The sequence below is a fragment of the Mirounga leonina genome, unplaced genomic scaffold, assembly GCF_011800145.1.
Source record: "Mirounga leonina isolate KUSES-001 unplaced genomic scaffold, KU_Mleo_1.0 Mir_114, whole genome shotgun sequence".
NCBI lineage: Eukaryota > Metazoa > Chordata > Mammalia > Carnivora > Phocidae > Mirounga > Mirounga leonina.
Genome location: NW_023270265.1, coordinates 7,523,663 through 7,667,257, shown reverse-complemented (window position 1 = coordinate 7,667,257; position 143,595 = coordinate 7,523,663). Strand labels below are relative to the sequence as shown.

Here is a 143,595-nt window from a genome sequence, read left to right as displayed (position 1 = left end):
AGAGGACAGGAGGGGATGTTTGAGGGAGAGAAAAGGCATTTTTTTCCCCTCTAGAATTGCAGAGCACAAACAACAGCATCCATGAAGGAAGACCCTCATGTACCAGGAGCAGCAGACCCACGCACCCGGAGAGGCCAGCCATCAGCCTCCCTCCTGGGGCGGACCGTGTATAAAATGGACGTCTACAGCGTTATTCACTAAGGGCACTGTTGGTCATAACCAAGGATTTCAAACAACTCCAGTGTCCATTAACAGAGTTTTTGATAAATAATTTCTAGCACATCTGCGGAATGAACACGATGCAGTTATAAAAAAAGGAAACCAAACCAGGGTGCCTGGCTGGCTCATTCAGTGGAGCATGGGATGCTTGATCTCGGGGTAGTGAGTTCGAGTCCCACATCGGGTGTAGAGATTACTTAAAAAGAAAATCTTAAAAAAAAAAAAAAAACTAAATAGGGTGCCTGGGTGACTCAGTCGTTAAGAGTCTGCCTTCGGCTCAGGTCATGATCTCAGGGTCCTGGGATCGAACCCCGCATCGGGCTCCCTGCTCAGCGGAGAGCCTGCTTCTCCCTCTCCCACTCCCCCTGCTTGTGTTCCCTCTCTCACTGTGTCTCTCTCTGTCAAAAAAAAAAAAAAAAACCACAACTAAATAAAAATAAATGACTAGCTAAGAATTGACATGAAAAGACCTCCAAAATACAGTTAAATGGAAATAAAAGTCAAGATGCAGAGCCATGTGTGTAATACGCAACCTTTTCTGAAAAACAAAAACAAAAACAAAAACAAAAACACAAGACAGGGCTACGACTTTTCATGTCATCAACTACACAAAGGGACTAGGGGGGTGGTGCATAAAAACACTGAGGACAGTGCTCCCCTGCAGGGTCAGGGAGAACCAAGTAGGTGGAGGTAAGAATGGAAGGCAACCATTTTCCATATTTTTTTTTAAACTTCGTGGTTTGTGAATCATATAAATGACAAGGAAGGGAGGGAGGGAGGGAAGGAGGGAGGGAGGAGGAGAAGAAAGGAAGGAAGAAATGCAGGTATGGTCAGCCCTCTCTAGCCCACAGGGAGAGGGAGAAGGGAGTTATGAATAATCCTAAATCCCAATTAAAGTAAAACTCAGAATGGACTCTTCTGCAGATTAACCAGGGTTCGGGGACCCAGCAGGCACTCACCACGCACCCTCATGGGGCAGTAGTTGCTCAGCAGAGATGGAGGTGTGGGGCACCAACCTCGGGGCTGGCTAAGGTGGGCACAGGCAGAAAGCGGAGAGGCTCCAGGCAGCCTCTTGACCTTGGGTTCTGGCAATGATGGGCAGTCACCTAAGTGCCCTTGCCAAGCCACTCCAGAGACACCATTGTGTGTGAGGACCCTCAGGACTCAACCACGTTCATCTGCAAACCTGTTAGCAGAACCAGGGATGCACCAGCACTACCTATGGTTAGAAAAAGCAGCCAGCCCTGGTTTCCAAGCAGCTGGGCCATATTTAACCCACCTGAGGTCTTATATTACAAGTTCTTGGGGTCTATGGACGTTTAAGAGCTTGAAATTATATGCAAACATTTTTGGGTATTTTCATATGCACATCTTGGAGGGAAGAGGGTATACAGCTTTCTTTAGATTCTCAAAAGAATCCTAGACCCCAAAATGTTAAGACTCCCAGAACTCTGGGGCTATTAGAAATCTCCAACCAGACTCCTCACTGCCCTGCTCTGGCCCCATTACACAGACTTGAACACTGAGGCCCACAGCGGGGAAATGACTAGCTCCAAATTTCATAGCTGTTGGAGCAGAGCAGGGACTGGATCCCCCAGCCACGCTGCATTTGCAGAGTCCCCCAGACCCACCTGACAGGTATGGCAAGGCATGGCGGAGGCCCGGGGCCTGGGAGGTGGTGGTAGAGTCTGGCCTCCTGCTCGTGGCTCTGGCCAAGCTCTCGGAACATGGAGCTGAGGCCGGCGACCGTGCCCTTCTGGATGGCGCGGAGGGAGTGGCGCCGGTACTCGTCCCTGGCGCGCTGAGCTCGGCAGCTCCTCTCCTCGTCTGCGGCCTTGGACCTGCGCACTGGAAAGGGGTGGAGAGCGTGTTCACCCAGACCCACAGCCCAGGCCATACACCCAGCAAGCCAGGACTGGGCCCGGAGACCCGGGACTCACCCAGAGTCTCATGATTCACCTGGATTCACCTACATGGGCTACATGGAGGTTCAGAGCCCAGGAATGGCAGGGCCAGCCCAGCTCCGGCCAGCAGCTCTGGGCTTGCCTGTCACCGTGGAGGTAGAGACACTCATGACAGCTGAGGGTCATCTGCCTGTTCCTGCAGCCTTGGTCCAGAACGCGCAAGCAACCTTTGGATGGAAACATACATCTCTATATGTATTTCTTTCTGGGAGTACTCTGCTTAGAGCAGCTTCTCAAACCATGTGCCCACCGGCCAGCCTCAAGGGCACCTGTCCAGGTGGTCAGCATCTCCAAATACCACTGCCATCCCCAACAGTGACTGTAGGCTTTCTCTGTGCCACGCCCTTGTTCCATGCTTTCCCTACAATATCTCGTTACAGATGATTCCCCCAACCACCCAGGGTGGAGGGCCCATCACTCTTTCTACATCAGAAACTCAGCCTCCAGAAGGTTACATAACTTGTCCCCAAATAAAGAGCTAACAAGGGGCAGAGCCAGCGTGGGAACCCGAGCGTGGCTGGCTCTAAAACCCATGCAGCCATTCCTACCACCTGCACCCTACCTCTCAAGCTCCCTTCCTTTGAAAACCAGGTGTGCCTGACACCAGAGCCCCTGCTCCTTCCTACAAAAAGCCAAAAGAGCACTTAAGACCCCCCCATCCAACCTCCTCATGCTGCTCATGTGGAATCTGAGGCCCGAAGAAGGACAGTAACTTGACCAGCTAGAGCAATGGCCAAGCCAAGCCTGGAGCCATCCTTCCGGCTACCACAGGCTGAGTTGTTGGAAACCCAGGTGTCCTGGTTCTGGTGCCCTTTCTCTGGTTTGCGGTGGCCTTGACGCTGGGTGAGTGTGTTGGAGAGAGAGGATCCTCTGGGAGCTCTGTCACTCACAGACCACAAACTCCAGATGCCCGTCTCTCCAGCCTTCCAGCTTTCTGTGTTTCCCAAGGCAGGGCCTGGTCTCGGCCAAGTGGCCTTGGAAAGACATCTGCGTGTTGCTGCTTCTAAAACCCAAAAGGGAGTCCTGGAACTGGGGAAATGCCAAGAGAGGGAACACAACCTGTTGGAGGCAAGGTCTCGAAGTAAAACCAATTCTTTTGCAGTCTGATTGCATCTCGTCAGGCTCCTACCTGCCTCTAAAATCTAATTCTTTTTGTAGAGAACTCTTGGAGCTGGACATGTTCTCACTGTGCGTGACTGGTGACTGCGTGGGCCCGGGCAGGTCCCCTGTCCCCCCCCCCCCCCCACCGAGTCAACTCTTATCCAGAGTCTGTTCCTGCTCCAGCTCCATTCCACACATGTGTCGCAAACACCTACAACCGACCAACATCAGAGAACTGTGTTCTGTCAGTGTTTAGGAGGATACAAGGTAAATAGCCCTTGTCCTGAAAGAGAGCACTTCTACCTCTCAAGTTAACAAAGACCTTTTCTTATAACAGAACATTTCCCCAGATCTGAGGAAGGCAACATAAAGTCTGTCCCTCAGAAAGATTTATGGAAGTGGAGGTCACATGCAGAGGATCCAGTAGGCTGAGCCCCCCAAGGGCAGGTGGGGGACTTGCTCTGCTTTGTTCACGGCCATATCCCAGCGCCTACATACACAGGTGTCAGTGAATAGACAATGCCTATTCTTGGATGACTGTGCCCAATCAAGTATTTAACCCCGAGCTGGGTGCAGACATAACAAAGACCAGACCCTTCCCTCGAGGCACTCAGAGCCTACCTGGGAAAATAAGACAAATATCTCTAACAAAAAACAATGAAATCTGGGAGAGATAAAGTACTGTCAGGGTTTAGGGGCAGCAGCTCTCATATTCTGTGAGGGAGCCAACAGCGATCCCAGGAGAGGAAGCATCTGGAAAGGTCAGTAGGAGTTTTCCAGAGAGAAGAAGCCATCCCAGGGAGAAATCTAGGTTTGGTGCCCAGCTGGTTCATCTGTACATTCCAGACACTAAGAAGACCATAATGCCTGCCCCGCATTGCCATGGGACGGTCAAAGATAAGGCCAGGATGCCCGGGCATGAGCTCTGCAGCCACTACCAGCAAACTAAACATGCAAGCTGGTGACCTACAAAAGCCAGCGACCTTTGAGAGCTTACAGCCCCTGAGAGACAGTGACACTCAATGACAGGTAGCAGAAGGAAGTCATAGGCAAACTAGGAAGACAGGCTGTTGGAACTCAGCCAGGTGAGGCCCTGAGCCATTGGACACACAGAGACCAAACCCAGCCTCCTAAAGGCCAGCTCTAACCCGGCCATTCTCTTCCTCAAACGCCTTCAGGGGTTCCCAATGCACACAGGATAAAGGACAGCCCCCCTCTCTCCCAGCCCTTAAGAAGCGTCCTGCCTGCCCCACTTTTTCCCCCAGTCCAATGCCTTCTGAGCTCCTCCCCACTCTGCGGTCTGGCTCCGCCGTGCTCCCCACGCTCGGCGGACTCTCCCCTGTGTGGCTGTGCTCAGCCACCCAGACCCGCTGTGACGAGCGGGCAGCCAGGGCAGCCAGAAGGGCCAAGCGCCGACGGCTCCCGGGGGTGAGCGAGCGGCAGAGGCTGAGAGCGGGAAGCAAGCGGGGGCTCTGCCGTGGCCTTGGCCAAGCCTACCTGCTGCCCAGCCACACACGCGCATGCTCCTTATCCACTTATCCCATGCAGACCCTGAGGTGGTTTCCATATCTCCGCGGCTGGGAATGATGCCGCAATGCCCGTGGGGGTGCAGGTTATCTCCCCAGGAGACTGCTTTCATTTCCTCCGGCTAGATACTCAGAAGTGGGGCTGCTGGATCATAGGGTAGTTCTATTTTTAATTTTTTGAGGAAGCTTCATACTGTTTTCCACAGTGGCTGCACCAACTTACATTCCCACCAACAGCGCACACCGGGTCCCTTTCCTGCACGTGCCTGCCACACGCCATCCGGCTTCCCTAGGAAAGTCCTTGAACGTTCAGCCTCTAGGCCTCAGTTTCCCCCTCTGGCAAAATGAGAATGACACAAATGTCTGCCTCACAGAGTGGTCATGGAGGCTAAATGGAACATAAAAACATATGAAGTATTCTGGAAAGGCAGTGTCTTATTCGATCAGGCCCCTGACGTTGATCCTTTCTTCAAATGCCCCATAGCCTGGGTCTGGAGCCAGGCTGCCTAGATTCAGATCCCAGCTCCACGTTCCAGCTGTGTGACACTGGACAAGCTGCTTCATTACGCTGGGCCTGCGTTTCCTCCTACGTAAAATGGACACAACCATAGTCCCTACCTCATAAAGCGGTCATGAGGCTTGAGGGAGCTAATAATGTCCACTTAAAATCATGTCAGGGACATATTAAGCACCATGGTTAAGTGTTAAAATTTTTCCTTTTTTTTTAACAATTTTTTTTAGGATTTTATTTATTTATTTGAGACAGAAAGATACAGAGAGAGAGAGAGAGCTACAGAGAGAGAGAGCATGAGCAGGGGGAGAGACAGAGGCAGAGGGAGAAGCAGACTCCCCACTGAGCCAGGAGCCCGATGTGGGGCTCGATCCCAGGATGCTGGGATCATAACCTGAAAAGAAGGCAGACACTTAACCATCTAAGCCACCCAGGTGCCCCTAAAATTTTCCTTTCCATTAGCCCTGGTATTGCCAAATCCAAACCAGAATTCATGGCCGGTCCAGGAAGAGACACCCTTGCTGGTCGATCACAGGGAATCTGCTCTGGGTCAAGCAGCTTACCCTAAATTGCAAGTTGAAATCTTAAAAAGGTTGCTTTAGTTCCTTCTCAGAATCAGGAATGGATTCAGACTGTATCCCGTGAATCTGCCGCGAAAACCCTCAGCCAAAACTCATGGGGTTTCTTCCTTCTCACCCAGTGAAAATAACCAAAACTCAGAGGAGGAGCCACATTAGGAGCGGCCACAAGCATCTTTTGCCCTGAGCCAGCAAGGGTCAGACTCTCCGCGTGGCCCAGCAGACCCCCTGGCGGAGGAGGTGAGGACCCACACCGAGTCACCTGCTCCCTCCCCCCGCCACGCTCTAGCCCGAGATGATGCCCCGCGGGCCTGTCCAGCAGACACTGAGAGGGCCTGCACTGTGCACAGGACAAAGGGTGAGCACGGCCACCCCCACTTCTGAGGCAGGATCCAGAGTCTCCTCTCTCCTGCTTGTGGGAGATTGAGGCTCATCTCCCAGTAACACCATAAAGACAACTGGGACCGCGGGAACACACCGAAGACTTCAGAAGCAAGGCTGACTTGAGAGATCCAACAGTGGACCAAGCACGATAAGACACCACTTCACACTCATGAGGGTAGCTATTTTTTTTTAACTTGTTTAATTAGAAAAAATAGAAAACAAGTGTCGGCAAAGGTACGGAGAAAGTGGAACCCTTGTGCATTGTTGGTGGGCATGGAGCATGGTGCAGCTGCTGTGGAAAATGGGATAGCAGTTCCAGAAAAATTAAACATACAATTACCATGTGGGCCAGCAACTCCTCTCCTGGAGATATATCCAAAGGAACCAAAAGAAGGGCTTCAGACACATTTTTGTACAGCGATATTCATAGAAGCGTGATTCACAATAGCAAAAAGGTGGAAACAACTCAAATGTCCATCAAAGGACAAACAGGTAAATGCAGTAGGGTATATACACACAGCAGAATATTATCCAGCCCTAAAAGAAGGGGATTCTGGGGCGCCTGGGTGGCTCAGTTGGTGAAGCATCTGCCTTCAGTTCAGGTCATGATCTCAGGGTCCTGGGATCAAGTCCCACATCGGGCTCCCGGCTCAGTGGGGAGCCTGCTTCTTCCTCTCCCTCTGCTGCTCCCCCTGCTTGTGCTCTTGCTCATGCTTTCTATCAAATAAATAAAATATTAAAAAAAAAAAAAAAAAGGAAGGGGATTCTGATCCCTGCTACAACACGGATGAATCTTTAAGACAGTTTGCTAAGTGAATAAGCCAGACACAAAGGACATCGTATGATTCCACTGATACTCCACGTACTGTACTTACAATAGTTAATTGCACAGCGAAAAGTAGAATGGTGGTTCCAAGTAGCTGGGGACAGGGTGGATCAGGGACTTACTGTTCAGTGGAGGCAGAGTTTCAGTTTGGAAAGATGAGAAAGTTCTGGAACGTACTCGATGCAACTGAGCCGTACACTTAAAAGTGGGTAAAGTGGTAAATTTTAAGTTGTGCATCTTACCACAGTTTTTTTAAATGGACATCCTGTAACATTCTGGTTGGTGAGCACTGGGCTGAGAATGAAGAAGCCAGAGCATGGAGGCGCCTGGGTGGCCCAGTCAGTTAGGCGTCCGACTCTTGATTTCAGCTCAGGTCATGATCTCAGGGTCGTGGCACTGAGCCCTGGGGTCAAGCCCCGTGTTAAGTCCCATGTGGAGTTCTGTACTTGGCAGGGAGTCTGCTTGAGATTCTTTCCCTCTGCCCCTTCCCCTGCTCATGCTCACTCTCTCTCTCAAATAAGTAAATAAATCTTGAAAAGAAGAAGAAGAAGAAGAAGCCGCCAGAGCATAGCTAAGTGTCATCATCAGCTAGATGTGTACCCAACTGTGTCCTCACCTCAGCCCTCAATTCTCTCCCATGCAGATAAGGGAGTAGGTCCCTTCCAGCTCTGACCCCCTATCTCAGGGATGCACCCACACCTGCCTGGCCTGGGGCCACCTCCCCAGAACTGAGACACCACTCTCCAGGACTGCCCAGCCTGGAACCCTCCTGCTCAAGAAGAAACCAGGAGTCCCACAGGTTTTGGAGTCCAACCTCTCCCATATCAGACCGGGAAACTTCAGCTGCCTCAGGCTCAGGGGTGTGGAGAGAGCTGGGCATTTGCTTGGCTTTACTCCTGTCTGTCTAGACAGGGACAAGTTTTCATCTCTCTGGGTCTTAGTTTTCCCTCCCTGGAGACAGTACCATCCTTTATCCAAGGGCTACCAAACTGCCAGACTGGTCTGGAATCATGTCCTTACCTGTGCTCAAGATAACACTACTCAGTTCTCCAACACCGAAGAGAAACAACAGAAGTTGGTTTCCCCCCTGGCAGAATCTGCAAGCAGTTACATAGCTCCAGACGTCGAGCCAGACTAGTCACTGCATGCAAGAGGCAGAGTTCTTAACACTCTAACACAGTCGGGCAGGGTGTGCGCATTTATTCAGCACATGCGCACTTAGTACCCGCTCTGTGCCCACTCTGTGCTGCACAAGACCAAAGCTGCGCATTGCACACCTCCAGAGAGCACAGTCCCTGCATGATCATCATAGATTTGGACACATGTAACAATTTTCTGGCAGATGGTAGTGCAGTGTCTTTCTCTAATTTTCACAAGGTCAGCATAACAGCTGGCTGCCAAGCTGGTACTAGGAGACATGGGTACAGCAATGAGCAAGACATTGGCCTTGCTCTCAGAGAGCTCACCATCTAGCAGGGGGACCACGCCAGCAAACCGTGGAGCTGAGTTGGAGAAGGACATCTAAACTGATGCCTGGTGGACACGTGGGAGTCAACCAATGGAGGTCAAGGAGAGGGTCTTCTGGGCAGAGCAGGCTCAGGGGCAGAGGCCGAGGGGCAAGAGGGAGCTCAGGCCTCCCTCCTGGAATGGGTCAGCATGGCTGGAGGGCAGCTCTCTTACAGACAGGGCAAAAGGTGAGGATGCAGAAACAGAAAAGGCCATTTAGGAGACCAATAAATACTGGCTAATTAATTTTAATGCTTTACCAAAGGGTGACTGGAAGTCACTGCCATGTTTTTAGCAGGAGAGCAGGATGCTGTTTCCACCTCTCGAAGATTGGTTTGGCTGCAGTGTTGGGAATGAATCTGACAGGAACAAGAACGAAGGCTTGGAAAATAGAAATATAGGTAGAGCCATGGGGTCAAAGTTCAGATGGTACCAGGACAATGGGGTGGGAGGGTGTAAATTCAAAGAATAGTAAGGAAGTAGAATCCTTACCACTTGGTAAGTTTGGGGATTGATAGTGAGCCAAAAGGAGAGACCAGAATGACAGCCAAGCTTCTGCCTTTGACAGCCAGCTGATAAAGCCGGTTGGGGGGAAGGGGGGGCTTGTTTTGGACATGTTGAAGTGGAGGTGTCTATGGGATCCCAGGAGGACATGAGGTTCTGGAAGATCATTAGCTGCTGCTCGTCATGAGACCCCTCTCTAGAGAACCTGCCCATGGTTCCTTGGGCACTTTCTACCTCTGCCCAGATAGAAAAGAGTACTTTATAGAATTCAGATGATCTAGTTACATCCACAGAGAAACCCAATGCTTCAAAGCAATACCAATTTGTAGTAATGCCTTCGATGAATAATATATAATGTGTCTGAAAATTGAATCATATATACATATATGTATACATACATCATATATATATGTATATGTGTATATACATATATATGTATATATATATAATGAAAAAGCAGCCATAAAGATTTAAATTGTTTATGTGGGCAGTTGTGTTTAACTTCTGCTCCATTTTCTGCTCCATGTGACATTGGACAACTCGAGTTACCATATCTACACTTTATCCCCTCATCTGTAAAATGAGGGGATAAATCATCTGACTTCAGAGGGCTGCTCTGTAAATGAGGTAATGAGATATTACACAGAAAGGTCCTGGACAGCTCTGGCACAGAGCAGAAGTTCATTAAATATCATATATTGTTGTTACCTCTGTCTTCACTGTGAGGTAAGGGGACTGGAACGCCCCTCTAGAAAGGGCCCATCCCACTTAAGGCAGAAAGGGGTGGAGGCAGGGAACTGGTGTAGGGGTAGGGCTGAGTAGTGTCAGGAGCTCTGGTTGGGCAAAGGGGGAAAATGAAAATTTTGTGAAACGGGGAGTCTTCCTGGCCCCGGGGGGAGGACAACAGGCATTCCAGATATTGAAGGCTATGCACACAGGCCCCTGAGGACTCAACCTACTGAAGCAGTCATCACCTGGGGAACGGGTGGGTTTGGCACCAAGAGGATGGACCCTGAGAGATGAGCCTCAGGGAAAGAAAGTGAGGCTCCCCCACAGCTAAATGTAGCCCAAGGGAAGGAGGGCTCTCTCCTCCCTGACTCCAATGCCTCTGAGATCACCGTGAACCGAGTCCCGCTAGCAATTCCTGATGGCTGCCAACAGTGACCCCCGCTGTGGCCACTGGGTGCACCCAGGGGAGAGGTTCCTTAAGACCAGAGTGCTCCCCGCACCAGGGTGAACCCGGGAAGGACTCCTGGGACAACAGAAAGCCTCCAGAGATTCTTGAGCAATTCAAGAGGAGAGAGAAGCCCACGCAGGATATGAATCGAGCACATGGGGACTCCGGCGGGCATTATTCTGAGTAGTAAAACCAAACCTACGTGGCCCTCGGAGCTGGAGGAACGGCCAGTACTGGTTCTGTCCAAAGAGACACTGCACCATTTCCCAGGCCATCAGTGCATAGAACAGGCCCTGCTTTGTGTCAGCTTTCCCTCCAGCCCCACATCCAGCTCTGCCCCACCCCATCTCCCGACCACCCGGCACCTCCCCTGCGGGGTCTGCCTGTCTCCAGCACACGGCATTGTAGAATCACCCATGTTAAACCCAGACTCCAGAGCACTCTCTTTTCTATGAACAAAGAGAACAGAACCAACATAGCTGGACTCCGTCCTGAGCCTGAGCACACATTTTTCTCCCATGGCTCTGAGCACACAGCAAAGGGTGAGACAAGCAGAGTATAAATTGTGGGGAAGGTGCCACCCCAGAATGACATGGTTCAAGGGAAGAGGGGAGGGGTTCATGAGAACACAGTTCCAGTATTCGGAAATAGTATCATTGACCAAGTCATGCAGGCTCTTCTCCAACTCTCTGGGCAACTAGACAGCACCTAACTCCACACTCCTACATGTTTGCAGCTGAGAATTAATTAAATGAATTTCTGCCTGGATTTTCAGAGCTTCTGAGAGGCCAGAGCCTGTTCTACTATTTGAACTGAATAACGAATTATGTATTCAAGTGATACTAAAGGAAACAATGCCCTTTTTTTTCCTAACTCGGAGAATTTAATTTAGGTGTTTTATCAAAAACGGCTGCTCCCCGTAGATTAATGGCCCACTATAATCTTTCATATTAAATTAATTGAGGGCAGAATGGCTTTGCTGGTTTTGAATGACAGCCTCCACAGTTTAGCTACATCATTCTTTAAGAAAGCATAAAATAAGGAACCAAAATCGTGAGGCTGGCATTATCACCTTCTCACTGTCTTTTGGAGGTTTTTCCACTTTCCGTTGCCACACGCCGCATTAATTAGCAGTCAGGCAGCACTTGGGCCAGATGATCTCCAGGCTGCATCCCTAACAAAACACCTGCCTGGCCCCTAACGGTCCGCCTCATCGTGTCGCTACAAAAAGAGGAACACTCTTGGGTGGCGCTTCCTTCCTCCTACTATACCCTCCCAACAAGCTTCAACTCAACACGATTACCCCCATTTTCCACAGGAAGAAACCGAGCAGCTGAGCAAGAACTTGCTCTTGGTCACACGAGTCCGTGGCAGAACTAGGGCAGGACTCCCACTCCAGTGCTCCTTCTCCCACACTAGAGTGGCTTCATGTGACCTCATTTTGTAATTGTTCACTATTTTTTCAGTATAAAGCTTTGTCCCGCCTTTTTTTCCCCTATCTCTTCCATTCTGAATTTAAATGAATGAATTCTTCTTTAGCTCTTATCCATCTTGCCTTTCCCACTTTCACCATTGTTCACTATGAACCTCAGGCTGCAGCCACGGGGAAACACATCCTAGGCACGCGATGACCTTGCTTTTGCTCAGTGCTGCTCCCTTGGCTGTGATGCCCTTCCTTGCTTCTTTACTTCCCCACTTTTCCCAAACCAAATGCCATTTCCTCCATGGGGCCTTTCCAAATGCTCTATACACCATGATCACGTGTGATTGATTCCTGGGATGCCAGGCTAGCTCAGCACCCGCAAATCAGTAGCTATGACATGCCACATTAACAAAAAGAGTAAAAATCGTATGATCATCTCAACAGACGCAGAAGAAGCATTTGACAAAATTCAGCATCTTTTCATGATAAACGCTCTCAACAAATCGGGTATAGAAAGAATGTACCTCATAATAAAAGCCGTATATGACAAGGGCATAGCTAACATCACACACCACAGCGTAAGGCTGAAAGCTTTAGCTCTAAGATCAGGAGCAAGACAGGAATGCCCACCGTCACCATTTCTTCCACCATGATACTGGAAGTCTTAGCCAGAATAATTAGGCAAGAAAAAAAAAATAGTAAAAGGCAGGGCGCCTGGGTGGCTCAGTCATTAAGCGTCTGCCTTCGTCTCAGGTCATGATCCCAGTGTCCTGGGATCGAGCCCCGCATCGGGCTCCCTGCTCCGCGGGAGGTCTGCTTCTCCCTCTCCCACTCCCCACTGCTTGTGTTCCCTCTCTCGCTGTCTCTCTCTCTGTCAAATAAATAAAAATAAAATCTTTAAAAAAAAATAGTAAAAGGCATCCAAATCAGAAAGGAAGAAGTAAAATTGTCTCTGTTTACAGGTGGCATGACCTTGCATATAGAAAACCCTAAATATTTCACCCAAAAATTGTTAGAACCAATAAATTTGGTAAAGTTGCAGGATACAAAATCAACATACAAACATCAGTTCTGTTTCTATGCAGTAACAATATATATACAAAAAAGAAATTAGTAAGACAATCCCACTCACAACAGCATCAGAATGGGTGAAATAGGCAATGGGTATTAAGGAGGCCACTTGTGATGAGCATTGGGTGTTATATGCAAGAGATGAATCACTAAATTCTACAACTGAAACTAATATTACACTGTATGTTAACTAACTGGAATTTATTTTTTTCAAGATTTTATTTGTTTATTTGAGAGAACGAGAGCATGAATGGGAGGGACAGAGAGAGGAGAGAGAGAATCTCAAGAGACTCCATGCTGAGCATGGACACAAACGCGGGGCTCAAGCCCAGGACCATGAGATCATGACCTGAGCTAAAACCAAGAGTTGGACGCTTAACCAACTGTACCACCCAGGCACCCCACTAACCGGAATTTAAATAAAAACTTGGAAAGGAAAAAAAATTTAATAAAATACTGACAAATAAATTTAACCAAGGAGATGAAAGACTGGGACACTAAAAGTATAAGATACTGATGAAAGAAATTAAAGAAGACACAAATAAACAGAAAGATATCCTGTGTTCATAGATAGGAAGAATTAATATTGTTAAAATATACATACTACTCAAAGCAATGTACAGATTCAATGCAATCCCTATTAAATTTCCAATGGCATTTTTCACAGATAATAGAAAAAATAATAATCCTAAAATTTGTATGAAACCACAAAAGATTCTGAATAGCTAAAGCAATCTTGAGCAAGGAGAACAAAGCTAGTAGCATCTAACTTCCTGACTTCAAATTATATTACAAAGCTGTAGTAACCAAAACAGTATGGTGCTTGCATAAAAACAGACACATAGACCAATGGAAAAGAATATAGGGCTCAGAAATAAACTTATGCATATACAGTCAAATAATTTTCAACAAAGGCACCAAGAATACACAATGGGGAAAGAGAGTCTTTTCAAAGAAATGGTGCTGGGAAAACTGGATATTCACAGACAAAAGAATGAAATTGTACACTTATCTCCTAGCAAACACAAAAATCAACTCAAAAGGGATTAAAGATTTAACTGTAAGACCTGAAACTGTAAAACACCTGGAAGAAAACATAAGAAAAAAGCTCCCTGACATTGGTCTTGGTGATGTTTTTTTGGATATGACACCAAAAACAAAAATAAACAGGTGGGGTTATGTCAAATTAAAAACCTTCCACACAGTAAAGGAAACATCAACAAAACGAAAAGGTAACCTGCGGAATAGGAAAAAATATTTGTAAACCACATATCTAATAAGGGGTTAATGTCCAAAATATATAGGAATCCATACAACTCAATAGCCAAAAAGAAATAACCCAATTTTTAAAAATGGGCAAAGGACCCAAATAGATATTTTTTCAAAAGGATATACAGATGGTCAATAGGTACATGAAAAAGTGCTCACCATCATTAATTATTAGGGAAATGCAAATCAAAACCACAAAGAGACATCACTTCACACCTGTTAGGACGTCTATTATCAAAAAGACAAAAGATACCAAGCATTAGCAAGGATGGGAAGAAACCGGACGATGGCATGGAACGTAGCTAGCTTCCTTCAGCCACTACGGATTTGTTTGTTTGTTTGTTTTGGCTTTGTTTTGTGGGGGTTTTTTGTTTGTTTTTTTAAATTAACATATAATGTATTATTTGTTTCAGGGGTACAGGTCTGTGATTCATCAGTCTTGCACAATTCACAGCACTCACCATAGCACATACCCTCCCCAGTGTCCATCACCCAGCCACCCCGTCCCTCCCACCCCCTCCCCTCCAGCAACCCTCAGTTTGTTTCCTGAGATTAAGAGTCTCTTATGGCTTGTCTCCCTCTCTGGTTTCATCTTGTTTTATTTTTTCCTCCCTTCCCCTGTGATCCTCTGTCTTGTTTCTCACATTCCTCATACCACTGAGATCATATGGTACTTGTCTTTCTCTGATTGACTTTTTTTTTTTTAAAGATTTTATTTATTTATTTCAGAGAGAATGAGAGAGAGCACATGAGAGGGGGGAGGGGCAGAGGGAGAAGCAGACTCCCTGCCGAGCAGGGAGCCCAATGTGGGACTCGATCCTGGGACTCCAGGATCATGACCTGAGCCGAAGGCAGTCGCTCAACCAACTGAGCCACCCAGGCGCCCTCTCTGATTGACTTTTTTCGCTTAGCATCATACTCTCTAGTTCCATCCACGTCATAGCAAATGGCAAGATTTTGGGGTTTTTTTGATGGCTGCATAATATTCCATTGTGTGTGTATACATATATATACATATATATATATACCACATCTTCTTTATCCATTCATCTGTTGATGGACATCTTGGCTCTTTCTACACTTTGGCTATTGTGGACATTGCTGCTATAAACATTGGGGTGCACATGCCCCTTCGGATCACTACATTTGTATCTTTGGAGTAAATATCCGGTCACTACTATGTTTTTTTGAGCTTGCATTAATGTTTTAAGAGGTGCCAGGGGTACATCTTGCACTGAAATCTAAAGATTTCACTTAAATATTCACTTAAAAAAACACTTCACAAAAATAGTCTTTGTCACTGCATTATTTACTCATGTGTTTGTACATTTCTGCTAATTTATGAATGATTTTTTTCAGTAAAAACACACATATTCAAGAACCACCAAAAAAAAACCCATATGTTCACAGCAACATTATTCATAATAGCCCAAAAGTAGAAACAACCCAAAGGTCCATCAACTAATGAATGGGTAAACATCATGTATAATTCTATTTATAAGAAATATCCATAATGGGCAAATTCATAGGGACAGAAATTAGATTAGTGGTTTCCAGAGGTGTGGCAGGAGAAGGAAAAACCAATGGGGACAGAGTTTCTCTTCGTGGTATGGAGATCTCTGGAAGTAATAGCGGTGGTGGTTTGCACAAGGCGGTGAGTATCCTAAAAGCCACTCAACTGTACTCTTTAAAAGGATGAATTTTATGTTATGTGAATTGTATTTCAATTTTTTTTTTCTAATCTATTGAATGAATCTGGCATGTGGTTGAAAAGGCTGCGGACCAGAGGGCTGGCGAGTAGCAGTCATGCGGCATCTGTGCTCCCCCTGTCGTGGCCCTGGCCCCAGTCATCTCTCGGGGGTACCACTGCAACAGCCTCCTCCTCTCTCTCACCCCCAAACCCACATTTACAAGTGTCGCACTGCCCACCTGCAGGAACCACGCCTTTTTATTTTCTCCATGTTTTGACTTCTGGGACCTTGCTGAGCCGAGAGAGACTGGCCCTCCCAGGGATGGCCAATTCCTCAAGATACTAAAGGACTCACCCGCAAGTGTGCCTTTCATTTGCAAACCAGCCAATCCAAAATACTCCGATCACTTCCTCTATCTAGTTCTGACTGTCCACCTGCCCTCCTCACCCCGGGGCCAGGCGTCAGACAACTAGAGAGCCCCTGTGCCCCAGAGCCTGCAGACTTTATTCAAACCAGCCGATCCTACCCCTGCGCTCCCTGTCTGGCCTTACCTGCCCCGGGGAAACCACAATGCCCGCACTGTGCCCTGGCTCCCTCCGCCCCCTGACGGGCCCTGGTGCTCCTGTAGCCCCACCTGGGGTGTCCTGCTCCCTGTGAGTAAAAACTTCTTGGGGCAACGTCATTTCCACATTATCCATATGATCCAGGTGTTACCGCACCTGATTCAACCGAAGCCAGAGCACATACTGAAACACCACCCTTCAAATCTGCTTCCGCCTCCCCTCTCCCCACCCCAAAACTTTTCTCCACCCCACACTCTCCAAGCTTTGTAGCCTCTGTAGCCCGCCCCATACATCTCCACCTTCCTGCGCACATCCCATTCCCATGACCATGCCCTTACGTATGCTGGGGCCTCCGTCTTGGGCACCCTCTCCCTCACCCGCCTCTTCGCCTCCGTTGTTCCTGTGCGCGCATCAAGCTTCGCTTCGTCATGCTGCCTCCGGAAGCCCACCGGGATAGCCACTCTGTACTCCAACAGGAGTGGTACTCTCTCCCTCTGAGCCGGGAGCCTGCGTGTCTGTCTGCCGCCCGGCCCGGGAGTTCCTCCGAGATAAGCACGGTGATCCCTCAATTCTGGGTGCCCAGAGCTTAGCGCAGAGCCAGTAAAGTACTGGTAACGCAATCAGTACTTTTTAGGGTAAGAAATCTCCTCCATAGGCGTATAAATAAGCTCTCGGCGGGCGGAGCCCTCACCCTCTGGGTCCTTAGCAGGGCCGCGTGCAGGGTGGGTCCTGGGTAAGGCCTGGGGCCGAAAGCGTGAACGGAAGGATGACGGAGCAGACAAGCGGGAGGAGAGCGGTGGGGCCGCAGGCTCGTCTACTCACGCTGTTCCTCCCACTCGCGCTCCTCGTTCTCGCGGGCGGGGCTCTGCAGCTGGGCCTGCTTCAGGGTCCAGTAGAGTTCCTTGGCCCTCTGCTCTTCCCGGAGGCGAATCTGCTCCTCTCCTCGCTTCCTCTCCTCTTCCTCTTTCCTCTAAAATATCATGGGGACAGAAGGACGTTAGGTCACGAGAGAGAAGTGCCCCTGTGACTCTGGGGCAGGGCAGGGCTGTGGCGGGGTGGGGTGGGCCAGGGCTGGCGGCTCAGGTGCATTCTCTGACACAGGAAATGGCCATAGGCAGGCCTGATCACAGCTGCGGGGAGAGATGCAACGGGTTAAAATCCGGGGAACAGGGGCGCCTGTGTGGCTCAGTCGGTTAAGCTACCGGCTCTTGGTTTCAGCTCGGGTGGTGATCTCAGGGTCCTGAGAACGAGCCCTGTGTTGGGCTCCTCACTGAGCGCGGAGTCTGCTTGAGATTCTCTCCCTCACCCTCTCCCTCTGCCCCTCCCTCCCTAAAATAAATAAATAAATCTTTAAAAAAATATGTGTGGAATAATGTGTAGACCCCAAAGCTTTCTGCAAAGGTAAGAGGAGCCTGGGCCATCCTGGGCCATACCTGCATTCTGGGGGAGACGGAGGATAGGTACCATTCCTTCTGGAGGCCAATTAAGCAGGATATGATCATGTCTTAACCTTCTGTCTGGATAAGATATTTCCAAGACAAGCAGGTTTCGGGGGACCCACATCTCCAATTGTCACACTCTGAAGCTCCAAAAAGCTGTGTGTGTGTGTGTATCCCTCTACCTCTCATTTAATAAAAAAAGACAAAGTTTTTTGTTTCTTCTGAAATAGTGTAAGATTAAGGATTTTTTACTAATTCAAAAATCAATTTTTTAGCCGGAAAAAATAGGCAAAATTCCCACTTCCTAAGGAGTCACTCTTAAGAGTTGGGCATGAGGACAAAAGAAGCTGAGTGGCTTCACGCAGTCACTCACCAAATACTTACAGAGCACCCAGAGGCTCAGGCCTCCATCGGGCTCTGGGGACACAGCTGTGGCCAAGACACATGCAGGCCCCACCTCCGCGCTTGCCTTTCCAGGGGGCGAAACACACCAGACAAAATCAGGAAATATCAGAAGATAATAACCAGTGTGCAGAGAATTAAAACAGGAGAAAGGACAGAGAATTTAGGAGGCTACTTTAGGCTGGGTGACGAGAAGTCCTCTCAGAAGGGTCTGGTCTGGATAGGTACCATTCCTTTTGGAGACCAATTAAGCAGGATCTGACAACTGAACAGTAAGGAAGAACACCAATAAGTAAGTTTCAGGGAGAAGAAATTTCCAGGCAGAGAAAACCACGAGCACAATGGACCCAGCATTGCAAATGGGCTTGGCATGTTTGAGTATAGAATCATCCACTGTGGTTGGAAGAAGAAAAGTCAAAATTCTATATTTGATGAGTTCGAGATGCCATCTGACATCCCAGAGGCCTGCCATTAGTAGTGGGATGCGGGAGCCTGAGGCTGAAGGGCAAGTTCAGCTGAAGGTATTGGTTCAGAAGTCATCTGCATAGGGATGATGTTTCTCAGCCACAGGACCTAATGCTATCACTGAGAGAAAGAAAGCAGATCCAGAGGAAACAACCAGAAATAAGGTATGGAGATGACAGTACAGCATAGGGAATATAGACAATAAAACCATAATAACCTTGTAGGGTGACAGATGATGGGTGACTCCACTTACCGTGGTGAGCATTGCGTAATGCAGAGAACTGTCGAATCACTATGTTGCACACCTGAAACTCATATAACGCCGTATGTCAATTATGCTTCAACAATAACAATAAAAGAGAGAGAGAGAGACAACCAGAGTGTCTTGAGCCACTCCACTATTTAAAAGTTGAGAGAAAGAGCAGGAACCAGGAAAGGAGGCTGAGAAGGAAATCCAACAGATAAGCTAAAAACCCAGAAGAGGTGATGTCTGTTGGGAAAGCCAAGAAAGAACGTTTCAAGTAAAAGGGAGTGGTAAACTGAGCTACAGGCCCTGAGACATCACAGAAGATAAGGACAGAGAAGTGACAAGGGACGGCAGGCAGGTCGTGGCCTCAGGACATGATGGGAGAGCTGCCCGGTGGGGTGGAGGGGCAGCTGTCCAGGCGACATGGGGGAGGGAGTGGAAATGACCACAGACAGCCCTCTGGGGACATCTTCTGCGGACATGAGCAGAGATAGGGAGCCGCAGGTGGAGGGGAACGTGGGGTCAGGAGGGACATGGGCTCGGATGGGAAATGCTAGAGCTGAGAGTTGATGAAGGATGCAAAATTGGAACCAAAGTCTGTCTGACCCCAAAGCAGAAGTTTTAGCTCAAAGCCATGAAGAAAACCTCACCTTCGGCAATCACCGGCATCTCAACAGAGCAAAAATCCACCCCACCCCAGCACAGCACTGCAGTGTATGCAGCCGGTTTCCCATGCCCGCCGCCTTCACCTCAGCTCATCTCTGACCCAGGTTGTCACAGCACCCAATACACGGGGCACCCACAAAGACAGCGTCCACCCCAGCTCTTCAGATCTGGCACCTGCCCAGGGCGGGTCTTCCAGGCAGGAACAGGTCTCAGGGAAAATACAGGCAGCCAAGGCCTGTCCGAGCAGAGGGTCTTCAACCTCCCTGGTCCTACTTTCTGGTACAGAGGAGGAGGGCACTGGCTTGTTCAGGCTGCCATAACAAAGTACCACAGACCAGGAGGCTGAAGCCACAGACGTTTATGAGCTATCGAGGCCATAACTCTAGAGGCAGGGTGGCTCTTTTCTGAGGCTTCTCTCCTTGCTTGGTAGAGGGATCATCTTCTCTCTGTGTCTCACACATTCTGTCCTCTGTGTGTACACATGTCTGTGTCCAAATTCCCTCTTCTTCTAAGGACACCAGTCATGCTGAATCAGGGCCCACCCTGAAGACCTCTTCTTAACTTATGACCTTTCTAAAGACCTTACCTCCACATACACTTACATTCTGAGATAGTGCCGATTAGGTCTTCAACATAAGAATTTTAGGGTGACACAGTTGAGCCCATCGCAAGGAGACAGCACCCCAGGGAAGGGTCATGACTGACACTTAGCATAATGCTCTCCAAGTTCATCCATGTTGTCAGAAATGGCAGGGTTTCCTTCTCTATTAAGACTGAATAAGGGGCACCTGGGTGACTCAGTCGTTAAGTGTCTGCCTTTGGCTCAGGTCACGATCCCATGGTCCTGGGATCGAGGCCCACATCGGGCTCCCTGCTCCGCAGGAAGCCTGCTTCTCCCTCTCCCACTCCCCCTGCTTGTGTTCCCTCTCTCACTGTGTCTCTCTCTGTCAGAAAATAAAAAAAATAAAATAAAAAAAGACTGAATAACATTCCATTATATATATATACACATAATACATATATAAACATTATAGATACATATACATTATATATACATACATTATAATATATACATTACATTATGTATACATTCTATATATATACACACATAATATATACATACCACATTTTATTTATCCGTTCATTGGTCAGCAGACACTTAGGTTTTGTTTGGCAAACGAGCACAAAGTTTCAGTCATACAGGATGAATACATTCCGGACTTGCTGCATGGTGCCTATAGTTAATACCATACTGTCTACTTGCAATTTGCTAAGAGAGCAGATCTTAAGTGTTCTTACCGCACACAAAAAAGGTCACCAGGTAAGGTGACAGATGTGTTCATTATCTTGACTATGGTCACCATTTCGCAATGTATACCTCTATTAGAACATTGTACATCTTCAATATATACAATTTTTGTTTGGAAATTGTAGCTCAGTAAAGTGGGGTGGGGGGAACTACCCACAAATAAATAAATCAACAAATGGCAGAGCCACGCTGTTCAGTCAATCCTCTTTGCCCGAGTGAACAGCACGCTGGGAGCCGGGAACCCGCCGCCTCCTCCATCCCTGAGGAAAATAACCAGCCACTTACTGTGACAAAGACAAGCTTCTCACAGGGCTGGGGACAACAAAAGAAAACACTTTGCAGCCGTAGATAAAGAGCATTGCATCTTTCCCTCCGCGGTCTTGCTGAAATGCCTCACCCCTCACCGCTGAAATTGCCTGGAAACGTCCCCTGTTGCAGCCGCTCTCGCAATCCTTCGGCTCCCCTGCGAGCCCTGAGGAAATGTCTATCTTTTCCAAAGATAAGGTGGCCAAAGGCAGATGGGCAAAGGCCAGCACGGCCAAAAGGCAGGTGGGCACTCCCTTCTACCTTAGGAATCGATGCCTCTTTCTGGTGGGCCCAAAGCCCTCGGAGCCGCCCGCCTTATTCAATCCCCCTTCTCCTGATAACCCCTCAGTCACGCCACACCCCCATGGAAACTGTCACCAAGACAGATGCTTTTCTGGAAGCAAAAGAGTCGTCTTTGTTGTGCTGGGGAGCAAGAATTCCTGTCCCCTTCAAGGGTCCTTCTAGCTGGACTAAGAATCCAAATTGACATGAGACAGATTAACAGTAGAACATCAGAGGTCATAGCGTACATATGGGGAAAGCACGCAGATATGGAAGACGGTCAGGCAAAATGAGGGATATGTGTCATCCTGAACTTAGGAGAAGGGGAGTAGGGGTCTGGGATTTCAAAAGAGAGGAACGCAATTCACAGGGCAATAAAGAGAAGAGCAGGTGTTTGGTAATTCGATGTTGGCCCTGCCATACAGCTGGGTCACTCAGATCAAATATATCTCTGCTAATAAACCCCCATTCTTGAAAAGATCCGTCCATTTAGATTCTTCTATGTAGTTAAGGGTGGGGCAATAGTTTCTCTTGAACCCTCGGGGTCTCAATTGCCTTCAGCTCAAAAGAGTCTGCTGGCCAAAGTGGCACATTCTGGAGGCAAGAGGGCTGTCCCGAGCCCCTTCAGTTAGTTGTTCATTGGGCCCGAATAATACCATCATGCTTTTCGAGATGATGTACTCCAAAAGGGCAGGGCCATGCCTGTGTCCGTCCTTCTCCCATCGACAGCCCCCAGCACGGGGCCTAGCAGAGAGCAGGTTCTCCATAAATGCGGACCGATGAGTGAATGAACTAACGAACAACAAGAAGGTAACACAGGGTTTGTGATGATCGTTGAGAGGGGAAGGGTAAGCCACATCGTGTTGTCTTGTTGAGGCCAGCCTCATCCAAGAGAAACTGGGAGCAAGCCTCCCATTTTCGAGAGAAAAGTGGAAAGTGTCCCCACGACTGATAATCCTATTGGAAACAAGGTGGGGATTGTTTCTATAGTCGTACAAAATGGCATGAAGGGCCAAGATGAATTCCAGCCTTAATGGAGGAAAAAACAAAAAGAGAATGAGTGGCCTTGAATTGGAAATGGTGCAAAACCAGAGGACAATGTAACTATCAACTGTGCATGTTCCTTATCAGGAGCACTGGGAAGGGAGGGAGACTAAGGCAGAGGGAGAGAGCGGGATCCTTATGACAGTGTTCTGTGGTCTTAAGCAGAGGCAGAAGCAGCCAAAAGCAGTCTTATGAGTTAAGAAAGCAGAGAAAATATGCAAATTCTGTCCAGCCTCATGATCCCTTCCTTCTAAAGGAACACTTTCATATGCATGTAAATTGCATCCAAACGGCGCCAGACACAACAGAACGGGATTTTAAAAAACAGGTCTCCAACTGTCTGCACCTTCTATTTTGAAGTTCCCTCTTTAACCTTACACAAGATTCTTGGATTTCCCCCCATTTCCTCAAAGGAATTTTCACTCTTATCTTTCCTATGACCAAGAGAATTCACAGAACCCGCCTGCATTCTGGACACAGGCAACCCATCCCCCCTCCACCAGCCGACTTCCCATCCAGCTTCCCACCCTCCTCCAGCCCCCACCCCAAAGTCCGCTTCTGGTGGCACAAAACACAACCCCCCTGGGCCCAGCTAGCACATTCCCTGCCCCCCAAGCCTACCCGCCCCCTTCCCAGCTTGCCTCTGCAGCAGGGTGGCTCCCTCTCCCTACTCCTCAGCCTGGGTTCGGGTGCATCCCCTCATCCCAGCATCTAATTGACGCCAAACCTTGCTGATTTCGCCTCCCCTGTTTCTCTGTGTCCATCCCCCTGAATCTAGCCATCCTCAGACTCATCAGTGACCACTTCGAGGACCGCAAAAATCTCCTCATTGGCCTCTTCCTCCCCCGACGCCTTCATCACCTGCATCACACCATGGCCACCAGTCATTCTCATAGAGGTTGATCTAACCATGTCCCTCTGTATCGAGATCCTCACAGCACTGCTCTGCCCACAGACAACGGTCTGCCTCTTTATTGTAGCATCAAAGGACCCCACAGCCTACCTTGCCAGGTTCCTGTCTGGCTTCCCCCATCACATGCTTTTCTCTCTCCCCCTAGCAGACCACAGTCACCATTCCACATATCCCCTGTCCATTTCCTGCTCTGATCATGCCCAGCCTCCTGCAGGTGCTCCTTTGCGCTCCATGTAGTCCCCCAGGCGTGGTGGGGGCTGAGGGGTGCTCACAGAGCTGTCTCTCTCTCTCTCCTGGCACCCTGTAAGCTTGTAGAGAGTAGGGAGTTTATTACTATTACCACCACCCTCCCCCTAAACAACCTGCACTTAGGTTCTCAGGGAAAGGAGGAAAAAATGTATGAAATTAAATGAATTCTGTTGGTGCCTTCCCGCATGCAAGACTCACATCAGGTTAGAATCTTGATGTTGAAAGACACAATGAAAATGATCTAAGCCAATCTCTAATCCAATGCATAAATCCCTTTGATGAAGCTGTTCCCGTTATCTATTACCGAGTAACAAACTCCCGGAACACATAGTGGCTTAAAACAGCAACCATTTTATTTGCTTGTGGTTCTGTAGGTTAATAATTTGGGCAGGGCTTGGTGGGTGGCCCTTCTGCTCAACATGGTTACATCTGAGGTCAATCACTTCACTGGGGTCATTCCACAGGAAGAATCCAGGCTTCACTCACGTGTCTGGTGCCTTGCTGTCCTCCACACAGCCCCTTTCCCTCTGCCTGGCTTGCCCGGCTTTCCTTACAGACTGGTAGTCCAAGGCTGTAGAGCTTCTCACAGGGAAGCTTCCAAAAGGGAGCATTGCAAAAGGGGCAGAAGCTGCAAATCTCCTTTAGCCTGTCCTCAAACGTTACACAATCATTTCTGTTGCCTTCCAAAGATGAAGGCTAGGCACAAGGCCAGAGCCAACTCAAGGGAAGGGAAGTCAACCTACCTCTCAAAGAGAGACGTGACAAAGAATTTGCCGTCAGCCATATTTAATCCACCACAGCAACTTCTCAGATCTTGTTTCAGCCCATGCTAAGACAGTTCCTGGGATGAAGAGTTCATCACAATACAAGGGCAGCCCATTTACAGAAAACACCCCAGCTCGTAAGCCTGGACCTTCCTACCCCCAAGTCCATGAGCTGACATTCCCGGCAGACACTGCCCTGATGAGGCCCACCTGGGCCTCACAGGAGTTGCTTGCATGTCTGAGGCTCCTCAAAATGCAGACATACCAAATCAGGATTACTGTGAGTATTAAAGTTTAAATGTTCACATGCAGCAAATTAATTTTGAAAGCAAAAACAAACATAGCATTACCATAGCCTTCCTTGTAAATAACACCCAAAGCCTGCATGTGGGTCCCTTGGTGAAACTCATGGCTTTATTGAGCCCCCCATGAGCCCCAATACGGAGCACCCCACAATTCATCATCTCTGTCTCACTGAGGTTCTCAAGGAGATCATCAACCAGAAAATCTCTGGGAACTCAACCCCTCTGTAATCTCCTTGTGAACTGAGCCCCAGGACACCAGCTCCATGGAGCCACCTTCCCAGCATCTGGGGCTCAGCTCACCTCCGGGGAGGAGGGAGGCCAGAGATTAGAACAGGGGATTCTTGCTATTAGAGATACATAGGAAGTATTGCTTGACTACTGGGTATTTACCCCAAAGATACAAAAGTAGGGATCCAAAGGGGCACGTGCACCCCAATGTTTACAGCAGCAATGTCCACAATAGCCAAACTGTGGAAAGAGCCTAGATGTCCATCAACAGATGAATGGATAAAGAAGATGTGGTATATATATATATATATATATATATATACACAATGAAATATTATGCAGCCATCAAAAAATGAAATCTTGCCATTTGCAACGACGTGGATGGAACTAGAGGGTATTACGCTAAGCGAAATAAGTCAAAACACAAGTATCATACGATCTCACTGATATGAGGAAATTTGAGAAACAAGACAGAGGATCAAAGGGGAAGGAAGGGAAAAATGAAACAAGACAAAACCAGAGAGGGAGACAAACCATAAGAGACTCTTAATCTCAGGAAAAAACTGAGGGTTGCTGGAGGGGAGGGGGGTGGCAGGGATGGGGTGGCTGGGTGATGGACACTGGGGAGGGTATGTGCTATGGTGAGTGCTGTGAATTGTGCAAGACTGATGAATCACAGACCTGTACCCCTGAAACAAATAATACATTATATGTTAATTTAAAAAAAAAGAGAAAGTATTGCTTGTCTTCTCTAGCAGACTTAAATAATTGTATGCAAAGTCCAACGATATAAACCAAACATCTCTCCACTACGGGTTGATTGGATTTTTATACTGTTATGGAATTATTGTTCATTTCAACAGGTATGATAATGATTGTTGTGGCTCCAGAGCGAATGGTCCTCAGTCATGGGAGATGCACACTGAAGTACGTAGGGTTTGATCAGGAGTCGGCAAACTTAGGCTCCCAGGCCAGATCTGCCCTCTATTGTTTAAAATAAAGTCCTACGGGGGCACGTGGGTGACTCAGTTAAGAATCTGCCTTTGGCTTAGGTCATGATCCCAGGGTCCTGGGATCCATCCCCTGCTTCTCCCTCTCCCTCTACCCCTCCCGCTCTTGCCATCATTGTTTATTATATAATAAATATATTATTATATAATAATAATATTATATAATATAGAAGAGCTTGCGCACTCTCTCTCTCTCTGTGTCAAATAAATTTTAAAAATCTTTAAAAAATAAAATAAAGTCTTATTAAAAGACAGCCACACCCATTTGCTTACATACTATCCGCAGCTGCTTTTATGTTGCAATGGCCTGGTGAGTAGTTGTGACAGAGAGGGTGTGGCCAACAAAACCTAAAATATTAACTATCTGGACCTTTACAGAAAAGAGTTTGGTAAGCCCTGGGCTAGAGTATATGATATCTACAACTTCCTTTCAAATTGCTTCACAAAACAATTTCGCAGTAGCAACAGAAATATACATATGTATGTATGTGTGTGTATGTATCCATGTGTGTACAGATAGATACAGATATAGAGGGGAGGACAAAAGAGACAATGCAAATGTGACAAGACATTAATAATTGGTGAATTTCAGGGGAGATTCTACTAGTCCTTTTTTCTTTCAATTTTGCTGTAAGTTTGAAATTACTTTAAAAAAAATGTTTGGAGAGTAAATATTGCTTCCCTTAAAAACGCAAGAGAATCTCCTAAATATATATATAGCTCAAGGGAAAATTAAATAAGATCAATAACAATATAAATATGTAACCAGCAATTGCATTAGGTTTTAAAGTAACAAGAACAATCTTATTCACAATCACAACAAAAAATATTAAACCTATGGTTTAACAAGAAAAGAGATGTGGAGCATTTAAGTAAAATAATAAATTTCACCAAAGTCCAAAAGATGGAAGCACAACATTATGTACAAGTTATTGTGAATGTTTGGGATTGGGTGGCCAGTGCATTTACAGGTGTTTAAAAACAAAAAACAAAAAAACAAAAAATAACAACAACATCAACAACAAATCACTTCACTAAAGACAAAAAGAAGCTTTGAGTAACCAGGAGAATATACCATATCCTGAGCAGGAAGACTGAATGATTTAGTATTGGAAAAAATGTCTATCCTCCACAAATACATCTGTAACATTGATGTAATTCCAATTAAAATCACTGTGTGGTTTTTTTGTTGTTGTTGTTTGGGGGAGGATAGTGACATAAAGATTCAAATGTATCTCAAGTAGAAAAAAAAAAAATGGGTAAAATCAGCCAAGGGCATTTTGAAAATGAAGAGCAATGATAGGTTCATACCTTGGCAGATGTTAAAACTCATTTTAAAAGCTACGGTCATTAAATGAGCAAATCTGACTCAGGAATAATCAAAGAAGAAAAAACCCATGAAGAGGTCCAAAAGTCTGTAAGAAGAATTGGGACAGCAGGTACAATGAGAGGGGAGAGGACAGATTATATAATAAACAATGATGGAACAATGTGCCCACCATGTGGAAGGAAAAAAGTTATAGCCCTGTATCATACCACACTCCAAAGTGCAGGAAAATTAAGTACAAAGAAATAAAATCATGAACGATATAGAAAACAATGTAGATTAATATTAGTACAAGCTTGTGGCGGCACAGATCTTTCTTAGCATGAAACAAATCATTTTTTTAAAGCTTGATATAGTTGGCTAATAAAAATTTTAATCTTCTATACACCTGAAAGCACTATAACCAAAATTAAGAAAAAAAACAAACTGCGGGGCACCTGGGTGGCTCAGACAGTTGAGTGTCTGACTCTTGATTTTGGCTCAGGTCATGATCTCAGGGTCCTGAGATGGAGCCCTGCACTGGGCTCTGTGCTGGGTGTAGAGCCTGCTTAAGATTCTCTCTCTCCTTCTCTCTGCCCCTCCCCCTGCTCTTTCTCTCTCAAAAAAAAAAAAAAAAATCCTCTGAGATAAATATTTGCAACATAAATGATCGTAAGGGGCCACTATCCTCATTGTCTAATCATTATAGGAAAAAATATTATTAAAACGTTTAAATGTGCAAATGCCGTGAATATACAATTCATAAAATAATATAATTGTTGGGATTCAGCATGGTTATTATTTTCTTCTTTTCATTTATATGTATTTTCTGAGTTTTCTACACCCCCCCCCAAAAAATGTATTATTCCTATAGAAAAAAATAAATTCAAAAATAAGGACCAGAAAAAAATTTTTCTTCAGGCAATCTAAGCTTCTTACCAGAGAGCAATAAAAAACTCCTTTACCAGTTCTGAACTTTCCCAGAATGAGTAGGTATGCAAGGTTCCCAACAACTCCCTTTCCAGGGCCAGAAAATGTGCATTTTTCATCTCCTTGAATCTTCCAAAAATCTCAAGTTGGGTGTTGTTATTACCCTAATATTATAAACAAGAAAGTGAAGGCTCAGAGAAGTCCAGCAAGCTTCCCAAGTTCACACAGGACCAAGCAGGAGAATTGGAACTGGATCCCAGGCTGGTCTGACCACAAACTCAGCACTTTCTGGGCCCCTTTTCAAGCCCCTTGGGTTGGGAGGCAGAAGGTCTGAGTTCTGATCCTGCCTCTGTCCCCTCCTGCACGATGTCCTTGGCAAGTCTCTCCCTCTAACACTTAGTTTCCTCATCTGTCCAATGAGAAGTGGATCGGCTCAAATGGGGTGTCACATTCCTCCCTGCTCAGACATTCAAGATTTCTATTCTCATAAAGCACTCAGTACCAACCAATGGCCAAACCAGAGATGGAAGCCATTAGCCTGGGAGCTAGCATTGGGGGCCGCACACGGATGCCCCATGCACTCACTGGCTTACCTTGAACTCCTCACGGATGCGTTCCTCCAGGACCTTGGCAGCCTTCCGGTCCTCCATCTCCACTTTCCACTTCTCCGCCAGGATCCGGGCTTTCTCATTGGCCAGAGCATCCCGGAACTTCTTGGTGATTTCTGCCTCCTTCTGTCTCCTTGAAAGAGAACACCAGCAGGTAATGAGCTCATGTAGGCACATAACAACAGGACTTCAAATAAATACCAGGAGCAATATTTCTTGGTCTATCAGAATGGAAAACATCTAAGAGCCTCAAAACTCAATGCTGGCAAAGGTGGGGGGGAAATAGTCACTGTCCTGTAGGGTAATGTAAATCAACCGAATTTTTCAGGAAGCCAGGAAAAAAAATAGACTCAGAAATCCTTTTTCTCGCTTAAGATCACAAAAGTGTAGGTAGAAGATGTTCATCAGAGGATTTTTATCATGTAACAATTGGCAAACAACCTAAATGTCCATTAACAGGACCAATAAGTTGGGTTTCTCATGTAATAGGATACCATATAGTAATCTTAAATAACACTGTCAATCTATATTAATCAGTTTGTCTGAGAAAACTCAGAAAATACATATAAATGAAAAGAAGGTGTTGCCAAATGCTCACCGTGATTATCTTAGGTAGTGGGTGTTGAGTTGTTATAATTTTACAATTAAAATACTGTCATTAAAAGCTGGGTGGGAGGGAATGTTGGAGTCAACTTATATGGATTTCCAAGTTGGGCAAAAAAAAAAAAAAAGGTTAAAAGTTGTTTATGAAAGAAGGTTGACTCCAAATCTTACCGGGGGCTCAACTATCCACATTGTGTGTGAAATGCAGCTAAAAGGAAGAGAAATGAGCAGACAATAGTGAATCCAAATTGCTTTATTGTCGCAGGGACAACTCAGTGAGGAATAAAGGAAATGCACGTCATCTGTATTATCTCAGTGAATCCAAACTATGTCCAGATGGAAAGGGCGTTATGCCCACACCACAGATGCAAAAACTGAGACCCCAGATCAGCTCACTACTCACTGGTGAAGCCAGGATTTGAACCCGCAAGATCTACCTGATGAAGAAGACTCTGATGCTTTGGTCACCTAATCTTAGCTGAGCTCAGCAGGGTCCGTCAGCTGCCTGGCACCTCCTCCCTCCCACCCACCACCTGTCGTCCTTCAGCTTGGACCCAGCCTAGGCTCTGTGTTCAGACCCCACCCAAGACCCATCTGCACCTCTCACCAGAGCTCCTCGGCCTCCCTCTGTGCCTGCAGCCTCGCCCTCTCTGCAATCAGCTCCTCAGAGATCTCTTCGTAGGGTTTGTCACCAGGACCTTCTCCCATGATCCAGACCCAGACTTCACCATCTGCCCCCAGGAGCCACCGGATGTGCTTGTCGCTTGCTGCCTCACAGCAGAAGGAGGAACAGGAAGGAAGAAGAAACACGTCTGAGTTCTAATTAGTCCAGGACGGGCTAGGTTGGCCAATGGTGCATCACGTTGTCTCTACAGAACATTGTCATCTACAGAAAGCATTCCAGAGAGATATCAGCCTGAGTGCAGGTCCACCTCCACCTCTCCTCCCACTCCCTCCAGGGAGCAACGCAGCTGCCAAGTCAGCCCGTTGAAGCAGGTGCCCAAGGCTGCAATTGGTGTCGGCGGCCGAGCGCTACGGAGATGGACCGTCAGCAGACAGGACAGCAGGAGACAGCGCATCCGGCCTTCTCTCCCTCTCTCCTGTCCACTGGCTGCAAACAAGGAATTGGAGATAGTGTTCCAAGATACAGAGCCTAGGCCCCTGACCCGCATCTGCCTGTAACATGAGCAAGAAATAAACCTGTGCCGTATTAATCCACTGAGATTGCTCAGTTTGCCTGTTGCAACAGATTCCATTGATTACCAGGACGAAAATGGAAATCTGTGGGGCACCTGAGTGGCTCAGTCGTTAAGCATCTGCCTTCGGCTCAGGTCATGATCCCAGGGTCCTGGAATCGAGCCCCACATTGGGCTCCCTGCTCGGCAGGAAGCCTGCTTCTCCTTCTCCCACTCCCCCTGCTTGCGTTCGTTCCCTCTCTCACCGTGTCTCTCTCTGTCAAATAAATAAGTAAAATCTTTAAAAATAAATAAATAAATATAAAATAAAATGGAAATCTACTCCCAAAGCAGGGTAGGGCCAGGACAGAAATAGCAGCTGTGTGTCGCTGCCTTAGCCAGGTGGCAGTCAGCTGCAGGCTGCATGAACGGCTACGGATCCATGTTAATACAAGAGCAAAACATCTGAGAAAACTGTCAGATGCTGTAACTGGAAAGGCAGACCCTCACGCCTTCCAGACCTGCCACTCTGCCACTCTAAGGCAAGAGACTGGAAAACAGAACATTCCTAGTGCCTGTTGTGTTCAGCAAGGTGTTAAGAGAAAAGAAATGAGCTCCAGGAAGAATTGAGTGCTTTGCAAGTAAAAATAAAAGGGAATAGAGAGAACACAGAAATCTGGGACTTTGTAGGACTGGAAAAAACCACCTCCTTCTAGGGCCCAAATTACAGGAGAGGGGATTTTTTTTTTTAAGTTTGCATGATAGAGCCCAATAGGACTTCTAAGGTGAAGAAGTGACCTAAGGCACAGAACACCGTGGCTGCCATGAGAATGTGCTCCACCGACATCCAGCTGCAGGGGGCAGAACCTAGCAAGCCCTTCAGTTCCTGCGCTCCTGTGTTTGCCTGCCGCCATGCTTCCCAGAGGTGGCTCCCGGCCTTTGACTGACCATGGTGGGCCCACTCCTGGGGGACAGCAAACTCTTCGGATGGGCAACGTCAATGACTTCTTGACTGCACAGCTTGGGCTGCCTGGCTACCTAGAACACCTCCGCCCCCTACCAACCTCCCCCCTGCCTAGAATACCTCCTCTCCCACTTCCCTCCCCCCTGCCCAGAACACCTCCACCTCCCACGCCTCCTTCGCTCAAGGTCAGACTTGTGTTGCAACACAACGGCTCTCCCACACTCCTCCAGGGCTCTGCCCCTTTTCTCCCATGAGGAAAATTTTATTTCCTGAATAAAGCCCTTGTTTGTGTAACCCCATCCCTGTCTCCACTCCTCAGAGGAGTCAGGCTAACACAAGTGCATTAAGACTGCAATCTCTTGTGTTATTTTTCAAAGAGCCTGAGATAGATAGATGCCGTTCGGTTGAAAGGAGAGATATAGGGAAATAGAGGCAGAGAAGTACAGTCAACTCGCAAAATATGTCTAGAAAAGAAATTGTAGATGTGGTTACAGGGACATGGAAGCAAACAGATCAGAAGCCTCCTAAGTTTTTGAGTCTGGACTAAAAAAAGCCTTTGATTGTTCAAGATGTCAGCCACCCTTGGATACCTAACCTCGATGAAGGAACAGGAGGCAGGTTTCAAAGGCTGTACTGGTCAGGAGGGCGTGGTCCTCAACGCTCACTTCAGAGAAGGCTAAGGGGAACAGTGAACAAAGAGGAGGCTCCTCAAGGGCACAGTCCTACACTTATCGAAGGCTGTCCCTTCACTGCCAGGGCAGGAGAACTGCAGAGCCTGACGTGTGGGACTGCAGGAATGCTATCAGCTAGCGACTGAGTGGGGCTCACCCTCTCTCCTCCTCCATAGTGGACATTCTCAACCCCCACTCTACCACTGTGTAGTATGTCGTAAAGGTGGGGGGTGTTTAGAAGACATGCCTTTTCAAGCCACATCCAGACATTAGAGAGATCAATGCAGAACCCATGCAGACTGTGGAGTTTGGGCTGGAGGCAGTGACTGCATGGGACTTGAGGGTATCCCCCTTAAGGAGGTGGTGAGTGTATTTATATGGAAGAGGAGAACACAATGTGGGCGGGACCAGAATGACCATCTGTGACCGCCACCATGCTGTCTGGCATCCTTTCCTCAGTTCCATGTGGCCATGTGAATGAATTCTAGACTATGGATGATGTCAGAGGAGGTGATTTGTACCTTTTCAGGCTGTGACTGTTGCGGTTGGTGTGACTTTTCCATATCCTGTCCCTCACCCACCCATCTCATCCAAGATGGCGGCACTGCAAGGAAAAAGCAGCCTGATCCATGAGTCACTGTTTGAAAGCCAGTGACACAGAAGAGCTACCCAATCCACATCAAGAAATAAACCTTCTTTATATTAATCCACTGAAATTTCAGGGCTTATCCATTGCCCAAGGCAGCATTAATTCCCTGATTAATATAGGAAGATACTGTTACTTTTTTGCCTGGTAAAAGCAACATTGTCATAGAGAAACACAGGCTTAGTTATGACTGGTAAAACACTATTAAGATTATAAAACTTCCAGAGTAATAGTGGGGGGAAATAAATGATAAGAGGCTTACCAATCTTGCAAAAATCTGTAAAGGGCAAGAGAAAACAAACACGATGCAGCTGTTAGAGCAGACAATGTCGGTGCCCAGCCGCCGCCCCTCCACCCCACCTTCCTCCCTTATGGGATAACCCCAATCTGCCCAGGGCGTATAGAGATCTTGCAGCATCAGGAAAGGCAAGTTTCTATGCCAGACTCAAAGGACAAGAAGAATTAGTGAGGGATCAATCTAGGAGAGACCAAAAGTCCCCATTTCTGGCAAAGTAGATGTAAGCAGCAGTCCAAATAAAGGGCTTTCCGCTCTGAACCGAAGGGGAAGACTCCTTAGGAAAAACCCCTGCACCCTTCCTCTTTTATTCCCTCCTTCCTCGAACTCCCTGAAATGAAGACGTGAAGTCTGGAATTGCTGGAAGGCTTTTGCCACCCTGAGAAAGAAAGCCGCAGCTAAGGGCGAGTAAGCAGAAAGAGAGAAGGAGGTGGGGCCCTGCTGATCTTGCTGGGCAGCCATACCGACGTTACCCAAGCGGTAACCTCCAGAGGCCTCGCCGTTTGAGACAAATAACAACCTTTGAAGAATACAGTGGTATCATTAGCAAATGAAATATGATAATGTTAATTTGAAATGAATAAATAAATCTCATTGTCTCTCTGTCAAATAAATAAAATCTTAAAGAAAAAGACAAAGACGAATATTGTGTGATAATAAAAGATGCACCCCGCAAAGAAAATATAAAAGTCATAAAACTTAATACCACATACAACGTAGCAGACAACTGCATCAAACAAAAACTCCTAACAACGCAAGGAGAATTTGAAAGTGTATCTATGGTGGGGAGTTTTACTATATTTATTTCAGAAGTTGGTGGATCATGTAGATTTTAAAAATTAACAATACAGAAGATTTGAATAATATGGTCAAAAAAATTTTATTTAACAATTACAGAACTTTATTCCGTAAGCTTTGAGATTATACTTTTTTTCCTTTTGAGCTTACAATCATGAGAAAAAATGTATAGGCCATAATCTCTAATAATAATATAAAAATTAGAAATTGATGGGGAAAATAGCCATTTTTAAAAGCCATTAATAAATTAATAATTAAGAAAATATCTCCTAGTGGGCACCTGGGTGACTCAGTGGGTTAAGGGTCCAACTCTTGGTTTCAGCTCAGGTCACGATCTCAGGGTGGTGGGATCAAGCCCCTCAGCATGGAGCCTGCTTAAGATTCTCTTAAGATTCTCTCTCTCCTCCCTCTCCCCTAAGTCCCTTCCCCACCCCGCTCGTGCTCTCTCACTCTCTCTCTCAAAAAAAAAAGAGGAAGAAAAGAAAAGAAAATATCTCCTAGGTAACCTAAGAATCTTAGAAAAAATCAAAATTGCAATTACATTTTATGTAAGGGGAAAATGTAGCCAAAAAATACAGGCACACATAACAGTGAGCTCAAAAGTATAGGCATAAACGCTTTTCTTTTGGATGTCCTGGTGAAGATGTACATCTCTTCTCCAAACACACAACAATAATAGATACAAAATAGCAAGACAAAATGCATAGGAATACAAGAAACACCTCCAAGGAATCTATACCGAACAGGAATGTGAAGCAGAGAGCAGGGCTGAAGCCTTAGACTCCACTTGTTCCTGAAGCATCAGCGGTCACCAGGAATGTGACTCCTGCTGGTGAAGGGGAACAAAGGTTCTCTGGGCAAGGCAGGGGTCTGAATAGGCTCGTTACTGAAGCCAGGTGCTGGTGATGTGCTTGGTGAGTTCAAGGAACAGCACGGAGGCCACCGTGGCTGCAGTCAATGGGGGCAAGAAGGAGAGTGGGAAGGAAGGTGGAGAAGGGGCAGCAGCCCCAATCATGGTGGAGGAGGCACAAAGCGGTTAAGATTTAGGACATATTCTGAAGGAAAAGGCAAAATTTGCCTAAATTCTGGATATGAATTGTGAAAAAAAGAGAACGAGAAAAGTCCAACGTTCCAAGCTTAAACAACAGAATGAATGGGCTGGCACCATGGAAGAAACAACTTGCAGAAATAGATGATTCTGGGGGCGCCTGGGTGGCTCAGATGGCTAAGCGTCTGCCTTCAGCTCAGGTCATGATCCCAAGGTCCTGGGATCGAGTTCCGCATCGGGCTCCTTGCTCCTTGGGAGCCTGCTTCTCCCTCTGCCTCTCTCTCTCTCTCTGTCTCTCATGAATAAATAAATAAAATATTTTAAAAAAGAAAGAAATAGATGATTCTGTTTGGGCCAAATTAAGTTCGAGATGCTTATTAGACATCCAAGAGTCAGCTGAACAAAACAGAGTTGAGAGGAGAGGCTAGAATTAAGATATACATTTTTGCAGTCATCAGTGTATAGATATTTAAGCCACAAAACTGGATGAGAACAAAGAGAACGCGAAGATAGATAGAAAAGAGAAGAGGTCGAAAGTTGGAGGTCCAGGACACTTCAACACTGAGGAGGAGGACCCCCAAAGGAGGCAAGGACAAAGAAGCCTATGAGCAGGAGAATAACCCTAAAAGAGCGATATCCCAGAAGCCAAGGAGAGAAAGAATTTCAGGAACTAAGGAAGCACCGATTGCGTCGAAAGATGCCCATGAGACAACAGGATGAAGACAGAGGACCGACCACAGCATTTGGCACCATGGAGGTCATGGTTATCTTGACAAGAGTGGTTTCATGAACTGGTGAAAAGGAATACTAGGAAACTCGGAAATTTTTAGAGGGAAATATAAAAGCACATCATTATAACTTTGGGGAAGGGAAGAATTTCTTCTACAAGACATAAAAAGAATAAACTATGAGAGACAATGTTGATAAATTTGAATGCAGACTAAGGCTTAAAATTTCTACACAAAAAGGCACACCATAAAGACAATTAAAAATCAGGCCACCAGCAGAGAGAAGATATTTGAATACACATAACTGTCAAATGATTGCAACAATTAATTAAAGCAATAATAACTGCTCACATCTACAGAGGGCTTATCTGCTAATCACGGTTCAACATATTTTACATCTGTTAACTTATTAATGTCTAGAACAAGCTTACCCTCCTGGGGTCCTGTGAGAAAAATAAGCCCTATAAAACATAATTTGAATGATGATTTTTAAAGATGGTACATAGATAGTGCTAGCCTCAATGCATTGTAGAAAAGTTAACCCATTACATACAATGGGTCCTTTAAGGAAGCTGTTCTCAAATAATTTGCTCTCAGGACCCCTTTACATTCTTTAAAAATATTAAGTATCTCAAATGCTTTTATTTATTTGAGTCATATCTACCAATATTTACCATATTCAAAACTAAAACCAGAAAAAATTGAATGCTTATTAAAAATAATGGCAAATCCATTACATACTAACATACATGGCATTTTTATGAAAAATGGCTATATATTCTAGCACAAAAATATTTAATAGGAAGAGTGGCCTTGTTCTACATTTTTGCAAATCTATTTGATGTCCAGCTTAATAGAAAGCAGCTGGATTCTCATATCTGCTTCTACATTCACTCTGTTGCAATATGTAATTTTAGTTGAAATATATAAAAAAATTTTACTTCACACAGATACATAGAAAAGAGAAGGAGAAAAATTGATAGTTTTTCAGAGAGTTTTTGATAATCTTTGATACTACAGTGAAACTCAAATGGTAGTTCTTAAAAGTTAGTTGTAATGTGGAACCTGAAAAAAATGTCGATGGATTTACTGCACTTTGTTATCTTAGGACTCATTGGTCATGTTATTTTCTTAGTTTTGATCAATGGACCAAGGTAACATAAGATGTTACCATTCAGGGAAGCTGGATGAAGGCTACATGGGAATTCTCTGAACCACTTTGCAACTCTTCCCTAAGTCTAAAGTTGTTTCAAAATAAAAAGTTTAAAATTTTAAAAAGCAAAATAAAATAAAAATCCATTGGTTTATTTTGTGCTTCGAATGACTGATGCACTAATGCATGATCTTCCAAAGTTATCCATTGGTCCTTTGGAAAATATTGGTTCACTGAGTCAAGGAGATATTCCAAATGTGGATGCATTTTATTTTATAATATCAGAAAATCATGTTTGTTAATATCACTATGAATCTCATGAGAAAAGCTTTTATGTATTGGGAATTTAATAAATTGTTGGTGACAGAAGTTTTCCCAAAATTCTAATTTTTTCTTGAAAGCTGGGATTTTATCATTGGCATAAATTCTATCAGTTGTTTTTCTTGAAGTGACAGATTCACTTTATTCATTTTCAAATACCCAAGTCTTACAAAAGATGTAGCTTGTCTGTCTGTCTTCCTTCAAGTAAAAATGGCATTCTAGGAATAAAGAGGCTAGTGTAGCACATGACTTAAGAAATCCCACAGTGCTTTTCCTGAAGACACTCATCATACTCGAATATGCAATGGAAATGTTTTATGCATACTTCCCATTTTGTCACATGATAAAATGAATAAGGTTTACTGTTTCATCAAGGAGTGAAACCATTATTAACTTTACTGTAAGAGTGATGGTGAAAAAATACAATGACTATTGCTCCTAAGATACCAGCACATTTACCCACTCTTGGTTTTGCATCATTAGTACAAGTGTAAACATGGTGAGTAGGTCAGAGAACACCTCAGTATTATTGTGAGAACAGTTTTAACCTTGTTGACGTGGAGAGTCTCACACCTCCAGGAATCCAGGGACCACACTTCAAGAATCACTGCTAAAATATAGAGGCTTAATTTTTTTCACAGAATCTTGACTGGAAAAAAAAAAACTATCTGGAATAGGGGCACCTGGGTGGTTCAGTTAAGTGTCTGACTCTTAGTTTCAGCTCTGGGCTCAGTGGTGAGTCTGCTTGAGATTCTTTCTCACCCTCTGCCCCTCCCCCTACCGGTGCTCCCTCATGCTCTCACTCTCTCAAATAAATAAATAAATAAATAAAATCTTAAAAATAATAATATTTATCTGGAATATACAAAGAATACTTATAAACTAATAAGAAAATGATAAACAACCCCACAGAAGAAAGGGCAACAGATATTGTCCCAAATGCCTTCAGTTACCTACCAGTTACCCCTCAACCCTCCTTCCATTGCTTCCTTGCTTTTAGTATGCAGAGTTTAATCAAAACAGCAATAGGTTTGATTAAAATTCTCATTTTCTGTCTCCCTTCCAGGGAAGGGCGGCCATGTGACAAAGTTCTGGCCAATTATTATAAGTAGAAGGTAGTGAGAGTGCTGTGAGAAACGTTTGCTGTCCTGACACAAATTAACACCCAGTCTTTCTTCCCCTATTCTTCACGTGATGCTAAAAAGCACAAGAGCCACCTGAAGATCCAAAATACTAAGCCACCATCTAAGGTCATGAAAGAAGAACCAGCAACATTAATGACATCACAGGACCAATAACCCAGGTCAAGTCTGCCTATTTCTAGATTTTTTTTCCTTGGGTGGAAAACAAACCCTACCTAGGAAAGTCCCTGGTGATTGGATTTTCCGTTGCTTCCAGCTTAACACATTGCTGTCATGTTATTGATATGAACAAACATTTCACGAGAGAGGAAACATAAACAGTAAACTAACATATTAAAGAGACTTAACTTTATCACTAATTAAACACAAGCATATAAAAACAAGAACGAACAGTTATTTCACTCCTACAAGATTGGAAAGAATCTTGTAAAAAGTCTGATGAGACAAGTGTTGGAAAGGATATGGAGCAACAATAGTTGTTACAAAAATTGCTGAGGGTACAAGGTGCTGATACAACCACTTTGAAGATCTTTGGTAATATTCAGTTACGTTGAAAATGCTATACATCATTACTAAGGAATGACACTTTAGGTACATAACTTACAGAATCTCTTTCACATGTGCTTGGAGAAAACTGAACGAGAAAATATTATTCAAATTTAACACTGTTCAAAATTTGAAAAATTAGAAACAACATAAATACCCAATAAAGAAAAACAGACAAATAAATCATGATATGTTTTTATAATGTAATACTCTATAGCAAGAAAAATAAATATATTTGAACAATATAAATATATGCCTTTTAAAAATGCAGAACCACAAAATTAAATTCAGGTTGCATATAGTATAATGTCATTCATATAATGATTAAGTAACATAGTGCCTACAAAATATATATCACAGTATGGCAAGGATATAAGTATGATATGCATTGAATTTAATAAGGGTTGCATATTAGCAGAGAGATGGGGAGTAAAATTTTAGGAAGGCATTAATGTAGGTCTCTACTCTATATGAAGTATTTAAATAAAAACCAAGACGGCACTAATGTCAACATTTAATAAAGACATTATGGGTCCAAACACAAGAACCAACAAGTGTTGCAGAGGATGTGGAGAAATAGGAGCCCTCAATGCCTTCTTGGTGGGAATGCAAACTGGTGCAGCCACTGTGCAAAACTATATGGAGAATCCTCAAAAAGTTAAAAATAGAACTACCCTATGATCCACGAATCGCACTCCTGGGTATTTACCCAAAGAAAACAAGAACACTAATTCAAAGGGATACATGCATCCCTATGTTTATAGCAGCATTATTTATAATAGCCAAATTACGGAAACAGCCATGTGCCCATCAATAGATGAATGGATGAAGAAGAGAGGTGGGGAGGAGGAAGGTTATTCAACCATTACTCTTTTTAATTTTTTTTAAAGATTGTATTTATTCATTTGAGAGAGAAAGAGAGAGCAGGAGCAGAGGGGAGAGGCAGAGGGAGAGGGAGAAGCAGAGTCCCCACTGAGCTGGGAGACCGACATGGAGCTCAGTCCCAGGACCAGATCATGACCTGAGCCAAAAGCAGATGCTTAACCATCGGAGCCACCCAGGCGCCCCGTTATTTAACCATTAAAAAAAAGAACAAAATCTTGCCATTTGCAACAGCATAGACAGAGCTAGACAATATAATGCTAAGCAAAATAAGTCAGTCACAGAAAGACAAATACTGTATGATTTCACTCATATGTGGAATTTAAGAAATAAAAAAAATGAGCAAAGGAAGAAAAAAAAGGAAAGAGAGACAAACCAAGAAACAGACTTTTAACTATACAGAACAAACTGATGGTTACCAGAAGGGAGGTGGGCGGGGGGATGGGTGAAATAGGTGATGGGGATTAAGGAGTGCCCTTCTCCCGATGAGCACAGGGTATTGTATGGAAGTGTTGAATCACTATATTGTACATCTGAAACTAATATAACCCTGTATGTTAACTATACTGGAACTTAAAAAAAAAGATATTATGGGTCTTTGAGTATTTATTCTATTATTTTCTATTTTGCCTATATGTTCAAATATTTTTTAATAAGAAATTTTTAAAGCTTTATTTTTTAAAGATGTAAAATGAGGGGCGTCTGGATGGCTCAGTCAGTTAAGCGGCCAACTCTTGGTTCCGGCTCAGGTCATGATCTCAGGTTCATGAGATCTAGCCCCGCATCAGGCTCCAGGCTTAGCTCAGAATGTACTTGGGACTCTCTTTCCCTCTCCTTCTGCCCCTCCCCGCTGCACTTGTGTGCACATGCTCTCTCTCTCCCTCTAAAATAAATAAATAAATCTTAAAAAAAAAGAGATGTAACACGAATAAAGTAAGTTTTCAACCTAAAACATTTTTTAAATAAAATAAGATAAAAGAAAGTAAGGGAAAAGAATTAATGAAGAAAAAAGCTAATATTAGTGAAATGAAAGAAAAAAGCTAATATTAGTGAAATATAAGTCCAAACATTTGTTATTTGAAAAATGTAATAAAATGAGAAATCGCCTAGCATGCCTAATTAAATAAAAAAGAAATAAGACAAAAAATAGCATTAGGAATTATAAAGATAACATAAAACAAGGAGTGATTACAAGAGAATATCATGTGCTATTCTGTGTCAATAAATTTGAAAAGAGATACAGATATAGGCACAAATCTTCATCACCTTAAGTTAGACAATGATTTCTTAGCTATGACACCAAAAGCACAAACAACAAATATACATATATATACGCAGACTTTGCTGAAATTTAAGACATTTGTATTTCAAAGGACACCATCAAGAAGGTAAAAAGGCAGAGCACCTGGGTGACTCAGTCAGTTAAGCGTCTGGCTCTTGGTTTTGGCTCAGGCCATGATCTCAGGGTTGTGAAATCGTGCCCCGAGTTGGGCTCTGTGGAATCTGCTGGAGATTCTTTCCCCCTCCCCCTCCCTCCCCCTTTGCTCCTCTGCCCCCCCAACCCACGCTTGCACACACACGCGCAAGCGCTCTCTCGAAAGAAAGAAAGAAAAGAAAGAAAGAGAGAGAGAGAAAGAAAGAAAGAAAGAAAGAAAGAAAGAAAGAAAGAAAGAAAGAAAGAAAGAAAGAAAGAAAGAAAGGCAGGCAGGCAACCCAAAGACTGGGAGAAAATATTTGCAAATCATACATCTGATAAGGTACATGTACCTAGAGTATATAAAAACCCTTACAACTCAATAGTAAAAGACAACCCAGTCAAAAAATGGGCAAAGGATCTAAATAGATGTTTCTCCAAAGAAGATATACACATGGTCAATAAGCACAAGAAAAAATGCTCAACATCATTACTCATCAAAGAAATGAAAATCAAAATCACAATGATCTAACACTTTGCACCCACCAGGATGGTTTTAATCAAAACCATAGATAATAGCAAAGGTTGGGGAGGATGTGAAGAAACTGGAATTCTCATACTGCTGGTGAGAAGGTAAAATGGTGCAACTATTTTGGAAAACAGTCTGGTAGTTCCTCAAGTGTTTACACATAAGGTTACCAAATGAGCCAGCAATTCCACTCCTAGGTACACACCCAGGAGAAATGAAGACATATGTGCACACGAAAACGTGTACATTCAAGGTTTATAAAAGCATTATTCATAAGAGCAAAAAGGTGAAAACAACCCTAATGTTCATTATGAGATGAACAGATAAAAAAATGTACATCTGTACATGGAATATCATTTAGCCATAAAAAGGAACGCAACAGTATGGATGGACCCTGAAAACATTATGCTAAGTGCAAGAAGCCAGTCACAGAAGTCCACATATTTACAAGATTCCTTCCATATCAAAGTCCAGAATAGAGAAATTATAGAGACATAAAGTAGACTAGTGGTTGCTAAGGACTGGGGAAGGGAAAAGGGGATCTAGAGGAGTGACAGTTAAAGTGTATGGGCTTTTCTTGAGGTGATGAAAATATTCTAAAATTGACTGTGGTGATGGTTGCACATTTTGGTGAATTTACTAAAAATTATTTAACTGTACACTTTATATAAGTGACTTACATGGGGGATGAATTCTATCTCAATAAAATTTTTTAAGAAAAAATCGTTCCTGGTAATTTATAAGTAGAGGAAAAAATCAGTTAGGGTATAAGAGGTCGTTAAACAACACTGTCAACCAACTTAACCTAATTGACATTTATAGAACACTTCACACTGCAACAGAACCCTTTCTTTTTCAAGTTCACAGAACGTTCACCAAAGATAAATCATATTCTCAGCCATTAAAAAAAAAAACAAATTTAAAATGTTTGAAATCATCTATGGTATAACACTGACCACAGTGGAATCAATCTAGAAATCAATGACAGAAAGATGTCTGGAAAAAAAATCCCTCAGGTATTCAGAAATAAAACAATATAATTCTAAACAACTCATGGATAAAAGAAGAAATCACAAGGTGAATTAGAAATTTTTTTAATTGAAGAAAGATGAAAATACAACATGTAAAACCCATGGGATGTTACTAAAGCAGTGGGCTAGAAGAGAAATGTAGAACGCTTATATTTTTTTAAAAGAGAAGCATCTCAAATCAGTGGTCTAAGCTTCCACATTACGAAACTAGAAAATAAAGAACAAATTAAATCCAAAAATAAAAAAAGAAATAGTAGAGATTATAGAAGTCAAGAAAACAGAAAACAGAAAAAAATCAGTGAAATAAAAATTGGTTCTTTGAAACCACTAGTAAAATTAATAAATTTTTTCACCAGACTGACTGATCAAAATAGCAAGAAAAGACACAATTTACCAATATCAGGCAGAAAGAGGGGCCATCGCTGCAGATCCCACAGACACAGGAATTTACAAAGAACTTAATGCCAATAATCTGGTAATTTAGATTAAATAAACAAATTCTTTGAAAGACATACCAAAGTTCACTCAAGAAGAAATACACAACCTGCATAGCTTTGCGTCCATTAAAGAATTTGAATTCGTACTTTAAAATCTGCCCACAACAAAAGCGTGGGCCCAGGAGACATTACTGGTGAATTCTACCAGATATTTAAGGAAGAAATAAAACCAATTCTACACAAACTGTTCCAGAAAATGAAGAGAAGAGAGTATTTTCCAACTCATTTTTATGAGGTCAATATTATCTTAATATTAAACTAAAGACATTTCAAGAAAACTATAGACCAATATCCCTCACAAACACAGATTTTAAAAACTTTTAATAAAGTATTAGCAAACTGAATTCAGAAATATATAAAAAGGATAATGTATCATTACCATACAGGGTTTATCCCAGGAATTCAAGGTTGATTCAACATTCAAAAATCAATCAAAGTAATTTGTCATATGATCAGACTAAAAAAGAAACAACTATAATCAACTCAACAGATGCAAAAAAATCTTTTGAAATATCCAATGTCCATTCCTAATAAAAATTCTCAGCAAAACAGTAATAATGGAGAAGTTCCTCACCCTGATAAAATACATCTAGGAAAAATCTTTAGTTAGCATTATGGTTAATGACCAAAGATTGAGATTTCACCCCTAAAATTGGGAACAAGACAAGGTTGTCTGCTCTCACCACATTTATTCAACATTGTACTGAAGATCCTAACCAGTGCAATAGGCAAGAAAAAGAAATTTACAATGTACACGTATTGGAAAGGAAGAAACAAAATGGTCTCTGTTTGCATATTGTATGATCACCATGTATAAAATCTTAAAGAATCTACAAAAAAGACTATTTGAACTCATAGGTGATTTTAGCAAAGTCACAGAAAACAAGGTAATCAAAACACAAAAATAAATTATATTTCTATATTTTATCAGCAAACAGGTAAAAATTAAAATTTAAAAAACCATTTACAATAGCATCAAAAAACATGAAATAGAGATAAATTTAAGAAAAGGTGTTCTCTAATCCATAAAACATTGCTGAGAGAAATAGAAGACCTAAATATATGGAACATCATACCTTTTTCATGGATTGGAAAACTCAATTGTATCAATATGTCAACACCCCAAATTGGTCTACAGGTTCAATGCAATCTCAAATTCCTAGCAAGCTTTTTATAGAAATTGACAAGCTGATTCTATGTGGAGAAGCAGAAGTCCTAGATTACCCAAAACAATGTTGAAAAAGAACAAAGTGTGACTCAGACAATTCAGTTTCAAGATTTACTACAAAGCAATAGTTTTAAGATTTACTATGAAGCTACAGGCAGTGTGGTATTTGTGTAAGGGTAGGTATATGCATTCAGTGAAATAGAACAGAGTCCAGAAATAGACCCACACATATATGGTTAAATGCTTTTCAACACGAGTGCCACAGTAATTCAATGGAGAAAGGATTTTTTTCTCCAGCAATAGAATCTAGACCCTTACTTTACCTCATGTATATGTCCATGTTCTACCTGTCAACAAGTGGGAAAGGTAATATCATCCCCCTTTATCTTACAATTTCTCTCCAAATAGAAAGGGTGTGCCAAAGATAGGATGACCAAGAGTCCCAGTTTGCCTGGAACCGAGGAGATTCCCAAGATGCAGAAATTTCACTTTTAAACAGGATAAAGGCTGGGTTGACCAAGAGAAAAAGGTTTACCCTAAGTAGATATATTACCAGTTTACCCATCACATCCAACTCCCCTTCTAGCTCTGCCTTCCATAGCTCATAACTCTGAAAATCAGCAGCCTTACCTTCTCCATGACCCCAGCTCCTTTGCTCATAGAGGTGAACCAGAGCTGGGCCAATCAGACACCCACTGAATGGAATCTAAACTGAGGGACAAAAAGGGTGGGGTGATAATGGATCTTGGAAACAGAAGGCCACCTAGATTCAGATCTGGGGCAGTATTAGAAGGGCTGTGTCTGCAGATGAATAGCACTGGGAGCTGGCCTGAAGGAGCAAGTGTGCCGAGAGAAACACCAACAGAAAACCAGGAGAAAAACATCTCTGGCTGCAACTCTCTGATTCCAGATTATACTTGCCGTTCTTGGATTCTGGGAGGTAGCTTGGAAGAATCCTCCTTTACCCCACACGTCCTTACCAAAGTGTCTGGCCACCCCAGCCAGATAGAGGACTTCTAGCATCTCTCCCAGTAGATGCACACAGTAGGTGTTTAGTACCTGTGAGTAGGATCAGTTATGAACTGTGATGGTCAATTTTATATGTCAACATGACTAGGCCATGTGCCCAATTATTTGGTCAAATACTAGTCTAGATGTTGCTGTGAAGATGTTTTGTAGATGCGATTATCATTTACAGTTGGTAGACTTCAGTAAAGCACATTACTCTCCATAATGTGGGCGGGCCTCACCCAATCAGTTAAAAGACTTAAGAGTCTCCCCAAGAAGAAGGAATTCTGCCTCAAGACTGGAACAGAAATCCTGCCTGAGTTTCCAGTCTGCGGGTGTGCCCTACAGATTACAGACTTGCCAGCCCCCATGATCATGTGAGCCAATTCCTTAAAATATAGACAGACAGACAGACAGCTGTCTCCCAAGGGGAGGGCCACTTCTGATGAAATGGTGCCTCAACAATATTCTGCAGGGAAGTGGCTGCCCCAACGGCTGGTGTGTTCTCTTAATGTAAGTGCTTTTTGTTCTAAGTTGTGCACTTTAATCTTCTGGGAAAAACAAACAGAAAAGAACTCCTCTAGGTGAGAAATATGCTCTTGCTCAGGTTTATCAGATACTTAAACATACAGGCTCGACTGGGAGCATCTCATTCAATCTTGCCCACAGATCTGGGATATAGGTCCTATTGCCATCATCCCCAATGTACGAAAAAAGAAACTGAGGCTCAGGAAGGCTTGAGCAATTTGCTAAGGTCAAATTAACACGTGGAAGACACCTACAGCGAGGGAGTGGTCAGAGCCAAAACTTGAACCCAGGCCCTCTGACCACTTACTGCATAAGCCACCACTGGAGCAAACAATGTGAAGCTTGGCACGGTGTGGCCGTAAGGTACACGGTCAATCAGGCCAGGCTGTTTTATGCTGTATTCAGAACTGTCCTTGCTGTGGGTCAGCGACAGACTTGGGGTTAGCTCACACTAAACCACCCTCCCCCAACACTCATTTTAACCTTGTGAATGTAAAATGGCTCCTCACCTGGCTCCCCAAGCTCTATGCCACATCTTCTCAGAAGGCTTGCCCTCTCCTGGGAAAATAAGGGACAAATCTGAAATCTGCCACCAAGACTATAATGCCCCATGTGTGTTGGGACTTGGATGTCATTATCACTGGGAAATCTGCAATACCTCACCTTTGACCTCACCTCCCCCCAGTTCAGGCACAGCCCAATCAATGTGCCAGTGAGATCTCTGGACCCCAGTGTCACTGGTGTTAGCCCAGTATGTTTATCTGGAACAACACCTGAGGCACAAAATAACTTAATCTGTAAAATGAAGGGGTACACATGTACCAGGACACGGACAGACTTCCTAAATCTTTAGCATCTCACAGAGTCTGACTGTGAGAACCCAACTGTGGTAGCCAGAAAATGAACAAATCAGTGAAATGACAGGATAAAAAAAAATGACCCCAGGGGCGCCTGGGTGGCTCAGTGGGTTAAGCATCTGACTCTTGGTTTCGGCGCAGGTCGTGATCTCAGGGTTGTGAGGTCAAGCCCCACAGAGGGCTCCGGACTCAGCAGGGAGTCTGCTTGAGATTCTCTCTCCCTCTCCCTCTGCCCCTCCCCCCCTAAAATAAATAAATCTTTAAACATAAATAAAATAAAATAAATGCCCCTGAAGTCTAAAATATGTAATTTTGCAAGAACATGGGAGAAATCGGTGCGAAAATGCTCCCCCCCAAAGAATTTAGACCCGGAAGTCAAATGCAAAATCTGGTTCCAAATGGGAAAACCCTAAGAAGCGTTGCTAATTTTTATGTGAGAAAACCCTGGAAAGCAGTAATGCCAGTCTCTCGGAGAGATGAGCTGAGGGACAGGCAGCCGTCTGCAACCTGTTACTTCAACACACCCTGAGCTGGAGCTGAGACCTGGGATGGGGTTACAGGGAGTCAGGAGATAACCAGCGGGTGGCCTTTCTCAGAAACTGCCCCCTGCTGACCTGCAACCTGGAATGGCAAGCAGGGAGGTGGAGAGGGGAGAAGCAGGGAGTGGCAGGCATGGTCACCCCTGTGGCAAGGGGGCAGAAATTAAACCTGAGCACAGCTCACCAGGCATCCCCTTTGCAACAGCGATGAGGAGGGCTTCCCTCCATCCAGAGCTGAGCAAAACTCATCAGCCCAAAGTCCTTGAGCTTTGGCAGCGGTGAGGAGAGGACAGGGTACTACCCGGAAAGTCAAGTTCTCGGCTGGGCCACCGACCCCTGGCCGGCTTGTGTGCCTCCAGGCACCGGCCTTTGCTACCTGCCCAATCCCAGTGGGCCCAGGCTCTTCGGGAAGCTGCAGGAATACTGGAAAAAGACAAGCACTCTGCCCCTCTTGCGATGTCCCCGTCAGCTTTGTAGGAGAGAGTATCTCTTTCCCTGGATCATCATCAACATGACTACTCTCAAACGTCTTTGACATTTGCCTATCTTCCTGTTATAATTTGCCCTGTTGTGCTTTACTAGTGACGTTGGGCTTTTCACTTTCAAAAGTGCTGGCACCGGACATGGGGAGCCAAGGACCCCGGCGCCCTTGGCCAGGCGGGGCTGCCTCATGACTGAGGCACCGTAGCGCTGGGCTTGGGGAAGGCAGGAAGGAAAAGGGGCCAAGGTGGCGGGCTGCAAAGGAACCAGAGGCCCCCACAGCCAGGGCCATGCATGCAGCATTGGTTCGGAACTTGACACAGTGGCCCCTACATCCTCACAACCACTCCAAAATCCTGCCCCCATTGCCGATGAAGGAAGGGAGCTGCGAGGAAGCAGAGTGACATCACCCCAGGAGCTCCCTGGCCAGCGCAGCCGGCCCACCCTGCTGTCTGCCCCATGGGGGCAGAACATGACGCTAGCAAACCAGAAAGTAGGGCCCCAAAGTCAAGTCCGCAAAGCTGGGTAGAGCACCTACTGGTGGAAGGCCCACGTTGGGTCTCACAGTCCAGGCGGGTGGAACGGGGGGTCTGGCCCCAGCCCCCATCTCTATGCCCCAAAGTACCAGCAAAATGCATACCACACACACGTACACGCACACACGGCTCTCAGAGACCCCTCATCTTTATTCCACTGTCTTGCCCGGGACTAGGCCCCACGCCCAGCCACACAGTCACAAACAGGGTGGTCTCAGGCCACACAGTGCCGTGCCTCCAACAGTCAGCAGATCACAGCAATTCCCCATCGACTAGTCCTGCACTCCCTGTGTCACACCTTTGCCCAATGCATAGGAAAGGTGTTTATCAGGATAGCCTTTTAGTGAAATAACTGAATGTCCTCCCAATTTATCCTAAAAAATAAGCCACACAAGGAGTGATTTGACAGACCCAGGCAAGACTCCACCCCCTTATGGCTGAGGCTCCAGAAAAACAGAGATTGGGCAGGCCAGGAGGCAGCTGGCCCCCCAGCCACCCCAGGTCTAGTGGTGGAGCTCTCAGGAAGAGGCTGAGCCAGGCCCCAGACGATCTGACCCCAGAGTCGGGGGGAAGAGGGAGGAGAGGAAGGAGAGGAATAGGACTTGGCTCTTCAATGCCCCTCACGCAGCAGGAGATTTTCCCACTTGCTGAAGAAGCTTTATGAATCCTCCCAACGACTGTTGAGAAAGGGTGGTTATTCCCATCGCACAGGTGACTTTCAAAGGTCAAAACGGAACCAAGATGAAAATCAGGAGACCTGGTTCCATTCCACCATGCTAGAGGCATTTTGAAAATAGCATCGACCCAACCAAAGGGTGAAGAATTGATCGGTGACTGTTATTTCCCACCGTGAGCACCTCAGAAAATGAGCTAATAGAGTATCCCTTCCGGTGTGAGAATCTAGAAGAATGAACATGGTCTGCCTGTCCCCAAATATACCCCAAGAGCTGCAGGTGCCTATTTCCAAGTCATGGGTCCTAGGACACCTCTCTGGGCTCAGGTAGACAGCCCTGTGTCACCACAGATACACTTCTCATGATGTTCTTCTTGCCTGACTTCCGGGTTCCCCGTAGGAAGCCGGTTGCTCCCCCACTGCTCATCTGCTACCCTAACTGACCCCTCAGACCCACACTTAGCCCCAGTTTACCAGCCAGGCACCCCCTACAATAAGTTTTAAAACAGCATATGCTCTTTAATATGGCACCAAAAAGATGGAAGAAAAAAAAGGTAGAGGCAAATATACATTAAGAAGGGGCACCTGGGTGGCTCAGTCGTTAAGCATCTGCCTTCGGCTCAGGTCATGATCCCGGGGTCCTGGGATCGAGCCCCGGGTCGGGGGTCCCTGCTCAGAGAGGAGTCTGCTTCTCCCTCCCCTCCCTGCTCATGCTCTCTCTCTCAAATAAATAAATAAAATCTTTAAATATATATATATATATATATACACACACATATATGTGTGTGTGTGTGTGTGTGTATATATATGTATATATACACATACTAAGAAGATGTAAGGGAGAGACGCCTGGTAGCTCAGTGGGTTAAACATCTGCCTTCGGTGGGGCTCATGGTCTCGGGGTCCTGGGATCAAGCCCTGCATGGAGCCTGCATCAGGCTCTGCGTTCAGCGGGGAGTCTTGTTTCTCCCTCTCCTTTTTCCCCTCTCCCTGCTCATGCTCTCTCTCCCTCTTTCAAATAAATAAATAAAATATTAAAAAAAAAAAAGACGCAAGGGGAAAAATGTTATATTGGTCAAACTCACATCCAAGTCAAAAATCCGAAAATGAGGAAGGAAGCTGAAATGAGTATAAGCCTGAGTGAAAAGGTGACAGAATCGCTGTGACTTACATGTTGTTATACATTGTAGTTCAGCTTCTATAACCCATCCCCCAACACAACTATATTGGGACTTCGATACTTTCGATGCAGATTTTCAAGGTCTAGAGGAGGGGTCACGCTGCAGAGCGCACAACCATTCACTCAATAGCATCCTATTTTCTCTGAATACAATGGAAGCCACTGAGGCAGGGAGATGGAGGAGCTAATCAGCATGTTACAAAGTTTCTTTACTACTCGTCCCTTCCCCTTCGGTCCAGCTCCTGTGACACAGCACGTGTGTGCAAGCTGCGCACCCACGCCCACGCCCACGCCCCCACCCCCACCCCGCATCCAGACATCCAGATGCTGGCACAGAAGCCAGCGATGCTCCCCGCTCCAGGCCTCGCAGCACTTTCAGGCTAATGGAGGAGACAGACAACAAACAAGCAAACAGTTACATTAAAAAAAAAAAAAAAGGCAGCAAATCCATAGAGAACACAGACCCGCCCGGTTGCCAAGGGCTGAGGGGGCAGGCGGGCGGGGGTGGGGGGAGGGATGGGGAGTGAGTGCTTAATGGGTAAAATGAGTTTCCTTTCTGGGCTGAAAATGTTCTGGAACTAGATGGTGGTGGTGGTTGCACAACACTTTTTTTTTTTTTTTAAGAGAGAGAGCACGCGAGCTGGGGGAGGGGCAGAGGGAGACAGAAAACCTCAAGCAGGTTCGAGGGAGTGCGAGCTGGAGTCCTAGAGCCTCAACATAACAGCACCAATTCCTGTCGGACATTGAATCTTAGAAATGTGATGAAACAGCAAGCATGATGGTAGATGGGAAAACACAGCTGAGGGTCTGTATCTTCCACAGCAGGGTAGAACAGCAGAAGGTGCTCACCAAAGCATGAGGTGAAAACAAAAGACATGCCCGCGTGGTCAGGGGAGTGATGCGTGCCCAGCCATGACCATCATCTTTACCCCAGCTCATTTCTGCATGGACCTCAAAGGTGTGTTCAAGGACCCATAAAGCCCCCAAGTTGCTGTAAACTAGAATGATCCGTATCACCAGTGTTCACTACTACCCTCTCCAGGAACGACTGGATAGCAGGAAAGTTCTCACGGACAAGGCACACCTTGCCCTGCCCCGTCCTACAGGGGCCCTCGGGACAGCAAGGTCAGATCTGCTAGGAGCTGGGAAATGTCCCCAGAAAAGAGACAGTGGGAGAGAAGCCTTAGGGGACAGGACAGGACTGGGGGAATGGGCAGGAGGAGGCAAAGCATGATTCCAGGCTCACCAGGACTGAGTAAGTTGTGCTCGGGGACCCCAAGGGGCTGGCACACACCTCAGCAAAGCATAGCAGATGCTTCCTTCCAGACATAAGCATAGCAAATGCTTCCTTCCAGGCAAGGAAGAGAGAGGATCCAGCCAGTAGAGCATGTCCCCACTTACTCCTGCCCTGAGCCACCATGCAGCTGCTGCTGGCACTCCAGTTGGCTGTGGCCCCTGTGATCTGTCTACCCACAGTCTCAAGGGCCAAAGCTCTGTCCAGTTCACCAAAGTCTGCACTTAGCAATGTTGCGCATGGGAAGGAATAAGTGAAGAAATGAACAAGCGAATGCACGCACAGATCATTGTGGAATTCAAGTCTGAGTTCAGAAGCTAATGAATAGAAAAACATCAGTCACCAGATCTAAGGTCAAAGTCACGAGCTGTGCTTCCCGACTCCACTTCTTAGCATTTGGGTGACTTTAGGTGGATTGAGTCACTTCGTGGCCCACGGCTTCTCGTCTGAAACAGGGTCTCAGCACACGGTGCATCCCAGACCCTGCAGCAAAAGCTCTGCTAAGCCAGACACCCCCCAACCCCCACCCCCCGCCAAGGCTTCCCCATGGTCCACCCAGATGCTTCCACAGGCGGGGCTGAAGCCAAGAGCTGAGATTTGAAGGAGATCCTGACCTGAAATGCACACATTCCCCAGTGTGTTTCCTCTTTTCCATTCTTTATAAATCAGAAAACTAATTACCCGGAAAAGAGTCTCCTGCACCAGAAACCCAAATGAGTTTAATGTATAATTTACACATGAAAATATAGACGTTGGTGTGTGACAAATTGCCATAAAAATGTTTTTGGCATTAAAATTTTGGGCATCTGTCTTCCTCCCAGAAGAGCCACCATACAGACGGTGTGAGGCCCCAGGGCTGAGGCCGGGCGGGGCTGGAAAGGCTGCCTGTCATTTTCACCAACGAGGGAGGCCCCAGCCTGGATACCAGCCATGCCCAGCCAAGTTGGAGCTCTCCCCCACGGGGTCCTGTTGTGGGTCTCGTTCAAAACACAGATTTAACTGTGTGCCAGCTCTGTGCTAGACCAAAGGATGGAAGACAGGATGGAGTATGGTCTCATGCTCCAGTGGCTTTGAGACCCCTGGGAGAGCCAGGCAAGCCGATGATAAATGACAGACAGTGTGGGGGCGGGGGGGGGGGGGCTTCTGCACCAGGAGCACCCGCTGAAGACTCCAGGGGGCAGGGACTAGTCCTGAGGGAGTTTGTCAGGGGGAGCAGGCAAGGGGACATTCCCCATAGGAAGAACCACTCGTGCTAAGACAGAGGCTGGGTACAACAAGCATGTCCAGATGGGTGTGAGTGTGGCCAGGACGGCCCAGCGGGGAGCCTGGAGGGGGAAAGGAGCTAGGTCACCAGGGGGCCTGCACGCCCAGTCCAGACATAGGACTTTGTCCTGGATTGAAACTTTAAACAGATCAAGTCTATACTTGACTCTGCTGAACTGTATGGAGGCCAAGAGGAGGGTTGTTGGGGGGAGTGAATGAGAGAGAAGATGAATGGGCTCTGCATGCTGTCAAGTGCAGGAGCCACAGAAAGTACCATCCCTCGCAGGACCCAGAGTCCTCCACCAGGTCCTGACTACTTCAGTGTATCTTCATCCCGGGCGCACCAGCCCGCGGGCATAGGATTGCATATACACCACCTGAAACGCGAAACGCAGGCCGGGCCCCTGCTTCTTCTTTGCACCTGCTACTGCCATTCGGGGCTGGTCATTCTCTGTGCAGGACCTTCCCTGACACCCTCTCTCCAGATGCCTGGCGAGGCTCCAGCCACAGCCCCAGGCTTCCTCTCACACACAGATTGAGAGCGGCGGCCGGGTGCTCTGTGCTGGCCCTAGCCGAGAACCACTGGCGAAGGTCAAGAATACACCCTCTCCCTCACCAAGGGGTCATCACCTGTGTCGGAGCCCGATCGGAGATGCCAACGGAGTCTTCCCAGAGCTTGGGTCTCCCACAAGGCCAAGCAAGTCCCCATTCCCTCACCCCATCAGGAGCCCCCTCTGCAGCCTTGGAACCTCACAGACCTGATCAAAACATAGAGGCCGGGCCAGTGGGGCCAGACCCTCCCGGAACAAGGGTTTCGAGTCCCCAGCCCTCATCACACTTGGGCTCCTTTTAAAGAAGACAGCCTGGGGATGCCTGGGTGGCTCAGTCGTTAAGCGTCTGCCTTCAGCTCAGGTCGTGATCCTGGGGTCCTGGGATCAAGCCCCACATCAGGCTCCCTGCTCAGCGGGAAGTCTGCTTCTCCCTCTCCCACTCCCCCTGCTTGTGTTCCCTCTCTCGCTGTGTCTCTGTCAAGTAAATAAATAAAATTTTAAAAAAATTTTTTTAAAAAGAAGACAGCCTGGCATCAATAACTTTTCCACCTCCTGGGAGGCCAGGGACTGACCCCTTGTTGACTCCCAGCCACATACCTCGCTTGACTTTCGGGGGCCTGAGGCCCTCCGCCTGGGCCACGACCTCCAAAGCCTCGCGCTCCCTCCAGCGCCTCAGCTGCTCCTCTCGCATTTTGTAGAAGAGAATGTGCTTCTGCACATCACTGAGCTCGGCGAGGAGTTCGGGGTCGATGTACATGTCGTGCAGGATCTGCTGCAGCATGATGTCAGCCGGGGTGCACCCACCAGAAGGGCAGCCAGCCAAGAAGCCCTGCCAGGTGGGACACCCCGGGCTACTCCTCACCCCCGGCTCCTCACTGCAGGGTCACTTGGGGTGTCCCTTTGTGTAGCATCGTCACGCTGCCTCAGCGCCCAGCCAGGGACAAACGCATCTCCTCTGCCCGGGACGGCAACAGGGACCAGGCAGCAAGAAGCGAAGAGGCACCTGGGCCCCGGCAAGGGGCGGGGGGCAGGCATCAGGAGCAATCTAGCCCTTCTGTTGGGTCACCAACTGCCACATCCCAGCAGCGCCTGTGTCTTGGCCTCCCCTGGGGTTCAAGGACAATGGGGAGGATCAAAGCCTCCAGCTCTGCAGGGCAATGTGCGGACCCGGCCCTGCCTGGACCAGCAGGTGTCGAATGATCTGTTAGTGGAAGGTAACGATGACACCAGCCGTATCGATGACACTGCCCGGGCCAGCCAGGAACTGATCTCTCCTCTGCAGGTAAGAGGAGGAAAAGGCAGGTCTGCCTACGCATTCCATGACTTCTGAGCCAACTTCAAACTGGCCAGAGGAGCCAGCCAGCAGTTTCTAGGCTCCTCAGCCTCTCCCTCTACCTGCTCCCATCTTGCCAGCCTTCTTCTATTCCAGGACATTTGGCATCCTGAGGTAATGCTTTTAAAACTCTGCCTCTCACCGTGTTAGTGCCCAGAAAGGAAACACGATAGAATCAATAGGGACCAGGAAGGGGCATTACCGTGGATGGAATTCGAGGACACACAGGTGGCCGACTTCCTCTCTCCTTTCCCTATCCTGAGCTCCGAAAGCCAAGCATGTCCTGACAGATTAACCCTCCAGGGCTCAGTTTTGGTTGTTGCAGTTGATCTCTTTTTGTTGGTTGCAGGTGTCTGGAGATCACCAAACAGAATGATACGGTTTCCCTGTGCCCTGAATCAGAAGCACCTGGGACGGAGTGGGATGCTGCTTTCAGGTGGATAGGACCGGGTCTAAGAGGTGCTCACAGCTACTCACAGCTGCCCCTGTATTCCGACAAGGCAACTGGGCTCCAGAAGGTAAGTAACCTGCCTATTGCTACCCAAGCCCTAAGTTGCCACCTTGGGACTCTACTTTCAAATCGGACATCCACTGGCAACTGTGAATCTTTTGATGGTTTAAAAATGTAACCCGACCAGGAGGAAAACAACAACCGGTGTGGGTCTGGCACTGTGATGTGGTAGGATTGGTGATCTTCATGTCCCCTTCTCTCCCCACGAGGGCCAAAGGTGGATCAGACACCCGAGGGTGATGGACGGCAGGTGTGATTGGGTTCTCTTCTCCCGCTGCTGGGTTAGCACCAACGGGAGAGTAATGAAGCTGTTGGGATGAGTGTCAAGCCACAGGGTCAAAAACAAGTGTGGAGGGCCAGGCTGCCCCTCCCCTCGGCCTAGCTGGCTTGCTCCCGAGACCTTGCAGCCTCCACACTGAGGCTCGACCACCCAGAGCCGTGGCCCTGGACTCGCCACGCCGTCCTCTTCTCTGTCCTCCCAGCTCAGACGTTCCAGTGACTCCCCGACTTGTGTGCGGGTTCCCTGTTTCTTACAGCGAGGATTTCCCTTGCCTCGGGCACAGCTCTCCGCGCCCTCCCTGGGGCTGGGTGGGAGAAGGGCGTCCAGAGCAGAGGCAACAGGGGCACGAGGGGAGTCCGGCCTCCTGCTGGCAGCCTCCTCCTTCTCTTTGGGCGGGGAAGGGGGCGGGCGGGGAGAGACGCCTGCAGGGAGAAAGGCCGGAGGGTACTGAGAGCAGGAACGGGCAGGCTGCACGCGCGCCTCGGGCGGGGTGATGCCGATGGCACCCATGCGGTGGCCCCTCTGCCGGGACAGGGTGGGTGGGCAATCCCAGGTCGGTGGGGCGGGAGGCCGAGCCTTCAGCCGAACGCGGCGGGACGCCACCGGGTCCGCTTTCCGGAAAGACGCGCTCGCCGGGCACGGGTGGGAGCCGTTCTGCCCGCTCGGCGCCCCCTCCCGCCCACCCTGCCCTGCGGGGGAGGCCGCTCGGCCCAGCCTGGGGCGCCCCCTGGCGGCCGGTGTGGGCGCCTCGAGGAGGCCGGGAGCCCGCCTGCCGGGAGCCCCGGGGCACCAGGCGCTGAGAGGTGGATCCGGGCGGGGAGGACACCACCAAACAGTGCGGCGGGGACACGGTGGCCGTCAGGGCCGCGACCCCAGCGGCAGGGGCCGCGCAGACGACAGGAGTGCTGGCGAGTAAAAACGAGGCGAGGGGGCCCCTGGGTCTGCAGATGGTTGTCTGCGGCTTTTCAGCTGCCCTTGTTTTGTTTTCATTTTTCATTGGGCGCGTGATTGGTTTAATTCTGCACGCTAATGCAATTGCTTCTGGGGCGGGAGTACACGCCAAGGGACTGGAGACCACCTGAATGGCCCTCTGTGGGCTGGGGGGCTGCTCAGTACCGAACACTACACCGGTCACAAAGGATGGGTGGAACTGTCTGCTTTGGCAAGGGAAGATATCCATGGCAGATAAAAGGAAAAGGTGACCCACAGAATACTGTGTGCAGTGTAGTTCATTATTTGAATTTGTATCTGATTACTTTTATGTAGACAAAGGACAAATATGGAGCACACGTGGCTTTTTTTTTTTTTAGATTTGATTTATTTATTTGACAGAGAGATAGAGAGAGCACAAAGTAGGCAGAGAGGTAAGCGAGGGAGAGGAAGAAGCAGACTCCCTGCTGAGCAGGGAGCACGACTCGGGGCTCCATCCCAGGACCCTGGGATCATGACTTGAGCCACCCAGGCACCCCCACACATGGCTTCTTGCTTTCTTCTTGGAAGGGGAAGGGAGACCACTATAGGCAATTCTGCATTGTTTTATACAGTAAGATACAGAATACATACGACTGAAGCAAAATGTCTTTCGAAAGTCCTAAAATGTGATTCCAAATAATTGGCCTCCACACCAGCACCCACCCCCAGGGAGGGAGGGAGATGCAGGCAAAGCCAGAGCTCCCTGGCCAGGAAGGCTAGAGTGTTGAGATAGATGAACTGTTCATGTCATCAGAGGTTCCTAAACCAGAGAAGGGCTTGGAGGCATTCCTTAGCTCTGGTGCTGGTGCCAAGAGGAGGCTGGAAGAGCAGGAGGCAGACTTTGCTGGAAGAGCAAAGCCGGCCGACTTTGGCCAAAGGCTAGGAGAGAGGTGATAAGGACTGTATGGGAGCTGCCAGTGGGGACCAAGGAGGGGAGACTTGGGAGACATTTCTTATGCCAGAGCCTCCTATCAGGTTCTCTCTGCATCTGTTTAAAATCCTTTTAAAACTTAGATCATGGCATTCTCTGCTCAAAACTTTGCCATGGCTCCCATTTTACTCAAAGCCCAAGTCCTCATAGGGGCCCACAAGGCCCTCCAGGATCTGCCTCTCTCCACCCTCACCCCCTCAGATAAGCCCTCCCAGCCCTCTCCCTCCACCTGTGCCCCAGCCTGCTGGCCTCCTTGGCTTTCCACAAACACACCAGGCATGCTCCCTCCTCAGGGCCGCCCCTGGGCTCTTCCCTCCGTCTGGAACCTCACCTCCTTCAAGTCTTTGCTCTAACTTTTAACTCCTCTGTACTCCTGATCCTCTCTTACTCTGCTCGACTTTTTTTCCTTATTACTTGCTTTGTAAAACACCATTTTACTTATTTTGTGTTTTTCTGTCTCTCTCCCTATTAGATAGCAAGCAGTGCTTCACTGATGTTCTCTGTGCCTGCCACACTGCTTAGGCTGTAGCAGGTGCTATTAGATAAATATCTATTGAAAGAGAATAAATGAAGGAACTTGCAAGGGGGAATTGATTGGAGCCTGTGCAAATGCTGGGGAGGCATCCAGAACAGGACTCTGAAGTGAGGTTGCTGGAGACTTGGACATAGGAGTCATGAGGAGATAAGCTATTATCTCTGGGGCATTAGGTAGACTGATGGCCCCCCCCTGCCCCGCCCATGCCCTCACCACATGGTCCCTTGAAGGCTGAATCAAGTGACGACCAGAGAACCACATCATCTTGGCCTCGGGAAAGCCTGGGTGCAGCCACCATGTAAGGATCGGCTACAGGAAGGCTCTCCTGAGATTCCATTCACCTCCCTTGGCGAGTCACTGGGGGAAGCTGCTTCCAAGAGCACACTTGGGATCTCACCTGGTCTCAGTTTTGCAATCCGGGGCTCAGTGAAAGTCTGGAGTAATTTCTGCCTTGTCACCAGTTAAGCTGCTCTGAAAAATCGTGGCCGTGAAAATCAATAGTGTCCCTGATGAGTACAACAACTATGTAGAAAATACAACGTGAAAAAGGTCCCACTCACAGTAAGAACCAGATATGAAATACTGGGAATACATTTGGCAATGTGGGGACCTGTGTAAAGAAAAGTAAAACTCCACACTGAGAGCCTGCCTAGGATTTCAGGTGGCATAGGAACAAAACACATTCACAATCAGAAAGATCTAATGCCAGAAAATGTGTAATCCATCTGTGTTCGTGGGCAACCAACGTGGCCCCCTGTGATTCCTGGTATTTGTGACCCCCCGTGTGTCAGGGTTTTTCTGTGCCATCAATAGAAAATGCTAGAATGGTGATCTGTCACTTTTGAGGTTAGTGCATAAAAGGCATTCTGCTTCTCCTTTGGGTTCTCTTTCTCTCATCACTTTGGGGAAGCCATGTGAGCCCCACGTGGTAAGGATCTGACGTCTCCTGCCAACAGTCACGTGAGTGAGGGGGGCAGAGATCTGGTCAGGTGAGGCTGCAGCCCTGGGCCGGCGGTTTCACTGTAACCTCCCCAGAATCATCCAGCTAAGTCATTCCTAGATTCCTGACCCTCAGAGAGGGTATGAGATATATATGTGTTGTTTTAAGCTGTCAGACTTCAGGGTAATTTGTTATGCAGCAATACAATATCAAATTAATGTATCCATTTAGTGCAATTTCAAGCCAAACCTGGAAATTAATTGGGAAGTGGGAGAGAAGCTTGATAAAATGATTGCCAAGTTCGACAAAAAAAAAAATGAATAGATGAGAACAGCCTAGAAAACGTACAGAAGTACAGAAAAAGGACAGAAACTCTGTACTGCCCAATTCAAACTTATAAAGCAAACATTTCAGTCCTGACACAAGAACAAGCAGACTGAAGTGAGAAAGCCCAGACGCAGATCCCCAGACATATACATAATTATTTAGTACATGGTCAAAATGGCAGTTAATAATAGGGGGGAAGGATGAATATTCATTCAATAAACAGACCAGAAATAGTTAGCTAGATCCTTGTCTGTCACCTGTGATCCTACCAGGACATCCTTACCAGTGGCCATGAACTCTGGAGTCTTTGCAGTATTAGTCATGAGAGCGAACATTTCAAAGTAACTGATGTGTTCAATATATGAGGTATGGATTAGTGAATCATGGCAGGTTTATAGGATAAAATGCTCTACAGCCATTAGGATTGCTGTTGAGAAGAATATTTGTTGACATAACAGGGTGCTCATTATGTACTGCTAAGACAGAAAGCGGGTTGTAAAATAGTATGTGTAGTAAGGTCTCAGCTCTATGAATGAGGAAAAGAATATATATATTTTTAAAGATTTTATTTATTTATTTGAGACAGAGAGAATGAGAGAGACAGAGAGCACATGAGAGGGGGGAGGGTCAGAGGGAGAAGCAGACTCCCCGCCGAGCAGGGAGCCCGATGCGGGACTCGATCCCGGGACTCCAGGATCATGACCTGAGCCGAAGGCAGTTGCTTAACCAACTGAGCCACCCAGGCGCCCGAGGAAAAGAATATTTCAACCCCTACTGCCTTTGAAGGAGACTAAACAGGTCCAATTAAAAGGACAAGCCTAGGGGGGCCTGCGTGGCTCAGTTGGTTAAGCACCTGCCTTTGGCTCAGGTCATGATCCCAGGGTCCTGGGATCGAGCCCTGCGTCGGGCTCCCTGCTCCGCGGGGGGAGCCTGCTTCTCCCTCTCCTCCCTGTTCCTACTCTCTCTCAAATAAATAAATAAAGTCTTTTTTAAAATAAATAAATAACAAGAAAAGCCTGTGATCTGGAAACCTTGCTAGGTCTGGATGTGCCCCTTTGGGAGGCCGCGCTGGGGTGAACTGAGCAGCTCCATGTAACCCAGGCTGGACATCAGGTTCCAGAGTGGCAGAGATAGCAGGGGAAGGAGAGAGGGAAATGACAGATGACCGCACAACCCAAGGCTGTTCCAAATCTTCATCAAAATGATTTAATTCTCAAAAGGTTTGCTATGAGGAGATTTCTTATTTACGGGAAAAACAAAGAACAAACCAAAACCGAAACAAACAAAAAACCATCCTTAACCTTTATCCAATTCTGCCAGGACAGAGGAGGGACAAAACAGAGACCACTAAGGGGCACAGGAGTTGGAGGCCCGTGGGAGCGTGGGTCCCTGGAATGAGCGGAAATCGTGGGAAGGGCTTGGGGCTCTCCCCACCATGGAATTGGTGGTCTCCAAGGACCCCTGAAGGGCAGGACACCCACGCTGACATGTGCAAACAAAAAGATAACGGTACGCACACACTGCGCATTCGTGATAACAGCAGCAGAGCCCAGGCCTGTAGCCCACCGGCCCTGACGTTTCCAGGACTCATCTTCCTCTTCTGTACATGCAGAAGAAATCGTGGCACACACGGGGCTTCTGTCAGCATTAAACAGGTAAGGTAAGTCATGTCAGAGTCGGCCAGGCACATAGTAGGTGCCAATGTGAGCTGTCTCCCCACTCCTCAGTCTGGGACCTGGTTCCTCACTAACCTGGTGAATCAAAATATGAGGTGGGGGTGGTGAGCTGTGGCAGCTAATTCCGTCTGCCCAGAGAGCTTCCCCAGACACACGTGGGACGCAGGCCTGAGATGGACATGCCCTCACTGGGAGAAATCGGCAGATGTTCTACTACAGTTCTAACTGCTGCTGACCCTCCTGTTTCCCCACAGGGGAGAAGGTCTCTGGTGTGCAGCAGGGGAGAACAGGGCCGACATGCAGAGAGAAGCAGACACTGATGGAGGGAACACCCCAGTAGTGTGAGGTCCCCTCCCAAAGCCCCGCTCCCTCTCTGTCTAGGAATGTCCCGCTGTCCCTCCCTGCCCTAGGAACTAATAACCTTGCTTGAGTTAAGGTCACTGCCAACCATGCATCCTGACCACCCCAGTGGCTTGGCTCTCTCTCCATTTGTCTTGCCACGGATGCTTCAGAGGTGGACAGGACACCAGGAAGGCAAGGCACCCGGGGCAGGGCCTCTCGAAGGGCTCTTCCTAAGGGTCCATTTCTCACGGGAAGTCCTCCCAGACCCCAGGTCTCTCTCTGAACACAGCCGTCCCACCTCCTTGCTGCCCCAGTCCCACTCCCTGTGTCTCCCTCCAGGAAGCCAGGACCACAGCAAAGGAAGAGCAGTTCCTAGAGGAGGTGAGCCCTTCGTGCCTGTACATAGCTAGTGGACGAGGAAGCTCTGGGTCCTCGGGGTGGAGGAAGTTTTGAGCCAGTTGCCACCTCCCCACCCACCATCTGACACAGACAGACGACCAACACTTGCCTGCGCTCCTGCCCCCCAAATCTCTCCTAGAGCCCTAGTCCTGCTAGTTAGGAAACATACTGCTCCGTCCAAATTCCCCTGGAACAAGGCCACTCAGCACAAATAGAACAGATTGGCTAAGTCTCAGCCCAGGACTGACTCTTACTAACTCAGAGGGCAGGAGGCAGCTCTGGAGCCCCAGATGGCAAACAGGCTTACACCACAGGCAACTGCCCACAAAGTGCCCCCCCCCAGGTCCCCTGGTACCTGCTGAGGGCCACACAGCCTGTGAGCCCAGCCTGTGGCACCTCGCAGCTGCAGACACGGTCACATCCAAACCGTAGGCCCAGCCCTGCCAGGCCCCGAGGCCGTCCTGACCCCTGGAGAGAAGCAGTGCCTTCGCCTTGCAAGCAGCTCAGACCCCCCAGGCCAGGTTCTCAGGCACCAGGGGAACCCTGAGCCCCCATCCCCCTGTCCTCCTCCTCCGAGCAAGCAGGGAAGAGCTGCTATTATCTCTTAACACACCCACCGTGTGGCAGTGGGCACTGTGCCAAGGGCGTTCTTCCTCTATCTCATTTAATTCTCAGAACAAGATTATGAAGCAAGAGATTCTATTATCCCAAGGTCAGCTTTATTGTCAAGGCCAAACAGCTGCTAATGGATCCAGCACTTAAACCCATCATGCTGAGCTAGAACAGGTCCCTCCCACCCACCCCACCCCAGCCTAACCTCCAGCCCACTCCCCCCACCCCTACTCGTGTTCTGAGTTGGACAGTCCTTCCAGGGCCATGCAGCCATGCCCACACCTCCCCAGTGGCCAACCTGAAGGGCCCTGAGAGGAGTTTCGTGTGCCACGTGCCCCCTGATCTGCTCGCAGACCACATCCCTGGCCCTGTGGAGTCCACAGTCCTGCCCAGCACGGTGAGGTGCCCAGCGCCTCCAGCCACTCTGTGGAGCCATGGCGTGGCTGAGCAGAGACCGTAAGCTAGGCAAGCCAGCGCCGCGCAGACGGTGCCCTTGGTTCCTTGCAGAGGGAGATTCTGGAAGACAGTAAATCCAGTTCCGGTCTTCATTTCCCTAAACTGTGGGACTTGGGGCACAGACCACTGGTGTCCTCCAAGATCAGACCTCTCCTCTTCTTCCTGGGCACGCGGCTAGACCTTTGCCAGCCCCTTGTGATTCAGTGTAGCATCTGTGTTCCGGCCAATGGAATGGGAGCACGAGTGGTGTGCCCGCCGCCCAGGCTTCGTTCCTAAGACTTGCCCTCCTCCCCCTTCTTCCCCAACCACCAGCAGACTAGAAAGGACTCCAAAGACCTATAGTTATTTTTCAAAGCCACTCAAGTTTAGGGGATGCTTGCTGTAGCGGCTAGTCTATTCTGACTGTACCCTCATGCAGGGGTCCTCACACAAGCATGCCTTAGAATCTAAGGACTGGTTAAAGAGATGACTGCGCTCCATGCCAGAGTTTCTGACTCCAGAGGTCTGGAGGGGGGACCACAGAATTTGCACTTCTTCTTTTTTTTTTTTTTAAGATTTTTATTTATTTATTTGAGAGAGAATGAGAGAGAGAGAGCACATGGGAAGGGGGAGGGTCAGAGGGAGAAGCAGACTCCCTGCCGAGCAGGGAGCCCGACGCGGGACTCGATCCCGGGACTCCAGGATCATGACCTGAGCCGAAGGCAGTCGCTTAACCGACTGAGCCACTCAGGCGCCCACAGAATTTGCACTTTTGACAAGTTCCCAGGTGATGCTGCAGCGGCTGGTCTAGGGACCACAGCTTGAGAACCTCAGCGCTACCCCTAAGCTGTGGGTTGGAAGAACTATCCCCATTTTACTGAGGAAACGGCACCAGGTTCCTGGCTCTTTCTTGAGTGCTGTGTTGCCAGCGCGGCTCCACCACAGAGCGCCCATCACAGAGTCTCATATGGGAGAAAACCACTGAAAACCGTCCCCCCCGCCGCAGCTTCCAGGAGTCACTTGGCGATCCACAGGGAGGGGAGGTAAACTCACTTCAAAATGCAATTATGCTTGAAGAGACTCGAATGCACACGTTACAAACCAGGGGAGTCCCAGGAATCGTGCAGCAGGACGAAAGGGAGGACACCGAAATCTGTCACGTTGGTTGTCCCAGGGAGTGAAGCGTTAACGATCTCCCAATCTCCCAATCAGACGAGACGTTTCTTTGAGAACGGATGGCCTGGCATTCTGTTGACCACGGAGGAGCTGACGGCATGCTTGGAACCCAGATGATGCCCACCCGCCTGGATTTGGCTGCTGGGTGGATGGCAGGGCCCTCAGCTGAAATGGGACAAAATGGAGAGGAAAAGTTTGGGGTGTGGGCGGGATTTGGTACCGGGGGAAGAGAAGACAAATTCGGTTTTGAATGTAGCTCCTGATGGGTCTGCAGGGGTGGCCATGGGGCTAAAGCAGCTTGGCTGACACCCAGGCTCTCGACGCAGCAGACACAGCATGAGGACCTAAGGCATCCGTCCATTGCTAAGGGGGCAGCCAGTGCCCCCAGGACGCCTCCAACAGGGGCTGACCTTTACTTAGGGCACCTGGGAGATACGCTAACCCCCAGACTCCATTTTTCACAGTAAGAGATTGGCTCCTTTGGATTCCCTGCCTGGGTCCTATTTATTAAAATTAAGCTGTGGGACACCTGGGTGGCTCAGTTGTTAAGCGTCTGCCTTCAGCTCAGGTCATGATCCCAGGGTCCTGGGATGGAGCCCCGCATCAGGCTCCTTGCTCTGCGGGAAGCCTGCTTCTCCCTCTCCCACTCCCCCTGCTTATGTTCCCTCTCTTACTGTGTCTCTTTGTCAAATAAATAAATAAAACCTTTAAAATAAATAAATAAAGTGAGCTGTGGCCAGAAAGATGAGAGGTGGAAGGAAATCTTTTTTGGAATAACAATGCATTGTTTAGAGCACGCTCTTCCAATGATCTGATTCTAGGCTTTCGTTACCTTTGAGCAGCTTTACAACTAAGTTGTAGAATTAATGCCAAATACTTCTTGTCTATGGACCTGCCTAAATGTACATATCTGAATGAAGCCCAACTACCCCCTCTCCCCCTGAAGAAAGCCAGTCTTCACATTCCCTTACTCCATATAGATTTATGTGATTTCTCCTTCGAACTGTTAATCTTACCAGCTCCCTCACTTAATTAATGAGTTAAATAAAATTTTTGACACATGCATATGTAATATTACATAAGTAATGCTTTTTTGGGAGGGACATAATCTCTAACAAAAGGCACACCAAAGACCACTGCCTGTCAGAGATGGGAAGGAAGACTGTCCGTGGTCCACACAGCGCAAAACCGGCTCCCAGCCTCACCTGTATCACCCCCACCAGGAGATGGCAAGCCTGGGCTTGCATACCTCCAGAGACGGGGTGCTCAGTCCCTCCCAGAGGCTACTCCAACTCTGTCCAGATAGGCCCACAGTTGTGCTCATTTTAAAAAACAGGAAAAAGAAAAATAGGTCTAAAACTAAAGGAAAACACCAGGCCTGGGCCCAGTTCCTGCAGACAGATGAATGACTGCATCCAAACAATCACCTACAAACAGGGCCCGCAACCCTGGGCTCTTTGCAAAGGCACAGCTAGGCTGAATGGGCTGGGCAGGGAGGGCGAGAGGGAGAACCACCAGCAAGATGGAAGCAGTGAGTACACAGATGAGACCACTGGATTCATAGTGTCTTAGAACCTCGACCCGGCAACCTTCCTGACCCTGGGGGCTCCCACAGGTTTTTAGACACAAAGATTTTCTCCTGGGAGCAAGCACAGTGAGGGCCCAGGCACCTGTCTTACACACACACACACACACACACACACACTCGTCCCCCTGGCTCCTGGCTTCTGTCCTGCTGAGGCTGCCCCACCACCTGGAAGGACACCCTCACCTGTCAGCGGTGGAAAGAACACAGAAGGCCTCCGGGCCTGGGCCCCGCACTCAGGCCTCGGCGGGTCCCGGCACTTCCCTGCGCATCTGTGCTCTGACCAGAGGGGCACCAGATGGGGTCCACCTTGTCCAAACGTGATGTCCTGCCACGTCTGGGGCTTTGTCTCCTGCAGCACCTGGTTCCCATCCCAAGCTCCTTGAACCCCTTTCTCCCCACCTCATCCCTCCTGAGCCCCTTGAAGGCAGGCTGTGCCGCTACGCTGGTTCCCATGGGCTGGCCTCTGCGGACAGCCCTCGTCCCCTAGGAGGGCGAGAGCCACTCTGCTTCCTCCAGGGGCTCCAGAGACTTCTGGGGTTGTGCTGGTTTCCGACAGGACCCAAACTCCAGGCGAGAAGCCACACCCTCTCCTGCCTCCCCACCTCTATGACACAGAAAGCAAACAGACCTTGAACTCCAAATGCCTGCTGAGTCTCCCTACAGACCTCCAAGCCTTGTTCCTGAACGGACAGAGAAGTGGGGCGTTTGGCTGGGCTCCCAAGCTGTGACTTGGAACCCAGTCTGGCCGCCACCACGAGCTGCTCTTCCCTAATCTTATCGGCAGTAACTTGGGAGGCACAGACTAAGTGATGGGTAAACCACCTCAGCTCATGTAATCCTCAAGACAACCCCATGGGGGGCCATTATTGTCCCCATTTTACAAAGAGGGCTCAAGGAGGTCAAGTAACTTGCCAAAAGCCACACGGTTAGTGAGGAGTAGGTGGCTGGGGAGTCATGGCTCCCCGCGTTCTTTCATCTCTACTAATGAATGGAATATTACTGGGCACCTTGTGAAAGAAAGATAATTAAAATGAAGAAACTGAGGTACTAAAAAAAAATTTTTTTTTTTTTAGCCCAAACTCCAGCTCAGGCTCAGGCTTCTTCCCACCACAGCACAGGTCCTAACCCAATCGAATCTGGGTCTAGACTCCCTCTCCTCTCACATAATGACTCTGGTTTCCGCAGCCTGGTGCTGCAGGGGAGTGGAAGAGGCCGCCACAGCCCATCCCCGTCTCCACTGGGGCTGCACCCCCACGGAGCCAAGACCTCCTCCTCTCCCTTCCCAGCTTCTCCTCCCACAGGTACCTGCCTCTTTGGGGAAGTGGCCCTGCCGGCAGGCGGAGCCCAGCGCGGGCGCCTCCCTTCTCCAGGAGCGCCCAGCCGCCAGGGGGTGCAATCAGGCCGTGTGAGCTTGTCTGCACCCCAGAGCCGCATAGCAAGGAACCAGGGCCTGCGGGGAGATGGGGCAGCTCCTTTTTTTTTTTTAATTTTTTTATTGTTATGCTAATCCCCATACATTACATCATTAGTTTTAGATGTAGTGTTCCATGATTCATTGTTTGTGCATAACACCCAGTGCTCCATGCAGAACGTGCCCTCCTCAATACCCACCACCAGGCTAACCCATCCTCCCACCCCCCTCCCCTCTAGAACCCTCAGTTTGTTTTTCAGAGTCCATCGTCTCTCATGGTTCGTCTACCCCTCCGATTGGGGCGACTCCTTGACTTCACAAGTGTCGCATCCTAGAGCTTCAGCCAGGCTGGCAGGGGCCAGGCTTGTGCCTGCCCAGACTCTGCAGCTCCCTCCCTATGCAACCTCAGGGGCAGCACTGGGTCTTGAGTGCTTGTCCTCACTGATAAACAAGGATGCCACCCAACACTGTTCCCACGGGCTAGGGCTCCCCTGCCCATCTTGCTCAGCCCCTCTGTGGAAGCTGTGCTGTTAGAGAGCCACAGGCTAGTGGGAGGGGTCCTTGGAGAGACATCGCCCCCCACCCATCTACTCCCTTGGCCCAGAACCAGCCCACACTTCCATCACAGATGCTCATGCTCACAGCATGCCCCAGCCCCAAGTACCCGATCATTACAGTGTCAGTCCACCGCCTTGGAGAACTCCTTTAAAAACATGTTTTTCTTGCAAACCCTTCTAGGAAGTCATTCTGACAACAAAATACCATGAAGTTTTTATAAGCCCTTGTAACAACAAAACACCACACCAACTAAAACATCTACTAAAAGCATCATGAGGGTTGTTGGCAGCCTCCTCAATGTTCACCCCCTTCCACAGGGGTCTGTCGCCCTGACGCGTGGTCTGAGTAGGAAGGATGAGCACAGGGGGTTCTGGGGCGGGGGTGGGGGGTAGCTTCCCTCAATGGCTTCGCTACGATGCCATTCCCATCACAGTAAGGCCCCAGCTAGTCCGTGACGGCTCTGCCTTCCCTCTGCCTTGGCCCATGGGGACACTATGGAAGGCAGAGCAGAGAGAATAAAAGAAACCAGATCCTGTTGGCGTCGCTGAGCCACTTGGATCAAACAAACCCCGAAGCTCACCCCACCTCCGGACTTTCCAGTTTCAGGAGCCAAAAACCTCCCCTCATTGTATAAACCAGTTTGAACTGGGTTTTTTGTTACCTGCAACTGTAAACATACTCCCCTGAATAGAGCACGGTTCATTCACTGGCTGGCCGGTCCTGCTGTGGGCAGTGTGACTGAAAATGCACCGTGGATGGGTAGGCACTCATGGAGAAAGATCTCTGAGATATACTAAGTAAAGTTAATTGTTGACTACTATGTAAAACATGACCCTCATTTGTGTGAAAAAGATATTTGAATATGCATCCACGTTTTCTGGAAGGATACTTAGTAGCGGTTGCCTCTGGGGAACGGGAAACACGGGAAACGTACTTTTTCACATTATACTAGCGCACGTTTAGATTGCTTATACGTATAAAATGACTAGTCTTAAAGTTGTTTGAGGTGATAAAATTATAGTCCGAGGTGATAATTTACTTTGGTAGTTATTAAACCATGCCTCTGAAGCGCCCACTGAAATATGAGACGCAGGGCATGGGAAGAAGGCGGAAGAAAGAATGGTCTCTGACCTTCCTGAGGAATACTTCATTTCCTCCTCCTCCTCCAAAGCTGGGCTCTCTGAAATCGGTCACTTCACCAGAACAGCATCCACTTGAATGTAGGCTTGGCTTTTTCTTCCTGTCAAAGTCACTCCCCAGTCCTTATTCCACAGCGCCCACGGCAGGTTTTCTGGAAACATCTGGAGACCCCAACAGCATTCTGAGAACGAACGTACCTTTTTACTGCCGTCTAGAGGAGGCAAAACCAGGTCTTGCTGGGTCGGCAGAGAGCTAAAACAGCACTAAAGGTATACGGTTCTCTGGATTTTCGGAGTGTCCTGTCGGCCCTGGCAGGCCAGGCAGCAACCTCTTGAGTAACAAACACAAGCTTGTGGACGCATCTTTACCAAGATCCATCACTTGGGACAAGTTACCACAGTTTAGGGGCACACAACCAAAAAACCCTGTGGCCCATGGACAGACACCATACATGACCCTAGAGCTGGAAATGCCCATCTGTGATGGTCATACAGTCATTCTACTCATCTGGTACTGCTAAAGGCACTGCACCTCTGGGTGGCAGGCCTGAGCACTTGCCGCCTGGACAGGACTTCCGAGGATGCTGGGTCCTTCCTTGGGTGCTGGGACCACTGCAGTAGCCCCTCGCCTTTCTCTGTGCCTCTGCAGTCCGTGCTCTGAGGCTGCTGACCAAGAGCGGTCAGGTGGCCCCTGCTACTGAGACTGAGGCTTTTCCTTCACTGCTGGACTCCTCTTCTGGGGAGCTCTCTGCTCAGGGTCCCTAAGATTGCAGAGGCCCACACTCAGATGAGTGCCCATTACCACCCTGGTGGCAGTCCCCTACATAGTATCCCCTGGAGAGAAGGCCATGTCCGATTCCTCACCACCCAGTGCAGAAAGACCTCTGTGGGCTTGCTGGGTGGAGGGCAGCTCTGGCCTTGCAGGGAGGTGAGCCTGCTGCCCAAAGCCAGGGCCTCACGGGCAAGGCTGAGCACCGTGATGATCTGAGCGCCTTGAGTAAGGCTGAGAACCATATTCTCCCAAATCCAGGCCCAGAGGCAGGAGTGAGCACTCCCCTGCCTTTTCCAAATGCCTGCTGATCTGCCACAGAGCTCGTTAGCTGGACAATCTTCAGAAAACTGCTTCTCCCCAGGCTTGCCCTTGATGTGGTTTTGCTCAGCAGGAGCCAGGCCTACTTTAATAGGTACAGGTTCTGGGATTGGCTCCCAGAGTTTGAATCTAGATCTTCCTAATCCTCAACAGGAGCTCCCCTTTCTCGGAGTCTCACATTTGGGCATGAAAATGGCTTCCTCTGAGCTGTTCTGGTGACTGAACTTAACTGTTAAGGACCCAGAGCACTTCCTATGTTCCAGGAGGTTCCGTAACCAATTCATTTTTATTGTTATTCATGTGGGGAAACCTCCCATGAATAACCTGTGTGCCCACCTCACAACCTGTGTGCCCAGCTCACAGCCTTGCCCTTCAGGCAGGGGGCACCCCGGAGACGGGTGAGCTGGGCAGTGGCAGGCGTAGCTGGAGGCGTGACAAGGACGGGCGGGCGAGCGCCCGAGACCTGGCGAGCCTGGGCCACGGAGGCAGAAGATAGTTCAGAGTGTTGGGAGCTGCAGAGGCCAACAGGGCTTGGTGAGGGGGTGAGCAGCTTTCAGGCAGGGAGGAGAGGGGTGGGCTGTGGCAGGGCTGGGAACAGAGACCCAGACAAGGAGCCTCCCCGGGAAGGGAAGGGAAGGAAGGCAGGCGAGGGGGCCGAAGCAAGCTTTCGGAGATGGGGAAAGATGTAACGGTGTGAGTGGGAGAGGACATGGGAGAACAATGATGCAGCCGAGTCCTTCGAGGAGGGGGCAGGAGGGGCGCGGGCAGGATAAGGGGAGAGCCAGACACGTTACAGTGAGCGTATGTGGGGGCAAAGGGGAGACGTGCACAGGTCACACTGGCCTCCACCCGGTCTGGGAGGGCAGGGAGTACGGGGGCTGCGCAGGGAAGGGCCGGGACAGCTGCACTGTGGCTCGAGGCGGGTTCACTGGAGACGGCCACACGTGCACCACTTCCGCTGGGCCTCCTCTCTATTCTCCAACCGCTGAGAGTCAGAGGGGATGGTTCCAATGGCCAGAGTTTGGGAAACTAATTGAAAAACAAACTCAACTTCGAGAAAGTCATAGCTAGTCTTCACCCGGAGCTGGGCTGTGAGCTGTCAAGAGTCTTGCAAGGGGTCCGGCCACCCAGTCGAGCTCGAGAGATGGGCCAGCAGGAGCGGTGCAGGAAGCTAAGCTGTTGGGGGTCCACGCACCAGCAGCGCTGGGTCTGGAGCCACCATCTCCCCCAGGGCAGGATGGGTCAGAGGCACACTAACCCTTCACAGATGGGCCAGCAGGTCCAGACACACCCGTGTAGCAGCAGTGCCCAGATCCCGACCCAGTGTCCCCAAGCTCTCTTGCCTGGATCATACCGCCCGGGGCTGGACAGAGGTAGCCTAATGCACTTCCTCCCGGCCTGCAGAGTCAAAGCTCTGCCTCGTGCTTCTGGCTGAGCTTGACCAAGCCGCAAGCCCGCTTGGTCCAGCTGTAACCTCCACACAAAGGATAACTGGAAGTGGCGTGCAGAATCTAAAACAAATCACTTGATGAAAGTTACTCCGGATTATGCCGACCATGATTGCCGTTACCCTCCACTGTCCTGTTGTGTCGAGTCACACACAGTCCCCCTGGTTCCCTTGGCAGCTGAGTTTACCCCTGCAACGCTTAATGCCATCTTGATGTCACTCAAAATAAAAACCACCAGGACAACAGCATTAATATAAAGATATATTCCATAAAAGAGTTTGGCAGTCAAAGAAAAGCATCATACTTCCTGAAAACACAAGCATTCTTCTTCCTCTAGTCTACAGAGAAAATTGTAAAGAAAAAAAAAAAACAAGAACAAAAACAAAAATCATAACATCATCAACAAACACCCACCAGTTTACACCACACTAGCATGTATACTTCGGCAAGTCAGTGAAGGTAGCATTCAATCCCTGAATGATGAGGACAGAACTGGTACAAGATCCAGAGAAGCGTTAAGGGAGGAGCCCAGCCAAAGACGCACAAACCATTCGGTACATAAGACAGACTTCATTTCCAAGAGCAAGCCCCAGGACAGCCCTGCCAGGGAGGGTGGACATGATCACCACAGACATCCTGATTGGGGACAGCGGAGGGGGGTCATCACAAAGGTTAGCCAAAAAAAAGAACCATCCCGAGCTTCTACACAGCTGCAGGCTGGGGTCTCCGGCTCCACACAGGGGCCCAGCCGCAGGTCCGCTCTCCAGGGAGAGGCAAATGCCAGGCCGACCAGCGGCCCTTAGCATGTGGCCTCGACAGGAGCCCTGGTCACAGGTTCCAGGCTGGCCGTCTCTGGCCCTTGCCTTGGGCGGGGGGGGGGGAGGGGTCAGGATTCAAGTTCCGGGTGGCGGTTTCAGTAGCACCAAGACCAGAAGCCTGCGAGGCCAAGCTGGGGAGGGGAGTGGGTGCATGTGAGCTGGGGGTGCACAGAGGAAGGGGGAGCGCGCGTGTGCACCTGGGCTGTGAGGCATGAAAAGGGGAAGTGATGGGGTTGGTTCTTGAGACACTCAAGGGAACTGAGAGGGATGGCTTCAGTCCCAGACACCGTGTAAGGCTGCTTGGAGGGAATGCCAGAGGAAATGAAGAAACGGTGTGAGAACATTCTTATCCCTATAAATAAACTATTTACACACTTTCAGAGAGGGAGCGCCGACTCAGGAGAACCCTGCCCACGCCCCCCTCCCCCCGTGCCATCGGGCACACCACTGTCGAAGCTGGAGGCGGGTCTCGCCCTGGCAGGGGCAGCGGACGGGGCGCTCCAGGGCACCGTCCACACATGGCTCAGGCTTACTTGGACATGGCTGAGGATCCTGCAAACATCCCCCGACTTGTGCAGACACCACAGGCTCTGCTGGCATGGTCCACCTGTGCCCCTTCCCCTCCCCAGGTCCTTCTGCTGCTGGGAGAAGCCTCGTCCCCGTCTGCTGGGCCCGCCCGCCCCCATGTCCCACCCGCAGCAGACGAGGCTGCCCTCCGGGCCAGCACCAGTGACACGAGTGGGGAGGCCAGGGTGCCCTGCAGACACGCTTAGTCTCCAGGAGAACCAAGTCAAGCCCTTTTCACAGCCACGGGAGCCTTCTGTCCCTCAGAGTCACCACCCCCGCTTAAAGACATGTTCTCTGTCTCTGGGTAGACCCCGGGGGGGGGGGGGGGTCTCCGTCCCAAGTCCGTGCAGGTCAGAGGGGCCCCTTGGTCTTCAGCACCAGCAAACAGAAACAGGGAGGTCGCGGCACGCTGAGGCCGAAGACAGGGTGCTGGCTCTGGCTGGGTGCGTCCACTTCTCTCCCTCTGGATGTCGACTTGACAAGAGTGAAGGGCTCTGGCCTCCATGGCGTGGCTCAGCTCTGCTTGCTCACCTCTGTTCCTCAGAAGTGATGGCCTGCCTTCACCGCCTCAATGTCCGAGATCAAGGTCTTCGCCAGGAAGATGCCAAAAATCTGAAACCAAAGCCAGGACAGGCTGTCAGCGCTGGGGCCCGACGGCGAGGTGCACGGGGAAGCCTGCACTGCACACCAGCCCCGGGCCCGCTCTGCACACTGAGGACGCAGCACACAGAACAACTGGGCCTGTGGCAAAACAAGACCCACCCACCAGGAGAAAGTGAGTCCCGGGGTCTGTTTTGCTAGATCCCTGGGGCCTAGAAGTTTGGGGCACACAGCAGACAGCACAGAAGGCCTGCCTCCGACAGGGCCATGCACGTCACATACCATGAGCTGGGGCACACTTTGCACCCGAAGTTAAACCAAAAATAACAGAGTCACCTGACTGGTTTCGACGCAAAATAATAAATCTCGATGTTTCCTGTAAACCTGGATTCCACAGTAAAAACAAGGTTCTCCCTGATTTTAGCTGTGCTGCCGTCTGACCTTGGTGACCAGCATCGTCATGTGGGAAGACAGTTTTTCTACCAGAAACAGACCAACGTGAACTCGTGGGCTGTGGCAGGGCTGGGAACAGAGACCCAGACAAGGAGCCTCCCCGGGAAGGGAAGGAAGGCAGGCGAGGGGGCCGTGGAAATCTTGGAATTTTACTTCCCCTTTAAATTCTTGTTGTGGTTTGTATTTGATGAGCCAGTCCTTCTGAAGTCTGACTGCTCTGCCCGTTTGGCAAGTAAATTTGTTCTTTCCTTTTCTAGGTGCTTCTGTGTCTAAGCTTCCCTCGGAGATCACTCAACACACATTCGCGGGGTGAAGGAGGAAGGGGTGTGTGGATGGTGAGCAGACCCTGGGCCGCGGTCAGGAACCCTCTTCACAACACCGTGTGGGAGGTGAACGATGTGCTTTCTGCATGGCGGCGGCTGCCGTCCCCGAGGCTGCTTGGGGGCTGCCGGCTTCTCCTCCCAAGCCCTGCGCACCCCGGAGAACTCCTGGTTTCTCGGATTCGCAGAGTTCTTGCCTCCCCTCCTCCTCCCCATTCTCTCGGCCACCAGTCTTCCCACGTGCCATCTGGTTCAAATGAACAGGTGCGACCGACCCACAAGGACAGAGGAAGCCACAAAGGGCAGGGGGAACGAACCTGTAGCAGGGAGATGGCGATGAAGACGCCGGCCACGATGTAAATATTGCGCGGAAGCCAGCCCTCCAGCGCCTGGATGCAGCCTTTTGTGAAGATGGACTCGTCCCACTTGCTCTTCAGCTGCAGGGAAACACCACAGCGACCTGAGCCCAAGGCATGTGGGGCCTCCCCACCCCGGCTCCCCAGAGGGTTCCCGCAGTGGGCAGGGTGAGGCTCGGTGGGAGCCAGGGTGCTGGAAGGTAGGTGCCAAGGACGGACAGAACTCTCCAGGAGAACTGCATCCACCTGCCTCGGTCTCCGCCCTCTCCCCTCTCCCCGGGCAGTCTGCATCTTCTACTCTGCCCCAACAAAGGCTCCCTGGTGGTGGTCTTTACCCACTCCCACTGGGCCTCCCCAGACTGAAAGAGGGACACACCCCCAGAGCCCACATCTGAAGGAAGGGAGGGAGGGGCCTCAGGGCTCAAGAAGGAAGATGTGCCTTTAAAGAGAGAAACTAGAAGGGCCTTCAGCATCTTCTAAGTCAGAGAAGTTGGCTGGGGAAGGAGAGGACAGTGGTTTCCCAGACTGTGTCCCCCACCCAGTTAAGCTTGGCTCCAGCAGCCAGGGTCACAGGAACGGTCGTAAGCCCACGGGCTCCTTCCAATCCTGACCCTTAGCGGAGACTCAGTAGGCACACAGGAGGTGCCCTCAGCACACACAGCCCACCTTCACCCACACACAGCCTCGCCCATGGCAACACTGATGGATTAGTAATCCATTTTAGTGGGGTGAGGGGCTGAACTGTGTCCCCCTAAAATTCAGACGTTGAAGTCCTAACCCCAATTCCTCAGAATGTGACTGCATTTGGAGACAGGGTGTTTAAAGAGGTAATATAACCCATAACCCTAACCCTAATGCTAAACTCAATGCTCTGGAGAGATCTCTGAACAGCAGGATACCAGGCACATACCCATACCCTCACCCTAGCCCCTAACCCCTAACCCTAACAATAACCCTAACTCTAAAGTTATCCCTCCACAGAGGTCTCTGAACTGCAGGATAATAGGCACATACCTTCACACTGTCCCCAACCCTAACCCTAACCATTATGCTGGCCCTAAACCGAACCCAAACTCTAGATCTGAGGGAAAAAAAGATGTGTTACATATATACAACGGATTATTACTCAGCCATAAAAAAAGAATAAAATCTTGCCATTTGCACCAACGTCGATGCAGCCAGAGAGTATTATGCTAAGCGAAATAAGTCAGTCAGAGAAAGAGAAATACCATATGAAAAAAAAAGGTAAATAAATTAAAATGAGGTTATCAGGGTAGGCTGTAATCCAATATGACTGGTGTCCTTATAAAAAGTGATCAGGGGCGCCTGGGTGGCTCAGTCAGTTAAGTGACTGCCTTTGGCTCAGGTCATCCTGGAGTCCTGGGATCGAGTCCCATATCGGGCTCTGCTTCTCTCTCTGACCCTCCCTCCTCTCATGGTCTCTCTCTCTCATTCTCTATCAAATAAATAAATAAAATCTTTAAAAAAAAAAAAGTGATCAGGACACCAAAAGACACAGAGGGAGGACGAGGTGGGCACACACACAGAAAAAGGCAGCCACCTACAAGCCCAGGAGAGAGGCTTCAGACCAACCCTGCCAACACCCTAATGTCGGACTTCTGACCAGAGTTCTGAGGAGAGACGTTTCCATTGTTTCAGCCACAGTCTGTGCTACTTGGTTATGACAGCCCTAGAATCTAACGCAAGTGGCAATGAGAGGACAATGCTGGTGAAAGCCCGTCCCATGCAACTGACGGAGGTCCCTGCAGAAGGGCTTTGGGCCTCCCAAACCGGAGGCACACATCCCTGATGTCTGTGGTCAACAGGAGGGGTACTCGTGGATTCCCCAAGTTCCCTCCTTCAGAACATCAGTCACTCATACCACCAAAGGCCACCGAGCAGTGCCGGCGGGGAGGGGGACACTCACTTCTCTTCACTCCCACACCCCCTGTGGCCTGAAGAAAGCCCTGGAGGACTGAGCCTTTCTCCCGCCCCAAGACCTGTCTCCCTGCTCATTGTCACCCCCGCCTCCATATGGCAGCTAAACCAAGCCACACGCTCCTACAGCTTCATCCTGAACTCCTAGAGAACAGACACCTCCTGGGACTCCAAGGAGCCATTAAAAATACAGCCTTTGTTCCCGAAACTTTCATCTGACCTCTTTCCACTAATGCAGTAACTGCTAGATTTTGTGACTGCAGTTCACAGAGCTGGGAATCACCCCCCTCACTGTTCCCGGGAGTCTTGCCACCAGCGGCTCCTACCCAGCTCGCTCCCAGCTTAGATGGCAGACTCAAGTCTTACCCACTCCAATTTGCACTTGTGCTAAATCAGGATGCTGGACCACAGGGAATAAACCTGATGAACTCAAAGTTGCATGCATCGGGTGCTCACCTGGGTCCTGACATCATATCCACACTGTGTGTTCACAACTTTTTGCTGTAAGAAAAGCAGGAAAAAATTGGTCATTTTTGATCTCTTGGGAAGCCAATGGTGGAAGGCTCTAGAAAAGTCCCAACCAAACATCAGCAAACACCTGTACAAATTCCATTATAGCTCACATCCTTTAATCCCGATGCCAACTAACCTTTCATACTAGGACAAAGGTTGGCCAGCTGTGTGTGTGAGGGAGACCTGTCTACATAGCAACTATTCAACTCTGCTCTTGGAGCATGAAGGAAGACATGGATGATGCATAAACAAATGCACATGGCCATATTTCAGCAAAACTTCACTTATGGACACTGAAATTTAAATTTCATATAATTTTCACCTATCACAAAATATTATCCTTCCTTTCATTTATTGTCAACCATTTAAAAATGGGTGAAACTGTTCTCGGCTCAAAGATCCTACACAGAGGAGGCTGGATCTGGTCCACGGGTCATAGTTCGCTAGTGTCTGCGCTGGGAGATGCAAGTTCCGCTCGCTCAGTATTTCACGGTCACAGTGGGGATCTCAGGCCCTAGCTGTGCGGTCGCAGCAAACCCGAGCCTCTCCTGGGCTGGGGAGCGGGCTGCTCGGAGCCCCGGGGCCCAGTACCGCAGATGTAAAGGGCTCACAGTTCTAGCAAACATTCAGTGCCCCTTCTCAGGTCACCCCAAGAGCCCCGTTTCTGGAACCCAGGGACCCGAGCCATGGGCTGGGAATGAGAACAGGTGAAGAAGAAAGGCGAGAATCCTCCACCACCCCAGACGGTGAGTACCCCCACCGCCCAGGCATTCTCTCCAGAGGACAGTGAAGAGGGCGGCCCAGGGCTCACCACGTTTCTAGCATTTCGTCCAGGCACCCTGCGTGAGAGCCCCTCAAGGGAGGGACACGACTGGTTTTCTCCTGCTTCACCCAGAACACTAGAGCAAGGCCAGATCATGCAAAACCGTTCCTGGGATTTACACACAGAGGGTTTCGGCACTGCAGGAACCGGGCGGTGGTGTGTGGAGGGAGCACAGGGTGGCCCGAAGAGAAGCAGCCCGGCACCTCCAGAGTCCGGAACTGCTCCATGAGCCCCGGGGCAGGCCGACTCACCGCGGGGTCCGGCACGCAGCAGGAGAAGGGCACCCCACACTTCTCGCGGCTGTAGCTGGCACCGCTGCAGTTGAAGTAGACGTTGAGGTCCCAGTCTTCAGGCCCATATGCCCCGCAGCACTGGTTCTGGGATCACGAAAGCCCAGAGCTGTCAGGGGCTCCGGCTCTGAGCCAGGGCTCTGACCACCCACAGGGGAGCGGGGACACGAGAGGAAGTGCTGCTCACGTACACACAGAGAAATCAAGGCCCCCCACCGACCTCCTGCATGCACAGAGATGCTGAGCATGGTGACCTGGGTAGCCTTTTAAGAAGGAAACCAGGAAACTCGGCCATGACCCCCACCCCCACCCCCGCCGGGTCCAGCAGGCAGGACTGGCTCCGCAGTGCCCCCTGGCCTCCGCTGGGGCTCGGCACTCTGGTCCAGACCCTCCTCCCCCTGGAGCTTCCCCTTCCTCCCCTCCCCTCAGCCCAGAGCAGATTCCTCACCCTCCTCGGAGGCCACTCAGTACCTCTGATACAGTTCTCTGGTGCCCCCGAGAACCCCGCCTTGTGGGCTGTGAGCACGGCTCCCTCTCAGAGAAATTTCCAAGCTGGCCTTACTTCCCTTAGGTGCCTCCTTACAAAACAGCTGCTGGACGTCTAACTCCCAAGGCCAGAATTGTGAGCGGGGTGGGCAGTAACACAATCATAGCTCTGCCCCCCATAACCTGGGGTCTCTGCACCCCCCATTATCTGGTGTAGCTGCAAAGAGAATCGCCATTCATCTAAAACTTGTAAAACAGCCAAACACTGACAACAACACAGTGATGTCAAGGGCACCCCAGAGCAGGAGCAGACTCCGTTTTCACCCTTGTCCTGACTACTAACGTGGCTGTGGCCGTGATCACAATAAACACATGACCAGGATTCCTGGTTGTCTTCTTTCACTTCTAAGATAAAATCCCATGCCCCTCCTTTACCCTGCCCTGTTCCAGCTGCTTTCGTGATTCCCGAGTATTTCGGCGTGAGGAATCTCCACAATTTACCAAGTGCCTCTGGAGAACGTATTTTCAAGGGGAAAGGTGGCACTGAAGGAGAGCGCCCTGGCTTCGAGGCGGGTGTGGGCAGGAGCACCCGGGCGCAGCGGGCGCTGGGACAACGGGAACCACCGGCAGGCTCAGTGAGGGGCGGAGGAAGTGGCAGCAATGGGGCTGTCGCAGACGAGGGCCGGTCACTATTACGACACAGCGTCTCTGGTCACATAAGTGGGTTTGGCCGGATCCCCGACAGAAGGGTAAACAAGTTTTCGTGAACATGAGAGCGGACCAGAGTTATTTTTAACGCTTGCTTGCTTATTTTCTTCTCAGAACCCAAGAGTTCCACATGCAGTCCCTGAGGAAGCGAGGTTTTCTGGCAATGCACAGACGGATCACACGACGGCCTTGCCCCAGCCGGTGGCGGGGAGTGGGCCCCCCCAGGGCGGGGACGGCTGTGGTCCAAGCCTCCAGGTGCAGACGCACACAGGGGAGACGGGGGCCAGATGGAGTCAAAGCCAAGGCCTGGGATGGCTTAGACAGCCCCCTGGGGACATATTCCAGGGAGGTCACATTCCTCCCCATCTGGGGAAGCTTCCTCCAGGCAGCTCTGCCCTCTCGAACAGGAAGGGGAAAAGGTCCCAGGGAGGAAGGGGACAGGAATAGCTTCAGACAGTGAGTCACACGCTGGGGGGAGGAGACGCTCCGCCCCTGGGTACCCACAGTGCCTGGGGACCTGCGGCCACCTGCATGGCTGGGACCGGAGAGATCTGGGCCCAGGGGGAGGGTGGCCGCGGGGGCAGCTAGACCGCCTGCCCCATGCAAGTGGGGGAGGACACACTGTGAACACGCCCACACAGCCAGGCAACCACGAGCGGGCAAAGCTAAATTGACCAGAGGCGGGAACGGCACCTCCCACGGCCTCCCCGCTACCTGCTGTGCTGAGGAGGGACGCCCCGGGTTCCCCGCTAGCTGAGGCTGGAGCAGCGTCCCCGGCCAGGGAAGCCCACGCTCTACCCGGGAGGCCAGCGCCGGCGGTGCTTACGGCTTTCTGAAGGGAGTCAATGAGGTTCTGTAGGTCAATGTCGTCCCGGTAGGATCTGATGTTGCTCTCGAAGAACTCCCGGAACCGGTCCCTCACCCAGTCCTGGAAGAGGAAGGCCAGCACGGCCACGGCCAGCTCCAGGAAGAAGATGAGCACGATGGTACCGCAGAACTGCATGGGGCAAGCATGGGATTGAGAGTCATCAGACCTCCGGCCTCCGGCGGGGCCAAACCTCATCTGACCCGGGATCGGTGCCTGCCACATAGGGTGGGCTCCACACCCGAGAGACCAGTGCCAGAGCCCCCGGGGACCCCATGTTACTGGCTGGCAGCCCCGCCCCATCTGTAAATGCAGATGTGCACCCCCATCCACATCACAGCATCATTGGTAAGAGATGAGTGAAAGGACGAGAAAGCTCCAAGCCACTGTGTCACCCATTTCCTGTGAGGTAGCCTCCCTCCCCAACAAGCCCCATTCCGGGAATGAACGGCTAACCTAGCCCACCAGGCCATCAGCTCCTTTAGGGCAGAGCCTGGGGCCCAGACACAGTATCTGACCACTCTCCTCACACACACAACCAGCCAAGTTGCTAGAAATCTACTGTCACCCACACTTTAGGGACAAGGAAACCACTCAGGCATGTCACTTGCTTGAGGTCACGCAGCTCATGCAGGACATCTGAGTCCTTGTGTACGTGTCAAGACCTCTGTAGAAGCACAGCGCCCCTGGCCACCACAGTGGTGGCCTTCTGCAAGGGCCCCCCGCAGCCACACCCCTCCCATCCGGCAGACGTCCGGCCAGCAGTGAGTGAGTTCTCCTGGCCATTACCACCACTGGTCACCCTGTGCTCTAAGCAGCGAGGCCACGGCAGGCAAAGGTCTCCGAATAAGACAAGGGGAAACACCCACATACACACACAAACATACATACGCACAGGGCCCTCCAAAACGCAACCTCCATTCACACAGAAGGAAGATACTACATATATTTTGAAGAGGAAAAAAAAAATGAGAAAAAAAAAAGAACACCACCACATGTTTTGCTTTTTAAATTAAGCCCGGGGAAGAGAAGGCTTGATCTAATAAATTCAACAAATAATATATTGCAAAACATGATTATGTGTTTTCCCCCCCAGGTGCTATTTAATTTTAACTGAATGCACTTCAACGTGAATTTGTATCTAAATATAAAACCAAACTCTTCGTAACTGGCAGTTCTGCCAGGAAATTAAGCATTCTGCATTGCACATCCCAGTACATTCACACACCCTGGAGGAGGGAAATGGTTTCCTAACTTTACTGGCAATGTCTTTTGATCTTAGCTAAGAAGGGCAAAGGTGAGGGCGCCTGGGTGGCTCAGTTGTTAAGCGTCTGCCTTTGGCTCAGGTCATGATCCCAGGGTCCTGGGATCGAGTCCCACATCGGGCTCCCCGCTCGGCAGGAAGCCTGCTTCTCCCTCTCCCACTCCCACTCCCCCTGCTTGTGTTCCTGCTCTCGCTATCTCTCTCTCTTGGTCAAATAAATAAATAAAATCTTTAAAAAAAAAAAAAAATTTAAAAAAAATTAAAAAAAAAAAAAAAGAAGGGCAAAGGTGAGTAGCAAACAAACAATTCCTTTAGAACTTCTAAGGGAAATAAGAGGCAAGGGAGGGGGAGAGGAGCTGGCTGCTTCCCTCCAGGAGCTGAAAACCAGAGGGGCCCAGCTTTTCCAGGGATGAAGAGCTGGTTCAGCTAATTGTTTCCTGAAACCTTACCGTTTGGTGGGCAGCATCCTCCCTGCACTGCTGGGGCCCAGGGGTGGGGGGGGCTGTAAGAGCTGCGACCCTCTCCGGCCAGATAAGGGCTAAGCCCGCCCCGCAGAGCCCACAGCCCTCCCGCCCCTGTATCTGTGGCTACTCACAAACTTGAGCAGGCAGATGTTCTCCCGCAGGGCCCCCACGCAGCCAGCGAACCCCAGCGTGAACATCACCACGCCCACCATCAGGACCAGCACCACAGGGTCGATTCCATGCAGCCGGGTCACTTTGGTGAGGTCAGACAGCACCCCCTGAAAGAGGCAAGAGAAAGCATCAGCCTCATGGAGTCAAGGGTGCCTGGGGGGTGGGGGGGACGCGGGGCGCTAGGTTGTGTCCAGAGCTAAAATAAGGACAGGGACCTGTCTTCTGAGGCTCAGCCCTCTCATTAACAGCCAGGCCAGAACACAGAGCATGGCCCCTGCCCACTTGCCCTCTTAGGGGCCTCTCTGCCCACAGATCCTTGCCCGCCTCAGCTCCCAGGGCCCTCGCATGCAGCAATCCTGGGCTGCACCTTGGCTGTGAGTCCCTCCCAGGCAGAACCCATACTTTTTTTGGAGACTGCAGGATCCCTATGCCAGGCCTGGAGTGGAGGGCACCTTAGGGCCAGAGCCTCACCCTGACCTCTGGCCATGTGGCAGCTTACTGTGCACTCAGTTTGTGGAGAAGCCCACTATCCTGAGCTGAAAACAGCTTCACTTTGCACACCCTGGTGGAAAACAGCCATGCAGATGAAGGCAGCACTGTCCATAAAAGCTTCTGTGATGATGGGAGGTGTTCTATATCTGCACTGTCCCAAATGGTACCCACTGGCCCCATTACTATTGCGCACCTGAGGGCAACTGAAAACCTGAATTTTAACTCATGTTTCATTTTAACTAATTTAAATACATACAGTCACATGTGGCTAGGGAGAACCAAAACCGACTGAGGAGTTCTACAGGATTCAAAGGAGGAAGGAGAAAGGAGCCACCGGCCCAGCACCCAGCAGCTCCCAGGCTCCCAGGTAGCCAGGCCTCCGCTCAGGGCTCAGCAGGAGCTGCTGCCGTTCAGGAGATGGCCACACGGTGGCGATATGAGTCACGGTTTGCAGGGGCTTGCGGGGTTTGTCCGCAGGACAAAGCGACATTGCACTTCAGCTCCTGCCCTTTAGGGATTCACAGGCTACCTTGAAGATGCCTAAACCCCAAGGCGGGCCTTATTCAGCTCCTAAGGCCATGGCAAGAAAGCCCACAGGTCTAAGCACTCCCGCCTCCTTCTCCTGGAACCAGAGGGAGCTTCCACTGAAGGTAAGTGGGCCTGAGGCTCCACGATGCTTTAGTTCCCAGTTTCCTGCCTGGCCCAGGGCACCTTGTTCTGCCTTGTTTCTTCTCTGTCCCCTCTTCCGCCCGCCCTGTAGCGAGGGTCCTCTTCAGCTCTGCGTCCCCAGCATGCACCCACCAACGGAGCAGACGTTGGCTCAACAGCTCGCGAGTCCGGTCCCCTCCTCAGAGCGTCCACTGCCCCTTGTCCTTCTGGGCAGGAAGAGCCCGGTCTCCCCACCTCCCCTCTCCTGCACAGGCTGGGCAAGGGGGTTCACAGGGGAGTAAGGAAGGGCGCCCAGGGGGCGTGTCACACAGCCCTGCCCCCGACCTCAGAAGGACAAGAACTTCAGCAGGGAGGTGCTCGCTCCCAGAGGCACCGACAGGAGCAGAAGGCGGCCCCAGGCCCACCCCGGACACAAGGGCAGACAAGCCCTCAGGCCGTCTGAGGCTTTTGGGAACAGCAGAGAGGGCTCTCCACACTCCCCGGAGCTCAAAAATCCAACCAGCCCAGCCCAGCCCAGCCCAGCCATGACCCCACCACAGGGAAGCAGAGCCAGTCCCAGGGGCCCAGGAGGTCTCACGACAAGCTCAGTAACTATTTCCCAGAGCTGGCTCTGTGACGACCAATGGCTACAAACCATTACCCCATGCAAGAATGCTTGTCAGGGAGGAGTCTGGAAGGAGCAATTAAAGCTGAACACACCTGCTCCCGGAGACCTGATGCTTCCCCAGTGCTGGTTAACAGTGACACCTACCTTTTCGCTCCATGCCCACAGTCCGACTCCAAGGAAGACAACTCCAGCCAACTAAGCAGGGGAGGGGTGAGGGAAGGGGAGAAGTGGGGAAGGAGGGAGAGAGGGAGAGAGGGAGAGAGGGAGAGAATTACTTAAGTCTGAAACCAGCACCATGAACATGCTTCTTGGAGGAACGTCCACACTGCTAGTCAAGGGACGCTCCTGGCTCATGTCCGTGCAGGCGGGCCAGCGGCAAGGCAAGCCCTCGGTCCCTGCAGATGACGCGAACTCTACCCCAGAGCGAAGGAATGGCCAGGCGTTTGGCGTAACTTACACCTACCTTCCCTGAACATCTGGACAAACTCAATGGCCCCCACGCTCCAGAGAGCAGAAAGGAAGATCTCAGAGCAGAGGCTGCCCTCGACACTATGGAGTCAGAGACACATCGTGATGTGTCTGTTTCCTGCCCTGCCCTGTTTCCTCCACATTCCCAAAGCCCCTGAACTCACTTCAGTGCAGGATCTGGTATAAAGAAGACATGACCCTCTGTGGCAGCCCCCCAGGTGCATTCACAGGCTCCCCATGCTGGAGAGCCTCTCTCCAGGGCCCTGGGCACCTCCGCTCCACATGGGGCCCATGTGTGCTCTGGCGTTATTGGTTACTGGGTTATTTGTGACTGAATTAAAATAGGCCTGTGCTAAACAACGCATTCACCCCAGAAAAGGTGCACCCCTCCACCCCACTGGAACCAGGCTGCCTCACTGTACCACAACCGAAAGCGCCCCCCAAACACCACACAGGTTTCTAAACCAGAGATTTTTTCCATATAAAACAAAACACCTGGTCTCTGAAAATTAAGCTGCCTGTTTTTCTGCGTTTAAGTTCTTTATACCACGCTAGCATTTGCCTGCCATTCATCAGTACCTCCCGGTAAATAATGGGGACAGGTCTGTCTAGGACTCACCTCTCCAAGGCATATTCTCACTTCACTACTGGCCCTGGGGGGGCTGGAGTGGGAAGGGGAGGCCCTTCAAAGAAAGCCCCCAGGAGATCGCAACCTCTTTGGAATCACAAACCACCTTCACAGAATGCTTCCATGCCCAATACTTGGGATGGGATTGCAGAGGGTTCACAGACCCCTGACCGCTGGTTCCCACAGAAGCCCTGCCTGCACCTGATCCGTCCACTTTACAAAGCAGAACATGGGCCCAAGAGGGCCAAGATGAAAACACCCAGCAGTGGAGGAGAAGGGCCTAGAATCCAAGTCATTCAACAGATACTGCCTGAGGCCCTCCTAAGTGCCAGGCTCCGCGGCCAGCACTGAGGACGCAGGCAAAGCCCCGACGCTGCTGCAGCTTCCACTCCAGGGAACAACACGCGGTCTGGCGATGCCACCCTGGTTTTACAACTCTGTGGTCCTCTGCTGATTTAATTAGTGGCTAAAGGCCTTGGTTTTTCTTGATGGGGTGCATGAGCACTTCCTCTCCTTCCCCAAGCGTCTTACACTGCAGGGCAGGCAAGCCTGAAGGTGACCAATCACTGCCCACTGAATCCGGTAGACTTCCCTCCCCGTCATTCCTCAAGGTCCCCAACGACTTAGCCTCTTGCCAGAGCTAGAGATCAAGTCTTTTTTCTGTTTATTTGATCTGACCAGACACAGCTAGTCATTCTCTCCTGCGCTGAGGCGCTCAGCTTTGGCGACACAAAGCACTGGTCACTCTTCAGCCTCTCCTGCTGGCTCATCCTCCCCCAGGCACCTCTATATGCTGGCGAGCCTCACTGCTCTGTCCAGGACCCCTCCGCCTCCCCCAGGTTCTCTAGATGAGGCTATAATTCACATGGCTTGAAACACCATCTCTACACAGCTGACCCACAAATCCAAACCTCCATACCTAATGTCCACGTTGACTTGTGCACGGAAGATAGCTGACAACATTTCAGTCTTCACATGGCCCCAAATGGAGCCTTGCTCTCCCAGCCCCAACCAGCCCCTGCCAACTCTTGCCCTTCTCATTAAATGGCACCACGGCCACCTCACTGGGTTGTTTGGATGAGAAAACCTACACCTCATGCCCTCCAAATACATTCAGAGCAAATGGGGGCCAAGCAAAAGCCCAGCCTGGGCCAGGTCCATGGTCACGCCCTACAAAGAGGCATCAGGATCAGGACAGGAGGTTGTCCTGGAAGTTGTCCCTCCCTATGCCTCATCCAGTGTCCCCAACAACACTGCAGCCCCTCCTAACCGATTTCGATGACAGCCACCTCCCATCTGGCACCACGGTGGATGGTGAGAGAATCCTGCCCCTCTGAGACCCCTGGCTGAGTCAGGGCCAGCTCCCTCCCACTGCAGCCCAGATTTCCTTCTCTTACAACAACTGGGCACTAAGAAAAGGGCTCATGGGTTTTTCCATTCGTTTTTTTTTTTTATTTTTTTAAAGATTTTTATTTTTTTGAAAGAGAGAATGAGATAGAGCATGAGAGTGGGGAGGGTCAGAGGGAGAAGCAGACTCCCCGCTGAGCAGGGAGCCCGATGTGGGACTCGATCCCAGGACTCCAGGATCATGACCTGAGCCGAAGGCAGTCGCTTAACCAACTGAGCCACCCAGGCGCCCTCCATTTGGTTTTAAAGAAAGAACTAAAGTGAACTTGCACCAGAAAGACAGGAACCAGCGGGGGGGGGGGGATTACATGTCCGATCATGGGTTCAGTGAACACTGGCCCAAGGCAGGAACTTTGGGGACCAATTCTAGAGAAGAGAAGACTGAGGGAGGACCAGACAGGGGAAGTGGGCTGTCTGGGAGCTCCCCCAACAGCCACGTGAATGAGCCAGGCCGGGACACTCGCCAGCTTCACCCAGCTTCCAGTGGGGCCCCCTCCCCTGGATCTCTCTGGGGCAGATGGTCCGTGGGGCTGGGCTGTTGTCCCTGGCGGCCAACCATCTGGGAGCGACAGTTCAGCTGGGTGCTTTCCAGCCTCAGAGTAACCTCCTTTGTCTGTCTTTTATGACCTGATTAAATCCCCTCCCCAAAGGATGGGGCCAGACTCCCACTAAGCCCAAAGGGAGGCCGGCCTTGGACCATCAGGTATGTACACCACTGTGGTCACCATGGCAAGTGGTACCGCTCTTTCCTGGGTGCCAAGGCCGGCATTCAACACCTCCTACGCTTAAAGGGCCCCTTCACACCCCATCACGGGTGTGTGGTACTATTACCCCCTTTTTCTAACAGGAAAGCTCGGATGTAGAATGACTTGGTTATTTGCCCAAAGGCACACAACTAGCCAGTGGCAGAGTTCAAACCAAACCGGGTGTCTCTGACCCTCCTGACAGCACATTATCCCACCCCCCACAGAGCAGCCACGCGGGCCAGGAAGACGAGCGGCTGCCTGAGCCCCCCACCGCAAGGGGCAGGCACGGGGCCCCACGGCACAGGAGTTCGCAGAAGGGGCTTTCGGGCTGTGCAACTCTGAAGCCCACGACCCATGTCCTCAGGTGGCAAGGGTCACTCTGTGGCCCACTCTGTGGCCAGGAAGCAGGGCGTCACTGTAAAGATTACTGACCCCTCCCCCCGAGGCAAAGGCCCCCTGTGGAAGGTGAGGGGTCCTCTCTGGACACTCTGGGCTGGAAGCTACACAGAATCCACTCCCCACGAGAGCAAGCCTGGGGCACTTCACCCAAGCAGGTTCAAGTGACAACGGAAGTGTAGACACCTGGCCAGGATACCGGCCAGGCTGGACAGGAGCAGGGTTCCAAAACCAAGCAGCTCAGAAGCAGCCCATCATCACCCATACTTCAGTGGCCTTGGCCCCCTGCAAGATTTCGTTTCGGGGTGTGTAAAAAAGGACTTGGGCAATTCTTACAGGCCTCAGAGGCCTTCCTGCAGGGAGCTCAAGGCAAACCAGCAGCAGCAATGCAATGCTCTCAGGCTCTGCGCCCACTGGCCTCTGGTTCTTGCAAATCCCCTGGTTGTCAGAGGTTGACGTTCACAGGGCTGCCTATGGGAGTCTCAGAATGAAAACCAGAAGGAAACCCAAGAGAAAGCCAAACTCAAGGCCTGAGTAGTGCTGAACACTCAGCACAAGTCAGCTGGTCCTGGCTCCAGTCTCCACTCTGCAACTGTCTGGTGACAGGACTTCGTGCCAAGTCCAGGAACTCCTCTGTGCCTATGATTTCCTCTGCACAATGGGAATGACCTTTCCTGGGTCATAGGAGGGTTGCAGGGATTGAAGGAAGTATATCACAAGTGACATGCTTACCCCAGGGCATGGAGCCGGCCCAAGGGAGCCCTGTCCTCCTGCAAGGGAGGGGAGCAGAGGCATTGAGGGGCCGTCCAGATGCCACCAGCATCTGCTGGCCTTTAGACTCTCTGTGCCCCACCCCCCCAATAACTTCCAGCTCCAGCCTTTGTCCTAAGAGAAAGTTCTTCTTTCCCAGAGGCATCTGTTTTACTGGGTCTCAGGGACAACAGTGAAGTAGAGTTTAGGGAAACAGGGCCTCTGAAGGCTTTTTAAGTAAGGTAAGAAAGAATGATGGAAAGAAAACAGGACAGACTGGAAGAAGCTAGAACAGAACCTCAGCTCTGTTTCTAATTCACCCTGTGGCTTTGAGCAAACCATCCCTCTCTTGGACCTCAGTCTGCCAATCTGCAAAACTGAGCAGCTGGAGGCCGGTAATCTGCAAAGGCCTATACACCTCCCACGGCTTAAGCTCTGCCTTCATAAATCATGCCAGGGTGGCAACCCCATGGTCCAGGCACTTTCCAGGATAGGAAACCCTAACTCTAGACCTGGTGAGTTCAGAAAACACCAGAGAGCTTGTGGCCACTTGAAATGCCAACAACTCAAACTACTGGCCAGAAAGGACTCCAGAGGGCAGAGACTCTAGACCCAACCTGACCCTGAGAGCCCGGGGGGCTGAGAGTGAGTCTCAAGATATCTGTCGGGGTTAGGAAGCCTCGCCCTTCAAGACTGTAGCCACTCTGAACCCTACAGAGTACAGGGAATGCCACTTTCAAATAGTCCCACGTTCAAAGAGTCCAAACTAAGCCACTTCTCAGTGGGAGTTTGCAAGGTCTGGGAGACGGAAGGGACACTGGAGCCCGGCTTCCTCTTTACAGAGGGAAGCGAAGTGCAGGGCAGGATGGTGCCTTGCGCAGGGTCACACAGCTATCTATCACACACCAGCTTTTCCTCCTGCCGGAAGGGTGGTTCTGAAAATAAGAAGCATGTGTGCCCTTTCCAGCACAGCCAGCAAACACGGCGTCGGGGCCCCAGTGAGGAGGGGGAAGGACTACCCAGAGGACTCGGGGCAGTTTCCACAGATGTCTCTGAGTTTCCAGATAACAGAGAGCCCACCCCCACCAAGCCCCGCCCAGGAATTACTGTGTCAAGGCCTTTGACAGGAAGGAGGAAGGGCAGAGTCATCCAAGGGAGGTTAGAGGCAGCTCCCCAGGCACAGAGAGAAGGAACCCCAACCCAGCCTCAGCCCCACCTTCACCCCAGCCTCTACCATTGCCGGCACAGTTCAGTGAGGAACAGTGGGGAGAAAACCAAAATACTAAGCCAGCAGTTGACAGTTCTGTAGAGGGCCATATAGTAAACATTTTCAGCTTTGTGCTTGATGATCTCTGCTCCAAGCACTCAACTCTGCTTTTATAGCAGGAAAGCAGCCAGAGATAATACGTAAACGAATGGGCAGGGCTGTGTTCCAATAAACTTGTATGTGCAAAACCCGGCCGAGAGCCAGGCCTGTGAGCCGCAGTCGGCCTAGTCCTGCGCTGAACTTTCACATTGAAACCATCTGGACCTAGAGACCAAAGACAGGATTTCCTTCAGCTTGGCCACACGAACCCCCCGGCATCCCTATAATTCAGGTCTCCAACCTGGTCTTGTCTTTAAAGTACCTGAACAGGTCATAAAAAATAGCCTAAAACTGTAAAAAATCTCAAATGATCCATCCCCACAATGGACTATTATACAACAGTGAGAACCAATGATCCACAACTACATACAACAGCATGAATGAATCTCACACACAATAGTTAGCAAAAAATGCCAGATTCAGAAGACATCATACTGTTAAGGAGGTGTTATGGACTGGATGTTGGGTCCCCCAAAATCTGTATGTTGATGTCCTAACTTTCAATGTGATGGTGTTTGGAGATGGGCCTTTGGGAGGTAAATAGGGTTAGATGAGGTCATGAGTGAGGCCTCCATGATTAGTAGCCTTATTAAGAAAAAGAGACCAGAGCTCTCTCTGCCATGTAGGACACGGCAAGAAGGCAGCCATCTGCAAGCCAAGGAGAGAGCCTCAGCGGAACCCAACCGTGCCGGCACCCCAATCCCTGACTTTCAGCCTCCAGAATGTGAGACATTAAATTTCTGTCATTGAAGTCAACAAGTCAGTGGTATTTTGTTATGGCAGCCTGAGCTGACCAAAACAGGAGGAATGCTTAAGTGGGAAAACTATATCTAGCATCTAACCAAAAGTTACTAGACAGGGGCGCCTGGCTGGCTCGGTAGGTAGAGTGTGGGACTCTTGATCTCAGGGCTGTGAGTTCAAGCCCCAGTTGGGCATGGAGCCTCCTTAAAATAAAAAAATTACAAAAATACAAAAATTTACTAGATAGGCAAGAAGGGAAGTAAATCTACTTTTCCTTGTGATCTATAACAAGGAAAAATATTCAGTAACTAGAAAAAGACACAAACATGACAAAGAAGGTAGAATTAGCTAAGACATGAAAACAGATATTGTACACAGCCTTGGGGATTTAAAAGGAAATATAAACATAATGAGGAAAGAAATAGAAAACAGAAGGTCCAAATTGAACTATTAGAAATAGAAAATACAACACTGGAAATGAAGAATTCACTAGATGGGTTTAACAGCAATTAGACACTAACTATAGAAGAAAAGATGAGTCAACTTGAAGACAAAGCAATAGAAACTATTTGAACTAAAGGGTAGGGGTGGGGGATTGAACAGAGCCTCAGTGACCCACGAGACAACAAGGAGTCAGAGAAGAAAAAGGGAGGGGAGGTGTGTATTTGAAGAAATAATGGTCAAAGTGGTCCTAAATCTGATGAAAACTATAAACCCCCAAATCCCAAAAGCCCAATGAACCCCAAACAGAATAAAGAAAACCACACCAGCCCATATTATAATAAAACTGCTGAAATCCAGTCATAAAGAGAAACTGTTGAAGTGAGCCAGAAGGGAGAAGAAAGGACACATTACATACAGAGTACACATACACAAGATATTTTCACCAAATGAAATGAAAATGTATCAAATGTGTGGGATGCAAAAAACACAGAGTATCAAATACCTATACTAGGAAAGAAGATCTAAAATCAATGATCTAATCTATTTTACCCAGCTAGAAAAAAAGCAAAGTAATCCCAAAGTAGAATCAAGGAAATAAAAATAGGCGTAGGGGCGCCTGGGTGGCTCAGTCGGTTAACCCTCCGACTCTTGATTGCGGCTCGGGTCATGATCTCAGGGTCGTGAGATCGAGCCCCGTGTCAGGCTCCACACTCAGCGGGGAATCTGCTTGAGATTCTCTCTCCCTCTGCCCCTCCCACATGCTCACACATGCTCTCTCTCTCTCTCTCTTGCTAAAAAAAAAAAAATTAAAAACGATAATTAAAAAATAGGAGCAGGAATCAATGAAACAGACTGAAGATGGATGGTGGTGACAGCCGCAGAGCAATGTGAACGGACCTAATACCCCTGAACTGTGCATCGAAAAATGACGACAATTCTAAATCATTCTGTATGCTTTACTACAATTTTCAAAAATAAAATTTAAAAATACTTTTTAAAGTCTTTAAAGGTATCAGTGAAATTCAGAACAGAACAACAGAGAAAACACCACCTACACTAAACGAAGTCAGATCCAAGAGTCTATCCTAACCAGAGTGACAGGAGGCAGATGGACGGTTTGCCTGAGGACAGGGTGGGAGGGAAGTACTGCAGAGGGGTACAGGACAGTTTCTGGAGGGACAGAAAGGTTTTACGTCTTCACTGGGGTGACGGTGATTACATGGGAGTATACAGCTGTCAGCTCATCGAACTATACACTGGAAGTGGGTATTATTCTATCAAATTTACACCTCCATAGAGGTGATATTTACACCTCCCTAGAGCAAAAAAAAAAAAAAAAAGAGAGAGCGAGAGAGAGGAGAAGAAGGTGGGAAGATGGGAACCAAGATGGGAACAGGGCACTCGTGCCCACGAGACCAATCAGTAGACTGGGCCTTGCCAGCTATCTACTAGGGAAGGATGCAGAGTTATACACATCACCAGGTACCCAGACTTGACACCACCCCGGGAGCATATAATAGTCACATGCACCGGGCAATGATCACAGTGCGCTGTGAACAGCCCTTCGTCAGAAATCCCTGCTGATGATCCCGGCCTCCCACGTGCCCAAGTGAGATCAGGAGCTGAAGCCTACAGGGAGTAGCATCAGGGCGCTCTAGTGGAATCCCTGATTAAGCAATCCCTGCCCTCGGCCTTGGCAAGTGCAAATGTGGAAAAATACACACACACACCCTAGGAGATAAGGCGGTCTATTTCCTATGAATTGGGGCAGCCCTTCTAGAGAAGTAATTTTGACTGTATAAATATGTCAGCCAGGTCAAAACAACATACACACTCTCTGACCCATTTAGTCTCACTCCTGGGACTCTATCCCAGCAAATAATTTCCCTCCCTTGACCAAAGGGAGAAATCTGTACTACACCAAACTAATCACTGCATCCTTATCTAGGATAGTAAAAAAATTGGAAACAACCGAAATCTCCAATACGGGAATTTCCAAAAATACAATCAGGAAAACTATGTGGCAACCTAGAATGTTCTATGCTAGGGGATGCTGACATGAGAACGCAGACCTCATGACTGCAAGGATGCTCTCACAGAGATGGGAAAGCGTGTGCGACTGAAGACAGGATGGAGCATGGGGAGGGAACGGGGCAAAGCTGGGGTGCCTTGTGTAGTCTTCTAGAATTTCCATGCAATTACAAAAGTATGTTAAATAAAACTTGAAGAGAAAAAGGTACCATTTCTCAGCAATGAAAGTGAAAATACTCTGCATTCATGATTAAAGCCCTAGACTTTCCTTTTTGATTACACTAATTACGCAGAGACAGAAGCAGAGAAATTGCATTTGAGATCTGAGGCGGGGGTCGGGGGGGTGTCAGGCCTTGGGATGTGGTGTTACATGCACAGAGTTCAGCTCAAATAAGGGCATTTCTAGATCAGTCAGAGTGATCCAGAGACACGAGCTCACCGCAGGATGTGGGGAGTCCCCTATCAAAGGAGGCACACCATAAGGTCAAAGAGAATTAGACCCTCTACCCACAAAGGTGCTGGGGGCAGGGGGAGGGGACTGACCTTTCACTCCTTCCATGTCAGACTTGCTCTGCCTCTCCTGGGTAGGGTGACCACATGTCCTGGTGTGCCTGGGACAGCCCTGGGATACACCTGTTGTTCTGGCTGAATTCTTAATAACCTCTCTTTCACTCTTAAAAGTTTCCCGACTTGTCACCCTACTCATGGGAGGCCTTTGTGGCTTTGAAGGAAGGGACCTGAAGCGACTCTGGTCAAGAGTCCAGAGGCCTGTGGCTCTCTGCTCACCTACAAACAGGCTGCCCATTGGGCTCTGAAGCTAACGCCCGCACTCCCTGCACAGGGAAGCTGCCCGTGTCTCCGAAAAGGCCAGTGGCAGGGGGCTCTCCTATCCTCGGAACATGGGCTCATTGTCTGTGCCACAAGGGGCCTCAGTTCTTCACTTTCAATCCAACTGTGAAACAGATCCAGGCAAGGGCTTTATCTGAATCTTCGCCGATTAAACTCAATGCCGGTGGGAAGCGATCCTGCAGTTGCAGACATCATCTGAATCATCCCCTCCAGAGGAGTCACTCGGCCAGACCGCGAGGGCTCAAATTCTTTGTGGAACCAGGTGGGGTGAGAACAAAGAACAGGGCCCTCCACAGCCCTTCCTCCAGGGTTTACCTCTCCCAGCTGCCCCTCCTCCGCAAGAGAGATTGCTTTATAATTGGAACTGTGGGAAAGTAGCCACAATACAGAATTTAGCCATCTGAACCATGTGTGCGAGGCCAGCTCAGTGGCACTCAGGGCAGCCACTGTTGAGCAACACCGCCACCAAAACGGGCACTCTGTCCCCACTCAACACTGACTTCCCCTTGTCCCTCCCCCCACCCCTGGCAACCCCCCTTGTCCTGTCTGTCTCTGTGAATCCGACTACTCTGGGTACTGCCCCAAAGTGGGACCACACAGGATTTGTCCTTCTGGGACGGGCTTCTTCCACTGGCATGATGGCCTCAAAGCTTACCCATGTTGTAGCACATGTCACAATTTCCTTCCTTTTTTAAGGCTGAAAAAGGTCCCACTGCATGTACAGAGCACATTTTGCTTATCTATTCATCTGTCGGTAGACACTTGGGCCGCTTCTATCTTTGGGCCTCTGTGAATAGAGCTGCTGTGAACATAGGTGTGCAGACATCTTGCTCTTTCATTATTTTGGGTCTATGCCCAGACTGGAATTGCTGGATCATATGGTAATTCTATTTTTTGACATTTTGAGGAACCTCCATACTGTTTTCCAGAGTGGCTGCACCATTTTACATTCTCACCAACAGTGCACAGGGGTTCCGATTTCTCCACATCCTCGTCAACATCTGTTATTTTGGTGGGGGGATGTGTGTGCTTGTATGTTTTAATAATAGCCATCCTAATGGGTGCAAAATGGTATCTTCTTGCCGTTTGATTTGCATTTTCTTTTTTTAAAGATTTATTTATTTATTTATTTGAGAGACAGAGGGAGAAAGAAAGAGAGCACAAGCAGGGAGGAGGGGCAGAGGGAGTGGGAGAAGGAGAAGCAGACGCCCCCTCCCCCGCCGCCCGCGCTGAGCAGGGAGCCCGATGCGGGACTTGATCCCAGGACCCCGGGATCATGACCTGAGCCGAAGGCAGACGCTTAACAGACTGAGCCACCCAGGCACTCCTTGATTTGCATTTTCTTAAGTCAAAGTGACATTCTGCACTTGAAACAGGTCTCATTAATACAACCAAAGAATGGCTATGATTAAAAAAAAAAAAAAAAAAAGGTAGAGGGGCACCTGGCTGGCTCAGTTGGTGGAGCATACAACTCCTGATTTGGGGGTTGTGAGTTCGAGCCCCACATTGGGCATAGAGCCTACATACATACATAGATAAAATACATTTTTTTAAAAAGTAGAAAGTGGGGCACCTGGGTGGCTCAGTCATTAAGTGTCTGCCTTCGGCTCAGGTCATGGTCCCAGGGTCCTGGGATCGAGCCCCACATCGGGCTCCCTGCTCAGTGGGAAGCCTGCTTCTCCCTCTCCCACTCCCCCTGCTTGTGTTCCCTCTCTCACTGTCAAATAAATAAATAAATCTTTTTAAAAAAGGTAGAAAGTGCTAGTGCCCTCACAATGCTGTCATCTAGAAGCATGTTTACCTGACAACCCCGTGAGAACTGCATGAAGCCCTGCTCCCCGCTCACTCTGTATACAGACATCAACTGCATCCCCGTTTGTCACCCCCAAGCAAGTACTAACAGTCCCTTGGGAAAATCTGAGCCCCGAACTGGAGGGAGAGAGCTTTAAAATCCCTGTTAAGAGTGTACAGGTGTTGGCTGTGAAGTATGTCAGTGTGCAAATGATTCTGAATGGGGCAAAGTGCTCAATAAAACCTTGTTTGTTCTAGCTCTTAGTACTGGTCAAAGCAACCACAGCTTGCCTTCTGTGTATCTGAACCTGCTTGCTAAGCCCAGGTCTGCCAGCAAAGCTGCAATCCTGTCCCTCTGTTCATTCGCCAAAACAAAACAAATACAAAAACTCTTCTGTGCAAAACAATTATCTATGCTTTGCTTCAAAACAACGGGCGGAGGGGGGTGTGGGGGGGATATAAATTAGAATCGGCTATGAGTTGATAAATGTTGAAGAGAGGTGATGGGAACATGGGGGGTTGTTAGATCGTCTGATTTTGGTTATTTCTTCCATTTCAAAGAGAAAACTTCTCTGACGAGGTAAGGCTTGGCATACGACTGTATCTGTTTCCAGCGACCCTGGGAGGCAGGCGGCAGGCCTGTGACATCAACATTTCACAATGAAAACACGAAGATTCCTCGGGATCACTCAGTGTGGGTACGAGTCCAGCCTGGCACCCGGGTGGTTACCCCCCGCTTCTCAGGCCTCACCCCACCCCTGAGCTCCTGGGCAGATGAAGAGAGCAATCACTGCTAGAGACCCGGCAGGGAGGCGCCTGGGTCATTTCCCCAACCAAGCTCTCTTGTGCCTCGGTTTCCTGACTGCTTTTGTCCCTTCCTGTTGGGCCCCAGCGCACACCAACTGAGAAACAGACTCTCGACCACACAGACTTGTCAATCCTGCAGAAGGCCGATGACACGGCAGGACCCTTCAATCAAGCAGACTTGCTACAATTCTGGAATCAGGAGCTCCGCTATTCGAATCTGGGGCGGCCGAGCTGTTATTACTGGGAAAGTTGGGAAAAAGCTTCCCAAGAGCAAAGAATCTGTTCTGAAGAGAATGTGAAGAAATGGAGATTAGCGGGCCCTCAGCCACAGCAGCAGGAAGTTTTGCTCTTGCTGCAAAATTCAGGATGACCTTCAGAGGGCAGGGCACAAGACCAAGCAAGCACAGCCTGGGGGTGGGAGAGAACAACACGTCAGCTAGGTGTCCCGAGTGTCCCAAGTGTCAGACTGCCTGCCTAGGCCAAGGGGCCCTCCACCAGACATCTGGCCGGTGGGCAGGGCCTCCTGGTGGGGCCAGGGAGAGGGCAGGGCCGGTCTGGGAAGCCATCCGCTGCGGGGATGAGGCAGCCACACACACCTCCCGTTAGGAGAAGCCCACAGGAACGATGTCCTGCGTTGCCTTATTTCAAGGGAAATGATGAAGTTGCTGGGGACAGGTTGTCCGGGCACAGAAAAAAGACGTGGGGTGAATGACCAACCCACTGAATCCCACCCTGTTTCTCCAGGACAGAAACCCCCCCAAAACTTTGAGATACATCATTGTGAGATGATGCTATAAAATCAAGGGTAAAAAGCTGAGAAGTCTTAGTAAATCTGCCTTGTTTGCAAGGCAAACAAGGCCCAAACAGGGCATGCCGACACCCACAGTTGAAGCGAAATGTGGCATGACGGCCGATCATTCCGTCCCTTCTTCTCCAAGTGTCCCCCACACAGAAGCTGACAAGCAACACTTGCTGAAGGTGCACGACCGCGTCCCCTCAGCCACCTGCACGGACACCATGTCTGCTTCTCCCCGGAACCAGCCCACTGGTTCATGCTATGTTACCTCCCCTGACGCCCTGACCGTCTCCAGCCAGTGCCTGAGTTTCCTGGTCTTCTTCAAGGCGAGAGTCCTTGAAAGAACCACGCTGAGTCACGGTCTCCACTGTCTCACATCCCATTGGCTCCTCAGCCAGCCCCAGGTGGGTTTCCATCCACCCCCAGAGCACGCAGCAGCTCTGGTCAGGGTCACCAACAACCTCCACCTCATCAAAGCCAATGCCAATTTTCTGTCCTCATCCTACGTCACCCCCCTGTGGCACAGCTGACTGTCCTCTCTACACGGAAGGCCTCAGAGTCTCCTAGCCTCCCCTCAGCCCACCCACTCACAGCCAACTCTGGAATGGACTTTCCTCTGCAAGGTCACCTCTAGCATCCCAAGACTCCATGGTCACACCTCTCCTCTTCTCAGTCAACACACTCTCCCTCCATGATCTCATCGAGCCTCCCCCCCTTCCCCTGATGCGACTCAGACTTTCATCTCCAAGATGGTCACAGACATAGGAAACGGACACCTCCATGCGACCAAGAGACCATCTGAACACGTCTGTTCCAAAATTCTCTCTCAGAACATGGTACCACCACCCATCCCTTCACTCGGCAGAATCATTCCAAAATCAGATCCAACTTGTAACCTACCAACAGTTACTAAAAGAGGCAGAGAATAATTCCACCTACTTACTGAGCACTGTAAGGTCCTACATGACCTGGCTCCTTCATTTCTCTGTCCTCACTTGTGTACCCTCCCCCTGTACTCACTGAACTCCAGCCACAGGGCCTTCTCATTGTCCCTCGCACATGCATTCCTGCCTCAGGGCCTTTGCAAATGCTGCTCTTCCAGCCTGCAGGTTTCTTCCCAGACCCCCACTGGCTGCTTCTTCACAGGTACTCTGGTCTCAGCCCTTAAGTCGCCTCCTTGGAATGCCTTTCCCCCACCTCCCTAGCCAAGGAGCTTCCCCTCCCTGCTCCGCTGCTCAGGAGGCTAATACCATTACTGGTTAAACACAAGCACCATACGGAATAGGTCCACTCCTCGCTCCCAGAGCGCAGAACAGGGCCCGGCCCACAGTCAGGAGGGCACGAAGCACCCTGCTGCCCATGTGTCGTTGGGAGCATCCCCAGGGCAGGGAAGGGAAAACAGACCTGCATGTGGGCCAGAGCTCCGAGCGTTCCTGAACCTCCAAGGCTGGGCTAGGGGCCCATTAACCTGGTTTTCCATCACCCTGGCCATCCCTGTCACAGTACTGTTCACAGCCGGTTTTATAATTAACTTGTCGCTGGTTCTGCCTGAGCTGGGCTCTCAGCCCCACCCACCTTCTCCTCCAAGCCTCGCAGGGGCCCTGGCCAATCAGCAGTACGTGAACAATCATATCTACTGAATAAAGGACGACGCGAGGGACCCGAGGCCGCTCTCGGTGACTCACCCAGAAGACAATGTTGTAGCTGAAAAGGAGGTACTTGTACCAGCAGCTGACCTCGGCGTTAGAGTATCTATAATAGTGCATCTTCTGAGAAGCGGGATCTGTGGACAGACATGGGAGTGGTGAGATGACAGGTTCAGCTGCAGAACAGCGCCCCCAAACCTGCCCCCCCAGAAAGAGCAAAGGCGAGGTTCACACACAGACTCGAGGAGGCACTCCAAATCGTTTCCGTGTTCCTGCACGAGTCCAGATACTGCTTTACCATCAGTGCCAGCTACAGACTGGGCAAAAATCATGTCAAGTCAACCCTCCAAAAAGAGCCAAAAAAAGAAGAGAATTTCTGAAAGAGTGGAGGATGCCAATTTTTATTTATTTTTTTAAACATTTTCTTTATTTACTTGTGAGAGAGAGAGAATGAGCAGGGGGAGGGGCAGAGGGAGAGGGAGAAGCAGACTCCTCGCGGAGCAGAGAGCCCGACGCGGGGCTCGATCCCAGGACCCCAGGATCGTGACCTGAGCCGAAGGCAGATGCTTAACCGACCGAGCCACCAGGTGCTCCCATTACTTTCCTTTTGGAACCCGACAGCAATCCAGGTGGGTCCTTAACTCCTCCACCACCCCTTGCTGCCAAAGCCGTGGCTCAGTGGTGGGGAAGGAGGTGGGGGCCTTAAGCTGACCCCTGGGGGGGCGGCAGGACCTAGGGCTCACAGGGGAATGCTCGCCCTCAGCCCCCTGCTCCCCTCCCACCTCCTGGGGCCGAGGAGAAGGGCAAATCGTAACAGGGCCCGAGGCAAAACAGACAAGGCCACTCGGGCAGTGAGGAGACAACTGGCCCACACCTGCCAGGAAGAAACCAGCTGCTGCCGCAAGGAGTGGCTACTGCAAAATCCCTTCCTGGGAGCCGCCTCAGGGGCCTGGCCATGGGCTCGTGATGTTCTGAGAAAGGGACGCCAAGCAGGGACATGCAAACCACACCCCTCTGGAAATGGGTGCCGTGCCCACTCGACCTCCTGGTCACGGGGCAGCACCAACCAGCACAGTAGTCTGGATGCCTCCATTTGCTCACCTCTTCCCTCCCTCCGACAGGGATGCGAGAGTCTGGCCCGGGCCCGTCTGGCCTCAGAAACCAGCCAGGTAGGGGACCGCGACCCAGCAGCTCCCGGCCCCACCCTCAGCACAGCACTTCCACAGAAGTCCCCTCCAAGGAGGGAGTATGAATGCAATCCCGGGTACCAGGGACACCCCCGGGCACAGGGCACACAGGAGGCCTGAACACAGCCTGGGCCACGCCGCTGGCTGCAGGGAGCCGGGCTCCTTCCTTCAGGCCTCCGCATCCTCAACTAAAACTGATCCTTAGCGTCCCTGGAGCTGAGGGACCCAGCTGGCAGCATCGAACGACTCATTCCAAATACAGATCTCGGGCCTCTCCCTTCTGCAGGTTCTGAGAAGTAGGTGTGGGGTGGGGCCCAGAATCTGCATTTTTGACAAACTCCCCGGTGATTCTGACATGCCCAACGTACCCGGTATCAGCCTGGGCACCAAGGGCTGCGGTCCCTCTAGGGTTCCTGCAAAGGCAGAAGGACCCTGCTGGCTGCAGCCCAGCACGCAGACCAGGGCTAGGGTCGGGATGGCTCGTGGCAGGCAACTAACTAAAGGGAACCAACCTTCACCCATTCGTGTTGCAGACATGACAAAACCCCCAAAGCTCTGGGGTTTTCTCCAACTACAGATGACTAGCTTCATGCATATAGAAAAATAAACTTTTTTTAACCTAAAGCTCAGGCAAGTTTATCACAGAAAACAGTCAACTTGGCCAGAAATGCCCTAGAAGGCGGAAAAATGTTCTAAATGGTAGAAACCCTGTTCCTTTTTATGGACGAGACAATCCTGCTTCTTAGAATTGTCAAACACAGCCTCCTCTTCTTCGTGGTTCCTGGAGAAGCCTGGCAGGTGGATGGCCGTACCCTCCGTGGAACTGGACCCCAGAGACTGGGGGAGGCTGCTCAGGCACAGTACCCCAAAGTTTAGGAGTCCTAGAGAGTACTCCTTGGGCGTCACTTAACCTAACCATGGTAAAGCTCTCTCTCAAAAGCTTTGAAGCAGTAAACAAAGCCAGACTCCCTTCTTCCTCCACAGAGAAACCAGCTAATTAGCACGTCTGTCTGTTTTCCAGAGTACTGGCAACCTCATCCCTGCCCCCTGCTTGGGGCCTTTGGGAAATGATTACCCTGAGGTGATGTGGAGACTCTCGACCTGGAGATCCCTGTTCTTCAGTTCTGACCAGTAAACCGTGGAGAACACAGAAAGGCCACAGGAACTCCATGGGCACGCAGGCTCTGGAGGGGGGAATTCTCCACAGGGCACCTGGCCTCCCTCACCTTAGGTTTCACCCTCTTTCACGTGGCCCCGAAGACCTCGCCCCACAAAGACACACAACCACCCAGGTAAAACTGCTTTCACAGACGTCAGGGTCCAAACCCAGACCCAGAGAATCGCAACAACCAAGACATACACTCCCAGCCCTTACTTCCTGGTAACTCAGACATTTGGAACTACACTAGCCAGGTCCACACCGGGGAAGGACCAGAAACACCCTAAGCATCCACAGCACAGTGTACCACACTCAGACGTGTCCCCTGTACACCTGCCATGCACAGCCCAGAGCATTCACATGGGGCATCACACCATTTCTGTTGAACCAAGATAACCCTCTGAGGCCTAGGGGTGGCAATGTCCCAATGACACCATTTCCCCATCCCACATGAGGAAACTGTTGAGGGGAAACAGTTCAGTCTTTCTTCACCCACTTGTTTATTCCTCCCCATGGGATGATAAGGCACTCAACTAACCATGGGGTGGGGAGAGCCAGCCCCCTTCCCCGCCCGCCCCTTCCCGTGGACCTGAGGAGCAGGGAGGAAAAGCTGCCTCTCACCCTTGCACGGGTCTCTATCCTGCTGGCCAGAGGGTGGAGAAGCAGATCCTGAACTTCAATGTCACCGAAAGAGCCGGTCTCCACAGGGGCGCATCCCAGGGTATAAACTAGAGCAGGTAATGAGGTAATGGGAAGGTTTGTTTGGACCCCAGCCTAAGCCACACCCTCTAACACAAGGTCCTCGGGACCCCATTTGGAGGAGAACAAAGCCAGCACTGAGCTCCCAAGGTCTGGCTCAGTGGCCTCACTGACTCAGTGAAGGAAAAAGGACTGATGGGTACACCTGAGCCTCCAACCAACAAAGAACCCCAAGAAGTGGACAAACGCACCGTGCTCACTAGAACCCAGATCTGACTCAACATTCAGCCGAAACAACTCCAAAGTGACTGTGCTCCCTGAGAGCTCACCTTACTTGCTCAACCCAGTCACATCAGAGGAAGGCAGAACTTAGCTCTCCACCAACTAAGGAATTCAACGAAAACCAAGGCCATTTAGGGGCACCTGCTGGCTCAGTAGGTAGAGCAGGCAACTTTTGGTCTCAGGGCTGTAGGTTTGAGCCCCATGTTGGGTGTAGAAATTACTTAAAAATAAAATCTTTAAAAAAGCAAACAAAAAAAACCCCATCAAGACCATCTACCTTAAAATATACACAAAGAATCTTATTTTAACAAAATAACAAAATATCCTAAAAGATGGCTAAACTTTTCACAAGTACTAATTAACATTGCAACACAGAAGGATCTCCAAAAGCTGTTCTGTAGCTTTCGTATTCTCTGGAAATACATAGAAAACAATCATCAGAAAAATTTAATTCTAAGTCCTGAAACTGTCTCAGTTCCAGAACTTATTAAAACAGAAGAAAGCATTTACAGGGCAAATAGACATGTTGTTTGTCAAAACATCAACTTCTCAAAACAAGGGGGAAGGTTAGAATCATGTCATAAGTGTTGAGAGAGCTGGCTAGCAGTCTGAGAGCTAACTAATAAGCCAAAATAAATCTAAATATTTAAGGTTGCAAGCACACACACACAACACAACAGAGCATTTCAGGACGTCCCTTTCTTTGACCCAACAGGAAAAAATACAAAGTATAAAAATATCAATGTGAAACAGATAAAGAGTTTTCAAATTCCCATATAATTAAAAGTAACATTAACATAAAAAGAAATACAAATGATGTTTTCAGCAGCTGCAGCAGTTATGACAAAGGGTAAAAATCTACAATACATAAAAATCCATGCTTAAAAGACTCCAGTGTTGCAAGGACAAAGGATATGGATACTACATGAAATGGAAGGACAATATAACTAACAGATGACAAAACGTCCAACATCACTGGACGGGAAATCTAAAGACAATCCAGAGATACTATTTCATGTTACACTGTTTTTGTGTTTTGTTCTGTTTTGTTTTGTTTTTAAATTTTATTTATTCATTTGAGACACACAGATCTATAGAGAGAGAGAGCATGAGCAGTGGGAGAAGCAGAGGGAGAGGGAGAAGGAGACTCCCCGCTGAGCCAGAAGCCCGATGTGGGGCTCGATCCCAGGACCCTGGGATCATGACCTGAGCCGAAGGCAGTCACTTAACCATCTGAGCCACCCAGGCGCCCCTCATGTTACACTGTTTAACGAAATCACCCGCACTACTGCCCGCAAGCCCATGGTGAGGGTGGCAAGTTCATACCTTGCTGGAAGGAGAGTCAACTGTGACTACCCTTGGGTAAGCAATATGGTTACAGATATTCAAAACAAACAAAAACAAAAATGTCATACCTTTAATCCAATAAAGTCATGACTAAGAACTTGCCTCCAGAAAATAAATCAACAGAGGAAAAGGAATATGCATTAAGTATGAAATCTGAATATCACGGTTTGCAATTACGGAACAATTTGTAAGCATGTGGTTGAAGGCCAAAACGGAATATAAAAGTATGGAAATGGTTGCATGGGGCGGTGGACTTCTAAGTGATTCTGTAAAAACATTTCCACTGCTGTGCTCACCATTACCACTGCTGCATTATAAATGCAAACTGGCCATTGCTGGGGAGAAGGGTGTGCCCACCTCAGAGGTTATTGCCCCCTCAACGTGATGACCTCTACCAGCACTGTAGACAGGGTTTGTCTACTTTGGGATTATTTCAACCTGTAAGAGTCCTTCCTTCTCCCTCTCCCTGTTTATTATTTTTTTAAGATTTTATTTATTTGAGAGAGAGAGAGAGAAAGAGTGCATGGGGGTGGGGGCAGAGGGAGAGAATCCTCAAGCAGACTCCCCACTGAGCACGGAGCGTGACATGGGGCTCGATCCCACAACCCTGAGATCATGACCTGAGCCGAAACCAGGAGTTGGACACTTAACCAACTGAGCCACCCAGACACCCCAGCTCCCCATTTATTTTTAATTAAAAAAAAAAAAGCAGCTCATGCTCCACTGTAAAATATTTGAACAATTCAGAAGTATGAGAAGTGAACTGGCAATGAGAAACCACTAAGCACTGGTTTTCACATTTTCACCATGACCCACAGTAAGAAACACACTAACAAAATCAAGCCAGCGCCCACATACTCGCATGCGCAGCTGAGCTCATGAAACAATCCCTCCCCTCACTGCATGCTGTGCGTTCTAGATTTGCTGTTTCCGTCTTTTTTTTTTTTTTTCAAGATCACGCCTACACATTATCTAAGAAGCAACTGCTGTAAAAGTTGTGTTGAGAAAAAGAGCAGATCCTGGGCCAGGGCTCCCCCTCTCCAAGGGACCCTTTCAACTTCTGGCTGATCTTGATATTTATACCCCATACAATAGCTCTTAGAAATTTCTGTATATAATATGCTTGTGTTACTATTCCCTGGCTTTTCAGTTCTAGGTATTACCTACCCACTTCCTACCCTGGAAGGCAAGGATGTACCTCTCTTTACTCCCATAGAAACCACTTGTCCGCTGAAATCCCTTACTCTTCTCCTTTCCTGTATCTCCACCCCAACTGTAGTCAAACTCCAGCAAAGGCTGGAGTGATTTTCAGAGTTTACATTATTATGGCCACTTCAGCCACCAGAGTGAGCCATATAAACCATCATTACTGTTCTTACTTTTTGTCCTCTGGAATTAATAATTCCCTTATTTTCCTATTTAATTTCCTGCAAATTTATCAACATTCAACCCCAAATTCAATGCCAGTTGTCCAAGTCTCCTCTCAGTACGTTCATTCACACCAGATGTTCTATTTCCATTTCTTCTTCAGAAGAAAACTCTCCTGGAGCTTACTGAGTTCGATCTGGACTGGTGTGCAGAATTCCCTTTACCTCAATTTGGGATACAGCCCATGAGAGATCCAGTCTTTGCTCTCCCTGATGGAGAAACCCTTCTGTGCAAAAGGCAAGGTTTTTGGACCCTGTATGCCTGAAAACACCTTTATACTACCCTCATTCTTGAACAAAAGTTTGTGTATACAATTGGAATCAATGTCACAAAAGAATGACAAAGGTGCCACTCTACCATCTTCTATTTTCCAGCATACTGAGAAGCCGTGAAACCACTCAGATTCCTGATCTGTGTGTTTGATGTATTTCTATGTAGGCTGATCCGGCTGCCTTTTGCTGGGAAATCCTAGTTGTTGGCATCATTAACTCTTTCCTCTTAGGCCAGTCAGGTTTTCCCAGTGAGGTCTCTTTTAATCTCCTCCCTGGAAGGGACGGGGCTGGCTGTTAGTACTGTAGAAGCCAAATGGAAGTAGAAGGCTGGAAAGTGAATGAGCTCTCCGTTTTTACCTCCAGGAATACCTGGAATCTCACCTTCTGGAGAAGGTTTTTCCTTCAGCAGAATAAATCTCCAACATCCAGCTAAAGGGGAGAGGGTGTCACCAGCATCATGGAGAAAGGAATCTATGTATCTAACCACATCAGCTACTCTCCAATAATCCTTACATTTAGCCACCTTGTATGCCCCTCTGCCCCCCCAACCCCAAAATAACAATGTAGTGACACCAAGTTCTCTATTTTAAACCGGGTCACTTGTGTATCTCTTCCCGGCTGGCAAATTTTTTCTTGTTGTTTCTTCTCCCATTCTCCCTGTCCTCAGAGACTGATTCCTTTTTAAAAATTCCCTTTATCTTGGGGCACCCAGGTGGCTCAGTTGGTTAAGCGGCCGACTCTTGGTTTCGGCTCAGGTCATGATCTCAGGGTCCTGGGACTGGGCCCCGTGTCGGGCTCTGCACTCAGCGGGGAGTCTGCTGGAGGATTCTCTCTCTCCCTCTGCTCCTGACCCCACGCACTTGCACTCGCTCTCTCCCTCTCTCAAGTAAATAAATCTTAAAAAAACAAATAAAAATACAAATTCCTTCTATCTTAACTTCTGTGGGGTTCCATAATAAAGTAAAATTAGGTGTGTCCACTCAATCCACCAACTTACCCAGATCTCTAGGAAGACTTCAAAATATTTTTAGTTGCCATCTTTTTACAGAACAAAGTGAAAAACCAGAAAGTGTAATTTATCACCATATAAAAGAAAGGGTAAAAGAAACCTTGCAGATGTAATTAAAATGACTGATCAATTGACCTCAAAATAGTGAAATTACCAGAGTGGGTCCAAGGGAATTATGTGAGCCCTGAAAAGCAGAGCTTTCTACCAGCTGAGGGCAGAGGTAGTCAGGTTCCACGCCTGAGAAGGACGCAGTGCATTACTGCTGGATCTGAGGTACGGGAGCCACGTGCACGGAGCAGGAGTTAAGGGTGGCCCTGGCCGACAGTCAGCAAGGAAGCAGGGCCTCAGTCCTACAACAGTCAGGAACTGAATTCTGCCAACAACCGGCATGAGCTTGAAAGTAGATTATTCCCCAGAGCATCCAGAAAGGAATGCAACCCTGCCAACACCTAGATGTGGACCACGTGAAACCCTAGGCAGAGATCCCAGCTGAACTATGCTGTACCTGGACAGCACCACCCACTCATAACCTAGAACCCCCACCCCCCAAGTTACCCTTGCGGTCTCCTCTCCCACTCACTCTCCAGTCGACCATTCACCAAGATTCAACCTTTCCACGTGGCCTTCAAGGCTCCCAGCACTGGACCTGGCCCAGTCATAGGCCCATCCCAGGGAAGGGCAGCCATACTCCCCAGGGAGCTGGGGGCCCTGTTGCACCTCCAGGTAGCATACCTTTGGTAGCATACCCTGCTACCAAAGTACCAGGTAGCATACTCCAGGTAGCATACCCTGGACATCCCTACCACCCAAGAAGGGAGTCCTCAGAGCCCACTGGGGGCCGGGGAACATTCTCAGGCCAAAGAAACAGGCAGGCCTAAGGTGACGGGTTTAGGAAGACATAGGTGAATACGAAGGGGAAGAGGTTTCAGGGCGGGGGGGTGTTCACAAAGGCAGGCCAGAGTAGGCTGCCTCACTGCCCACAGGAATGATGTGGCCTCAGCCCCAAGGCACAGTCACCCACTGAGAGGGGAAGGGCTCAGATCCACAGGCTCTCAACTGCTCTCTGAGTCACACTCAGAGTCAGAAGTCTCTATGTCCCACTCTAGCCCATTCCCCTCACAGCCAGGGTCTGCCAGAAACAGTGTGAACTGGACATGGTGGTAGCAGCCACTCAGAGGTATCCAGAAGTTTGACTCTTCCTCAGGGGAAGACATTATAAAGCCACAAGGGGTGAGGCTGGGCCACCCTCCCTTATCATGGGGTCACCGTGCCCCTGGCACACAGGTGTGGGGAAAGGGAGGTTCCCAGTGTTCAGAGACTGGAGGCCCATGTGGAGGTCCAGGAGAGCCTAGGCTACCAGCTCTGAGCCCCAGCCCCAGCCCCAATGGGCCTGGGGTTCGAAGTGCTTGGTTTCCTGTATGAAACCCTGAACTTAGCAAACACAGCATTAGGAGTTTCCACCACCAAAACCCACAACCCAAAACCTGCTGAGTCTAAGGCGTACCGGGAGGCCTCCTTGTTGATCTGGTGAGAGAGACCTTTGTCTACCTCAGTGCAGTCACCGGGAAAGAAGCAGAGGGAGGGACAGAAGTGGGTCAGAGGAGGGAAGCGGAGAGGCAAGGGCTCAGCGGGAGCAATGCTGGGCCTGGAATAGAGGTCACCTAATCCAGTGATTTTCAAACTTACTATTTTTATTACTTTGTAAGCTACAGGAGGTTTTGTTCAAAGGAACTCTGACCCAGAAACCCAGCATGAAGGCAGGCAGAGCAGGTCACTCATCTCAGGTGTCTGGGAGGAAAGGGGAGGCTCCGTGAGGTGCATACCTGAAAATAATGGGCCTGGTCCAGAGGATCCCAAATTCCAAAGAACATGAGAATCACTCAAGGAGCTTTCTCCAAACTGCACATGGAGACTAGTTCAATAGGACTGTGACAGACCTGGAAATTCACATTTTTAAAAGCTGTCCTTCACAGCAATTTGAAGGGACCCTTGCTGGCCAAATCTGGAAGAAATCTGAGCATCAGACTAAACAATTATAGTAATGGATTTTAACTCACTGAATAAAATAAGAATCCGCGAGTCCACTCAGATATACACAAATACATGGATAAATAAACAAATGGAGAAGAGAAAGCTCTTCTTTACAGCAGAATGCCAAATGATAAATGTAGAAGGAATTAATGGAATTAAAATATCACTGTTCAGCAACCATGACAAAAAGACCGGTCAAGAACCTTCTGTCAAGGGGCGCCTGGGTGGCTCAGTTGGTTAAGCGACTGCCTTCAGCTCAGGTCATGATCCTGGAGTCCCTGGATCGAGTCCCACATCGGGCTCCCTGCTTGGCAGGGAGTCTGCTTCTCCCTCTGACCCTCCCCCCTCTCATGTGCTCTCTCTCATTCTCTCTCTCTCTCAAATAAATAAATAAAATCTTTAAAAAAAAAAAAAAAAAAAAGAACCTTCTGTCAAGAGTCATCAGAGGGTTCTGTTTTGGTCCGTTACAACTGCTACAAAAAGTAGCACAGACCAGGTAGCTTACAAAGAACGGAAATTTATTTCTCACAGTTCGGGAGGTCCAAGATCAAGGCACCAGCATGGCCGAGTCAGGGCCCTCTTCCTGGTTCAAAGCTGGTACCTTCTGCTGTGTCCCCACGTGGTGGAAGGAGCAAGGAGCTCTGTGGTGTCTTTTTTAAGGGTGCTAATCCTATTCATGAGGGCTCCACCCTCCAGACCTAAGTACCTTCCAAAGGCCAGTCAAATCGGGCACTGATTTCAATATGTGAATCTGGGGGACACAAACGTTCAGACAGTAGCGGGCTCTAAAATTAGTTGATGAAAGTTTGATGAGAAACAGCACGTTTGCATCGTCTCAAAGTATCTCCCAGTAGGACACTTATTAATTACAGAGAACATAATAGTAACTCAGCAGTGGAGAAACCCAGCAGATACCACCTTATTAACTAAGTCATTGCTGTTTCCATCATCGGTAATGAGTCAAACTAACACGGGTCCCTCCTGAGAAGACACCTCATTTCTGTGGTATTCCTGATGAAGACGCAGAACATGAATCTAATTGTAAGGAAAAATCCAAGAAATTCAAATTAAGGGAGATTCTACAAAATAACTGGCCTCAGGTCAAAAGGTAGAGCTTGTGGCCATTTTCCTTAAACAAACAAACAAACAAACAACAACAACAAACGGAAATACAACCTTAGGACAAAAAGCAAGCCAGGGGCCCAGAGAGAGACCTTGAGGATGATTCATCAGGCAGCTCATCCATCGGCACCAGCAGCACCGAGACGGTGCAGGCCCACCCAGGTGAGGCAGGGCTTAGTCACCCACAGCTGCTGCCCCCCAACTTTTCAGAAAGCTGGGTGAAAGGAGGCCTGGCACCTTCCTGTCTTCCCAGCTGTTATCCCCTCCGTCGTGGAAGGTGAAGCCGGCGGTTTGCAGGATGGGGAGCCCCTGCTGCCACGGTGCATGGTGCCCGATCATCACCGCAGGCCGGTCTCTGAAACCCTAAGTGCACATGAAATGTCTACACTCCGAAGCCGGTTGTACACAAGATGTAGAGAATCTGGGCCCAGTTCACAGTGACATCTTCAATGGGGACAAGACCCCAGGAGGCCAGCACGGTGCCGAGTCTAGACCTCAGGAGGATCTAACTGGGCCCTCTGTCCACTCTGAAATTCTCAACTAAGGGCCTGGGGCCCGGGCTCCCTCGAGTGAAGATGATGTGCGGAGCAATCCATCAGTGCGCAAACTCGCTAGGCCAGTCCCTCCCCGTGCAAAGGCTTTTGTTGTGGAAGACAAACACCTCCAACTTGCTTCTGCATGTCCGGATCCCTGCTGCATGCAAGGCGCCCAGAAAGAGGCTGTGGAGGCCAAGCACTCACAGCGAGACCGGTGCCTGACTCAGGGGGCTGGGGACACACTTCCTTCTACGAAATCCGGCGTCAGGAAGGTGCTGAAGGGCAGGATCCTGCACAGGAAGGAAGGAGGAGGTGGGAAGCCGGTCAGGAAATGGCTCTACAGAGATGATGCTTTAAATGCGAACGAGATAAGTGCTCCACATCGAAGACAGTCACCAACTTGCCCTGAGATGGGGACACCACACTGCAGCATAACACGGACCAACCATCTCACCCCCAAGACTCTCCAAGGCCATTAGCAGCACAGTCCCCGGTGTGTGCCCCGCTCCGGGCCGGGCCCTGCCAACAGTATCACGACACGCCCGCGTGGCTGCCCCGCAGAGCTGACACAGCTGGGGCCCCACCCACCACGGATTTTCCAGATAATGAGTGGGCCCACTCGTGGGGAGGTATCAACTCTGCTCCAATGACTGAGTCTTTGCCGCCGTTGGGGGGCGCCGCTCCAGTAAGTGCAAGGATTTGACCTGCATGTCTCGTGTAGACCTGAAATGTTCTCTTTGCAGTTTGCCCCGCCCCCACCTGCTCGCCCCCAACACACACACACACACACACACACACACAAACTACGTAAGAGAACTGACAATTACATACATTGACTCCTTTTCCTCCAATTTTCCATGCCTGAAATGCATAAAGATTATAGTTGTAAAATGTTAAAAATCCCTGTACCCAACACTGCACGGTCTGCTACAATATCCTGTGTTTTAAGACAACCAACCCACTTCACTCCAAGAACAGCACTGGGAGCACCCCGGAATCCTGCTCCGGGGCGGGAGCTCTCCAAGGCCAGGGCAGAACCTGGCTTCTGGCCTCTTCCCAGCAATGCAAACAGCCCGGTGCGGGGCGGGGCGGGGAGGTCACAGAGCAAAGAAAACAAAACAAACTTACTAAACAAGCTAAGAAAAATGAAGCCTGCTGGAAAAAAATAAATAGAACTTTGTGCACTGAAAACATAAAGAGAAAAGGAATGGGGGGAGAGTAGATTTTCTTTAAAAAATGCAAATCAATGGTGGGACACTGCTAAAAAAGGCTGAGAGGGGTCTGTCAGGGGATTAGCAGCTCAGCCCCTAAAACAGAATCCCAGCAGGCCAGCCCCCCCTCTCTGCAGCTGTGCAGGGAGCCAGGTCTCCTCCAGCCTGGCAGACTCAGGCCCACGAACCCCCATCAGAACGCAGGAGGTGGGCAGGCGATCCTACTGATATCAGGGGAGCCGTATCAAACTTTTTTCTGCTCCAAAAATAAATGTATAGTCCCCTCTCTGAACGATTTATTTGAACTTCAACATACCATACACCATAACATCTTTCTATAGAATGGTTTGTGTTTCTACGAGAAAACATTTACAACCTGATTCTGATCCTGTCGTCCAGCTGGGACAGATGGGGCGGGGCGAGTGGTACCAGATGGCTGAGGGAGGCTGCCTGCCGCCCCTTCACAAAGGAGGGCTCCCATTGCGCCCCAGAGATGACCTCGCCAGCAGGCTTGGGGGAGGTGCCCGCGGCTCCCGGCCGAGGGGGCTTTCTGGTTCCCAGCCCCACCTCCCAGACGCCCCCAGCACCCAGGGAGAGCTGTTGGGAACTGCACACCCGAGGGGACAGGGGCTGCCAGAGCTCCAGACCTGTTGGAAGTCGACAACTTTCAGGAGGGCAAGAGGGCGAGGTCTGCAAAACCACAAAACAGACTAAGGAAGGTGCTAGAGCAACAGGTGGGCGGAACAAAGGTGTCGGAGCCAGGGCTTCTCAAACTTGAAAGTGTATGCAAATCACCTGGGAATTTTGTGAAAATGTCAACGCTGCAGCTCAACAAGCTCTGCCCGGTGTTGCCAATGCTGCCCTGAGACAGGCCTGAGAGCGGAGCAGACCTGAGATGCCTAACAGAAAAGCCACCACCATTAGGGCAAGTCCTGGGAGGAAAGGCCACCACCCACCTTGACTGTGACCAGACTGACCCAGGATGTAATCCGCTTTCCGGGAGCTGTGCTGTAGTTTTGGACTTCGTTCGGTATTTCAGTGCATCCCACTGGATCCTTACAGGTTTTTTTTTTTTTTTTAAGATTTTATTTATTTATTTGAGAGAGAGAGAATGAGAGAGAGCATGAGAGGGGGGAGGGTCAGAGGGAGAAGCAGACTCCCCGCTGAGCAGGGAGCCCGATGCGGGACTCGATCCAGGGACTCCAGGATCATGACCTGAGCCGAAGGCAGTCGCTTAACCAACTGAGCCACCCAGGCGCCCTCTTACAGGTTATTTTTATTCCCATTTCACAGCTGTGGAAGCTTCTCTAACCCAGTGACTGGAGAAGTGGGACTCCCTGCCTCTTGGGCATCTTCCAAGAAGGCCTGCTGTGAGGTCTGGCAGAAACACACAGCCCAGAGCAGTGACACAGAGGCCAACCCCGTGAGGCAGACAATGGGAGGAAAGCCACTGGGCCAGCAGGCTCAGGAGGCCCAGGGGATGGCGGCTGGGTGGGGAAAGGCAGATAAAGGGCCAGAAACCAACCCTAAACGGGCACCAGCAAAAGGATGGTTTTGCCTTCTGGAATCTACAACCCAACATGGAGACAAAATTTAAACCTAGCCCCCTCCCCCTGCAGGAACAGGAGAGGGGATATTTAGGTACAGAGGGTGTCTCTATGTCCATGTTTTGTCTTTACTTTTAACAGCCGGGCCTCACTTTAAGGGAAGGTAAAATGCAGAGCTTTACTTTCCTCCCCTGACCCCATGATTCAAAGAGGGAATGCTGCCTTTCGAAGAGAAGAGTTACTCACTCGCACCACACCCAGCCCCCGAGAACTGACAGTATAGGTGTTAGGCCTCGGGGGTGGGTGAGTTTCCATGTGAAAAACATCTGTGGAGGTGACCCTCACCACCACCTCTCAGGAACCTAAGGAAGAGATACCTTCTGCTAATCCCATCTGATAACATTTCTTCCCCCAAAATCCTGAGTTAGCAAGAGGGCTTTCAAGGTAGTGACCAACTGTTTTTGAGTTGGAGTCAAAGAACTCAGAGTCACAGCTAAAATGTTTCTGAAGTTCATCTCTGCAACGCTGCCATTTTCCAGAGACCAGCGCCCATGGAAATGAATTGCCACGGTCACCTGGAAAGAGCCAGTGGCAGAGCTGGGACTCAACCCGAGCCTTCTACCTCTGTCTGCTTTCTCCAGAGCACCGTGCTGCCACAATCATGACCTTGCCCGACCCTGTCTGGGTCCAACTACCGTAAAAGCACCACCTGTGTTTCAGTGCACTTGAAAGTAAACTTAGCTCTTTTTGCCGCGTCTTGGACATTTGCTGAAATGATGCCACTCCAAAGTACAACCCCATCCAGGGCTGGAACTCATTTCCTAATTTGTGAGACCTGGCTAATGAGGAGGGGAGCGGAATCTGCCACCCCAAAATCTGCCTCTCTGGCATAAGGATTATCTTGACCTGGTTATTTTTTTAAAAACAGCAGGCAGGGGAGAAGCTCTGAAAACCAAGGAGAAGTTACTGAAGGGAAATTTACACTGACAAGGGAAGTCTCCACTTGTAAGGGTGTCTCCTCTCAGTACCAGGAAGACTAGGGTGACACTAAATCATAAACTCTTATCAATGGAGACAGAGCCCAACTTAAATCTGCATAACAACCTAACCCCGCCTCCTGGTCTTCCCTCCCAGCCCCAGTCATCTTTCTTGTGTCTTTAGCTGAAGAACAAATTTAAGGTGATGGCTTGGGCCACTTCAGGGAGTTCCTCAAGTTCTCCTGGATCTCGCTCATGGATGCAGGAGGTGTACCTATTACTAAACTTCTGTTTTTCTCCTGTTCATCTGTCTTTTACTACAGGAGCTCTCAGCCAAGAACCCAGAAGGGCAGAGGGAAAATTATTTTTCCTCCCCTCAGTGAGGCAGGCTGATCTCAAAAATGGATGGATTTTGGAAGGATAACATAAAATGGAAACACGGTAAAAATAGTGAGTTACTAGTCCTCATGCAAAACAACTCTACTTCAAAGGCAGGTGACTATTACAGATTCTGGCTGTGTTTAGAAAGCAAAGCAAGAGACTTTTCTGGTTTGGGGCGGGCTCAACTCCAGAAAAAGGTACCCGGGAGCAGCCCTCAGCTCTGCCTGCAATCCCACCTGTGGGTAAAATCGGACCCCCCCCCAGGAGGAAGCTCATTATGCCCACCAAAGACTGGGGGAGGTGAGACACAGGGGCAGGGGATGGGTCCCCTCAGTTGGGAGAAAAATTCCCACAACCATAGACCAAAATAAAAAGAAACTTTCTCAACCACCCCTGCCACTAAATGCCAAGAGATCCTCCACGGACTTCATCACCGACTTCATGCAGGAGGGCCGGGAGGTAAAGGAAGACCACAGTGGGTGCCTGGGAGTAGCTTTTTCTGTCAAAGACCAGGAGGCTAGCGCTCCCAAGGGGCTGTGTGTTCTCTCTCTCACCCCCTCAGTGGCCACAAACAGGCGGGACCTCTTCAGGTCCCCACTGTACAAGTCGCCACGATTCTGATCCAGTAAGAGGGGGTGACCGCCTCTAATCAAAGAGAGATCTCGGCACCCCTGGGGAGATGGGGGGACAGCTGGGAGAACGGAGTGCAGCCCGGGGACTGCCTGCCTCTGGCTCAGTGGGAAGATTCATGTCCTAAGGGCTTCCGCTGGTGCTGTACAGTCGCCGCCCGCTGCCTGCCCAGCCTGCCGCCCGCCTGCGATTCAAGAGTGCGGACACGGCAGAACAAAGGAAAATGGCCGGGGCTCAGGCAGCGTGGAGGCTACGGGCCAACCCGCCAGCAAGCAGGCTGTTCTGCAGTGAGCGCGCCAGGCAGGAACGGGGGACACTGGGCTGAGCACCGAGGTGCAAAGCAAAGTGGAGCCTGCGAGACTGACAGCATCCCAGGCAAGCACCTGGACGCAACCCAGACACCACCCAAGGCCACAGCTGGCCCAGGAGAGCTCAGGCTGAACCCAGTCCCAGAGGTGGCAGGCAGGTGGCTGACAGGACAGGCACTCCCACTCCTTGCCCAGCTGCTCTGAACTCTTGGGCGGGGCGGGGGGGGGGCAGTTCCAAGCACGGCATGGAGACTTGAGGGGGGAAGGGAGATCCTGATGGAGGTAACCACAAAAAGCAGGGCCCACCTAGACCTCCAGGGATGGGGGGCACTGGGAGAGGGCAGAGTCCGGGCTGGGCAGCTCACCCAGCATCACAAAACACAAGAAGGGTCCCACAGTGGCTAAGACCGGTCTACCAAAAGACTTCTAGGAGCATAAAGGGCTCCTGCTGCCAACAACAATAGCACCACTGGCCACCCTCCTCCTCCTCCCCTCCCCCCCATCAAAAAATCCACAATGGGAGGCAGCAGGAAACCAGGGCAGAGCCTGTGAATAGCTCCACTGTCAGTCCCCAGGCCCCACCTCCTCAGCCCTACAGGTCACCCCTAGCTGCCACCCGGCCACAATAGAAACCTCTGTGCTGCCCAGGCCCCAAGCCCCATACAACCGAGCTGTGGGCATGGGAAGTTCTGGACTTCTCACAGGGGCAGCAAATGATGGCAGTGCTGGGAGACACAGGGTAGGGGCACAGGCCTCAAACCCACCAGTTCAGGGGCGTGTCAGCCCCCTTTCATCTGCCAGCCAGCCCTAAAATCTCCCTGCTTCCAGCCCTGCCCAGGCGGCCAGAGCCACAGGGGGCAAGACCGTGGTCACTTGAGAGGCACACAGTGGCCACGGGGATGGGGAAACAGAGGGCTCCCAGAACTCCCAGGAGGATGCCAGGCCAAGGCTCCCACATGCACCCTCTTCTCGCATTCCTCCCTCCCTCCCCCCCAGCCCAACCCAGGAGGAAAAACTCAGCTGCCCTCACCTCCCCACCCCCCAGCTTCTGCTAGGAAAGGAAGCCGCCTGAGAAAACCCATCTATTATTTACACCAGGTGCCTTCCACCCAGGCTTTTTAAAATCACAGGGTGGCAGTCAGACACTAAGTGGCCTAAAGCAGCTGGGGCTGCAGAGCAGGCAGGAGATCAGGGGTGGGGGGTGGGGGGGATCCTAGAGCAACAAAAGGCCCAGCGAGGCCACGATAGGAGGCCTAACCCTACACCAACCCCTGAAACTGAGGGAGAAAGTGGATGCCCAGTCCCTGCTGGGTTCTCAGCCAAGACTCCGGAGTCACACCCTACCCAAGTCCTGCACACTCCTGGGCCTGCTCAAACCCCCATCCGCGAAGCCTCTCCTCCCTCCCAGGACCTCATCTGACTCGGGCCGGCTCCTCTTATATCACACTTTTGGGTATGCACAGGGCACAGCCAAGGGCTGCAAACAACAGGTGCTCTGCGGAGACAGGCTAACCTGAGCTGAACCAAAACAAGACTTGCGGTAGGAACCAGGACACCAGCACACCCACGGTGTGTTCCCTCCAGCTCTGGGCTCTGCCTGCAGAAATAAATACAAGATCCCTCCGAAAAAAAAGCTTGGAAACTTTCCTTCTCCCCCTTGGAATCAAAACAACGTGCTTCCTTTCTCGTTAAGCACTCAATGCCTGCACCCCTCTCCCAGCCATCTATCATAGACCTGCGAGCATGTGCAAGGCATTCCTGCAGCTTGGCTTCTAGAAACAAAATTGGTCCTGAAAGCAACCTCAATGTCCAGCAGTAGGAGGCTGACAAAGTGAATCACGACGTACCACACAGCGGAAGAACGTGCTGCTGTTAAAAAGAATGGACTGAACTGTGAGCTGAAATGGAACAATCCCAAAATAAGCTTTAGAGTAAAAATCACTAAGTACAGAACAGAGTAATTAGTATACTAGCAGGGGACACAAGAGGAGTACAGAAAGGAGATGCTTGACTAGGCACCCAGCATCTGGTGGTGGAGGCCTCAGGGGAGCAGAACTGAAGGGGTCAGGCATGGAAATGCTAATTTTCACTGTGTATCTTTATGTGTTTTTTTAATCGTGTATACATTTTTTAATTAAAAAGTTAAACCTAAATTGACATTTAAAATCCCTCAAGTTTAAAAATAAACAAATAAAATAAAATAAAATCCCTCAAGTTTGTGACTGCAGGCACATACAAAAATATCGCACCTGTAACTCTCCACATGCAGCTTCTGGTATCTCCCTAGAACAGGGGGCAGGGATGAAATGGGCGGGGGGGGGGGGGTTGCCAGCTTCTGTCACCAAGAAAGAGTACCAACTCAGAGAGCTCCCTGCTCACAGCTCCTCCCCAGGTCCCAAAATAGAAGTTTTCCCAGGAAGACCAAGAGCAGATTCTGCCAAAGGCAGAAAGGAAACTTGAAGTGATCCCACAAGAAGGACCCCCTGGGGGCAGGTCTACTCCGTGGTGAGACTGGCAGACCCCAAGCTTTAGGCAATGTGCGCAGGCATGGGGGAGGCTGAGCCTCAGGCAGCCCAGTCCTCCAGCAGGGACCCTTCGCAGGGCCCTCCCCAGCCATTGGTGAGGCTCAAGATCCTAGTAGTATGAACCCATCCCAATTTTAGCAGCTAAAGAAAGCTATTTCAACAGATTTCTGGGCCTGGCCCAACTCCAAGTATAGGCTAAAAACAGTTTCTCCAAAATCCCAGCTCAAAAACCCCAATCCCTTAGCCACTAAACCCCATGTATATACCTTTTGGGAAATGGGAACTGCAAAATGGAGTCAGTGAGACGGGTGATGGGTCTGTGTATTTATTCCTTACTAAAGGGATACACATATGTTGTTTAAAAGCCTCCCTTAACTGCATGTCAATAAACGCTCTGCACTCAGAAGCACTGATGTATTTCCTCCAAGTGATTTTCCCCCTAAGGAGCAATATAATAACCATCCCAGTCTCTCCTGCTTCTGAAGGGTATGACACAATGCCTATTACAACCAGGACTGGCCAGACAGTTTGGGTGAGACCATTTGGAAAGCAGGGAGTGGTTCATGAATGGAGCTCTTCCTACCTCGCAGAAATAGGCCCCCACTTATTGCCACCACCCCCAGGCCACCCCAGAGAAGATCTCCTAATGACCTCAAGCTCACAGATTGCCCAGGCCACAGGGAAAGAAGGCTAGAAAGAGGGGGAGTGTATGTTTGGCTCCCCTAGGCCATAAGATGCTCTCTGAGGACTGCTCAATGTTCAACTCGTAGCCCCCCAATTAAAGAGCACAAATGAGACTTCACAACAAGCAGAATCAGGCTGGCACTTGGAGCCCTCAAACCTCAGCTGCTGGGAAGCAAGTCCCTGCCCCTCTCAGTGGGCCCAGTGCAACCCCTCGGTGGCTCTTGCCCAGAATCCTAGAACCCTCCATCAGACCAAGACCGGCTCCTCTCCAGCTATCTTCCTGCATGAGTGGGCAAGGCCTTCACCCCCACGTAAGCACTGATCCTCAACACACCAAATCCTGTGGCACCTCGGCTGGCACCTGCCCCTCAACCTCATCTGTCTTCCCACAAGAGAGCAGTTCAGGGCTCCCCGAACCCAGAGGGGCCCCGAGCCACCCTTGCACCCGGTACAAGCCACTCCCTCCCTCTTTGCTCCCTGGGCAATGAAAACCCCGCCACTACCACCACCCCACTCCCTTGTCAACATGCCCCTTCAAAATGTGTCTATGCTTACACCATTACATGTATTTCACAGGAAGTACCTAGGAGACAGGCGGCAGTGACTGTCGCAGGCAGGATGAGGGCACAGAGCCAGCTTCTGGCCTGGAGGCTTCAGGAGTGAGGAAGGCCCCCAAGCCACAGCCAACACATTCTCTTCACACATCCTTCCTTCTCACAACAGCAGGTGGCCTCCTTCCCAAAAAGTTGGCTGTCGAGACAGGAGCTGCCCCAGGAGTAGAAGACACACCAAACAAGGTCATCAGTGGGGACTGACCAAGTAGAGAGGACGGGCAGAGCGCCAACAAGGAGCATCACACGTGGTTCGCTGGATGCAGGTATGGGAAGGCCTTCAACAGGGGAAGGAGGCTAGGGGGCTCCCACCAGAAGGCCCCGGAGTACACAGTCCAGGCAGGGGAAGGAGACCCCCCCCACACACACACAGCACCTCCCTGGGCTTGGCTCAGACAAGTGAGGCAGTCCAGTCCCTAGGAGGAGGGTGATCCACAAAGTTGTCGGACTGGTTTGCCCAGGATGGAGAGAACAAGAAATACAAGGTACAGAAGCCAAGGAACAAGGGTCAAACAGGGAGGGTCGTCCAGTGTCAAGGGGCTGTGGTCTGGCACCCAACAGATCTGGCAACAGGAGGCTAGGGGTGGGGGGCTGCAGGGAACCCAGGCCCCAGGTCTACACTATTTCCTGGGTGCTGAGGGGCAGTCCAACAGGCCGAGAATAAGAAGCCAGGAGATGCTAAAAGACGAGGACCCAGGTTTCTGGTAAAGGGGAGAGCCACCACTCCTGAGAAACAAGTGTGAACAGTGACGAGCTCAGGCCAGTGCGAGAACCAGGAGCAAGGCTGAACGCAGGCTGCTGTAAGCCTCAGAACCCTGACAGACCACCTCTCCTTGACCAGACTTAATCAGGCTCTTCGGAGCCCTCTGCTCAGCCAGGCCTGACCTTGGGCTTCCATCTCCGTCCTCGCAGAGTCCAGTTTCAGCAAGAATCCTGCTGAGTCCGTTTGGCCAGAATCCCTCATCCTCCGGTCTGACCAGCAGCTCATCTTCCAACAACCCTCGGGTAACAGCGGATCACCCTGGCCTGCCTTCGACAGAATCCTGAGGTCTGTCAGCGAAGGATTACCCTACCCTCTGAGAGATTTTCCATCCACCAACCCCCTCCATTCTGCTCCTTGGCTATTAATCTCCCCTTTTCCAGGCTGCATTTGAGGTTGAGCCCAACCTCTCTTCCCTACTGCAAAACCCCAGAGCAGAAGTCCTTCTATCTATTGCAATAGTCCTACAGAATGTCGGCTTTACTGCTTTAACAAGTGTCTGAATAATAATTTCTTTAACAACACGGAGCTCCAAGTCCTCCTGGACCCAAAATGTGGGAACCACTTGGTCTGGGGCTGGGGCTGGCCTCCCCCACCGAGGTCCAGGGACAGAGCCATCTGCCTGGCCCCGGGGTAAAGGGCTGAACTAAGACAACCAATCTGCAGGCTGGCCAGACACGAGGGAGGTCTCTTCACGACAACAGCCACTCAGCAGGCAACCAGAGCCTCTCCCTAGAGCGGCTGGTGACAGTGGCCAGAGGCACAGGCTGAGCAGAGTCCTGAGCATCAGTGAGGGCGCCACAGACGGGAGATCCCGACACTCCTGCTGCTGGACGTCACACGGTGGCGTGAACCGCTGCAGTGGGTGTGTGGGGCCCAGTCACCCCTCCTCAGGAGGCCCAAATCTGAACATGAGGTGGCTCTTTTCCTTCATGCCATTTTCTGGTAAGCCCGGCTCACCTCAGGCACCCCGAAGGGCCTCTAAGGCTGGGAGCCCAAGACCCTGCCTTGGGGCGGCGCGTCCTGCGACACGCTGTGGCCCTCGGCCCTCCCGGGCTCACGGCTCAGACCTCCAGGTGTAGATGAAAGAGATTCAGGGGACCCTCATTTAATTCCAGCAGCTGCGAGCAACTCTCTCCTAGGTGCCAGGACTAGGAACTCCTCAAAGCCTCTTTTTTAAAAGCTCTCCAGGCCCTGCAGAGTAGCTCGGCACAGGTCCTAGCAGCTGGTACGAGTCATCAGGGAAAACCCAGAGAGGTCCTCAAACCGCTCCTCAGGCTCCAGCCCTGCCCAGCCCCTTGTCCCGGCCTGCCTCTCCCTAAACCTTAGCCGTGCAGGAAAGCCCAGCCTCGGCTCTCCCAAATTCCAGGGAACACACAGTCTCAGGGAGCACCAGGGGCTCACCTCTTACCCAAGATCCCAGAGGCCACTTTAGAGCCAGCTGCCATGGCTCTGGGCCCCACAGTGCAGCTGGCAGAGTCCAGCAAGAGAGGAGCCAGTCCCTCCCATTATCCCGCTGATGGACACCAGGACTCTAAGCCTTCTCCCTGGCTGCTCAGCAAGGGAGGCAGAACAGACCTTGAGAAGTGAAGGGTTTAACCCCACCCTGCCCAGGCCCACTGAAGCTCAGCTGACCAGGCCTCCAAGAGAAAAACTGCCGCACAGCAGAGCCTGGCCCAGCCCCACCCCACCCCACCAAGCCCAGGAGTGGAGAAAGTGGGGTTCCCAGAATCAGCTGCCGGTGAACACTTCACTGAGAACTGTCAATGTGAAGGCAGCAGTCCCAAACCAGAGCGTCAGGCCTAACTCCAGGGCTCAGCTCCTGCTTCTCGGACGTGAAGTGTGTACCTGCGTTTCACAGTGACCCCATGAGAGACAGGAAGGGCAGATTCTTCTCTTATTACAGATGAGAAAATCAAGTCCAGGAGGGGGGAAAAAAAAAAAAATCAAAGCCTTGTCCAGGTCACTCAGGCTAGAAAGGAGACACAACCTGAAAGCTGGCCTCCCCCACTGTCCACCCTACAAGCCGGACAATGTTATTTGTCTTCATGCCTGACAGAGGCACTGAACACTTTCCACCACCCAGCCAGGGTCTGTGCTGTTCCAACACACGTACCTGCCCTTGTCTGAACCAAAAAATACGCTGTTAGGTAGAAAATGGACATGGACATGGACATTATGAATACTCCACACTGATTCGGAGAGGACACTGCTATAACGGAAGGTAAGACAAACCAGGAACACTGGCATCCATCTAGGCCAAAGATTCACAAAGCACTAGTCTACACAGTACCCCAGGGACTCTGATGACCAGCCAAGAGTGAGGCCACTGCTGTAAACCCCCACGATCTCTCCCTCTATTCCAGATGGGAAAGCAGAAAGTCCCCGAAAAAGGAGGAATTAGGACTAAGAAGTACGTTAAACCAGGACAGAAGCACCTGGAGTCTCATCACCTCCAGTAGTGTTTCCTGGCCCTTCTGGAAGTCACCAGAGACCAAGCAGGTGACAAAGCACAAAAGCCAAGTTCCATAGCATGGCTGGCTCTTTAACATGCCACAAGGGGGGGCTCAAGTGGAAAAATGCAATTAACAGAGGGGTTCTCCCCCCTTCTACAGGCCAGACAACCATCCCAGCCCCACACTCAATCAAGCTTGTTCTCCAGCTTTTGAGGACCTCGCTACCTTTCCTACAGGCCTACAAGCTCAGCCCGAGAGTCTCCAAAATGGAAGAGGAAGGGCAAGGCCTATAGGGGTACCTCTACCTGCTCCCCCTTCTAGAAAAGGTGGCTGCCCCTACCAGCCACATACAGGTAAAGCAAGGGGGAGTCCAGAACATCAGGGCTGACGTGCCAGGGCAGTGATGGGGGGCAGGAGCCCACTTCCCACCCCACCAGCATTAACATCCCTCTTTAAAGGCCACCAGGACCCCGCAACAGAAACAGGGATCATAATCCCAGTGCACAGCCCTCAGCACTGGGGCAGGAGCTGAACATGTGCTGAGTAAGCCTCCACAGCCTGGGACTCACCACAAGTCCTTGGGCCCACGAATGAATGAATGAATGAATGAGCAAAAGAAGACCCGAGGAACTCAGGTAACTTGCCCAGGGTCAGAGAGCGGGCTGCCTCTGCAGACTACCTGCTACCACCCAAACCCACGGTCTCGTTCACCCTCTCTCTGCCCTTCAAATGTGGCACCCCAATTCATCTTTAGCCTCAACAGTGTTTCTTCAATTCATGATTCATGTTTCTGGTGACACAGAAACGTGACACTCAGACCCAGGCCTTGGGAAGAAGTCACAGGCAGGACACAGTGGCAGGCAGATGGGAGGCATTCAGTGCTATTGACCAAATGTCCCCAATCCTCTTCCTCAGGAGGGTGTCAGGAGGGCCACGTGGCTCTTCGGCCAGTGAAATGCCGCTTCTGGGTGGGAGCCTTAAGAGCCAGGGTGAGACTGATCCCTCTCTCTGTCCCTCTGTCCAAGTGTCCGGGAATGTTCCAATTAATCAGCATGGGTTTGCAGTGAGAACAACAGAAAGCAGATATGCAATGGATATGGTATGAGCAATAAACAAACTTCTGCTGCTTTAAGCCTCTGAGATTTGGGGATTGTTACCACAGCAAACCCTGATCTATCTAGACAGATAGAGGCCATGACTCACTCCCCAATCTTCTCTGCATGGAAGTGCTGGGCTTCCCAGTCCCTGGCCCAAGGGAAACAAGCTTCATCACCAGTCCCTCAACAGGGGGCCAGGGATGCCGGCTGCGTGCCCAGACAGATGAGATGCTCTCAGAAGCAGGGGATCCAAAGGATCCTGCACTGAAGGACCTACCAGCTCCACTGTGGGCCAGCCTTGTGCAGTGTCCTAAACACCTTTTATACAAAGGCTCTGTCTAAATTTGAAATGACGAGAGCGGCTCACATTGACACCTGGACCAAGTTACTCTGTGACCTCTCTAGAATAGTGTCCTCCTCTGTCATACGGGACGGATACATTATCTATCATACTATGTCGGTTCAAGGGTTAAATGAGTTAATGCGAGTAAAGCTTCTAGGATGGCGCTTGATGTATGCGTCCATAAAGAGTACGTCTCAATAAACTGTTACAACACTCTTAAACCTTCCACAAAGCTGCTGTAAACTTGTCCATAACCTCCACTAGGTGTTAACTCCAGCCAGGTTGCCCAGGACTGGCACAATGATACTCTGTAGGCTCAGCCAAACTGAAAACCCATCAAATCCCTGAGCGCACAGTGACCCAAGGGAGGCCTCAGGAAATGTCTCCAGAACCCAGGGCTTCCAGAATTCCCTGGCCTCCACTATCACCATGACCTACAGGGCAGGGCCCCCTCCCCTCCTACACAGGGCATGAGATTTTCCTCCCATTCTCAAACACGGGAAGGGAGGCACCCTCAACCTGCCCTCAGAGATTAGCACAGCTGCCCAGCTGGTAAAGGAGGAAAACTTTCCTGGGCAGCCAACTCTCTGAAGGCCCTTCTCCTTCATGCCTTTTCTTCCTCAAGGCAGCCACCTCCAGAAACACCAGTCGCTTTGGAGTCCTGCTTGTCTGAATGATGCTGCTTAAGCTGAGATCAACCGCAGAGCAATAAAACACCAGAGAGCACCTACTACCTATGTCCAGCCTGGGCTCTAAGACCACACAGGGCCTACGGGCCAGTCAGGGAGTCATGAGCCTAGAACAGTGCCTGCAAACAGCACCTGGCACCTCTGGTATCCCACAGACTCTCAATCATGCTTTGTTAAATGACTTGAAGGTCACATTTGATGTTCCAAGCAGTGCAGTTTGAAAATGCAGAGATGGAGAGATGGAGAAATTCTCCAGCTGAAGGTGGGATGCAACAAAGGATGATGCAGGAAGGGGGGAGGGAAAAATCCCTCTGGTGGCCTGTCTCCCAGACACTAGGGATCCTCAGACTGGGACAAAGTTTGGAGACAGCTGAGAGAGGAGTTAGAAGGGCCTATGGGGCCAAGACTGAAGAGGATGCATCAGGGCCCAGGAGGATCCCTGGAAGGAAGGGTGCCTCTGCCAACCCCAGGGCTAGTTGAAAGTAGAAGGGATATAGCGGTGCTGGGAGTGCTCTGATAGCCTAGACACAAATAGGGAAGGGTGGCCCAAGCACTCAGCAGGCATTAACTTCCCCCATAAGGTCAAAGGGTAGGAGGAAGGCTACTTTTGAGGATTTGGCAGGCAGCTACACCCACTCCTATCAGCCCAAGCAACCCCCACCCCGGAAGGAAGACCTCTAGAGAGCAGACCACTGGAGAGAGCACACCAGCAGAGGCTCCCGTGTAACGCCCTGCACTCACGACCCAAAACGCCCTGATGCCCCCAGTCACCAGCACCGCGGGACAGCCACTGAGGGCACTCATCACAGCGGGCAGCCATTGGCCAGGCCAGTACCAGGGCCCACGCCTTTCCCCAGACTCCCCACAGCAAGGACCGCTTCTAGCAAGAGAACAACTCCACACGTGTCTCGGAGGTCCCAGGACTGAAGTCCCTACACACACACACACACACACACACACACACACTTCCTACCCACTGCATCATCACCCTTACACACACACACACACTTCCCACCCGGTGGCACCACCACCCCTCCACGCACACACACTTCCTACCCACCCGCACCACCACCCCTCCCCAGCAAGAGGAGCGGCGCGAGACTAGCCAACTCCGTAACCACAGACCCAACTCCACCGAAGCTCCAGTTAGGTCAGGAGTCGGGCTTTGCTCCCAAGCACAACCTCAAACGATCAGCACGAAGAAGCTGGGTCACCACCTACTCAAACTCGGGCCACCCCAAATCCGTGCAGGGCAGAGTGGGGCGCACCGCCAGGGTGAGCCACTCGGTGCACACCCACCCCGGGGCGGGGGAGGGGACGGACCTCCCAAGTCTGCACCACCCTCTACCTCTGGCCGGAGCTCTGGGGGGCCGAGGGCCCCTGGCCGAGCCGAAAAGAGTGCCCCTCCCTGGGTTCGCCGTCGGGGGCAGGGGGCAGAGCCCCTACAGGCGGCGGCGGCGGCGGCAGTCCGGCCCCTCTCTCCCCGAGCTCTCCCACCCCCGCGCGGACCCGGCAAGCACCCGTCCGGGGACGCGGGCAGGGCGAGGGCGACAGAACCCCCAGCGCCCGGCTGGTCGCCCGCGGCGGCTCCCACTCCGCCCGGCGCCAGAGTTCGGCTCAGCGGGGTCCGGGCCAAGGCCTCCAGCCCCTCGCGAGCGATCTGGACACAGACAAAGCCAGCGCCGCCCGCGGGGCCGCCTCCGGGGCAAAGGCGAGGAAGCCGGAGGGGCCGAGCCCGAACCTGGGGAGCAGTCCTAGTCCCCAGAGGGTGCTGGGGGGGTCGGCCTCAGACAATGAGGGGGGTAGGGCCCGACGTTCCAGCGGGGGCTCCGCGCTCCACTCACCCGGGCGCGGCAGAGACGGCGGCAGAGACGGCGGCGGCGGCGGCGGCGGCAGCGGCAGCGGCTCGGCCCGGCTCGGCCGAGGAAGTTAGAGCAAGTTCGGAGGCGCGGGGTGGGAGGGCGCGACTCGGGCCGTCCGAGCGGTGGGGGCGGGGCGCGGAGGGGCGGGACCGGGGGCGCGGCGCCGGGGACAGCCGAGAAAAAAGCGCCGCTTCTCCGCGCCGTGCAGTGCCGCCCCGCGCGCCTTGGGCCCGCCCCCGGACCCGCCACGCCCCCGGAAGGCCACGCCCTGGGCACGCCCCTCCCGCCCCCGGCTCGCCCCTCCCCCAGCCCCCCCGGTCTTTCCGCCCGCGCTGCCGCCGCAGCGGCGGCGGGGCCTCTTTGTCTCGCTTTGAGGCCGCTGCGAGCGCTCGACGAAGTACGCCGCCCGGGCGCCGACGGCCTTAACGAGGACTCGGCGGGGCCCCCGAGCCTGCGAGAAATCCGAGTTGTGGGGGCCGAGGGGAGGCCACATCTCAAGGGGTACGGGGGTGACTGGTAGGGGTGAGCGCAGGATTAAAAAAAATGGCCGTATTGAAAATAGGAGGCGGGGCGCCTGGCTGGCTCAGCCGGTAGAGCAAGCGACTCTTGATCTTGGGGGTCTTCAGTTCAATCCCCCGTTGTGCATAGAGCTTACTTTAAAAAAAGAGAGAGAAAATAGGCGCTCCTGCCTGGCCTGGGAGGGTGGGGAGGTGCTTCAAGAGAAAGGTAGTAAGTTAACATTTTGCATTTCTTTGCACACTGGGCAGCAAAGACCTGCTCCTTGTCTTGGTGCTAAAAATACCAAGCTTTCTTTGGACCTCCTGCTGAAATTTGTTCCTAAGATCTGCCCTGGAGAGATGGCTGAGAGCACTCTCGGGGAAGGAAGGAGGGAGACTCGAGGTATAGCTAGCTTGCAGAGGGGTGGTCACGCTGCTGGCCGGGTACTGGTATTAGAAAGGCTAACCTCAGTGGTCGCCTCCCGCCTCTCTGAAATGAGGCACAGGCACACTTCTGACTCTTAAACTCATCCAAGTGGAGGAGGGCTAGGTGGGCAATAGGAAAGTGGCATCTATCAAAACTGGGCCACGTTCTAGTACGAGCAACCAACAGGTTGAGTCCTATGTAAGGAGATCTTGCAATGCAGACTGTCCATTCCCAGTTGCTTTTATTAAAGAGGAGGCAGTCTGCTTGGGACATCCCAGGCAGCTCAGGGACGTCCGTGGGGAACCTGTCTATTCAGTCCCCCTTAAGCAGATACTGAGTGCTTGGTTGAGTGCCTCATCTGCTAGGCTCTATTTTGATGCTGAGGATACAACAGTAAACAAGACTGCTGAAGCCTCTTGCTCCATAAAGCTTACTTTTAGTGGGGAAGACAATTACAAGTTGAGATAAATGCTGGAACAAAAGCAAGAGGCTGGGATAGAGAATGGGAGCCACTTTTGATGGAGCTGGCAGGGAGGGTGTCTTTGAGAAGGAGATGTTGAAGTCAAATGGATGAGGAGACAGCCTGGGGAAAAGCCAGGCAGACACCTTCCAGGTTGAGAGCAGTATGTGCCGAAGCCCTGGAAAAAGGTAAGCTCTGGACGTGTGAAGGAGCTGGAAGAAATGAGTGTGGCTGAATAAGAAGCCTGTGAAGGAGGATCAAGATGAAATGGGGAGGTGGCCAGGGCATGCGAGACCGTCTAGGGATGGAGGCTTTTTAATTAAGCCAGTGAAGGATTTTATGCAGAAGACTAACATGTTCATGATTTACTGCTGTGTGAAGAATGCAGTGGGTGGGTGGCAGGCAGAAATAAAAACAAGAAGACAGTTAGACTGTTGGGGCAGTCCAGGCCAAAGATAATGGTGGTTTGGACCAAACTGTGGCCACACTAAGATGAGTAGTTGAGAGAAGCTATTTTGGACATGAACTCAGCAGGACATATTGGTAGGATGGATGTCAGGAAAGGGAGAAACCAAAGATAACTTTCAAATTTCTGGCTGGAGTAAGCTGGTGGACAGGGCCTCATTGATTGGATGAGGTGGCCTAGAGGAAAGAGACTATAGCTCAGGGAGAAGCATCAAGAATTCTGCTTTAGCCATGTTGACTTTGAAATGCCCATCAAAGACCCAATTCAACTGTCAAGACTAGGAGCTCAGAAGGGAGGCCTGGGCTGGGGGGCGGGTGCTTTGGGAGGCATTATCTTAACGATGGTAAAGGCTGTGGTATCTGAGGAAGTCACCTAGGGTGAGCCGGTAGTTGCAGAAGAGAGGGTTCAAGAGGAACCCAGAGGAGCCAAAGGAGCCAGAGCAGGAAAGACTGAGCAAGAGAGGCTGAGGAGGCAAGAGGAGAACCAGGAGACTGCTATATTCCAGAGACCGAGAAAGGAAACAGTTTCTAGAACAGAGTGGGCGGCTGTGTTAGATGCTACTTAAAGCTCAGATAAGATGAAGACAGGGAGGGATCCACTGACTCTGGCAACATGAAAGACATTGGTGACAGTGATAAGGACAGTGTTCCTGGAGTAGTGGGATGGGAGCCAGACCATGGTGGAGCTATCGTGTTTGGACAGCTTGTCTAACATGGAATGAGAACTGGGAGGGGTCTCGAAACGGATGTGGAATCAGAGGAGACTTTGGCAGAGATTGCTAGATGACCCTAATAGCCATTCTCCCCCTGGCTACGTGGCTCCCCAGAATAAAAGCAAGTTGTCAGACTCCCTTGCAGGTAGGTGTGGTCATATGACTTAGTTCCAGCCAACCGGCAGCAAGGGGAGGCGTCCGCGTACAACTTCTGAGAACCAGCTTTCAAGGGCCACAGTGTTCTCTCCTCAGTTGTTGCTCTTTCTGCTCACTGGAATGAGTGAATGTGTAGCCTGAGCTCAAGGAACCATATTAGACTTTGAAGTGGAATGCATGTGTTGAGAATGTTAGTGCCACAAGTTAGAATATATCTGGGTTCCTAATGTTTAGGGAGCCACCATACCTGCTCTGGAATACATACCTCTTGACTTTGTCTATGGAAGAAAGAAAATTTCTGTCTTGTTTAATCCTCTGTTTTCTGATGCTGGTAGCCATTTCTACCTTTAACTTTTGTTAGAATACAGAGGGGTTTGTTGAAATATGGAAGTTACTAGAGCAAGTTTATGGAGTGATAGGAATGATCCAGGATGGAAGGCAGGAGTGAGGATTCTGAAGAAAGAGAGATGGGACATGGGCCCTAAGGGAGAGGACGCCTCTGATGGAGGGACACCTCCACCATTATTGAGGGGAGTATGGAGGCAAAGATGTTTCCAGTGAAGTTGGCCTTGGAAAGGCAGTCATTCACACTTGATGGTATTTGCTGAATTCTGGATGTGAAGGAGGTCATGAGCTTAGAGCAAGGAGGAAGGAGAGGGTTAACCCACCATTAAGCACCATGGACTAGATGGCAGAGGTCCTGCCAGCCAAAGCGCCTCTGAGAGACTAGTCCATTCCCTTGTGGACTAGTTGGCCACACTGCAGCAGGGTATGCAGAGGATGAAGGAGGGGCGCCTGGGTGGCTCAGTGGGTTAAGCGGCTGCCTTCGGCTCAGGTCATGATCCCAGGATCCTGGGATCGAGTCCCGCATCGGGCTTCTTACTCAGCAGGGAGTCTGCTTCTCTCTCTGCCTGCTGCTCCCCCTGCTTATACTCTCGCTTGCTCTCTCGCGCGCACACGCTCCCTCTAGTAATAAACACATAAAAATCTTAAAAAAAAAAAAAAAAAAGAGGGTGAAGGAAATGCCCACAGAGCCACCATGGCCTCCACCCCCCCACAGTAAGCCTCCCTTGACAGTTACTTATGCCATTCCCAGCTGCCATAGGAGACCCACTAAGCTTTACCTGACCCATTTTATAGCAATATGTGTGGTTTCAGAGCCTCAGGGATACTCAAAGCAGAGCAGGCCCATTTTATGTTCCTGGTTCAAAAAAATAAAAAACATCAAGAGACGGACAGCGCCAATTCCTAAAAGGGCTGGCTGTATTATAACCAGTGACTTAGTTTCCAGGCCAGCCCCTGGAACTGTAATTGCCGAGAATATAGCTGAATTATATAGTGCAGACTACAACAAGCCTGAGGTATGGATTATGGGCACAAAAACCAGTACAGGAAGGAAGAGAAAGAAGCTGAGAGTTTCCTCTCCTGTTCCTGAACCTGTAGTTGGCTGTAAATAAAATGTTAAATGGCAGAGCTTGGTCTTAATGGTCCTCTGACTTCCTCCTTACCCCTCTGTCTTGGTCGAGTTCCGATTTTGGTCCCAGTGCTGTCTTTGCTTTTCCTGGGCTCCATGCTGCAGCACTTGTCTGTGGACAGGCCAGGGGCCGGGCAGAGGGAAGGAAGGAACTTGAGCAGAAGCGGGACTTGGTGTTGGAGAAGTCTAAAGGTAAGCAGGGCGAGGCCGGCCCGAGCTCCACAATGCAGTCCTGGAAGCTGGGGATCACTCCTTCCTTCCTGAAACGTTCGTCCCCCTTGACTGGTACACACACCACGCTTCTGGCTCTCCTCCTACCTCAGTGGCTTCTCTTTCAGTCTCCTTGGTCACCGTCCTCTTTCTCTTCCTGATCTTCTCCAAGTCTGTGTTCATCAGAATTCTGCCTTGGTCTTTTTCCCTTCACATCTCCCAGTCCCAGGGTAATTCCCTCTACCCCTCTGGTTTTAACTACCATTCATGGGCTGCTTTCTCAATATCCATTGTCCTCTCCTTTCTTTCAAACAGGCCTGGGAACCTAGTTTTTTAAAATTACACTTCCCAGCCTCCCTTGGAGCTAAGCCTTGCCATGTGACCCGACTTGGCCAAGGAGACACCAGCAGGTGTCTGTGGGGATTTCTGGGAAAGTTTCGCTTTCCTCACACAGGTGCTGCCGCTCGGTCCTTTTTGCGCTTCAGCCCGTCTGGAATGCATGTGGGAAGGAGGGCTGAAGCAGCCTTCGTATGACCACTACAGGGTGGACCTGGGACCTGAATGGGAAGCTTGTTCGCGAGGTGACCTCCCCGGGCCCTTCCAGCCCTGCCCGTCTGTGAGTCACCCCTTCCGTAATCACTTCAAATGAGAGAAGATGGTTTTTGCCGAGAGGAAGCCCCCAGATGTGGCCAGATGAGACATGAGAGGGAGGGGACAGATCAGAGAGGTTAAGACACAGACCCATGGGACTGCCTGCACTCAACCCCCAGCTCTGTCCCTGGAAGCTTGGAAATAAGGGACATACACAGAAAGTGAAAGTCACCTGGCAGTGTAAAAAGTGTTGCTTCTGGAATAATGTCATGTGAACTGACCTTCACAAAGCTATACATTTATAAAACAAATGTGGAGAGTAGTCTCAGGGAGTCACGCAGCTCCTAAGTGGTAGAACCAGAACCATCAGCTTTATGTCCATTCCTCCACCCAAGACTGTGCCCCTGGGAAGTCATGAACACAGGGATTTGGGGGGATGTTGCATCCCTGGGACCTCTGCTCAGGCCCTGCTGGGAGGAATCCTGATAGGACCGCTCCCCCCCACCCCAGGAAGGAGAGAGAGAGGCACCCCCACACACCGCGGAAGCAGAGCAGCACATAGGTGGATGCTGCAGGCATCGTGGGTGCCTCCCGGTCCCTCAGCTTTTTGCTGGTCCCATGGGAGAGACTTGCTGTCCCTGGGGACTTTTGCTGGGCAGTTCCTGCCACGTGCGCACACTGCCATCTAGGGGCAGTTGGCTGAAAGGAGTTTATCCAGCCCCTGCTGGGGGGGTGTGTTGGAGGAGGGGAGGAGGGCTTCTCAGTCCTTGTCTGACACTGTGGGTGTTGCCTTCCTTCCTGGAGCTTTCGTCCTCTTGGCTCTGCGATTTACCCAGGAGGGAAGACCACGTATTGCACACCCAACTCCTTGGAGTCTCCTGATCCCCCCCTTAAGTGTTGCTGCTCTTCCCAGACTCTGCACTGAGCCCTTTCTCCCTGCCCCCCTCACCTCCACAGGCTCTGCCACGCCTGTGTCCCACACCTCACGTTTATTGCCAGTCTTGCTCTCTCTCCTGAGCTGCCGCCCCAGTCTAGAATGAAAATCTGATCCTGTCAGCCCCCTCCCCTAAACCATTAGTTCTTTTCACTGAATGTTCTACAGAGACTGACCGGGTCTGGTCACTGTGACCACATCTCTGACCACAGGCTGCCCTCACACTCATTGACCCGGCCGCCACCTCCAGCGTGATGGTGGCCGCACACACCACCCTTCGGGATCAGGTGTTGGAATTTGATCGCTCAGGAGGGAACTGCCCCTGGCAGGAGGAAGCTGCCTCGCCCAATGCTCACCAAAGCCCCCTTTCCTCATTTCCAGACAACTGATGAATGAGCCCAGCCCCTGCCTCCCCAGGGGGTCAGTTCAGGCTTCCCTTGGAATGACCTCACAGTTCATGTCCTCCCCCCCGCCACCCCCCCACACACATACCCCATCCTGCTTCCCCTCACTTTCCTGGCCATGAGTCGCTGGATCCACTTCTGTTTCCTATGTGCCTGGCCTCCCACACATGCCATCACCTCAGCTCAGAACATCTTTCGTCCATTCCCTTTGACTGTGTGAAGATGCAGGGAAGTAGAAAACCCCTCAGGTTAGTCCCTTAGCCAGGCTCTTCAGAATAGGCCTACAGGTGTATCCATGTCACCGACTCCCAGAGCATCATTCCTACTCTGACACTGGGGTCTCGCTTTGTTTCTGCTGCTGGCCAAGCTGGTCCCCACCTTCCCCAGGGCTCCTGCCTCGCTTCTGCCCACTGCCGCCTCTGTGAGTCTTAGGCTTTCGCCCCCTTTTTTTCTCTGAGAGGCACATTCAGGTGCCCCAAGTGAGTTGCTGGTTGCTTCGGTCAGCTGTCACCACCCATATCCTTTCTTGGGCAGAACTTTTGTGCCAGTCTTGTAGGTGCCTAGCCAGCCCATGAGGTCCTGACTCAGAGTCTACGACCCATCCCAGGTCCGGTCACTGGGCCCAGGACGGGTGGTTTGTGACACAGGGATCTGGTGAGGGGCCTCCCACAGGAAGTGTAACATGCCAGCTCTCTGAGATCCCCAGGAGAGGGCAGTGATGCGTGGCATATGGGCACATGTCTATCCTGTCTGCTGTTAGGGCTGCTGACTACAGATAATAAACAAATTTAGATCCAGGCATTCGCATTTTGTAACCAGTCTGAGTATGCAGATCCGGTTTTGTGATGACTGTATTCTTACTAGTCGATTTTTAAAGGCGGTTGAAACATTTATGAGACTCTGAATCATTAGAGTTAGGAAGAGCGGAATTGATCACATGTAATGTTTATGTGTTCGGGGAAATCTACTTTGTTAAAATCATAAAAATTCAATTTATTAGTTGTAGAAATAATACAGGCATACTTCGTCTTGTGCTTTGCTTTGTGAGGCTTTGCAGATACTGCATTTTTTTACAAATGGTAGGTTTGCGGCCACCCTGCATTGAGCAAGTCTGTCGGTGCCACTTTTCCAACAGTATTTGTGCACTTGTGTCTCTGTGTTACATTGGGTAATTCTCATATTATATTTCAGTTTTTCATTATTATTGTATTTGTTATGCAGATCTGTGATCAGTGATCTTTGGTGCTACTATTGTCATTGTTTTGGGCACCATGAAACATGCCCATACAAGACAGAGCACTCAACTGATAAATGTTGGGTGCGTCCTAACTGCTCCAGTCACTGGCCATTCCCCCCCATCTCTCTCCCTCTCCTCATGTCTCCCTACTCCCTGAGATACAACAGTCTTGAAATTAGGCCAATTAATAACCCTACAATGGCCTCCAAGTGTTCGAGCGAAAGGAAGGAAGAGTCAATCAATGTAACAAACTTCATTGTCGTCTTATTTTAAGAAGTTGCCACAGCTGCCCCTCTCTGATCAGTCTCAGCCCTCAACCCTCCACCAGCAAAAAGATTACAACTCACTGAAAGCTCAGATGATGGTTAGTGTTCTTTAGCAATAAAGTATTTTTTGATTAAGGTCTGTACACTGGTTTGTTTAGACATAACGCTGTAGCACCCTTCATAGACGTAAGTAATAGACTACAGTGTAAACATAACTTTTATATGCACCAGGAAACCAGAAAATTCACTTGACTTGCTTTATTGTGATACTCGCTTTACTGCGGCAGTCTGGAACCAAACCCGCAGTATCTCTGAGGTATGCCCAAATGTAAATATGTAAAGAAATGCTAACTGTTTCCATTTTCCTCCATTGCACATTAGACAAGGTGTAGAGCTAGATGTGTTTCTCTTTGTGCACAGAGCCCCTTGGGCTTTAAAGAACGGCTGTGGGGAGCCACATGGGGTGCTGGGAGCCAGTCAAGGGAGCAGGACCTGTACTGTCTGTGCACTGGGGGATGGGAGGGTGTCTGTCCTGTGCTGTGCCATCTGGCTCAGCTGGGACCAGTGGGAGGAGCTTGGCCGTGCACTAGGTTGAGGGGTTCACTGCTGGTGGTGGCCCCGCCCTCAGACTTCAGCAGGCCTGAAGTCTGCTCCATGGTTGAGCCATGAAGCCTGAAGAGGAGATGAGAGTCAGATAAAGGCAGCTGAGACCTCTGCCTGGCAGAAGGTTCAGAAACTCCTTGCTTCAAAGGGCAAGCAGCACCACCTACGCTAGGAGCTGGCCATGTCTCCAGGCCCAGCTTCCCAACCCCTCCAGCCCAAAGGGTGCTGGTCTCCTCCTCCCTCCGTGCATGAGCAGTGCTGAGGAAGGGCTTGGCAGCAGAATTGGCCTTCTCTCCCCCAAGCAAGCCTAGCACAGTCAGGAAGGGTACAAGGAAGACTTGGTGCCAACTAGGTCTACTGGCTCCGCAAGAGCAGCTCTCCCACATGTTTGTCTGAATTTGCATTTCTCTTCAGGCCTCTGCCTATGCAGGCCAACGGGGCTTCCCCAGCTCCTCAAACCAAATAAATTTTGTAGTTTGCTGTGGCCTGAGTTTCACACCACATCTATAACGCTCTTTGAGGGGGTGAGGGCGAGGGCACAGAAACTTCTGGTCAGTGAACCAGCTGTTGAGATTTACTAAGCCCATAAGGTAGTGTGTGCTCTTTCAGTACTTTGTTAAAATTTTTCAGTACTTTGTTAAAAATGTTTAATTAGTCAGTGCATTCACATGGAACAAATTAGAGTTTAAAAAGGACATTTTCCCCCCATCTGTATCCCCAGCCACCAGTACCCTGTTCCTAGAGACAAATGCTGTTACCCGATTTCCAAGTCTTTTCCCATCAATATGTTATGGCAGACACTGCTGGTTGAACCCTCAAATCCATTCCGTTTTCTTTGTTTTAGGGATAGAGTCACCAATGTTTAACAGATATAGAGCCATCCTTAAGAAAGACTACATTTCCCAGTCACCCTTGCAGTTAAGTGCAGCCCTGAGTCCTGCCTGGTTAATGGGATGTAAGCAAAAGTGATGTGCACCTCTTCCAGGTTAGATCTTTTTTTTTTTTTTTTTAGGTTTTATGTATTTAAGTAATCTCTGTACCCAACATGGGGCTTGAACTCACGACCCCAAGATCAAGAGTTGCATCTCCTCTGACTGAGCCAGTTAGATGCTCCCTTCCAGGTTATATATTAATGGAAAGAAGGATGTTTAGCATTTGTCAAAATTCAACATCCTTTCATGATAAAAACTCTCAACAAATTAGGTGTAGAAGGACCATTCCTCAACATAATAAAGGCCATATATGACAAGCTCGCCACTAATATTATACTCAGTGGTGTAAAGTTAAAGGCCTTTCCTCTAAGATCAGGAACAAGACAAGACTCACCCACTCTCACCATTTCTATTCAACATAGTCCTGGAAGTCCTAGCCATAGCAATTAGTCAAGAAAAAGGAATAAAAAGCATCCAGATCAGAAAGGAAGAAGTAAAATTATCTCTGCAGATGACATAAGAACCCAGAAAGACTCCACTAAAAACTACTAGGAACTAATAAATGAATTCAGTAATGTCACAGGATACAATATCATGCAGAAAAGGGAAAAAAAGGCTCAGATTATTAAAGTCATGAATAAGAGGACCATTATTATGAACTTCTCAGAAATAAAAGGATGATAATAGAAAAAAGAAAACAATACCATTTACAGTACCATCAAAAAACAATAAAATATTTAGGAATAAATTTAACCAAGGAGGCAAAAGGCCTGTACACTGAAAACTATAAGACACTGATGACAGATTGAAGAAGACACAAATGAATGGAAAGATATCCCATGAATTAATATTGTGAAAATGTCCATGCTACCCAAAACAATCTACAGGTTCATTGCAATCCCTATCAAAACTCTAATGGCATTTTTTATAGATATAGATAAAACTATCCTAAAATTTGTATGGAACCACGGAACACCCCAAATAGCCAAAGCAATCCTAAGGAAAAAGAACAAAGTTGGAGGATCACACTTCCTGATTTCAAGCTATATTACAGAGTTATAATAACCAAAATAGGATAGTACTGGCATAAAAAAACAGGCATATAGACAAGTGGAACAGAATAGAGAGCAGATGACATAATCGTTTGTGTGGGGTTTTTTTTAATAGATTTTTTTTATCACAGTTCCCCTTTATGCCTATTTACTGAAGGTTTCTTTTTCTTTTTTTTTTTTTGAGGGTTTCTATGATGAGTGAGTTTTAGATTTTGTAAAATGCTTTTTCTCTATTGATATGATCATGTTTTTTTCCTTTAGCCTATTATGATGGATTACATGAATTGATTTTTGAATGTTGAACCGCTTTATACACCCATGATAAATCCCACTTGTTTGTGGTGTATAATTCTTGGTATACACTGTTGTATTTAATTTGCTAATTTTTTTAGCATTTTTGCATTTATGTTTATGAGAAATATTCGACATTACTTTTCTTGTAATGTATTTGTCTGGTTTTGGTATTAGGAGAATTCTGGCCTCATAGAATGAGTTAGGAAGTATTCACGCTAGTTCTATCTACTGAAAGAGATTGTAGAGAACTGATATAATTTCTTCTATAAATATTTGGTAGAAATTCACCAATGAACCCATCTGAAATTTGTCCTTTCTGTTATTATCAACTCAGTTTCTGCAGTAGATATAGGCCTATTCAAATTGTCTATTTCTTCTTGTATGAGTGTTGGCAGATTATAACTTATGTGGAAATTGTTCATTTCATGTAGGTTATCACATTTGTGGGTATAGAGATACTCATAATATTCCTTTTTATCCTCTTAATGTCCAAGGGGACTATATTGATATCCATTCTTTCATTTCTGATGATAGTAATTTGTGTCCTCTCTCTTTTCTAATTTTAGTGATCTTTTCAAAGAATCAACTTGTTGGTTTAGTTAATTTTCTCTATTCATTTTCTGTTTTCAATTTCCTTGATTTCTACTCTAATTTTTATTTCTTTTCTCACTTACTTTGGGTTTAATTTGCTCTTTTTTTCCCCTAGTTTCCTAAGGTAGAAGCTCAGATTAATTGATTTTACATCTTTCTTCTTTTCTAATATATGCAGTCAATGCTATAAATTTCCTCTAATCACTGCCTTCACTGCATCCCACAAATTTTGATAAGTTGCATTTTCACTTTCACTCAACTAAAAATATTTTCATATTTCCCTTCAGGTTTCTTCGTTGGCCCATATGTTATTTAGAAGTGTGTTGTTTAATCTCCAAGTATTGTGAGATTTCCAGCTATTTCTGTTATTGATTTCTAGTTTAATTCCACTGTGGTCTGAGAGCAGACATTGTATAATTTCTGTTCTTTCAGATTTATGAAGTTGTGTTTTATGCCCCAGACTGTGACCTATCTTGGTGAATGCTCCATGTGAGCTGGGGGAGAATGTGTATTTGCTGCTCTTTGATGAAGCAGTCTATAGATGCTCATGATATCCAGTTGACTGATGATTATTGTTGAGTTCAATTATGTCCTTACTGATTTTCTGCCTGCCGCTTCTGTTTCTCATACACAGGTGTTGAAGTCTCCAACTATAATAGTGGATTCATCTGTTCCTCCTGTGGTTTTATCAATGTTTGCCTCATATATTTTGATCTCTTCTTAGACACATACACATTAGGACTGTTTTCTCTTCTTGGAGAAGAATGCCTGTATCATATGTAATACCTGTCTTTATCCCGGTAACTTTCCTTGCTCTGCAGTCTGCTCTGTCTGAAATTAATACAGCTACTTTTGTTTTCTTTGGATTCATGTTAGCATGGTATATCTTTCTCCCTCTATTTACTTTTAAAGTATCTGTGTCTTTATATTTCAAGTGCATCTCTTATGGATAACATACGGTCAGGTCTTGTCTTTTCATCCACTGTGACAATCTCTATTCTTGGTGTATTTTTTTTTTAAAGATTTTATTTATTTATTCATGAGAGATAGAGAGGCAGAGGCAGAGGGAGAAGCAGGCTCCCCACAGAGCAGGGAGCCCGATGCGGGACTCGATCCCAGGACCCTGGGATCATGACCTGAGCCGAAGGCAGACGCTTAACCGACTGAGCCACCCAGGCGTCCCTATTCTTGGTGTATTTTGACCATTGCATTTAAAGTGGTTATTGATAGGGGTGCTGGGTGGCTCAGTCATTTGGGCATCCAACTCTTGGTTTCGGCTCAGATCATGATCTCAGGGTGGTGGGATCGAGCCCTGCATTGAACTCCACAATCAGCACAGAGTCCACTTGAGATTCTCACCCTCTTCCTCCCCCTCTGCTCTGCCCCCTGCTCGTGTGCACACGCGCACTCTCTCTCTCAAATAAATAAAATCTTAAAAATATAAAGTGGTTATTGATATAGTTGGATTAATATCGATCATATTTGTTGCTTTTTTGGTTATTGTTTCTATTTTTGTCTTCCACTTGTTTTGTCTTTTGTGGTTTTAACTGATCATTTTATGATTCCATTTTCTCTTTCCTAGTGTATCAGTTATTCTTTCTTTTTTACTTTTTTCAGTGATTGCCCTAGAGTTTGAAATATACATTTGCAACTAATACAAGTCCACTTTCAAATTACACTACTTCATGAGCACTGTGAGTACCTTATAATGACAAAATCCCAATTCCTCCATCCCATCCACTGCATCATTGCTGTCATTCATTTTACTTACACATAAGCATAGATATAAGCATATATAATTGAATGTACTGTTACTATTGTTTTGAACAAACCTATGTTAGATCAATTAAGAATAAGAAAAATATTTTTATTTTACCTTCACTCATTCCTCTGATGCTCTATTTTCCTTTATGTAGATCTGAGTTTCTGATCTATATCATTTTCTTTCTCTCTAAAGCGGATATACTTGCAAAAAGTCCCTCAATTTATGTTTGTCTTAGAAAGTCTTTATTTCTCCTTCATTTTCAAAGGATAATTTCACAGGATACAGAATTTTAGGTTGGTGGTATTTTTCCATCCCAACACTTGAAAAATTACACTCTACTCTCTTCTTGCTTGCAAGGTTTCTGAAGAGAAGTCAGGTGTAATTCTTACCTTTGTTCTTTGATAGGTAAGGTATTTTTCCTCTGATTTTTCAAGTTTTTTTCCTTTACTTTTGATGTTTTGCAATTTTAATAAGATGTACATAGGTGTAGGGTTTTTGTTGTTATTGTTTATGTGTTTTTTGTTTTTGTTTTTTATTTGCCATTCTTCCTGCTTGGTGTTCCTTGGGTTTCTTGATTCTGTGGTTTGGTATCTGGCATTAATTTGGGGGAAATTCGCAGTCATTATAGTTTCAAATAGTTATCTTATGTCTCTCTTCTCCTCCTTGTATACTTTCTCATTATGCCTATTGTTATACCTCATTTTTAGTTGTCCCACAGTTCTTGGATATTCTGTTCCATTATTTTCAGTCTCTTTTCTTTGCTTTTCAGTTTGGAAAGTTTCTCTTGAGACATCCTCAAGCTCAGAGATTCTTTCCTCAGCTGTGTCCAGTCTGCAAGTAAGCTATCAGAGGCATTCTTCATTTCTATTACAGTGTCTTTTACCTCTAGTTTTTCTTTTTTATACTTTCATAAATTTCCATTTCTCGGCTTACATTGTCTGTTCTTGCATGTTGTCTACTTTCTCCATTGGAGCCCTTAGCATATTTATCGTAATTGTTTTAAATTCTCAATCTTCTAATTCTAACATCCCTACCATATCTAAGTCTGATCCTGATGCTCATTTTATCTCTTCAAACTTGGACTTTGGCCATTTAGTATACCTTGTAATTTTTTTCTTGGTAAAAGGGCTGGACAGGATGCAGTGGGTAGAAGGAATTGCTGTAGCAATCCTTTAGTAATATGCTGACAAAATTTAGTAATATGTGTGTGTTGGCAGGGGACCATATTCTATAGTCCCATGATGAAATGTGAGTCTCTTATTGAGCCTGTGGCTCTGGACTGAGAACTTCACATGTGCTTCTTAGTGCACCCCAACTCTCACCAACCCCCATAAATGGCACAGGATGGCCACAGTGGGTTGTGGTTAGGCGTTTCCCTTCTCCTACGTGGAAAGTGAAAGCCTGCTGGAGTTAGATATGGTACTCCCTCCTTATTTGCAGGGAATATGTTCCAAGACCCCCAGTGGATATCTGAAACCATGGATAGTACTGAACTCTATATATGCTGTTTCTTCCTGTACATACATACTTATGATAAAGTTCAATTTATAAATCAGGCACAATAAGAGATTAATAATAACTAATAATAAAATAGAATGATTATAACACCATACTCTAATAAGTTATATGAATGTGGTCTTTTTTTTTTTTTAATGTTTTTTTATTTATTCATGAGAGAGAGGCAGAGGCAGAAGGAGAAGCAGGCTCCCTTCCTAGCAGGGAGCCCGATGCGGGGCTCGATCCCAGGACCCTGGGATCATGACCTGAGCCAAAGGCAGACGCTTAACCATCTGAGCCACCCAGGTGCCCCAAATGTGGTCTCTTTCTTTCAAAATATCTTATTGCACTGTACTCATCTTTCTTCTTGTGATGATGTGGGATGATAAAATGCCTATACAATAGATGAAGTAAAGTCACTGACATAGGCATGTGATGTAGCAGTGGGTTACTGTTGACTATCTGATGATAGGTTGGAAGAAGGATCATCTGCTTCCAGAGGATCATCTGTTTCCATGGGTAACTGAAACTGCAGAAACTCCACAGATAAGGAGGACTAATGTATTTCTCTTTCCTTGGGTCAGTTAGGATCTGATAAAACTGCATCAGGTTAGGCTCCAGTTAAATGGTTTTTTCCCAATAGTTTGTTGGTCTGTTGACTTTGCTTATGGTTGTCATGCCATCCAAGCTCTATTATTTATTGAGTGCCAGGCTCTGTCCTGGCTGCTGGGGAAACCAAAGTGAACATTTCCCTGCTTTCCTGGAATGTCCAATCCATTGATCCAATGGAGGACGGAACAACAACACAGAGATCTGGGCTGTAGGTTTGGTCCTGATGAACCTGTAGGGCCTGTGGCTACATGGTACAGATGGAGAAAGGGGCCTAGAGAAGGAAGAGGCCAGCCCAAGGTTTCATGGCAAATTGGTGGTCCAGTTCTGGAAGCTTAGTTAGAGCTCTTTTCTCTCTATCAAAAAGCTATTCCTGACCAGCATTGGGTCAGAACTCCACAGAACTTCCTTCCATGAAGTGAGGGGGTAGGATCAAGATTTTAACTGATTTGATCTGTGTTAGGGAACATTTAGAGTAGGAAGCAGACCAGCACGTCTTGCTGGATGAACAATGCTGGTAGAGGCCTCATCTGCTGGTGGGAAAGCTCTGCAGGCAGCTGCCCTATAGACAGAGCCAGCGAGGCATTTCCAGGGGTTTGGCCTCTCCCACACCATTTCTAATTATGGCCAGACCAGCCCTGAGGGAGTACTTCTATAAGGAGAAACTTTTCTCATCAAATCTTCGGTTACTTTGAAGCAAGAAGGGCAGGTTAAATGCTTACCTCTTTTTTTCCCCCGGGTTTTATTTTTATTTATTTATTTTATTTTTTAATATTTTATTTATTTGACAGAGAGAGAGAGAGAGACAGCGAGAGAGGGAACACAAGCAGGGGGAGTAGGAGAGGGAGAAGCAGGCTTCCTGCCAAGCAGGGAGCCCGACGCGGGGCTCGATCCTAGGACCCTGGGACCATGACCTGAGCCGAAGGCAGATGCTTAATGACTGAGCCACCCAGGTGCCCTTCCCCTGGGTTTTAAAATGAACTGATTTCGGGGCGCCTGGGTGGCTCAGTCGGTTAAGCCGCTGCCTTCGGCTCAGGTCATGATCCCAGCATCCTGGGATCGAGCCCCACATCCGGCTCCCTGCTCAGGGGAGAGCCTGCTTCTCCCTCTCTCTCTGCCTGCCGCTCTCCCTACTTGTGCTCTCTCTCTTGTCTCTCTGTCAAATAAGTAAATAAAATCTTTAAAAAAATAAAAAATAATAAAATGAACTGATCCATCATCCAAAAAAATTTTTTTTTAAGGATCATTATGAACTTATGGTTTTAAACATATCTGACATGTTTTAATCCATCATAATTACGATACTCAAACTGCCCCACCTTTAGCAAGAAAGAACCTCCTTCCAGTGGATCCTGAGTCTTTTCTTACAAGCCTTTGATGGTCTTTGAGAGCTTGATTCACATTTGGTACAAGATGGTCTAGGCTTCTCTTGTACACTTTCTGCCCCAAGCCTGCAATCAGCCATTTCTCCAAAGAGTCCACTGGATGTCAGAAGATCACAGGCTGAGTTTGGCTGCCTCGTGGGAGAGTTTCTTCATGTTTCCCGGCTGAACAACATGGAAATCAGGACATGGGTGTCTCTTGCCTAACTCTAAAACAGGTACTCTGCCCAGGGGCGCCTAGCTGGCTCAGTTGGAGGAGCATGCGACTCTTGATCTCAGGGTCATGAATTTGAGCCCCACGTTGAGTGTAAAGATTACTTAAATAAACAAACTTTAAAACAAAAAAATAAAATAAAATAAATAAAACATAATCTGTCCAAGGCTTAGACATAAAAAGGGAAAATTCCGTGTGCTTCTCAGATTTCAGTCATTTCTCAATTTAAGGCAGTGGTTTTCCACCTTGCCTCCATAGTGGAATCCCCAGAGAGCTTAAAAAAAATGACACCTGGGTCCATCCCCAGACATTCTAGGATCTGTCCTGAGCAATAGGATTTTTTAAAGTGTAAAGCAACCAGATGGTGCTCAACCCTGGCTGCACATCGTTTATCATCCCATACATGTTTTTACACTTCACTATGTATATATGGAGTTCTAAACAATACTGTTTGTTGTATGTGTCTTAAAAATTTATGAAAATTGCATCCTATTGAATGTACCATTTGGAAGCTTGTTTTCCACCCTAGCGCTGTTTGGATGCATCCCAAGTTGGTACTTACATCTCTGGTCCATTCACTGTAACTGTTGTAGCACACGAAAGCCTTTCCTCCAGCTTATCATCTTCTGTCCCCTCTACTGAAAATTCATGTGCAGTTAGTTGCTCGGCCCCAGATCTTGGAGTCATCCTTGACTTTCTCTTTCATCCCGCATCCAGTTGTTCATGAAATCCTCTTAGCTCTGCCTTCAAACATACCTGGCATCTGGCAGTTTCTCACCCCTCTACTGGTACCACCTGGTTCCACCATTATCTCGCCTGGATTTGTGCAACAGCATCCTAAGTGGTCTCCCTGGTGGAACTTTGATCCTCTACAATCATTGTCTCAAAGCAGTCAGGATAATATAAATCAGATCATTTTACTCCTCTTCTCAAAACCCTCCAATGGATTCCCATCTCTTTTAGTAAAATTCAGAAGTTCTCACCATGACTTGCCAGAACAACCTGGCATGCATTTCTACCATCTCCCCACCTTCTGATCTCATCTCCTACCTTTCCTTCTTCACTCATGTTGCTCTTGCTTTCTTATTGTCCCTTGGACATAACAATCTCATCTCCACCTCTGGGCCTTTGTATGTTGTTGCTGCTTCCTCTGCCTGGAATGTTCTTCCTCCAGTATTCATAAGACTGTGAAAATTAATAAAAAGAAACTTCATTTAAGTAGACTGGGCAAGCTAGAAGGGAGAGCCATACCACTCAACTACAGGAAAAATGGTCAATAACAAAATCCACAACAGCAAAGAATCATCAATTTCAGGCTCCAACAGGAAAATACGTATATTGCATCTCCTACAAGAAATTGACAACTCCTTGCAACTCAGCCAATGAGAAA

At 49.3% G+C, this 143,595-nt stretch overlaps 2 protein-coding genes across 6 annotated transcripts in view; both read right to left on the bottom strand.

The window, feature by feature from the left end:
- SH2D4B (SH2 domain containing 4B) overlaps positions 1 to 30,288 on the bottom strand; it is a 59,498-nt gene extending 29,210 nt beyond the window's left edge. The window contains exons 1-4 of the mRNA XM_035023104.1: positions 29,997 to 30,288; positions 28,772 to 28,919; positions 17,136 to 17,283; positions 1,851 to 2,067 (exon numbers count right to left, since the gene is read on the bottom strand). Of these exons, the coding sequence (XP_034878995.1) occupies positions 1,851 to 2,067; positions 17,136 to 17,283; positions 28,772 to 28,919; positions 29,997 to 30,097 (614 nt within the window). The 5' untranslated portion in view covers positions 30,098 to 30,288. The remainder of the gene's footprint in view (positions 1 to 1,850; positions 2,068 to 17,135; positions 17,284 to 28,771; positions 28,920 to 29,996) is intronic.
- A 40,969-nt stretch (positions 30,289 to 71,257) lies between these two features.
- Positions 71,258 to 143,331, bottom strand: TSPAN14 (tetraspanin 14). Of its 5 annotated transcripts, none has more exons than XM_035023033.1 (9): positions 143,256 to 143,331; positions 98,319 to 98,416; positions 83,558 to 83,608; positions 81,606 to 81,752; positions 79,708 to 79,878; positions 77,649 to 77,774; positions 76,518 to 76,562; positions 74,085 to 74,204; positions 71,258 to 73,006 (listed from the first exon to the last, which is right to left on the bottom strand). In XM_035023033.1, the coding sequence occupies exons 2-9, from the start codon at positions 98,397 to 98,399 to the stop codon at positions 72,935 to 72,937; spliced, it is 813 nt and encodes a 270-aa protein (XP_034878924.1). In that variant the 5' UTR covers positions 98,400 to 98,416; positions 143,256 to 143,331; the 3' UTR covers positions 71,258 to 72,934. The 5 variants fall into 5 exon arrangements, with proteins under 5 accessions (XP_034878924.1, XP_034878901.1, XP_034878918.1 ...); XM_035023010.1 differs by lacking the exon at positions 143,256 to 143,331 and adding an exon at positions 125,415 to 125,549; XM_035023027.1 differs by lacking the exon at positions 143,256 to 143,331 and adding an exon at positions 118,198 to 120,118.
- Between the last annotated feature and the right edge of the window lie 264 nt (positions 143,332 to 143,595).

Coding starts and splice junctions, on each gene's coding strand:
- TSPAN14 (XM_035023003.1), bottom strand. CDS start 108,935: ATGAGCTGCCTGATGAATCATCCTCAAG. Junction 83,609..98,318: donor GCTACAACATTGTCTTCTGG/GTGAGTCACCGA, acceptor TCCCCTGCTTAG/TTGGCTGGAGTTGTCTTCCT. Junction 76,563..77,648: donor GCTGCGTGCCGGACCCCGCG/GTGAGTCGGCCT, acceptor CTTTTCTTACAG/CAAAAAGTTGTGAACACACA.